A 128365-nucleotide genomic window follows, 5' to 3' on the forward strand; every position below is an offset into this window, starting at 1 on the left:
CACAATGTCATGCCACTATGTGGGCACACGCACGCAAATTAATTGAACTTTTTTTTACCCTTTCTATCCCCACTACTGATGTGCAATTGTAAGACACACAATTTGACAACATATAAATCCTCTTAGCTTGATTCTAAAGGGACTCCAAAACAAAGATGTGCAAAGTCACAATTAGGCTACTTCAGTTACTTAAGTAAAATTGTACGTAAACTCTTGTACGTTTTATAACTTGCAAAATACATTTATTGGCAAGTAAGTTCATTGCAAGTTAGACAGTGTGCACCAGTCTTTGCCTCAAAATTTTTATGGCAAGAGAAAAGTATTTATCAACAGATAAAAGTTGAAAACAGCCTGAATAGTTGATTTTCACTTAAGTCCCACCTCTAATTAGGCAAATAGCCAATCATATAAATATAGATTTTGGGATGGCACCTGGAGTGGCCAATCAGATTTCAAGGGGGGCCCATGCCACCCCTGGCCACCCATCTGGACACGCCCCTGTCTGCAGGTTGTTGTTCACCAATTAGAGCAAACAGTGGCAGTGACAAACAAAACTTTGGTTTCTTTCCTTAAACACACACCAAACCATCATAAACACTGATTCTAATATAAATACCATCTTTTCTGTGGTGCATGTTTGTTAAGGTACCACAGGAAGCTATCAGGTACATGAAGTTAAATCACAACAATGTGTAGAAGTTGTGATTTTGCTCCTCTATGAGCTTCATATTTGCAGACATGTATACATGTATTGAAGCATGTGCTGACTGTCTTTCACTTCATTGCCTGTTTTTCACCCTCCTTCACATTTTCTCCTCGGTGCTGCATGTTACCCAGCATGTGACATAAACTCAGTGAAGCACACAGAGAAAGAGCCTAACCACGCCAGAGAGTTTATGACCTTTCAACAAACTGAAGCTTCTATTGAAGACTCGAATGTCTGTGGAAACACTGAGGGAAGTTTGTTTTAGAGGACGCACTCATCCATGACGTATTCCTCTATATTAAATTTGGCAAAAAACACTCAGGGATCAACACAGACAAAATAACCTGTTTGGACGTGTCCCGTATACGCTCTACTATTTGTTGGCAGAAATGAATGAAATCATGTTAAGATGTTTACACTCATCATCCTTCACATTTGGACTTTATAATCTAATATGCTTCACAGGCAGCATAATTTGTGTCTGTTTTAACATTTATGGCCTTTAATGCACCGATTGTGGAAGATTTAGTACGACATCGAGTGACGCAGAGAGTCCACGTGCTAACCCTAAGTGGGTAAATCTCAAATTTCAAACTAGTAAAAACTAGCCATCATTGGATCTTGTTCAGATTTCCTCATTCTCAGTGTCCTCTCTATTCCTATAAATCGACAGTTCAACATGCTCACCTCTTGTAAGTAGCTGGTTGAAAAATGTTCCACATCACCTCCTGCCCAAATGAACCCACTTGATCCCCGTCCACAGTCCACAGTCCAGCAGCTCCGTCAACCGAAGCAGTGAGAATGAACAACCTGTCAGCAACATCGAGGACCTCCACACTTACTACTGCTCCTCTGTGAGCTCTCCAACACTGCAGCAGAGGAGGACACTCACAGACCTCCTGGAAAATAAGACAATGTTTAAGTAGCAACACTAATTTGAGACAAAGACATAAACACGTTTAAATAATATATTAATAATGAATCTGTGGTTATAATATAGTATGATAAACATGTGTATTACCTGGTTTTCAATCTCTAACCCATAGTTAGAGATGTCCCAGATCTGGAGCAGACCTGTGGTGTCTCCACAGACCAGGATTTTGTTTTTAGGCTGATCTGAGGTCAGGCAGAGCACACGCTCAGCTGGCTGCTCCAGAGCACAGAACACACCTAGAAAGACAAAAATAAAATTATGTTTTTTTTGTCACAGTTCTGAGTTTTTTTTTGTTTCATTTTGTTAGCTCTTGTTCCAATCAGCTTTAGTGTTAGACATTTGATTAATGATACCTGTAAACCTGTCTTGTTTATTAAATATATTTCATCAGTTGCATCTTTGTCCTCTCCCTTTGTTGAGTTCCCAAACTTGACACTTTTACTTCTCTGAATGCAAAGTAGAGATCAAGTAAAGTCTTGTATGATTCACATTTTTGTGTTTTAACACAGCAAGAATTTGTGCAAATTTCAAGAGTATAGTGTTTTTACTGAAATGACAAATGTTCCTTTGAGACACTTTTTTTTGCCTTCCGTGTTATGTCACAGATCATCTGTTTATAACACGCTCTCAAATTCCTCTCTGGAATTTTTTTTTAAAACATGCTGCATACAGACCTATGCATACACACACACTAACACACTGGCTCTCTTGTACACACATACGTGCTCGTACACATATGCAGCAGTCATAAGGCATGAATCCCTCACCACTAAACACAGATGGGATCTGGAAAGAGACATAGTTGTGGGCTGCCAGGAATGGTTGCGGCTAGAGGCCAAGTCAACAGTTCAGCCTGACTGTCACTGCCGAGGCTGAATGTAAATCCATCTTAAAGGGGTGGATCACTAAAGCTGACAGCTGCTTGTCAAACATTCGTGCAGTTTGGTGTTTTGACTCCTCTTGTACAGCAAGATTTACATTATTTATTGTGCCTGCATCCCTCTCACCGTAAGTGTGCGTCTGTCCGGTTACGCTCCAAAAGCAGAGACAGCCGGCCTGTGACGACACCAGCACACCTCTGTTTCTCATCGTTCTCCTGCTGGCCCGCTGCTGCAGGAACAGGAGGCAGTCCACAGGGGGCAGCACTCTACATGCAAACCATAAGAGGAAAATGTTGTGTTAGCTTACGAGGTTTCCATTTTTAGGGATGTTTTACTATTAGTTTATTTAACACTAATGATAACTTTGTATTCATTGTGTTGGTTTTCTATTTTGTATGATGTCACCCATTTTCCAATACAGTGTTATAAGTAGCTGTTCCAATAAGACAAATAATCCATTACATGTTACAGTAAAGTCCTACTGTACAGTCGTAGTTATACTTCAATACAATTCTACAATTCATTTAGCAGACACTTTTATCCAAAGTGACGTACATCAGAGAGTAAGAACAACACAAGCAAGGATCTAGAAAAAAGGGAACAATGTCAGTATAAGCAAACGATCAGCTTTGAGTCCGACTGGACACACAGGTGCTGACAGGAAGTGACCAGAGGCAAAGCACAACATTGAGGGCAGTTCTTGAGAGCTCTAATCAGTATAGAAACCATCTTATAAGTGTTAGGCCACGCAGGCTTAGGACAGTCAAACCATGGACTTGGGCCTGCACCTCTGTGCCTTTGAGTTATTTACTGAGATCACAAAGAGGCCTAAAAGGACTTTATCCCAGAATCCCCTGCGGTACTTCACACCTACGTGTGACGTAAAGGGGGGACCAGAACCTGAGGGAGACCCCACAGGAAGGCGGCCAGGTGACAAAACTCTGAGACTCCCCTGTTCTCTCTTTTTCCACGTGCTGACTTCAAGTGTTCGGAGACCCAAGCTCACCTCCTGTTTCCTGCAACAATCTTCCTTTGTTTTAAGTTTTGGCGCGCAGGTAATCCGCGGCCGGCAGTGTTCCAAATCCCGAGCTCGGATTGTCCATTGAACGCATCAGAAAGATAACGGTCTTATTCCGTCCTGCAACGAAAGGACATCAACGGACATCTTTCCCCTCGACGGAGAACCAACGAAGCCGCTCTTGCCGTAAGGGACCCTCGCCGCCATCAGATGCCTCTGCACCAGGACGGACATAAGATCTGTTTTATTGCCGGACTCCTTTTTCCCTTCACCAATCGCGGGCAAAGCGATTCACAAGTGAGGCTTAATTAGGTCTGGGCAGAATTAGCTTTAGAGAGTGTTTTTAACAATCGTTTGATTGAAGCAGAAACTGTAATTTTCTCTTTGTTGGACCGCTGCGTCCTGAGTTTTACCTGTTTAAAACTCTTGTTGTTCCCGTTTCGGACCGCTGCGTCCTATATGTGTTTAGCGTAACAGCATTATAACCGGGTATTATTCTTCTGATCAGAAAGGCCAGTGTAAACCGTATTAACTTGACTTCGGCCATTGGTTTGTTTCTGTGAATGAAGGGAATTACTCCGAGTTGTGGTGCGGGAGTCAGACTGTGATCCGGCCTCTTCAGGCACGCATTTCTCTCCTCCTCTACGCTCCTCTTTTATCCTCTTTTCTTCCCCTTTGACTAACAGACACCCACACATATTCTCGGGTAGACGTACATCTGGAGACTAACTCCACCGCGCCATTACACACATAGGCTACACACACACAGAGATCTGTACACTCGCGGCCATCCAGACGCCTCAGAGACACAGATCGTGTAGGGCCGAACTCGGCCTCTTTTAGACATTAAGGCCACATTAGGTCTTTGTTAGGTGTGTGCCATCGGAAGGGCGACCACGTGGGACGAAGCAATCTCCCCCTCTTCCCCTTCTCTATCTCTCTTTTATCCACAGACACACACACACACATTCACACCCCTTTCACAAGCCTTGCTTGATAATGTTTGTTGCTGGGTGTGAAGGCTTTGTGTACGGATTTCACGCCTTCAATTTATTAAATATAGTTATTAATTATTAATAATATTAGTAATTAAATAACTGATTTGAGACTGATTTGAGTGATATTTTGGTTATATTTCCCTGAGTACAGGGTGGTGCCCCAAAACAAGATTAAACATAGTTTAATGATATTTTATTTATATTATTAATAATTAAATATAATTATTAAAGAATATAACCAAAGTTGACTTGATACAACCCCAACATAAGTCATTGTTATCAAACAAAAACCATCGTCATTACCATCATCATCATCAATAATATGGAGACCATCATCATTAAGTTAGTAGGTATTCATGAAAAGCTGGGTCTTTAGCTTTTTCTTAAAGGTGCAGAGGGACTCTAAAAAAAAGAACTGCATTTTTAATTGCATTCATCAAAGTAACAAAAGTGAAAGCACTTCAAATGCAGAAAAATGATGTCCAATAAGACAAATAATCCATTACATGTTACAGTAAAGTCCTACTGTTTTATTTTGTAGTTTTTATTTTGTAGTTCTTGTACCCAGTGTATTTTGTCTTAATTCCTCCCTTTGTCTGTTTGTCGGTTTTTCTCCTTATTTGTGACAGTGATTATTTATAGAGGAGTTAGATGTGTGGTGCTGCCTTGCTGCGACCTGGACTCTGAGCCGACAATTTCTGCAAGTGTTGTATCGTAAATTCAATTTGATTATCCATTTGAAGTTAAATCTGAATAGTTTGAATGAGCTTGAACAGGAGAGAACATCCTGCTTTATGGTTGTATCAATTTATTGACCTGTTTCCTAAACTTTGCTGTTTTACAAGAACACACATCACCTGACTGAGGCTTTTTAAAACACTTCTTGATTATACTTCCTCAGTTTGTCAAATAGTCCAAATGAGAAATTTTATTTTGGAAAAAAAACCAGAAAAATAAAAGGTTAGGAAACAATGCTATTACCGCAATGCATTGTAATGTGTGTATGTATATCATCAGTTTTAATCTATAAAAGAATATTTTGTATTGTGAACAAAAAAAAGTTTTCTCTTTAGTAGTGTATTTTACTGAAAGTTGATAGATGAAGTTAGAAAGTGTTTAAAAATGCACATTACTACATTTTCTCACCTTCTCTGTGTCGGCCTCCGTAGATGAAGCACCGCTCCTTGTGTCTCCAGCCTCCAGATGATGACCTCTCCGTCATGGCTTGCCGTGGCAATGACCCCGAGAGCAGAGCACTGACAAACAGCCAGGATGTCTGACTTGTGAACGCTACAGGACTTCCAGGACAGATCTGCTTTTACATACAAATCCTACATGTATGGCATACAGGTGTAAATATACATGTGCTATTGAATATGAAACTAGTAAAAAAAAAAAAAAAAAGCATACACATTGAAAATCTGTAGTTCAGCATTTTTGTGTAAAAGGATCAGTTTAAAAAAATCAAGAAGTGTGACGTTTTTAGGCTCCTCTTTGATCCTGAAATTGTGAAACTCTTCGCACATGAATTCCGATCTTGTGACGGTTTACAAATTGCCTGAAAGGACATGTAACTGTTAGTGTTGTCTTGTAGAGAGCAACCCTATTTCCAGCTCTTTACGGATTTTGTTTATACCTCCGGGCTACAGTGTTGTGGTTAGATCTTTATAAAGACGTCAAGGAAACTTGTGCAGATTTCTTGCATGGCATAGGCTGCTTTCATCTCACCAGATTTGTGTGTTAATGTGATTTTAAATCAATGGCTTATAGTGTATATGTTACTCTTTTATCGCCTTTGAATGTGTTCTCAGAAGCCTGGCTCTGCTCACAAGAGGGGGAGGGGAGGGGGCTTAAAAATGAGAAACATGAGCGTGGAGACACAGGATTGAAAATGTGCTGGAGAAGCATGAACGCTGAATGTTACGACTGTAGCCTTCCAGGGATGAATGTGACCGCAGAGCAGACGGTGTTTTAAAGGCTGAGGGGGGAGATGTAACACAAGAATTTGAGGTGTGAAAATATGTACGACTAAGGCTCATACTAGTGTTTACTCTGGCAATGGCAATACTTCATCTTTATTTCTTTAGACCTGAGGGTCAGTGTGTATAAATGTGGAGGTGGACGTATAGTCAATCTTTTTTTTTATGCTCTGAAAAGTTCCAGACATTTTTCTACTTGTATTTAAAAAAAAAAACACACACGAGGTCACATCCTTTTTTTTTTTTTTTTGCTTGAGATATTTTCTGAGGCTAAAGTCTTCCTCTGTTGTCTGCATTCTTGTGAAAAACTCTGCATTTTAAGCCTCGATGAGATTAGTCACTATGGGGACAGCTGTTTGTTTGGGACTCATCATGCAACATTCAACATCTGGGGAATAACTTGTGGAGCATAGTGTGAAGAATAAGTCTGCTGATGTGTGCGTCTTGATATATTTAAGACATTGGGTCATTAGTGAATGTGTGTGTGACAATAACAAGCTTTTTGTGAGATATTTATTTGCAGTGGTTTTCTGTTTAAGAAGATGATGCTCCCTTCTTGCACCTGGAAGTAATGATCTCTGTCAATACTTCTAACTGCACAGTTATTCTAGGTTTTTCATAAGGGAATGGCTATTACTAAAAGTCCTACAAGACTGTTTTTTTTCTTCACAGGGTATCTTTTATGTACTTGGAAAACTGGGATTTATTATCTTTTGTTGTTTCAATTCCAAGCAGAGTGCATTCAAATATCCAATAGTTTAAAAAAGGGTGACATTTAAAAAGCAATTATGAAAAACTTATTATTTTTTTTTTTTTACCTGAGTGTTTAAAGTCTAAATTACAGAAAAGAATGATAAAGTCATTAGAAAAGTTAAGTACCATGTAGAGGTAGAGGCTTGATTACTGGTTGCACTGTAGAGGAATGTTTTAATGAAGATGCTTTTGGTTTCATGCAGTTGCAAAGAAGAACAGTGCTAGCCAGCATCAATATTAACAAGCAAGTTCAAAATATTAAAGCCCATGTAAGGGAAATTTAGCTTTTTATGAAACAGACTGAAATGAATGATTTATTTTTATGACCAACAAAAGCAAACATCTCCCACATTCTAGTTTTTTTTAAATGCCTGAAACCTCTAATGTTCACAGGTATCTGCCCACTGCCTTATCATACTTTTTCTAAATGTTCCCAGGAAACATTCTGGATGAGTTATTTAATTGACATTTAAGGAAAGCAAGATTAGAGTTTATAGTTAAAGCTCCCTTTGTGTCCATTTTGGCGCCCCATGTGGACGAAGTGGTGCTTCTTTTACTTTTTGCTGACCTTGTCCTGTACATGTGTAGGTTGATGTTTTCTGACAAAAAAATCTCTTGTCACTGTCTTTTTGCAGTCAATCACTAATTTTTAATAATTGCGGTGGAAAAAGTTCAAGTGTCCTGGTTCTTAGGCTATAAATCATCTCCCCTGACACCTACTCCAGGAGTGGTAACATGTTACATGCCTTTAAAATGATTATATTGATTCTTAGTCTTGTTGAGGGTGTTCTTTTGTGGGTCAAAAAGTGTCTCTATTCATTTCATTCTGTTTGATAACCAGTTAAAAACTTCTGACCGGGGCTTTAAACACTACATGAACATGAGCAGCACAAAAGCGACACAAATAAAAAAAGTTCCTCAGAGGAGCTTTAAGGAAATGAAGTCAAAAATGATCTTAAAGGAGAAAAATCATTCAACACATCTATTATGGAAAAGTCATAAAGAATTTTGGTATAATGGTAAATATATAGGGAAGCGTTAATGTTGCTCCAAAACCTGGTTGCATTATGACTTTGATGTTAAAGTGAGGCTTTTTCCACGTCAGATTCTTTTTTCCAACCTACAGGAGATTAAACTCTGTTTTGCAGTGATACACAGGTGGACTCAAAGACTGTAATACCACTGGTTGGTAAAATTACAGGTATAAACATTTGATTAATATTTTTATTTTTTTGCCATTTTTTATGAAACTGCTCTGGCTTACCATTTTCAATCACCTCTTACTTTACCTTGGTGGCTGAAATGCTGTACTGAGCGATCCGCTGGCTCCACCCCACAGCCAGCAGCTGGTTGCCATGGAGACAGGTCAATCCAGTGACTTCAGACTCAGTGACAGGCTCCAGCTTGTGCAAGTTAAGGCCGTTCAATAAGTTCCACACCTGCCCACAAGAGAGTCCACTTGTTAGCAAAGGTTTTCTTTAACTTAATGATAATGTTCACTTATATTTGATACACAGAATTCACAATATTTTTGTACAAAGATGTTGTGTTAAACCTTTATCGTGCCATTGCGGGCCCCTGTGATGAGCCTCCTGTGGGAGGAGTCAAGTGTCATACAGGTGAGTTCTTCTTCTCCATGAGCGTTAGAAATGTGCAGCCCCCTCCTCCCTGTCTCCACGTCCCACACACACACAGACGAGTTGACATGTCCACTCACCACCTGTCTCAGAGAGGAGTTGTACACAGCGCAGGAGAGGGCGGGACCACTTTCAGTTTCCCGTCCTTCATCCTTTAACCGCTTGTCTCCTCCTCTTCTTGTGTCAGACAGACGGAGCAGCGAGAAGTAATCTTTGCACGCAACGATTAAATGTGTCTGCTGCTGAGGAAGAGAAGGGCCTGGAAAGAGGAAGGGGAAGTTGCCGTGTTCTGGGATTCGACCTGGCTGCAGACAGGGTAGCTGCAGGCGGACAGTTTTCAGACACTGATGGCTGAAAATGTCCCAAACCCTCAACTCCTGAAAAGGAAACGAACATCGATTCATTCACTTCAATTATTTTTAATGCAAAATCTACTTTTCTATCATTTAAAAAGAAGTGACCAAAAGCAGGTTCAGCAAGGTGAACATAACAGCTATACAGTTTCCTTTACTAGTTTAGGAGGCTGGTTCGATGGTTTGGGACTGACCTTGCTATTAACTTTTTGTTCTTTTTATAATCCTTTACAGCCTATAAGAAACTCTGCTGGTAACAAACTGTCCCACTAGTTAGCAGCTCAGCCTTTTATATAACTCTGAACCAGAAGTTTTGAGCCCTCTACCCAAGTTATAAGAGACTTTTTTCAGCCATTGAAAAGGTGTATATTTAAAGTTTCCTTAAACTAACTGACACCCTTTTTGTATTTGAATCTTAACTTTTTATTGTTTTTATGGATCCCATCTTCCTTAGAATCTTTAACATATCCTCTGTAGCCCAGTAGGTTAAACCTCTGCTCAGTTAATCTGATGGTTGGAGGTTTGATTCCTGTGACTAACGGGGTATCTGATTTAGGGCGGCTTAGTCATCGGGACTTGGGTTGGGAACTGGAGGGTCACTGGTTCAAGTCCTTGTGCGGACCAAGTCTGGAAGTTGGTCTGGTAGCTGGAGCGATGCCAGTCACTTCCTGAGCACTGCTGAGGTGCCCTTAAGAAAGGCAGCCAATACCCATCAGCTCAAGACCACTTGCTGTGGGCAAGTGGCCCCCTCACTCTGACATCTCTCCATTAGTTCATAGGATCCTGTTTGTGCACGTGTGTGTTTCACCCTATGTGTGCATCAACAACAGAATGTAAAATTGAATTTCCCCTCGCAGGATTAATAAAGTTTATCTTATGTTGTCCCGATGTTCCTATTCTTGCTTTCTGGTGCCTTTTGCTTTGTTTCATGATTTCAGTATTTGCTTTTTCTCGTTTGACTCACAGCGTCTCTGGAGTAGCTGAAAATCTGCTCAACAGGTTCATAGATGGCAACGTCAAGTACAGTGGCTCTATGACCTCGCAGTGTCGCTACAGGACTCGAGGTCACAAATCGTGTCCACAGTCTGACTGCTCGGTCACATCCTCCTGTCACCATCAGCTGCAGTGATTCATTGTAGTCGAAACATTTAGCTCCCTGAAAGCAGACACAAAAGAAAAAGTTGGTGCATAGAATGTTGTGCTTTGTGTAGGCAGAGTCGTACAAGAACTGGTGCTTAATACAAACAAAGTCCCACATGGGGATTTCTTAAGGGTGGGTTCATTGTTAAAAACTTCCAGACAGTAAATATGTGTACTCCTTCATAAAAAGCCCTCGTGAATAACAGGAAGCCTCACCACCCACTTTAATAATGTTTTTTGCAACAGTCTTACTACCACTTCTCCACACACACATGGCAATGTCATCCTCTGCATGCTTGGTGATGTCATCATTACAGAAAGGTTGACTTGACTTACTTGTCATAATTGTTCCATTTGATAAAACTGGTGAGGATAAATCTAGTGCTGGAGAAGCTATACTTTGAAAACAAGCTACTAATTGCTTCACACTGAAAGAAGTTTCCACAGTTATCCACAAAAAGTGCTGCTTGAATGACACCGCAAAAATGAATGTTAACCTAATGCAAATCGTATTCAAACTACTAGTTTAGCCACATTTACTCCCTAGTAGTGTACACAACCTGACGCTGGAATAATATATAGGATTTGCCAGATAAAAACCTTCATTGCTGTAGAATTGAGATTTCTACAAATGCTGTTTTAAAAAGGAGTGAAAGCTGATTTTCAAACGTTGACCCACACACAGGTCAGTGTCACCCACCAAGACTACAGTGACCTGCATGTGTCAAGATGACCTTGAGCCACATCAAATTAGATAATGACAAATATCCCTACAGACCCGTGCTGTGGTCCTAGTGTTTAGAGGATAACATGCTTCTATATGGAGCTATTATTGTGGCAAACCTATTTGAATATGCGTACACAGATCCACAAATTCACACACAGATTGTGTGTATTTTCAGGATTTACAGCTGAAAAAGTTCACTGCCATTAATAATTAAGTAAATATTTCGAAATTGGTCTACATATTTGCAGATTAGTTTACGCATTTGTGGATCTTTTTTAGGCATTTGTGGATCTGTGTACGCATATTCAAATAGGTTTGCCACAATAATAGCGCCATACTTCTACTACAAAAAAACAAACACTTGATATCAATACGTACTTAAATGTGTTTAAGATTAGTCCTTTAGGAATATGGTATGATACTCAGTTATACTTTTGATACAACTCAACATATATCAGCCTAATCTTCAACATCAGATTTAATAAAAAAATAACCTGTGAAATCAGAATACCTGCTTAATTTTCCAAACATAAGGCCCCTGCTTCAGTGTCACATTCATGAAGACAACAGAGTTGTTGTCACTTTCTGATGACGTCATGATGACTTGAGTTCTGGGCTCAAACATCACTCTGTTGATTGGTTCCTGGTGGACGTTGGCGATGTGATGGTAGGAGACCATGTCGCTGTGATCACAGAGATCCTGTTGGAATAAATGGGTAACAATAATTGACAAATCCTACACGTTTTTTGCAACTGGGACCTGCATTACACATTTCTCTGGATAATCAAGAGACTATAAGCTGTGTGTATGAATTGGTCAAGGTCAAGCTTACAGGGAAGAAGATCCTCTGCGGGCCCCTCCCTCTCCTGGACGGTCTCTTGAAAAGACCTCCAGACGGGTTCAGGAACCGCATAAGGTGGACACCTCCTTTTTCATCCCCCAGTAGCAGCAGAGAGGGTTGCTCTGGATGCTGCATTGATTAAATTCATGATTTAATGTCAGTAACAGTAAATGATTTCACTTCAACTAGCATCTTCAATGAATAAGTGTCATACCTGAACATCATGCCAGTAACAGAGAGCAGTCGGGACACTACGAAACCCTTTGAGGAATAATGGACAAAGAATTTATCTTAAGTTCAGATTTTTGGAGTGCACAGTTTCAGATTTTTTGTTTAAGTTCATTTAAAAACAATGCAAGCAATCAATTTTACCAAATAATTGGACATCCTCAAAAACACTGGCAGCTGAGACATCGACAAAATGCAAGTCCCTGCAGTCAGTTGCTACGGCAACCTTCTGGACATTGCCCATATAGACAGCATCAGTGGTCCAGCCTCTGAATCTCCTCCTGTTGGTTACTTCCTCTGTCGGGTCTCCGACAAGCTGGATTAATTAAAGTTTGAAAATAGAGAGTGTGGGTGTGTTGTACACTTGTGTGGTTGTAAAAGTTAGTCTGTGATGTCACTCACCCCGATGCTTTTGAGGATGTGTAGGCTGCTGTTCCAGACTGTGACTTGACCTCCCTTACTGACGCTGATGTAGCGGAGTGGAGGAGGACGGGAAATAGCGAGCACCCGCACTGTTGGCTCCCGCTGGAGGGGAAAGAGTTTAAGAATAATTATTTAAAAAAAGGTCACTGGAGATATAAAGGGTTACTTTAAGAGAAGGAGCATTGCAGAAAGAAAGCACATAGGAAGACTAAGCAGAGACAGATTGAAATATCCACTTAGTCTAAAGCATGCTTCAAGCTACTTTTGGCATCATCACAATAGTATTTAGCCTGCTTGCATCTTTATTTAGTACAATTATTTAAGTCTACTGTACAATATCAGACTGTAAAAATGTAGTACAGAAAACATAAAGCTGGTTTTATACAAAACCAAACTTGAAATTGCTTTTCCATCCATTCATTTTACTGCTCTTAGTCTTTTTAAATTCCTCCTCCTTTTATCATTTAACTCTTCATCTCTCTGTTGCTTTATTCATTTAACCAATGTCCTGTTTATCCCTTCTTTTTATCTTCATTCTGTGTTTACAGCCTGTGATGTGATGTCGTCCCACTCTCCCTCTATTTCTTTTTTCTTCTCTCCTGGTTGATTTTAAACTAATCATTGTACTGAACTGCCTCTCCATACCTGCCTGTTGAATCTATATTATTCCTGTTATTTGCATTTTTACAATTTTGCCCTCTCTGTTGATCTCTGTTCTGTTGTTGTGTTGCTGTATTTGCTTTGTCTGTCACAGCACTTTGTATTTAAAGGTGCTACATAAATAAAGCTATTATTATTATTATTATCATCTACAGTTTATGAACAGGTGTCTCATGTGAACATTTTCATTTTCTCTTTCTTATATCTTTCTTTTGTCATTATCATTTAACATTGGTTTATTGTCAAGCCAACATCCACCATTCATCCTCATTGGCAAAACCTGAGACATGTGGATTCTGACCTTGTTTTGGGAGCAGTGTCTGACCTGCGGCTGTGTGTCCAGCAGAGCTGCTCGGGGGATGGAGGCGCGCTCTCTTTCAGTATACTCCAGCAGCAGGTAGGAACACAACTGCTGCCAGTTTACCTGCCCACTGCAGCAGATATCTACCTGGATACAAAGCAGTTGAAACACTATATCAGAAACCATTACACTGTTTGTTTTTATTACAACACTTTCACAAAGACCTTCCAGCGTTTCTCCTTACCTCATTAAAGAATCTTTCCACCCATGTGTCCACAGTATCAGGACCCATCACAGACCTTATGACCTCACAAAACTTTTCTGAATTTATTCCTTGCTCTTCGTTCCCGCCACTGTTCCCTCCACTCATTATTTCTGGTCGGGTTTCATGTCTTCCAGCGTTTGTACAGGTAAAAGCTTTTCTCAAGAGCTGCAGGTGCTTGGAAGACAGCTTCTCTGCGGGGCTGACGCCACAGGCTGGATCACTGCAAACAGGATTGTGGTAATGATCATCTGAAGTTAAATGTCACTTATATATTAGTACAGCTCTTCTTATACAGGCACCAATATCAGAAATTCCTCTGATAAAACTTAAATGTGATATTGGGTAGAGCACTGACTGGCCAAATGTTGTTTCTTTTTCAAAACAATAGCCTACTCAGATCTAAAGTATCTATTTTGTCTGAAACTCGCAAATACTGTTTTGGAAAAAGAAAAGAGAACTGACTGAATCAAAAAATAATCATGCAGTGATAGTCAATAATACTGCATATATAGGAGACATTTTTCCCAACATACATTTTTAAGGCCCATTTTTTTCAGGTTTCAAATGTTAAGAATTGAAGCAGGTAAAAACACAGAAGCAGTAGATTCTATTCAGAAACATGGGTTCTACTTTTTTGATGCTTTTTGATGCTTTTTTCTCATAGTCCACTGCACAGCTCCTATATTACACCTTTTGTACATTTTGTGTTTTTTATTTTTTATATTTTATATTTTACATTTTTAAATTCTATTTTATATATTGTAATATCTTCTTATACTGTATTATTTAAGTTGTTGCTATTTCTGCTTTATTTCCTTGTTAATTGTTTAGCACCAATACACCAAGTCAAATTCCTTGTGTGTGTAAATGTACTTGGCAATAAGCCCTGATTCTGATTCTGATTCTGAAAGTCTCGTGCATCATGGGGGACTGTGAGCTGACTGCCGAGCTGCATCTAACATCAGCTCAGCTTGCTTTTATGTAAGGGTTCCTTCAGTGTTCGGAGCCAGGACATGAAACAAACACATCCTCACAGGTTTATGTAGCAGCTTAAAACGACTTTATTGTTTGTTAGTTAGTTGGTCTGTTTGTTTGTTTGTTTGTTTGTTTGTTTGTTTGTTTGTACAAATATTGAAGGTTTATTTGGTACAGTTTTGGCCAACTGGTGTCACCAAAGAAAAAACAAAGGTTTCTTTACATATACATTTTTTTAGGAAGGAAATATTTCCACAAGAACAACAATCGGGAGAGCACTATTTGAATATTTGACTTTCACACTGCAGCAGTTATGAGCAGGCTCTATATGGGTGGATTAGGTGTGCATGCAGGCCCAGATGGACCAAGCATTAAACATTTAGGATAAAGGAAAGACCCTGAGCTGAGGTAGGATGGGGGCCAACTAAAAACAAAGATCTATCAAAGAATATTTGGCTTCACAGCATCACTTCTGCAACTTTTGACTGTTTATACTGCGTCTTGAGGTGCCTGAAATCGATGCAGAGTAGAACAGCGCGCCCAAGTGGCAGGACAGGTACAACACACTGCTCCTCCCAAAAAACATCTAATTTCCTAATTAAGTCTTTATGATGCAAAATGATGTGAAACATTTACAAGGGTGTATCTTAATTGATCATTTGGTCCTGAATTGTGAAGTTGTTTCATGTACAGAATGAGTGAGTAGGGGTTCATTGCAGTTTGGGGGCAGTGATTAAACAATCAACGTGTTCCTTTCCCCCAGCAGCTCCTGTGTGGTCCTGTTGCTCAGGGAGACTGTACTCACTGCTACAATAAGTCACATGTCTCTGCTTTGTGAGCTCTTTTCCTGGTCCATCGGAACAAAAAGCATGAGTGCTCCATAACATCATGGAACCATAAAATAATTAAGTAATAAAAGTGCATTATGTGTGCTGGATGGGGAGTGTAAAAGTATCTGAAAGACTTGTGTAGCAGGAAACAGGAGATGGGTTGAGAGGAGAGATATATCTTAACCAGGGAGATGCAAACTATGAACTTAATGAAATAAATTAGAGACATTGACAACAAAACACGCATTATGAATACAAACATAGTTGAAGTTGTATTTTTTGCATTTGACAAGGTACAGAGAAAACACCACATGAAAAGTAAGAAAAGACTCTTTCTAATGAAGTATAGATCATTCACAGCTGATTAGTATTGGATCTATTTATTCATCATGATCACATAAATAAGGTAAAGCTAAAAGAGAACTCACCAAAATCGGCCATGTGGTACCTCTGTCTCGTAAATAATCCATGGATTTTTTATTTTTCTTAAAGTATCCATTCTGAAGACCTCAACTTTACTGATTACTGATACTCATTTCCTATTGAAATTTAATCCAGATAGTTTGTATTTCATCTTTTTAAGTCCATATAGTGACAGACGGAAGCTGAGCCAAAAGATTTCCTAAAGAGCTCAAAGGAGAATCTGAGATCCTCCAAGCTCTCCTCAGAGTCTGAACATGCAGGCCCTTTGTTGATGTCCACTCCCTCTTTCTTTTTTAGGCAAACCTGATGTGCTCAAACAAAGCTCCTGAAGGAATGTCCAGGTCCTCGGATCAATAAGCAATCCTTCACAAGCGCTTGACCACTCGGAAAGTCTACACATCTCTGAAGAAAGGGTTGAGACAGAGAGAGAGAGAGACATAGAAAGAGAGAGAGCGAGAGACAGAGAGAGAGAGAGAGCGAGAGACAGAGAGAGAGAGAGCAAGAGAGAGAGAGAGAGACAGAGAGAGAGAGAGCGAGAGAGAGAGAGAGAGAGACAGAGAGAGAGAGCGAGAGAGAGAGAGAGACATAGAAAGAGAGAGAGCGAGAGCAAGAGACAGAGAGAGAGAGCGAGAGACAGAGAGAGAGAGAGCAAGAGAGAGAGAGAGAGACAGAGAGAGAGAGAGCGAGAGAGAGAGAGAGACATAGAGAGAAAGAGAGAGAGAGAGACATAGAGAGAGAGAGAGCGAGAGCGAGAGACAGAGAGAGAGAGCGAGAGAAAGAGAGAGAGAGAGACATAGAGAGAGAGAGAGCGAGAGCGAGAGACAGAGAGAGAGAGAGCGAGAGAAAGAGAGAGAGAGAGAGAGAGAGAGAGAGAGAGAGAGAGAGTTACCGGGAATAGCTGCAGGTCTGCTGGGGGTAACAGAAAGGCCCTAGAGGTTAATCATTTAAAGAAGCAGAGTAAGTCTGGACCCAGGAGGGTTAAGATTGGTAACTCTTGTAGAGGAACAAGCTCATCTTACATTTGAATGATTCTTGAATGTTAAACTTTAAGGATTACTGCTTATTCTAAAACCATCAAAAAGTAAAAAAAACATGAAGCTGTACGGTATGTTTTCATGTTGTTATAGCTTCATGCTTGTGTAACTAATGTAGATTAATTATTTCCTCAGCACTCTGCTCTCCACTTCACTGAGCATGCAGAGTTCCCACACTGTTTCATTTAAGTACCATGTCCCAGGTGGAGTCTGGTCTTCTGGGCAATTCTTTGTCCTTGGTCTAATACTCGACTTCTGCACTCAAGCCGCCTGTATTGTAACAAAAAATGTACCTAACATGATACAATATGCAATACAAATATAACTAAATGTGTGCAAGACCCATTGCAACAAGTAAAACAAAATAGTCAAAGATAACTACATCTCTGACTCATAACAAATCATTTCTTCATGAGGACACTTATGCAGCACTGTTCCTGTGAAATTATCTCGTTAAGGCAACATGGTCTTTCAATTTCTTTTGACTTGAAATAAAAAATAAAAAATACTTTATCAAAAGTTGAATCCACCTAAAATATTGCGTTAACCCTTGTGCTGTCCTCAAATGTATTTATATTTTTCTCTATATATATATTTGTTCAAAACTAACAAACACTCAATTATTTTCAGGATTGTTAACCTTTAAATACAAGGTTATTTTCTTATTTTGTTTATGAGTTAGGTCTGACAATCATATATCATACAATTTTTTATTGATTATATTTTGTGTAAATAGAAGTTAAGGACCTAACAACCAAATTTATTTAGTGGGGTAGAAGTATGAGGGTGCAACAAAATTGCAGTACTCAAGTTAATATAGCCTACAAGTAGCTAAATGCTTTTGCATACTGTATTTTCACCATGGGGACCAATGATACATAATTCACTCTCAAGGAAATCTTATATGATATTAATTAATACTATCATGTATTATGTGAGAAAGACTTCATTTTTTTTCAGACAACTTGTTAGAATAAGGTAGCATTGATAAACTGCCTTTCAAGCTGGGATTGGTGCATGTGGCTGTCAGATATCATGTCATTAACAGGTACGGCCACTAGATAGAGCCACAACTAAAATATTTGACCAACGCTCGGCATCGCAAATACTTAGCATAACATGAAGTGTAGTCATTTTCCCCCTTTTGACAGCAGTAGGCTAAATGTACGAGACACAACTGGAGGTAGTTGTAAGCATATCATTTTTTTTTTTTTTTTTAAATAATTGTACCGTCTTTTCAGTGTGAAATATTCTATTAAGGAATGAACACTTCTATTACAGTGTCAACCATGTACAGAAACATTCATACTCACACGGTGGCAGCAGCAGCTAAGGTAATTGACTGACTCAAAGGTAATTAGAGCCCCGTGATGACCCGCCCTCATTTCCCCTCTTCCTCACTAAACGGGACTTGGAAACACAGTCCGCCCTGCCCTGAGAGAGCTGCAGTGATGGGGCGGTGAGGATGCCAGTCAGTTGCTTTAAACTTTTAATATAACATTCCTCAACTTTTTTTTTTTTCATATAATATAACATTTTGTTTAACCTGTCTGGTGCCATGTTGCGAGTCGTTGTACAATCGGCTAAAAATCTGCCTAAACATAGAATTGGAAGTCCGGACCCAATAGCCTCTGTCACCTTTAAAGGTAAGTCTCAGTTCAAAAGTCGTTTTTATATAACTGTCTATATATAAGGGTCTTATAAAAGTGGAGGAAGTGTGTCTTGAGCTTAATAATAACTTTATAGCCTTCATAACTTTTAGCTAGTATGACGTCACTCTATGGACCCAACGCATTGTCTGAATATTTAATTGGTATCTCATGCAATTTTTCAAGCGTACAGTTTAGTTTTCCGTGTCTTCTTTTTGGTGCTTATATGTATTATTTGGAAGTTCTTACGATACAGTCCTTTCAAATGCAACATAGAGGAAAGGTAAACTCCTGTAACATGTCACAGCATTACCAAGTTGCAAAGACAGCTGAGAAGGGATCATGCCAGGACATGAAAGATTCACAGACAGAAAATAGAAATCTTTCAAAGAGCCTAAAACTAGAATTATGCTCTTGTATTAAAATGATATCAGATATAGTTCTGTGTCACATTGATATTTGCTTCTGTAGAGGACACAATCCTGGTACAGTAAACAGCTCTAGTCGCCTGCAGCTGTTTTCTTTGTCATCATCAACATCAGCCACAGGTGTGGCAGCTTCTCTCTTTTCCTGCTTCCCTGTTAAGGCTGAAACACTTCAGGACTACACAACAATAACCTATTGCAAATAGGAAATGGGTGAAATAATTTCAGGTGTATTCTTTGGTTTGGCAACTTTGTTCTTCCCAGTATTTTGAACTCACATACCCAAAAGTAGTCTACTGAGACTGTCGAGAAGTGGCTTGTGTTTCATTTGACCTTGACCTTTTGGTGCAACAAGATTTACAAATAAATGATTTCCCTTTCAGATGAGAAAAAGAAAACAAAATCAATTGACAATGAGGTGAATCCTGTATGGAATGAGGTAAACCTCCAGTACGCACGCACACACACACACACACACACGCACACGCACACGCACACACACACACACACACACCTTTGACTTTTAATTAAAGGTAGTTAAGATCAGCTGCAAAGTAAAGCAGCAATAATTGAGTTACATCCTACATATACATTCCCGTTTGAAATAAACTAATAGACATCACATGGTAAATACATGGACATGGATAATCATCATATGACTGTCACAGTATGTAAATGCACCATGTCCATGGATTATATGATAAATGCATGTAGGTCTAAATGTAGCCTCTTTCATACAAAAACAACTGCTGAAGCATCTCATCTCTTTTCCCCTCTTTCTGTTTTGCAGGTGCTTGATTTTGACCTGAAGGGCACAGCGCTGGACTCCAACTCCTTCATAGACGTGGTTGTGAAAGATTATGAGACGATTGGGAAAAATAAGTAAGTGCAGTAAGACGCTGAGACTGTCACTGAGCTCCCTGTTAGCTTTTTGTGCAACAGAGGGATCACAGTGATGAAAGAGGAGCTTGTGTGCCTCTCCTTACTGAATCACAGAGCAAATAATTCTTGTCTGAACAACGACTTTTATGGAAAAAAAAGTCTGTTTAAACAGCGGGTTAGGCAGAAGTAGACGGAGGCTGTGTGTGTGTGTGTGTGTGTGTGTGTGATTTTCTCAGCTGTGTAGATGTCAGGTATTAAATACAACTTGTGAACATGCAGACAAACGACAAGATCTTTTGAAGCACCTTGGCTGCAAAGTTATTTGTTCACAGCAGAGGCCACACCCACTGGATAGGATACATATCATTATTAACTGACACAGATATACACGGGGAAGATAAGTTTCATAGTAACCCAGTGTTTGAGTTATGTAGCTAGCTCCTGCTACCCCCTCACACCCTACTTGCCATGCTGGGACTTGCCGGACTGTGTGGGCTGCCTGGTCCTGATTGGGCAACAGTGGATGGATGAATTGCTGTTTGTCTTCTTTCTCTCTTGATGGGAAATGTGTGGCACGCTTTCACTTGGGGGTGGAGGGTGGGGGGGGGGGGGGGGGGGTGGGGGGGGGTGCTTTTTGTAGCCTTTACTAGCCAAATATTTTGTCATAGTGCAACAGTACCAAACAACCGCTGAAAAACAGTTTGAAAATAGATGCAGAATGTCTAGTTGCAGCAAAGCAGTTCAAGTCTTTTGCTTCCAAACCCAACTCACATATGGGACCAATCTAGTCCAACCCCAAAGAATGTTTCCTCGACATCACTAATTAGTGCTATCAAAGGCTTGTCTATGATAAGAAAAACAAGCATTTTAAAAGTGAGTGTGTGTCTATAATTTATGTGTGAAAGACATTACAAGGAATATATTCTCTCTGCTCATATGCTTTGCCTTGTAAAAGTTTTCCCCCCATGCATGGGACAGTCATAACTGTGTGGGAGGGAGCTTGTTTCCAGCCCACGAGTCCATGTTCAATTGAGTCAAGTTTTCCACTGGGCTGGCCCATCTGACACGCTCCCTAAAGATCTACACAGAGGGAGCAGAACGAGGAAGTCTCTCCCTCTCTTTCTGCAGAAATAGTTAAACATCTGCTGTTATGGGTAATCCCTGTCGTCGTGGCAACTAGTAGAGAGAAATACAATCAGTGTTTTCTGATTGAAGTTAGATTTTAAATCGAGATTAGAAGATTTTTTGGATCAAAGTTTGAAGTGTTTAAAACAATAACTTCATCCGGATCATTAGGTCTGCACATCTGATGTATGACCGGATCTTAATAACAGTCTATTTTATGTAAATCTTTTTTAAGGTTTAAAGAAGTAAAGCTGTTTTGCATACAATACATGTTCTGGTATAGTATTTTAGAGAAGTCAATAAAAGGACTGCAGCTTTCCTGCATGCTAGCTGCCCAGTGGGGGTGAACTGGAGCCCAGCAGTGCTGTGAGTCAGTGCTAACATCAACACACTAAAAAGCCAACAATGATCATTCTGTCATTCTGATAAATCGGAGGTGATGTTGGTGTCTTAATAAAGAACAGCTCATTTACTGTGAATGTATGTATTCACAAGTAAAGTACGGGTCAGGATAATGCGGCCATGCCGTTAATCGTAATTAAATCATAATCCCAATGTGAACTAAAGCTAGCTAACACTTACCCTCAGAAGAATAGGTGCCAATGTAGTGGTGATTCATTTTGAACATTTAAACATATCAGCACAGCAGGTAATTTGTAAAACATAAAGAACAGCAGATAGATGTCAAATCTGTGTTTAGGCACTCTTGAATTTTTTGTTTTTTTGCACTTCATGTCAGTTTCTCAATGTAGAACAATAAAGATAAAGATAAAGATAAACTTTATTGATCCCCTGTGGGGGAAATTTGTGCATTACAGCAGCTCCAGAAAACAGGGGACGGGAATACAATTATTTTTAATAATTGTATTCCCGTCCCCTGTTTTCTATTATTAAAAATAAAAATAGAAGTTAAAATCAAATCAAACATATTTACATTCAGTTAAATAAAAAAATACAATAATGTAAAGTTACACAGTAACTACAAAAAAAAACTACAAAAAAGGTTTTGTTCTTAAAAACACACACACAGTGTTTAGCATTATGAGGTGGTGAAGCTGTTAAAGAGTCTGATTAAACAGTCTGACTGCAGATGGGATGAATGACCTGCGGTAGCGCTCTGTCTTGCAGGGTGGGTGTCTCAGTCTGCTGCTGAAGGAGCTGCTCAGAGCCCCCACGGTGTCATGTAGGGGGTGAGAGGGGTTGTCCATGATGGATGTCAGCTTCACTAACATCCTCCTCTCACCCACCTCCTCTGTCCAGAGGACAGTCCAAGACAGAACTGGCCCTCCTGACCAGTCTGTTCAGCCTCTTCCTATCTCTCTCTGTGCTCCCTCCTCCCCAGCAGACCACTGCATAGAAAAGTGCAGACGCCACCACAGTGTCATAAAAAGTACTTAGCAGAGTCCTGCACACTCCAAAGGACCTCAGTCGCCCTTCTTGTACAGGACGTCGGTGTTGTGAGACCAGTCCAGTTTATTGTTGAGGTGAACACCCAGGTATTTGTGCGTCTCCACCCTCTCGATGTCCAAGCCCTGGATGTTCACCGGTGCAGTCTGGGGTGACTTCCTGCGGAAGTCAATCGCCATCTCCTTTGTCTTGCTGGCGTTGAGCTGAAGGTGGTCGAGCTCACTCCAGTCGACAAAGTCCATGATGACCTGCCTGTACTCTTGTTCGCTCCTCTTAGACACACACCCCACGATGGCTGTGTCATCGGAGAACTTCTGCAGGTGGCAGCTCCCAGAGTTGTAGCAGAAGTCAGAGGTGTACAGGGTGAAAAGGAAAGGGGAGAGAACTGTCCCCTGCGGGGCCCCTGTACTGCAGACCACCATGTCAGACTCACAGTCCTGAAGCCTCACGTACTGTGGTCTGTTGGTGAGGTAGTCCGTTGTCCATGCAGCCAGGTGACAGTCCACTCCCGCCCTCTCTAGCTTCCCCCTGAGCAGTGCAGGCTGGATTGTGTTGAAGGCACTGGAGAAGTCAAAGAACATGACCCTCACAGTGCTGCCGGTGTTCTCCAGGTGAGTCCAGGATCTCTGCAGCAGGTAGATGACGGTGTCATCCACCCCGATGTTCGGCTGGTAGGCGAACTGCAGAGGATCCAGATTTGAAGTCACCAGGGGGCGGAGGTTGTTGAGGACGATCCTCTCCATGGTCTTCATCAGGTGAGAGGTGAGGGCCACAGGTCTGAAGTGGTTAGGCTCCCTAGGGTGAGATGTCTTTGGGACTGGCACCACGCAGGAAGTCTTCCACAGAGTCTGTACCCTCTCCAGTCTCAGGCTCAGGTTGAAGATGTGCAGAAGGACCTCACAGAGCTGGTCTGCACAGTCCTTCAGGAGTCTGGAGCTGATGCCGTCGGGACCTGTGGCCTTCCTCGCCTTGATCTTCCTCAGCTGACTTCTCACCTGATCAGCTGTTATGGAGAGGCCGTCGGAAGAGGAGGAAGAAGAGGGGGGGGTTGTTGGGGAGTCGTCTGAGGAGGAGGAGGAGAGGGCTGTTGAGGGGGGTGGTGGCAGGGTACTCAAGGTACTCAGATGGAGTGTGTGAGAAGCAGGCTGGTCTGCACTCTGGTGGGTGGGGGTGGGGTTGGGAGCAGAATCAGATCTATTGAAGAACAGATTCAGTTCATTTGCCCACTCCCTGTCTCCTGCTTCAGGGCCCCTCCCATGCCTTCTGCTGTGACCTGAGATGTTATTCAGGCCCCTCCAGACTTCTCTTGCATTTTTATGTTGTAAATGCTCCTCCATCTTTGCCCGGTAGCTGGCTTTCCCCTCCTTGATTTTTTTCTTGAGCTCCTTCTGCACCCTCCTCAGCTCCTCTCTATCTCCAGATCTAAAAACCCTCCTCTTTTCATTGAGCAGGGTTTTCAGCTCAGGAGTCACCCAGGGTTTGTTGTTGGAGAAACACTGTATTTCTTTGGTGGGTACAGTGTTCTCAACACAGAAGTTTATGTAGTCTGTGATGCAGTGAGTTAAACAGTCGATGTCCTCCCCATGTGGGCTGCACAGCACCTCCCAGTCACTGGTGTCGAAGCAGTCCTGCAGCACCTCAGTGGCCTCCTCAGACCACTTCTTCACATACCTGGTTGTGGGGGGTTGTTTTTTCACCATAGGTATGTAAATGGGCTGCAGTCTCACCAGGTTGTGGTCTGAGCGGGAGGGGTGATGATCTGTATGCATCCTTGGTGTTTGCATACAGTAAGTCCAAAGTTTTATTGTCCCTGGTATGGCAGTCAACATACTTAGTGAAAGTAAGCAGAGTGACAGACAGGGAAGCGTGGTTAAAATCTCCTGAGATGAGAATAAGAGACTGGGGGTGTGATGTCTGTAGCTGAGACACTACACTGTGGATGAGTTCACAGGCTGCAGCAGCGTCTGCCGAGGGGGGGGGATGTAAACAGTCACCGCGATGACGTGTGAAAACTCCCTCGGCAGGTAATATGGCCGAATGCTTACAGCCAGCAGCTCCACATCCTTAGTGCAGCGCTGTTCTTTAACGGTGATGTGCCCAGAGTTACACCATCTCTCATTCACATACATCGCTATTCCCCCGCCTTTCTTCTTACCGCTCTCCCTCACGCTCCGGTCCACTCTGATGAGGTGGAAGCTGTCCAAAGTTACGAGTGTGTCCGGAGTGAGTTCATTCAGCCATGTCTCCGTGAACTGCATGATGCTACACTCTCGGTACTCCCTCTGAAGCCGGGTGAGCGCCGTCAGCTCCTCCATCTTATTAGGGAGAGATCTTACATTCCCCATAATTAAAGACGGCACGGATGGTTTGTACCGTCTTTTCTTTTCCCGACACTTCACTCCGGCTCTGCATCCCCTTCTCTTCTTCCGTAGTTCTGCGGGGATGTCCGGTCTTTCAGCTGGATGTAACCGAGGTTGGCACAGCGCAGTCAGCTGTTCACGGGTGTAAACAATGGAGCCGTGACTGAATGGGTCTCCCGAGGGAGTTTTAAAGAGTCCACAGAGAAAGAAAAACATCACTACTACTCCAAAAAGAAGAATATCCATGTTTGCTGTTTGGAGTTGGAGTTACTCGCGAAGTTACAGCAACAAAAAGTCAATATTAACAAAATAAACTAAAAAACAATAACGATCGCCTATCTCCTCATATTGATCAGGCTTACTGCATCATAAAACTCTTGATCTGATGTGAATTTCATCAGATCATCATTCCTCCAGTAATCAATCGGAAACATATTTCAGTTTGAAAAAGTTCAACCTTTAAGTGGAACTAGAAGAAGTCACGGGGGATCTTCATGACCTGTCTGTGTGAGTCATTGACATGTGTACACAGTTTTGTGTCTATATTTAAGTAGATAAATTGATATATTTGGGGACCATGAATGTCTGAATAAGATGTGATGTTGTTGCAGTAGATGTTGAAGCATTCCAGCCTGCAACAAAGTGATGAACCCTTCAAACCTCTGAGAACAAAATGCTGGCATGGCTAAAGGTTAACTTGGTAAAAATGATTCTGAAGAGGACATTCTGTTGAACTGGTTAAATATTATCAGATAGCTCTGACTTTGCATGTAGCTGTTACATGTTTTTCTTATCCTATTAATTTTTTAAATAAAGATTTAGATAATTTTACATTTAGAATACAGTGTTAACTTTTACAACAGGGTCATTGAGCGGTTAGTATTTTGATAACACTTACATGTACAGTAAATGAGGCGGCCACTAAATCTTATCATTACAATAAAATATTAACAGACTCTGCACGGAAACATTTGGAGTGGTAAACTACGGGTTGAATTCTTCTGGGAATGCAGCTGCATGAAAATTCACAACCAAAACTGTTTGAATTGATAAAACATACAGAGTCAGACATCAGGAGGTTTCTCCAAATATTTCACCCACTTTCACCCACTGTGTGTGTCCTAAACACTTTGCAGCCTGGCAGTGCTGAAAGAAAAATGAGTCAACAGCAATAATCAAGGATCTGTGATTGCTCGCTGATTTTCACACCCCGGTCAAACTTCTGGGACGAGCAGTATCATCACACACATCTATGTGAGAGGAGATGAATACTGAAAGTAAAAGGGAGTGAACTTATGGAAATGAATCCAAACCACAGACACGACGCTACACACCATCCAAACAGAGAGGCTCTTTGAATAAACCAAAAGTGTACTCCCTACTTGAATCCTTGTTGTTTGAGTAAAACCTGAGTAAATGCAAATCACAAACATACAGTTTTATAATAAAATATTCAAAGATCAATACAACTGCACTAAAAGACATAGGGCCTGGGGATTTACATAACAAACACTGGAGCCAGATTAACTAGCAGATTAACTCTAGGTGCCTTCAAAAAAACACTTATACCAATTTAAAATCTCAAGAATATATACAAAAAGTATTTCCATTTCAAATGAAACCATATCACTAAGTGAAATGAAAATTAAGTTAATGTGTAAAAATACTTAAATGGTAACTTTGCACATGACGACAACGTTGTACCTGTCAGCTGCTCATTACACACAAACATACACACACCTGTGTGTTAAGTCCAATTAGTGATAAAGTGAAATGGAAATGACTTGTATTCTGCTTCTAACCTTTCTTACAATAAATTACCGGTACTTTATTTAATAATTGTATGTTTTTTAGACTGTTGTATGAATTTGTGTTGAGCGTGGCTGTGCACTATATTATTTGCCTTAACCACCTCATGGGACAGTGGGGGGTTCCCAGTCTCTGGCGCCTTGATTTTGGGGGGTCACAAGCTGAAAAGTTTGGGAGCCCCTGAACTAGAGACTGGTAACCCTGTAGCCCTGTACATATGGTCTTGCTCTAAGCTTAGACTGTGGTGGCTTGGGATTGAGAATATTCTTTAAGTATTATTACAAGATATTTCCTTTTCACCTGAGAACACAATGCTGGGTGACTTGACTGATTTGAACCCCCCCTCTCAAAAGATAAAAGGGTTATGTGAGCAAAATGACATTACAGATGCCAAAAAATGCATCACATGTACTGTAAGTGAATAGACTAAATCCTCCTGATATTATTCAGTGGATCGATGAAGTTATTTCATGAGGTCCATTAGAGAAAAAACCCAATGCCTTTAGAGGCTGTTTCATAAGACTTAAGACCCTTAGATGGCACATGGAATAAGTTAAATACATGATGTCATTTATCTATTCTTTTACTTCATCTTTTATTCTTATGGCTTTGATCTGTGGGTTAGTGAGGAGGGTGGAGGACCGTTCACCATGTGGGAGAGGGGAGAGGTATGTATGTATATTCTATGTTGCAAAAAGAAGATGTATCTCTTGTCATGGCTCTTAGTCTGTTATGTTACATGCTACTCTTAAAGTAGAGTGGGTGTCTGTCTCCCGGACCCTGACTGGTAGACGATTCCAAGGGAGAGTGGCTTGATAATTAAAGGCTTTGCCCCCCCCCCTCCCCCTTTTACTTTTAGAGATGTTAGTCATACTGACAGCACAATGTTCAAGATCATTTATAGAGCACTGTGACCTTGAAGATATGATGCTAGATGACCACAAACAGACCTGCGGGTGAGAAGGAGGATTTTAAATGATCTTCAAGATTATATGGCATGAGTGCAGAGAAGCTAGTCAGACTGTTGTTCCACCAGCTATCAAAGTCTTAAATACAGGGACGCAGTCAGCAGTGGTGGGATGTTTCCCTGTGACTCATCCTGTTTTGGTCATTGCTCTGTGTGTTTGCAGGGAAAACAATGAGGAAATGTGTCAGTCATTCTGTTCTGTTCACAATATATGCAGAGCTGCTGCTGGTCTATATTAAATGTACATTTTGGAAGATGTTCAGACAAGTGTCGAGGCCTGTCGGGGTCTGATACAATCATAATGTGTGACTTATTCTGTTTTAAATTTGAATGGTATCAGAGTGTAGTCAAGCCTGAAAACAGGATTTGCAAAATGATAAATGGCTGAGAAAGAACAGCCATGTTGAAATCCAGTTACATAACCAGCCATCTTTTTCAATGATGTTTCCCCTCAAACACATCTTACCTTAATCCTCTATTTGTTTTTATCAAATTCTAATCTTATTAGCAAGCAAGTGCTGTACACCCTGTCAGCTTCAAGACCACATACCAGGTTTATAGACTCATGGAGAATCCTTGTGTCAGTCTCCTTCCTGATTCAGAGCTCTGAGTGCAGCCAAAAAAATATCATCATCTCAACAAAACTCTGTCCAACTTTTTGTGTTGTGAGGAAAATGTGTCTTACTCAGATGTCGGAGTAATCACATGTGGAAGATTTTTTTTCATTCATTCATTATTTTACTTCAGCTGAGTGAATTATAATCAGTATTTTGTGTAGTTTGCAGTTTACTTGTCAATGATTTTATAAAACTTTTAGATTGTTTTTCATCTTTTCCTCGATTTGTCCCATGATTGAATTTTTTTGCAGACCAAGCAAAAGTTGTTAAAGGGGAAAATCATCGTCTTGAATACTCTGGTACTATTGTTAATCTCTAAGTCTTTGTCAGTGAGTCTTCAGTGATGTCATGTTAATGTAGAGTCCGTAGTGAGTAACTGTTTCTGTCTCGGGAAATTCCTCCTCTCAGGATCACTGCCAAGAAAACAAGTCCACCCAAAGTACAATGTCATCTGAATGATGCATCGCAGTCCATTTGCTACACTGTGTTACTTCAGTGTTACTTTGAATTCATTGGATTGAAAATAATGTAATGCAGACAAACATCCAATGAGTAGTTTACGTCGTAAACTATTCAGTGTGATTTTACAATGTATTCAGTGTTTACGAGGTACATGTAACTAAAAGGATTCACTCACAATATTCTCAAATTTTGAGCTGTTCCAGAGAGGTGTTGATTCAACGTAAGGACTATTTTGGAGGCTGAAGAACCTATTGTATTGTTATATAACCTACACTTGTATTTATCAAAGGTGTGAAAAAAGAATCAAAACACCTCCCTGTAAAATAATGGTTGGATTTATTGCAGGATTGATGTCTTAGACTAAATTATAGTGATATAGAGCGCCACAGCAATGACTCCTAAAACCAGGAAGTAAGTTAGCATTTGAGCGCCATGGGGTCTAACGTCTAAAAGTCAATGGGAATTTTGAATGGGTTTGTGGTTAGACGTCTGAAATAAGGTCTGTGGTTAACACAAGCTTAAGAGATGTTGGTGTTTTGTTAGACCACATAAACTACGTTAGGTAATACCCACACTTGTGAATTTTGAAGTTTTTAGGCGTCTTTAAAAAGGCGGTTGCTAACAAGTGGCTAAATGAGACTACAGTGTTTGTCGGGGACATTAAACGTCATCACGCCGGACACAGAGGCCGGGAACTCTCTCACTAGTCGGAGATGTCTCCTGTAGGTTTAATCTTTAGGTTAAGGTGCATATTATGTTAGTAAAAAAATTATTAAACTACGCGGGTTAATTTATCAGAGATCGTCTGATTTTCTGATTTTCTGCAACGATCCAAAATCCAATGCAAAAATCCCATAGGAAAATTCTGGTTAGACCCCATGGCGATGCTACTTCCGGGTTGGCCTACAAAAATACGTCATATGGTTTGTTCTGCTGAACTGGCAGCCGTTTGTTTATGTTGGATTAACACGTCAGTGTCAACATTTAAGAAGAAAAATATATATTTTGTCTGTATTTCTGCCTTAACGTTAATCTGTGTTTTGAGTGTTTGAGCATAAACAAGATACACAATTAGCAGTGTATTTTTTCGTGTGCCCGCCTGGAGGCAGTGGCAATTCTAAAGTCTGTTGGGGCCCAAGGCAAAAATCAAAATCAGATGGGGCCCCCTTAAGGAGGCTTCCTACTGTCATTGCAAAATTTTGCACATTATGGGGTCGCTGCTTTGGTTTAATTTTTTTCTGCCCTCTGGGGCCCCCTACTGGTCTGGGGCCCCAAGCAGTTGCCTGCCTTGTCCGTTGACAAGCAGTGCCTGGAGGACCACAGCCTCCGTACATTGAGCGCGCACCACAATAGACCAGGAGCAATAACACACTGCTTTGGAACAATTTATAAAATACTTGTATAAAGAGAGAGAGTCCAGTGTTCATGTAGGCAGATCTCATGTACACTGACACTTTCCAACATTTTATTTTGTCATTGAACAGCAAAGAAGCAGTTAACAGAGGAATGTGATGTTTCATTTCAAGCAAACGTGTCAAATCAAATAAAGTTACACTTAATCGACGTCGCCGTTACTCACATCCTTTTCCTGTTTGCTTCATTAGATTTCTGCTTGGTCACTTAAATGTTCTGAAAAATGGCCCTGGTTCTGTTTCCCTTAGCTGGAAATGAAAGGATCTTCCAATGCAAACAAATGGAAGATTTGGTCATTTGAGTTCTCTCTGCAGGTAGTCTCAGATGATCCAACACTGAATCACTGGCAGGTAGCTTCTGTGCAGTGTTGACTGTATGCTGCCTCATGGGGTGCGTTTGTTTGTCTGAGCAGGCAGGGTTTGTTAGCTCTGGGTGGTGACCTTCTATATGCCCCTTTCATGAATGGGACTTCACTGAGCACACATGCAGATTGAGTTTCTCGGTCGTCTGTAACTACATTCCTGATGTGTTGGCTGACTAGATATTAAACTTGAGTTTTCACTTGGTGACCCTTTTCCTCTGACATCACTCTCGGGTTGGAAAGCTCAAATGCTGTAATGTGTTGTACTGCACTGTTTCAGGTTGAAAGTCTTTTAAATGTAGGGAATATAACAAACAATTATCATTTAAAACATCCAGGTGTATCAGTTAAAACAACATATGATAACCAGTTAAGCTACAGCTAATGCTAACATTCAGGCAACGCCTAGCTAACATTTCCCTTTGATAACAATACTGTTAGCTAGGAAAAAACAGAATGCTAACATCACCTTATGTCTGACTGTAGCTGATTGGCTAACAAATATGTTGTTTAACAGTAGAATATGGTCAGATGTCTCGCATGTTTACCATCTTGTTTATTGTTTATCTTGTTTAATTTGATTAATAATCAGGAAATGGTGATACTGGTTGTCAGATTTGTTAATAAAACTTCAAACCTATGATACAGCTCTACAGCATACATTTGAGTTATCCACCTGAGCATGATGTAGATAGTAAATAAGGCTACATCAGAATACCAGAGCAGGATTATGACAAACTGTTTTTTATGCGTCTATGTCGCTGCAGTTGTCTTTTTGTATGTCTATTTTACAGTGTTGTTGTATCATGTGTTATTTCCTAAAAGCATAACCAGGGACAAGGACTGCAAATTAGCCATGGCTAGAAGTCCTATATACATTGACAAATAAACTGATAAATAAATAAAAACATTTTCCACTTAGTCACAAGGTATACACATTTAAAGTTACACAAATAAAGTATCTGTCAAAATCTGTATTTGCTTTAATGTTTTCTTGCTTTATTCTTTCCAACAGATTCCTCGGGTCAACTAAGATTTCATTGAGAGACCTTGCCACTGGTCAAGTGAGGTCCTTACCATCCAAAAATGTCCCTTTGGTCAACGAGACAGGACAGAACATCGGGGTGAGTTTCTTTCTGTTTAAAGTAAGATATCTGTCTCCCTTTTAAAATAAATATTTGACCAGGAAATAATCTTTCAAGGCTACTATCGACCTCATGGTGAGCTATGATCCTCCAGCCAATGCTGCTCTAAACCCCAATAACCCTCAATCAGGAGACGCTGCAGTGGATGCTGGTATGTTTGTGCCACTCGTGATGAAGTTGAACTATTTTGCAATATCTATAAATAGAATTAAATCTCTGCATCTTGTTTTCCTGCTGGTCAGGTGGTGGAGGCGATGAGGGGGACGAGAGTCAACCAGATGGGGCCCAGAGCAGTGCTACAGGGGCCCCACTCTCCCCGGGACAGTCTGGCAACCTCCAGAAGAGGTTGGCAAGGGCCCACAGCCGCCACCGACTAGTGAATAAGCCTCAGGACTTCCAGGTCAGTCTGACGTTGACACTTCTATGGACAGAAACAACAACTATAGGCTCAGCATATGTTTGTTAACATGAGTCAAAATGATCAAGGCATTGTTATCAATCAATCAATCAATTTTTATTTGTATAGCGTCAACTCATAACAAGTGTTATCTGGAGACACTTTACAAAAAGCAGGTAAAAGACCTTACTCATTGTTATGTTACAAAAAGCAGGTAAAAGACCTTACTCATTGTTATGTTACAAAAAGCAGGTAAAAGACCTTACTCATTGTTATGTTACAAAAAGCAGGTAAAAGACCTTACTCATTGTTATGTTACAAAAAGCAGGTAAAAGACCTTACTCATTCTTATGTTACAAAAAGCAGGTAAAAGACCTTACTCATATCCTCCTATCCATCATGAGCACTTTAGCAAAGCAGCAAAAGTTACAGTGGTAAGAAAAAAATTGCCTTATTAAAAGGCAGAAATCTTCGGCCGGATCCCCGGCTCATGTCAGGAGACCATCAGTTTACAGTTTGTTAGTGTGGGATATACAAGTGTTTACCTACAGTGCATTGAATCATTTTTCACCCTCCATGTACTTTTTTAAGTCATTTTGAATACTTTATAATCTCCTCCCTTCCCGCTTTGTGAATCAGGGACTGCTTTTGTTGGTCCATTTTATAAAACACAATCAATCCATTTACATTTGCAGTTAAAAAAGACAACATGTGGACAGTTTGAGCAGGATGAATACTAATATGGGGACACTGTACTGTTCTGAATAATAACCTGAATAACACAAACAGTGGATGCTTTTGTTTGAAAATTACAAATAATCTGCATTCATTGCATTCATTGCATAACAACAGAGCTGTGTACTGGGTTACTTTTGATGGTCTATTTTCATCCTTTGTAATCCCTTTATATGATTAAATATGTCTGGATATTTGAAAAGCTAGAAATAAGATTTAAGAGATTTGATCAACCTGTTTTTCCCCACTTGTTTCTTAAAAAAAAAAAGAAATGTCGGTTTCCAATTGCTTTTATTTCTTCTGCGATAAGGCTTAATTAGGATGATTTCGTAGTACTTTTGAATGAACGTAGGTTCTCTGGGTCAGAATAAGTTGCTCTCATGCTGTCATGGTTGTCATACCTTTATCCACGCTGGATCCTGTGATACTCGGGTGTGTTTCAGATTCGTGTCCGGATCATTGAGGCCCGTCAGTTGCCTGGCAACAACATTAAACCAGTGGTGAAGGTCAGTGTGTGTGAAGACACCCACAGGACGAGGATAAAGAGAGGGAACAACCCTTTCTTTGATGAGGTACTCGCATTAACCTCTAAAAGTTTCTAATCTGTCTCTGACTTAAAACCATTGGGCACGTTTTAGGGCTGAATGTGTTCCTTGTCTGTCTTCAGGGGAATTTATATCTCTTTTTATATTTTCATAGATGTTCTACTTCAACGTCCACATGCTGCCATCAGATCTGTTTGATAAGAACATCAGTTTCCGGGTCAGTATACATACGTCTGTGTGGGGTCACCATCCTCTGTCACTTTGTATAAACATCAGTCATTGAGTCTTTAAGCCTTTTCCTTTCAGATTTATAATTCTTATTCACTGAGGGCTGACAGTCTCGTGGGAGAATTCAAGGTATTTAGTTTTACTAATTCTTAGCATGTAAAAGAGTTTGGTTGATGCCTTTTTTTCGTCTGACTGATCTGTTGTTCTTCTCACACAGCTGGACATTGGTTATGTCTATGACGAGCCAGGTAAACCACAGATTTGTATTTCATTTACATTTTCTCTCAGGATGCTGTTGTTTGAAGTGTGACAGGGGGCAGTGTTGTTTTAGTTCCTACATTGCTGGTTTGTATCATTGATTCTCAACATTACAAGTTTGTTTAAAATAAAACCTAAAAAAATCATAATCTAAAGCAACCATAAAAATAATTTTGGTATTAACATGTGATCACTTGACTACTTATACCTCACAGGGATGACCTGACAGAACCCGTTTCTGTACTTCCCCTCAGCTTTTTTTTTTTTTTTTTTTAAATTCATCCTTTATTTTAGCAGGAAGGACCCACTGAGACCTAGGTCTCTTTTCCAGGGGTGCCCTGCAGCAATACCAAAATAGAAACAGCACAAATATAAACATATTAACAGTTAACAATAATAGCATCTAGACACTGAAACACATATTCACACATGTCCATTTAAATGAATTCACATTGTGAAACAGTTGCAATTTCCTTCCTGAGGTAGTTTGAACATTTAAACATTGCACGCTACCTACACAATATCACACACCAGACAAAGTGAATCTGTTTGTGAACATAGTGAAGCACTTAAGCTAGCAGCTTTGGTTGTACTTATTTTTTCCAGCTTCAAACATTGATTTCTAAATAACTGTCGATGTGCTTTCAATTTCAGCCCATTGTGTTGTGAGGAAGTGGCTCCTATTAAATGACCCAGATGACTCCAACTCTGGGGCTAAAGGATACCTCAAAGTCAGCCTCTTCGTGGTGGGGACTGGAGACGAGCCTCCGGTACGAGGCCGACACACTACTGTACTCACTTTAAATATGATGTTAATGCCCCTCACTCTCTCACATGGAGCCCTTCCATTCTTTGACTTCCTCACAGGTGGAGAGAAGGGAGGCAAATGATGATCAGGATGACATAGAGAGTAATCTGCTGCTGCCGGCTGGTGTGACTCTGCGGTGGGCCACACTGTCACTGAAGGTGTTCAGAGCCGAGGATGTTCCCCAGAGTAAGACCGGCTAAGCTATTGTTTCAAATCCTTTTGCACAACACAGAAACCAAGACTTACTGTTCATGTATGCACTCTTTCACACACAGAGTTGCTTTTAGAGCAGACACAGAGCAAAACAAGATGCAACCTGATGAATGCACATCCAAAATCTGTTCTCTTGAAGTTCTCTTTTTAGTCCTTTGATCAATTGTTTGTACAGTAATATTGGTTAGTGCAGGCTCAGCTCTAAGTTTGGTCTACTGTAAGTTAAATCTGTACATTTGTATTCAAAGTTTTATATCAAAAGTAAGATTTACCTGTTTGTCTTCAGTCTTTTTTTTGTCAATCGCATTAAATGTATATTTTAATTGAATGAATCCCTCTATGTCATTGATTGTGTACAAAAAAAAGACTCAGAAACTTTAATGACAAAAACATACATTTGACTCATATCCATGTCCATGAGGAATTGATGGTCAGTATTTGTTGTTCTTATTTTTAGAATATTTAAGTTTGCCTGTTTGAAACTTCATTTCTGCACTTTAATGAGAGTCTGATATCAGGCTAGTTTCTGTAGTATTGTTTGACATTTAGTTTGTCGTCGTGGTGTAGTTTTCAGAGAAGTAATTACAGGTTTTTACCACACAAACAGACACACACACACACACACACACACACACACACACACACACACACACACACACACACACAAACACACACACAAAAACACACAAAAGGACAAAATATGCATTTCTGTATATGACTTTCAGACATACAACATTATATTATTTTTAAAAGTCCATCTCTGTTCAATAAGACATAATAAACTTAATAAAACTGAGGAAAAAAAATTAATTCGCAACAAACTGTTTAAATTACATCAAAACCTGCAAGTCGAAGCAGAGCTTGTTAAAACCTCATGGTGATAAATGTCTTGTTTTCTCATTTCAGTGGATGATGCATTCATCCAGACCATGAAAGAAATCTTTGGAGGAGATGAAAACAAGAAGAACCTGGTCGACCCCTTTTTAGAAGCACGCTTTGCTGGCAGAAAGGTTAATCATAAATTCCTTTTTTTAGCTATAATGTTACATGTAAGCATGTTGGGATTTACATTGTTGTTAAACTGAGAAACTCTGACCTTCGTTTTTTTTTTTTGTCCCTCCAGCTTTGCACTCAGGTTATTGAGAAAAACGCAAATCCAGAATGGAACCAAGTGCTGAATCTTCAAGTAAAGGTGAGTCGCCTCATTAGAGAAGTTATATTCTGAAAAAGGACTCATAGAAATGACAAATACTTTTTTTGTCTTTTTTGACCTGTGATTATTTCTTTTCTGAAGTTCCCCTCCATGTGTGAGAGAGTCAAACTGACAGTCTTTGATTGGTGAGTCGAACAATATTTCAATATTTATTATTAAAGTGATCCAGTGTGGAGGACTAGACAGTGTCATTTTGTTCTCCTGGTTCAGAAAGTTCATGACAGTGTAGTCAGCTGTGTGTAGGAGAGTGTGTGTGTGTGTGTGTGTGTGTGTGTGTGTGTTTGGGTCTGTGTGTGTGTGGGTGTGTGTGTGTGTGTTTGGGTCTGTGTGTGTGTGGGTGTGGGTCTGTGTTTCCATTCCAAATCACTAACCACATGAGAATAATGTAGCAGCATATGATTCATACAGTGGACGCCCCTCCCTTCCTCTCAGTTACACGCTCAGGGATCCTGTTGGCACCGTCTCACAGCCCATTTTTTTTAAAAATCATTGTTAGTCTGATAAGTCAGGTCCAGGAAGGCTGCAGGGAAATGAGTGCAAGACGAAAGGTTAGAAAAACTGTGTGTGCCCGAGGTGTTGAAAACACAACAGAGAGAAGAATTATTTTTCTTTTCCACCTTCTGGTTAAAATAACACTACAGATTTCAGTTATTTCTAAGTCAACCATTTAAGTCTGAACCTTGTGAACGCAGTGTAGAGTCTGAGGGTGTTGCGTGTGATTTCAGGGATCGTTTGACAGGAAATGATGCCATTGGCACAACATACCTGAACCTGGCAAAGATAGCCTCCTCTGGTGGAGAAATTGAAGGTATTAATCTTTTAATTTTTTAAAATTTATTAAAACACAACAAAGAGGCTAAGAGGTCTGGACCTGAGAGCATTTCACTGTACTTTTTTTTTTTTTATTGCAATACATTAACGTTTCCGATCTGTGTACTGACACATATTTGCACATTTTTTTCATATTTTTAACACCCAGTGGTGAAAAGGAAACAATACATAAAAATATATACACATTATGCAGATTCAAAATGCATATAACAGAGGCAGCATCCAGAGCGAGCTTTGTGCCTCCTTTTTAAAAGCATATAGATAGTCAGGTTAAAGTTACTGTTAAAGAAATAAATCGTTTTGTACTTTCATTGTATAACTGTAATAAAAACATCTTTTGTTACTCTATTGTGCGTGCGGGTATTCACCTCTAAACAGTACCTGAATTGTCTTTTTTCTCCTGGTATAGAGGAACATGCAGGGATTGGGGAAATACCATCATTTGAAGGTTCAATAGTGCTCTTTGTTGCTCATTGTTGCATGACATGTTTGCATTAAGCATGTTGTGCAAGCTAATGTGCTAGTTCTTTACGTGTTTATAGCATTAAAGCTTCCCTGTGCTCTGTTTTGACATTGGCAATTTAAGTGTTTCATCATGTCGTCATTGTAGCACCTCTCACTTTGCTTACCCAGCATTCACCGCTTCCACCTTGACGTGCCCATCACCACGCCTGATATGCAGCAATCACCAAGAAACTAACACTGCAGCTTTGCTCAGCTAAGCTTGAGTCCCATGATAAAGAGTCTAAGCATATTTCCATTCCTCCACAGCGAACACGGGTCAGTCTGAGGTGGGTTTCCTGCCTGTCTTTGGACCCTGCTATGTCAACCTGTACGGCAGCCCTCGAGAGTTCAGCGGCCTGCCAGACCCCTACGAAGACCTCAACTATGGCAAGGTAGTGTGAGAGACTTCCAGGATCTTACCAGCCAAATCCAATGACTGTCCTTCTCTTTATTTCTACCTCTGTCCTATGGCCCCTTTACTTTTGATCTAACAGTTCATGTGTTGTCTTTTCAGGGGGAGGGAGTGGCGTACAGGGGCAGGATCCTGGTGGAGCTGTCCACTAAACTAGAGGGCAAAGAAGACAAATCAGTAGACAGTATCCACAGTGATGACATCCTGGTGGTGCAGGTAGTGTAACTACAAAATATATGTAATTTAAATCTGTTAAGAGAAGTACAGACCTGGTTACAATTTGAAACCCTGGTCCATGTTGTTATGTAATCCTTAAACATGTGTAATGAAGTAAAACTAAATGTTAGTTGTTTTTCTAGCTTCCGTTTCTGTCTGGATTTTAATTTGTCATTCTTCTTTAATGCATATCTTTGTTTTATGATTTGTATTGTACGTCAAGGGTGAAGGGGAGTTTGAAGTCATTTTAATAATGTGAATTATCTTCATTCGATACATGTTGTATGGAGGAGAAGGAAAGGGAATGTGAATGTGACTGTGTGACTGTATGTAAGTTGCTCAAACTGAATATAAATGTGTCAAAACGTCTCTACCTCTGTCTTCTTCTCTACATTAGAAGTACCAGAGGAGGAGGAAGTACTGCCTGTGTGCCGTCTTCCACAGCGCCTCCATGATCCAGGAACCCGGAGAGCCGATCCAGTTTGAGGTCAGCATCGGTAACTATGGCAACAAATTGGACACCACCTGCAAACCCCTGGCCTCAACCACTCAGTATAGCTGCGCTGTGTTTGATGGTGAGTAGAATGATTTATTTAAGACTTTAATTTAAGGCCTGCTTCCTGTTTTTTTTTTTTAATTTTGTAAATTTTTTAGGTAATCACTACTATTACCTGCCCTGGGCGGACACAAAGCCTGTGGTTGTGGTTACCTCATTCTGGGAGGATATCAGCCACCGCCTGGAGTCTGTCAACATCATCTTGTACATCTATCACCGCCTGGTAATCCTACATTATCCTTTTAAACCCTTTATTATTTAATGTATTATTGCCTTATTCATTATTGCCTGTTTGCACTGAACTTCTGTCTGCTACGTGTGTGTGACTGTGCCAGAGTCCGTGACAGTAGCGATGACTCGCTTAACCGGTTTTACAATCAATCGCAATTAAAAACTACACAGTTAATTGAAACTGAATGCTCCGCTACTTCGTGTGTGCATGTTCTCCTTCGCAAAAAAAGGGCAGAGTGACACCAGCTAAACGTGCCGTCCCCATCAAGCTACACTGCATTAACTTTCCTATGGCAGAGGGACCGAGCAGCGAAGCTCTGTATCCACCGAGTAAACGAGGGAAGTTGGCAATGTGGGAGCATTTGAGGTACACCAGACAGAGCCCCTGAGTACAAAACCTGCCAGAAAAAAAGTTGGGGATAAAGTGCCAAACACGTCAAACTTGATGCAGCAACTGTGAGATCATCACTCAGCACTGCACGCCTGAGTAATGATACTCCGATGTTTCTCCCTCCTATAGGTTAATATACAAGGAGGGGAAAAATCAGTATTTTTTCATTGATCTTTTTTTTCTGAATTATTTGATTACGTTATTTCAGTGTTTTTTTAAACAGCGTTAAATAACACGTTTTATTTTCTAAACACTGTTCATGTGATTTCATTCATTAGTAATGTTGTGAAATTAATGCAAACTAATTGAGATAATATCTCAGACTATAATCAGGATGTCAAAAAACCAAAACCCTTTTCATCCGAGGTTTTGATACTAAAGCTTAATCCTCACCTCTACTTTGTTGTTGTTGTTGTTGCAGAAATCTAACCTTAAGGCCTTTAAAACTGGAGTCCTGGCAAAAATGTCCGACAATGAGCTGGTGGAGATTTGGCTGAAGGTGCTCACTCAGCTGATTGAAGACTTGGAAAGGTAAAAAAGAGGAAATAGTGTTGAGAAAGCAAGATTAGGTTTTATGTAACATTATTTAATCCAATGAAAATCAGATGAAATCATAAACATTTTGTTCATTTTCACCCCCTAAAAATAAATCACAAGGCTGGTTTCACAGATACTGATTACCCAGGGTTTTAGGGTCAACTGATTATTTAATGTAATCTCCGCACTCCTTCAGTTTCCCCATGCCTGAGCTGGAGGGCCGCTCCAACCTCACATCCCTGGACGTCCAAATGAAGAAGCTGCGAGACAGCGGATTGACAAACATCATGGATGGAGCTCGACGCATGAGGGAGGAGGCCAGAGAGATCAGAGACACTCTGGCTGATCTGGAGTCCTGGACTGAAAAACTGAAAATGCTGGCTGAGGAGGTACGGACCATCAGTTCTGTCCATTCAAACGAGATTGAAACATTATAAACTGTCGACTCATCATTTGTTGGCCTGTTTTTGTTTCTAGCCCCAAAACAGCATGCCTGATGTGATCATCTGGATGTTACGGGGAGAGAAGAGGGTCGCCTACAGTCGTATCCCCGCTCACCAAGTCCTCTTCTCCACATACAGCGAGCAGGCCTGTGGTCAGCACTGTGGCCAGATGCAGACCGTCTTTTTACAGGTAAGTGTCTGAAGTATAAAGAATAATGTTAAAGACCAGGTGAAAAAAAACTTTATAGTGGTGATTATCTTCATCAGACTTTTTTCAGCTTGTAGTGTGTATGCTGAATACATTATTTAAAACTCAGGGGAATTGTCCAAAGATACGACTGTTTTGGGAAAATATCTGGACAATCATGGAACAGATTCTTGGAGAACTGTTACCATTAACTTTCATCTCACTTTATTTGGGTGACCTGCCCGACGAAATAAAAGGAAGCAGCAAAACTGGTAGTAGATAACTGGTTCGAAATGATGAAAGAGATTCACGAGATGGAAAGACTGACTTTCTTATTGAGAGTAAGAAAGGACTTGTACAATACAAAATGGTCAAAATGGAGACAATATTTGACAGATCAATAGATAAGGTGCTAGGTGGTTTGCCCCACTCATTCTGACAACTTTATGTCGTTTACCTCGCTTTCACTGTTTTATTTTTTATTTTATTTTATCATGTCAATTATGAAAAGCTATTTAAAGACCCCTTGTGAACTGCACTACTTAGGTTATGACATAAAATGTAACATGTCTTAATGTCTGGCAATTATTCTGATGTTATGTTGTTGATGTTTTTCTGTTGGAAAAATAATAAAACATTTTAGTGGCAAAAAACTCAGGGGAAGCAGTTTAGTACTGTTTCTCTGAAATCTGAAATCCTGATGCTAATGTGTTTATTTCCCTCGTAGTACCCCATGGACAAGTCAAAGGGCCTGAAGGTGCCGGTTCAGATCAGAGTCAACATGTGGCTCGGTCTGTCTGCTCATGAGAAGAAGTTCAACTCGTACTCTGAGGGAACCTTTAGTGTGTTCGCTGAAATGGTATACCACTCTCATATTTTACATATTTTAACTTTAAGTTCATGTTCATGTTTAAAACAACAGAACATAACGTTTTCCCTTAGGAAGTGTTCAGAAATCAATATTGAATGAAATGAGTCTGATTTTTTTAATGACAGCTGTCATGTTTCTTGGCGTGCTCTGCTCCAGTCTTTCACGTTGCTGTTGGGTGATGCCATGTCACTCTTGGCTCACAAAGTTACAGCAGCTTGGTTTTGTTTCGATAGCTTTCCAGTTGATCACTAAATAATTTCCTCTCAGGGACATTAAGGTGGCCCTGTGTTGAAATTCAATAGACACAGGAAGAGAATTATGGTTTCCAAGCACGTAGAGAAGCTGATCAACGAACAATGTAGAGAGAGGTCTGTTCATCTTTGAAGAGACCACTTAAAACAATATTTCAACAAATATCTGAACTAAACCTTAGTTTTCTGTTGTTTTGAAATGAATAAGAAGTTTGTTTTTGTTGTGTTATTCAAGTCTTGACGATTAATGTTATCTCAACCAGTTGTCATTTTCCAGGATATTTAGTTTGGAAGTTAAAACTGAATACTTATTTTTTTATTCAAAAATAAATCTATAACAGTAGAACCAGTGAAAGACATCTTTTTGTAGGGCTCTTTTATTCTGGATATGAATTGGGGGAAAAGAAGGGTAAAGAAACCTAAGAGGGGTGTGAAGACACCGGGGACAGGACAGGACAAGGCTTACTTTAGTTTCTCATTTTATTTGGATTATTTTGTCTTAACTTCCTCCATTTTCTCCTCCTGTTCCTGTTTCTGGACATTTTTATATTTACAAACTGTTGCTAGATGCTGAAAATATATTTTTGGAGATCTTTGGGAGCCTTGAACTAAACATGTCCTCCTCCTCGTCCTCACAGTATGAGAACCAGGCCCAGGTGTTTGGGAAGTGGGGCACCACAGGACTCGTGGGTCGCCACAAATTCTCCGACGTCACAGGGAAACTGAAGCTGAAGCAAGAGTACTTCATGCCCCCCAGAGGATGGGAGTGGGAAGAAGAGTGGTTCATTGACCCAGAGAAAGCGTGAGTCTAATTCAAAATGAACTCCTCTAAAATACTAAAACATCTCCTTAAGAGGAAGTCTTGGGATTTGTCCTTCTTGGTTAAGTTACCTCTCTGAGTGGGTGCTGAACTGCTGCTGATAACTTTGCTTGTTTTTTGTTTTTTTTACTGAAAGCCCACACTTTGAGGAGGAAGTGGGCTAAGTCTGCCATCCGCTGTTTACATTCCTCTCATACCGTAGACCATTATTAAATCACAGAGTACCAGAAGGTTCCCATGAGCTGACATTTTTCTGCTCTTAACTCTCTGAACAACTCTCTGCATCATTCTTTACTTCTAATGTACATGTATAAATATTGAGGTTTCTATGGCAACAACATTATTTTATATGTGGGAGGAAGTATATATGTTACCGTCGTTGTAATCAAATTGTCACTATGGGTGTATAGCCAACAGTTGGGTTCCTCCCGGCATGTAAACACAGTCTCTGTCAAAGCAAACCTTTTCTCTGTCACGCTGCACGATCTCTTGCGAGAGTTTTGGCATTCCTGTAACGCGGTGTGGTTTTTGATACCACCACTTGAGGGAGCCACATTTTACACACAGTGTCTTAACTTGACCTTTGTAAAGTGTGTGTTCATCTTCTGCACACTAATGATGGTTCATGTGTTTGACTTATTGTTTCAGGTTGTTAACAGAAGCTGATGCTGGACACACTGAGTTCATGGACGAGGCGTTCCAAAATGAGACTCGCTTCCCCGGCAGAGAGTGGAAGGCCGCTTCTGAGCCCTTCACTGATGTGGTGAGACTTCAAGCCAAATTTAATACTCTTTACTCTTTTATATAGTGCTTTATATAAATTCAAATCTTAACATTTTTTTATTCTTTTGTCTTTTTTATCCTACTACAATTTTAAATAATATTCTCCTATGTATTCATTTTAATATCTTATTGCTTTTATGTGTCATATTTTATTTTTTCATTTTTATATATTTTTTTAAATTCTTATTGGTGTGCATTGGTCTCTATCAATGATTTTATAAACTACTTTTTTGTCAATAACTTTTCTGCACTCTTGCAAAGCACTTTGGACTGCAATTTAATTTGTCTGAAATGTGCTATATAAATAAAGTTTGATTGATTGATTGATTGAAATAATGCAATTTAAATATTAAAAATAAAACTTCCCTCTGTCTTATGCAAGAAAAGAATTATCTCGGAAAATGTATTGAACCCCCTCTTTTTCATAGTAACACCAAGAGTGTGTTTCTATTTGCTCTAGTGTCCTGTTTAGGATCAGCTATTTAAAGATTTCTGTCCTTGTCGTTTTTTGTTTTGTTTTATTGTTTTATGTTTTTGTCAAAGCGTCTTTGAGTTTTCAGAAAAGCGCTATATAAAACCATTGTATTATTATTATTATTAATCATATATGTAGATATTAACACTGTCAGACAGGAACGTGAACAACCAGATTCTGCAGTTCTCTTCAGATGCTCTAGAATTTATTTAAATAAACATAATGGCTGAAACATACAAAAAAAAAAACATGAGCAGCTAACTTGAAGTTTTGTGCTGCACAGAATGGAGAGAAGAGCCGTAACCCCGGAGAGTTTGACTGTCCTCCGGGTTGGGTCTGGGAGGACGAGTGGACTGTGGATGACAACAGAGCTGTGGATGATCAAGGTGCTCACACTAATCCCTTAAATCTAGACCTAACTAACTATTTGAGAAGCGTTCATGTCCTTGGGCTCACTCTTGCTTTATTACTAAATCATAAAGAAACTAACTAACTTTTATTTTCAATGATAATGAAACTAATATTTTTTTATATGCCTTTTCTGTGTGTGCACTCCACAGGCTGGGAGTATGGAGTCACCATACCTCCAGATGACAAGCCTCGTTCCTGGGTCTCGGCTGAGAAGGTGTACCACGTCCACCGCAGGAGACGGCTGGTTCGACCTCGCAGGAGAGTCGCCGTGCCTGCAGGAGGACCTCAGGCGGTCAGCATCAGTCGATCTTCTAAAGCAAATATGTTTTCATAAATGTTTGAAAGTGATTGAGACACTTGTCTCTTTTTTGTTCACAGAGGCAGATCCTAGGTGACCCTGACGGCTGGGAGTTCTCTTCTCTGATTGGCTGGAAGTTCCACAGGAAGGAGCGAACATCCGATACGTTTCGTCGTAGGCGCTGGAGGAGAAAGATGGCACCAGAGGACAGGCTTGGAGCATCAGCCATCTTCCAACTGGAGGGGGCGTTGGTGAGTAAAAAAAGAAAAATAGATGTTTATTTAACCCTCAGGCATCAGTTTAATTTACTTCCCTCTTAAGTCACTAAGGACAAAAATGTCCACTTCCAAAAAACTGAAAAAAAAAATTCTACTTTTTTCTGCATAAATCTCTTAAACAACTTCAGCCCTGCTCAAAACTACCAAACATTCAATCATTTTTACGAATTTAACCCTTTAAATGCCAGTTTGATTACTTGATGTCACTGTTGTTATTTAAGAAAAAAAACAAAACACAAAAATGAGTTATTTTCCATATAACAAATATTTGGTGGCTGGGGGATTTTTTAAATCAGTCTTGGATATGTCAAAGATTATCCAAAATATTGACTTTTAGTTTTTGTGTAGCGTCAGATTTAAAATGTAGTTCCCTGTTTGGACATTAGAGGGCGAAAATGTCCAATTTACAAAAACTGATATAAAAATAGAACAGATTAATATTTCTTTCGACTTTTTTTGCATAAATCTCTTAAACAACTCCAGCCCTGCTCAAAAATATCAAATATTGAATAATTATCAGGAATTTAACCCTTTAAATGCCAGTTTGATTACATGATTCTGGCATTTAAAGGGTTAAATTCCTGATACTTATTCAATATTTTATAGTTTTGAGCAGGGCTGGAGTTGTTTTAGAGATGTATGCAGAAAAAAAGTTGAAAAAAATATCAATCTGTCATATTTTTATGTCAGTTTTTTGGAAGTGGACCTTTTTGTCCTTAGTGACTTAAGAGGGAAGTAAACATGTTTCACAGTGTTCTATTGATCCATTAAAAAAAAAAAAATTGTCATTCCAAAATGTGTCAAGAGAGACTTTATTACAAAAATGTGTAGCATATGCACTAACACAGACAAAATAATGGCCTGATAAAGAGGAAACATTTGACCAAATGGACAAAAATGTCCATAGTGATACATGAGGGTTAAGGAAGGGCCCACATTAAAGCCTGAACCGGATCTGAGCTCACTGAGTCATGTAATATTTTCAAATATTTACTTGTGCAGTAAACACATCTACAGTGACACAGAGTGTGTTTTTATTTGACTGCTTGCATGAAGAAGTAGATCTCTGAGGTGTCCGCTTTGGTATACTCAGCAGGGTGTTGATACTGAAGACAAAGAGAAAGGCTCCAAAGCAGACGCCACCAAGCTGTTCGGTGCAAACACGCCCACTGTGTCCTGCTCCTTTGAAAGTGAGAGCTACTGAATCAAAAACTTCCAATTCTTTCAACACCACATATACCAACAATCAAACATAAATATATGCCGTGTCAAATCCTTTTTCTTCTTTTTGTGCAGAGTCCCATGTCTACCATCTCCGTGTCTATGTCTATCAGGCAAGAAACCTGTCATCTATGGACAAAGATAGCTTTTCAGGTGAGGTTGCACAAAATGAAATAATTGAACATGATGATCGATGCTTCCAGGAGACCCTCTAATCATCACTTTTCTTCCCTTCACAGATCCGTATGCTCACGTCTCCTTCCTCCATGTCAGTAAGACGACGGAGAAGCTCCAGTCCACGCTGAATCCAACCTGGGACCAGACTCTGATCTTCAGTGATGTGGAGATCTATGGAGACCCCCAGAATGTTGCTCTCCGCCCTCCTGATGTCGTACTCGAGTTCTACGACCACGACCAAGTGGTAGGTTGTGGTCTTTAAAGCCTGGCTCACACTGTGCGATTTATCCTCCGATTGTATAAAAGTCGGGGTGGCATGTCAGCTCACACTGTACGACTGACTCGTTTACGACGCCCGACCAGACCTTGAGATTGACGTGCTCACACTGTACGACCTGATTGTCGGGCACGGCCGGAGAGCTCACACTGTATGAGTGAAATCTGGACGGAGCGTTGACAATCGTTAATAAAGTTTGATTTGTAAAAAACAAAGGACGACGGTTGGTGAAAGAGAAGGAAGTGGAAGTTGTTGTAGGAAATAGAAAAGTTGATACAATTGTAGATATATGGATACAAGTTTCAGAAAAGTGCTGCACTGATTTGCATCCTGCCGCTGGTCGCCATGACTACAATTCTCACTTGTCTCTCCTGATTATATTGTAGTCACACACAACTTCTGCCGGACCCTTTCATGACATAAACGTCAAGATTTTAAATTCTAAATATCAAACATGTTTGAAATAAATCGGGGTGTCCCCGACGATCGCCGGTCAGATCGGGGACGTTAAGATTGGATCTTTGTACCGCTCACACTACAAGATAATCTGAACAGAGAATCAGGTCCGAGCAGCCTGGAGTCGGGAGAGACCCTGAGATTGTCGGGAAGGAAGAATCGGAGCTGAAATCGGCCGGATTATCCTGCAGTGTGAGCCAGGCTTTAGGGGTTGGATTCTTAGGAAGCATAATCTAGAAATGTGAACTTTATGTTTTTTTTTTACAATGACTCGTAATGTGTGCCCAGGGGAAGGACGAGTTGCTGGGCCGCAGTGTTTGTGCACCAATGGTGAAGCTGAATCCAGGCAGTGACCAGACACCCAAACTGCTGTGGCACCCGATCATCCAGAAAGGTGTACAAGCGGGAGAGGCTTTAGTGGCTGCTGAACTCATCCTCAAAGACAAGGTTTGCTTCACGGTCCAGAAGTTGGAGGGCGTTTTTTTCTTCTTCCGTTTAAGCAGCTTGAATTGACAGGCTTATAGAGACATGGTGACTAGAACATAAATGTTGTGGATTCACTCCTAATACTGCAGCAAGCACAGAAGGTTTGTGTGTGTCAGAAACATCTGACAAGGTTTAAAAAGTGAAGCCAGAAACTTTTTTAAACATTTGTTCTTTTCTTTTTTTTGTCATGTAACTTCTGATCCCCTCACATTTAATGGCATCCTGAAAAAAAACCAGTGACTGTGATCATATATATACAAAGTTACTGGTATTAGTTACTGTATACTCTTTCTCTGTCTTTATAGACCAACGAGTCAGATCTTCCCCTGGTTCCCTCAAAGAGAGCCGAGAACCTCTACATGGTTCCTCAGGGCATCCGGCCTGTTGTGCAGCTCACTGGTGTGGAGGTAACACACCATCTCTAAACTGATTACACACAAAGTCTAAATCCACACCCCTCTTAAATGTTTGTTCCTTTACCCAGATCCTAGTATGGGGCCTGAGGAACATGAAGCCGTACCAGCTAGCCACAGTGTCGTCACCCAGCCTGGTGGTGGAGTGCGGGGGCCAGAGGGTGGAGTCAGCCGTCATCAAGAACATGAAGAAGAGCCCCAACTTCCCCAACTCTGTACTCTTCATCAAAGTGGTAATGAGACAGTTTTTAAAACAACAAGGTTCTGGGATGGAGGGAAAAGAAGTTCAAAGATGCTGAACAGGGAATTAAATGTGTAACAAAACAAAAAGACACTAATGTAAAACGTAATTCAAACAAAGCTTTTAAAGAACACTGTGACTTACATTTATTTTCTCTTTTTTTTTCTTTTTTTTTTCTCAGCATCAGTATTATTTTTTTTGTTGTTATTTTCTCCAACCCGTGAAGCTTGTTCTGTTCATATTTCTAACAATAATACAGCAAAAGGAAGGAAGGATATAAGAGGTGGGTTGTAATAGTGTGTTTAAGGTGGACTTTCATGTAAATCAACAGGGTGTTGGGCTGAGCCACAATGCACACTGTGGGGGAGGGGAGGGGGGTGGAATACAGAGACATTTCTTAAACTGTAAATATTTTGTTATTTATGCATGTCTGTCCAGCTCCTTCCAAAAGATGAGATGTACACACCTCCCATCGTGCTGAAGGTGATCGACCACCGTCCGTTTGGCAGGAAACCTGTGGTGGGTCAGTGCACGATCACCACTCTGGAGGACTTCAGGTGTGACCCGTATGTCATCACTGCAGAGGGAGCCATGTCATCTAAAAGTGAGCACGCATTCAAAAAAAGGCTAAAAAATCTATGAATATTTTGATCCGTTGAACAAAGAAAGTAGTCTTGCTGTAATGTTATCTAACTGTTTTCAGTGGCTCTGATGATGGCGTCGCCTTCAAAACATCTCTCCATTAACATGGAAGAATCAAGACCACTGCTAGATGCTCAGGTAATCTACACCACTGAACCACACACCTGCTTCTCATCATGTCATGATGTCACTCACTGATGATGTCACTCACTGATGATGTCACTCACTGATGCATAATTTGACTATTTGAGTCAAATTTGACAGACTTCTGACAAATGACTCTGGCTTGCAGTTCATGTACAGCATGTCAGCTGCTGTCAACAAACTGGCTTCCCCTACCTCCCTCTTTGTATGTATGATTATGTATTATAGCTTTCTAATTGAAAACACTGGGCAGCAACGCCACTGGACGGCTGAGAGCACGTAATCCTTCACGCCGCAGCAAGCTTGCCTAAGGCCTCACAATGTTTCATAATGGCATTAATCTACAGGGAAATGTCACAACGACTGTGATTGTTCTTAATTTAGCTGGCACTGAATCAATGAGCACATTTAATAATTTCTTTCACAACAGGGGTGTAACATGAAATGGGCTCTTTAATGAAGTAAGCAGTTCACTTTTTCTTGATGTTTGGGAACAAAAGAAAAGGATTTCACTCGGGGGCGTGGCATTGAGGTCTTACACATTTTTGATTAGTTTAAATTGTGACTTGTGAGGACATACAGTATGTTGCCACTCTTGGGTTACATAAAAGTAAATTCGATTAGTGGTGTTAGAAAGGGTAAAAAAAAAAAGAAAAGGAGATTCTTGTGCGTGGACATCACACTCAAGGCCAACTTTGCATAAGTAAGGGGGCCCCCCACCCCCGTCAAAAAGCCTGGACACGCCCCTGAGTGGACTCATAGCAAAATGTTACATTTTGTGAAATTGGGTTTATAATGAACTCACAAAAAGATTGATGCTATGTTAAAAAAGGAGCTACTGCCAACAGAGGGTTAGCTTAGCTTAAAGGTTTGTTTAGCATCTGTGAAAAAGATATCAAGTGTGTCTCCTTCACCTGCAGAGCTCGCTAGTTTTAAGTTAAGCTGGAAAGTTTAGATGTAATATGGGTATATTTTTTATTAGTTAGTCTGTTTGTTCCTTTAATGAGATTGAATCTTCACACATAAATTGCCTTGAAGTTAACGACATGTGACTTGTTATTTTAACACCTTGTCTTTTTTTGAGGGGGGGGGGGTAGATTTCTATATGTTATGCTAAGCTAACCCAATTCTGGAAGTACATCTGTTTTTAGCATACATGAGGGGTATCAGTCCCCACATCTAAAGTCAAGATTGAAAAACTTTAATTGTTTTTTGTACAGAGACATTTTGACTCATGACAGCAATGAACGCCTTGTAAAAAAAATAAAACACTAGTGCCAGGTTGCAAATGAAGGGACAGGCGTGTTATTGGGGCCCCCTAGAGGCCAGGGATTGTCATACAGTTGCATATTTTGCAGATACCCATATGTTACACCCTTGTTTTCACATTCATTCCTTCTCCAACTTCATCGTCATTCTTGTCACTATTTTCAGTCTGTTTGTGTTTTTTTTGCAATTATGTCACTTCTGTGTGTTTGTTTGTTTGTTTGTTCTTGTGATTGTTTTTTGTTTTGTTTATTGGTCACTGCATCCTGTTCCTCTGAAGATTGCAGAGAAGGTGAGAGGATTAAATGGAATACGTTTATTTCTAAATCTATAGAGCTATAATTATATGAAGTAAAAACTCAATACAATCTGATTTTTTTAGGAAAAGGAGACAGTTGATTGGTGGAGTAAATTCTATGCATCAATGGGAGACCAGGAGAAAAGCGGCCCTTACCTCAAAAAAGGATACGACACCCTGAAAGTGAGTGGGCTTCATTTAAGACAAAATAATGATCGTTAGTAGTAGTGATCTGCAAATGATTCAGAAGCTTCTCTCCTGAGTTTTGGATGACTTGAATGTTTCTGTATTTTCAGGTGTATGAATGTGAGCTGGAGGATGTCCCAGAATTCAAAGGGCTGACTGATTTCTGCAGCACCTTCAAACTGCAGCGAGGCAAGAATGAAAACGGGGACGAAGACCCCACTATGGTTGGAGAGTTTAAGGTACAGTGTTGCCACCATAAAGTATTTTATTTCTTATATTAGTAGCTTTTGTGATTTAAGTTCTTAACATTCACCAAACATAAAAGGTGATATTTGATTTGTGTGTTTTTTGTACCTGCAGGGTTCATTCAAGGTATACCCTCTGCCAGACGACCCAGGTGTGGCTCCTCCCCCCAGGCAGTTCAGAGAGCTGCCAGATAGTGGACCTCAGGAGTGTCTGGTCAGGATTTATATTATCTGCGCCAGAGACCTGCAGCCGAAAGACAACAATGGCGGAGTGAGAATAAATCTGTATTACTTGAAATAAAAAGCAGCAGAGTTTGGACACATGAATCGAGTCAGCACCTAGAGCTAAATCTTTCTGTTCTCTCATTCCTGCTCAGTGCGATCCATACATAAAGATTTCCCTGGGAAGGAACAGTATAGATGACAGAGACAGTTACCTACCCAACACCACCTGTCCTGTGTTTGGAAGGTAAACGTTCAATAAACACAGATTACAATGTACAACTGCTGTCCTTAAAATCCAGATACACTTCTAACTTAAAACCTTGATTTTATTCAGGATGTTTGAGATGACGTGTTTCCTGCCCCAGGACAAAGACCTGAAAATCTCCGTCTATGACTATGATCTCCTGAGTCGCGACGAGAAGGTCGGCGAGACCGTGATCGACCTGGAAAACCGCTTCCTTTCCAGATACAACTCCTACTGCGGCCTGCCACAATCATACTGCATGTAGGGAAATCTAGAGGGGGAAAACTGAATTAAATTGAAGGAATAACAACGTGTTTTTAACCTATCTCTATCTTTACTCAGCTCTGGTATTAACCAGTGGCGGGACCAGCTGAAGCCGTCTGAGATCCTGGAGAACTTGGCCCGTCTAAAGGGCCTGTCCAAACCCAGGACTGAAGACAACGGCACATCACTCACCTTCAGCGGCACGGAGTACAGGCTGGCTCAGTTTGGTAATGTTGCTCAATCCAAATGATATAATGTGACTGAATGTGACTGAATCCAATAATTGATGTCTGAAGTACGGCTGAGGCAGCTGATTAAAGCATCTTTATAATAATAATAACAATAATAATAATAATAACTTTATTTATATAGCAACTTTTAAAAACACAGGTTTACAAAGTGCTTTGACAAACAAGAACAAAGCAAAGTAAACCAAACACAGAAGAATATAAACAACAGCAAGAACATCACAAATGCAAAATACTAAAAATAAATAAATACAATTCAACAGAAAAGAACCCAAAGTGCACGATACCCAACAGACATATATAACCCGACCATCACAAGAACCATCATAAGAACCATCACAAGAACCATCACAAGAACCATCATAAGAACCCAGGCAACACAAGAACCATCATAAGAACCATCATAAGAACCATCATAAGAACCATCACAAGAACCCAGACAACATAAGAACCATCATAAGAACCATCACAAGAACCCAGACAACATGAGAACCATCATAAGAACCATCACAAGAACCCAGACAACATGAGAACCATCATAAGAACCATCACAAGAACCATCATAAGAACCCAGGCAACACAAGAACCATCATAAGAACCCAGGCAACACAAGAACCATCATAAGAACCCAGGCAACACAAGAACCATCATAAGAACAATCATAAGAACCCAGGCAACACAAGAACCATCATAAGAACAATCATAAGAACCCAGGCAACACAAGAACCATCATAAGAACCATCATAAGAACCATCATAAGAACCCAGGCAACACAAGAACCATCATAAGAACCATCATAAGAACCCAGGCAACACAAGAACCCAACAACACGAGCTGAGACCAAGAGGACCAAAGATTTAAAAAGATGTAAGAAACTAAAAGAATTAAAAGCAAATAAAAAGAGAACAGCAATAAGAAGGTAAGAGCAGTCAAAGAAATAGAAACAAGTGAATCAATTATCAAAAAAACAATAATATTAAGAAAAATAAAAAGTATATATAAATATAAAACATAAAAAGACAAAGTAAGTCTAAAAAATTACCAAGTTAAAACATAAGAGGAGTTAAGATAAGAGCATAAATAAAAAGACAGTAAGAAGTAAAAGAAGATAAAAATAGTAAAACCAGTAGAAAAATATTTTGTAAAAAGGGAGAAAAAGATGTCCAGATTAATTTCCAGACTTTAATTGACTGAATCTTTTTGCCACATCTAACTGGGGGCACTTTCTCTTCCAGAGACCAACATGGAAATTCATCAGCACTTGGGCCCGGCTCGGGAACGCCTCTGTCTGCATGTGCTCAGAAAGCAAGGACTGGTCCCGGAACATGTGGAGACCAGGACCCTCTACAGCACCTTCCAGCCCACTCTCTCTCAGGTAACACATCACACAGCTCGCACATGCTCTACCCGTGCATGACCACACCCACCCTGACTCAGCTATTTATTCAAACCCTAAACTGTGTTCATGTAGGGAAGCCTTCAGATGTGGGTGGACGTTTTCCCCAAATCCATCGGCCTCCCTGGATCTCCGTTTGACATCACACCACGTAAACCCAAGAAGTAAGCGCCATGCCTACCTTTAGTACTTCATCACTGTAAACATCAGATATGGAGCTAACACTGACTGTGAATGTTCAGGTATCTCCTGCGTGCTGTCATCTGGAACACCACAGACGTGACTTTGGACGAGAAGAGCATCACAGGAGAAAACATGAGTGACATCTATGTCAAAGGGTGAGGCTGGAGAATTATTCAAGTTTCCATACCAGTCCACATGGCAACATCTAATGCTGCATTCAGGCTGTTTGTGTTTCCATAGATGTTATTCTTACACAGTAAAGATACAGGTTTCTGAGCAAGAATAATGACTGCTCACACCATGTTGTCTTTGCCAGCTGGATGCCCGGCATGGAGGAGGACAAGCAGAAGACAGACGTCCACTACAGGTCTCTGGACGGAGACGGAAACTTCAACTGGAGGTTCATCTATGACTTTGACTACCTGCCCGCTGAACAACTCTGCCTCATTTCTAAGAAGGTGACACTTTTCTGCATCAAACGTAACAAAATAAATGAGTTATTTATTACACTTTACAGACGGGTTGTACAAATAGCTAATCTAGAGCATGTTTTTCTCCAACAGGAGCGCTTTTGGAATCTTGACAAAACAGAGTTCAGAACCCCCCCCAAGCTGATTGTTCAGATATGGGACAACGACAAATTCTCCCTGGATGATTACCTTGGTAAGAGCATTGTTTTGAATCTGAAGAAGAAGCAACCCGAAGTGTTATTATTACTGTGGTTGTGGTTAAATGTGTAGTCAGCACAGCTACAGGGGAGATTGTACTGTACTAGAGATTGAAGAGGGTAAGACCATGGAGACGTGTGTGAGATCACACTGAGGCACTTAGCAGCCTGGCCAGGACATGAGGAAAGGTCTGGAAGAAGATGAGATTCGCATGCAGAAAAGAGCAGCTCTGTTTTTGGTAGTCCAAGTCGATCTGCTTCACTCCCAAGTGTCACAAGGTGAACAGAAATTCTCCAGCTTAAATTCCATCAGGATTAACTCACAATTGACATCTGTATGGTTGTAGTTGTTAGCCCGGACGTTATGTGAGGCGTGCCTTGAAACACTTCTTATGGTCAAAAATAAACCAGCCAAAATTTTGATTATTAATGAGGTTTTTAAAAAATAATTTAGCTTCTCATATAAACATATTGTCAGTTTCCTCAGCTTTTTCTATCAGTAAACACTGATAGAAAGTCATAGTGAGAAAGCAGTGTTATATGAATAACCTAAATACATGATTGTAAAACCTGTTTTCTATTTGTAGGCACACTGGAGCTGGATTTGCGTAACCTGGTCGCTCCTGCAAAGACCCCCGAGAAGTGTTCTCTGGACATGATGGATTATCTGGAAATTGGAGTTCCACAAAAGATGGAAAACGCCAAGTCTCTGTTTGCTCAGCAGTCGGTCAGAGGATGGTGGCCCTGTTCTATTGAGCAGGATGGAAAGAAGGTCCTGGGGGTAAGTATGAACCAGGTCACAAAATCCCATTTTTGGGGCTAAATTGGCTTTTTCAAACCTTTTCTATTAAACTGGTCAATAACAGGGTTCTAGGATAAAGTTTAGCTGGAGTTCAGTACAATTTGAATATGACACAGGAATAAAGGTCCTCAAGCATAATGGGCCAGTGCCTCCCAAACTCGTCTCCAGGACTGTCCTCCTAGATTTGTCCTTTTGATCAGAGAGATGTCCATATTTCAAAGGGCATGAAATGTAAAAAGCAGAGGAAAACTGCTAGTTAGTCTTTGATTCGGTCGCTAATTCTGCTTTTGGGCACCAAATCCTCCGTTTACACAGCCCTAAAGAAATTGTTTTTATGTACCCTGGAGAAGCTGGATTCATAGTTTTCTATACCTTTGGCTAATAAATAAAATTGTACCCATCTTGTTTAACTGTCTTGCTGTGTTGTGTTTACAGGGCAAAGTGGAGATGACACTGGAGATTGTGAGTGAAGCAGATGCAGATGAGAGACCTGCAGGAAAAGGCCGTGATGATCCCAACATGAATCCTAAACTGGACTTTCCCAAGTAAGACCCAACAGAGAGCAGTGAAAAACTTACCAGTTACTTCAGAGTCTGAAGTTTAACAAAAAACAATGACATTCTCTTTCATCATCAGACGCCCAGAAACGTCCTTCTTCTGGTTCACCAACCCATGTAAGACCATGAAGTTCATCGTGTGGCGAAGGTTCAGATGCGTCTTCATCGGACTCATCCTCCTCACCATAGTGATCCTCTTCCTCGCCATCCTGTTGTACTCATTACCGGTAAGATTGAACAAGGAACACTGGTGGTTAATCATTTGTAAATCTTGTGATTTAGCTGGTATTGCATAAAGAAGTTTAAAAATAAAAACACTAATCTTAACAGCACAGCTGAGGTTTAAAACTGAGAGGCTTCAGTCCAGACCTCTGGCTGTATTCCTTTAATACAGTCCATGTTCTGTACTAGAGATAAAGCAGTGAATTATTGTTTTCTTTGGTCTTTTCCAGAACTACATCTCAATGAAGATTGTGAAACCTCTCAAGTAACCCTACAAAGGAGGAGCAGAGGGGCTATAAAGGACTGAGTGGCTGTGGCTCAGTTGGTAGAGTTGTCGCCTCTCATCCAGAAGGTCAAGGGTTCAATCCCCAGCTGGGCAACATGTCCAATGTGTCCTTGGACAAGACACTTAACCATGATGATTAGTTACTTCTGATGGATGATACTACATAGTTATCTCTACCATCAGTGTGTGACATGCAGAGTAAAAGCGCTTTATAAGCTCAAGTACACTTATCATTTAAAACTTCTTCATGATCACAAGAACTACTGCCAAAAAAAAAGTCTCTATTTGTTTTTACTGCCTTAAGTGTTTTTAAAAAAGTTAACCTATTGGGGCGCTGGTGGCGCAGTGGTTAGTGCGCGCACTCCATGTACGGAGGCTATGGTCCTAGAAGCAGGCGGCCCGGGTCCAAATGCGACCTGTGGCCCCTCTCCCGCATGTCATTCCCCACTCTGTCTCTCCCTGATTTCCGGCTCCATCCTCTGTCTCTCCATTAAAGGCACAAAAAGCCCAAAAATAAATCTTAAATTTTATTTAATAAAAAGTTAACCTAGAAGGGGCCGGGTGCTTGCACATTTGCACTTCTTCAGCATGCAACAGTCCTTACATTTTAATGTTTGTGTCTTTATATATATCAGGGTTATCTTGTATTTGACTGTACGTTATTGTAAGCTTTTTCTGATCTCATGGCACACGCACTGTAAATAAGGTGATACACAACTACTTCTAATCCAAAGATGCACTTTGTATTTCATTGTATTTTTTGGTCACAAAATAAGTCATGCCTTTTGGTGTGTTACATTTTCACAGATCTTTTTAATTAAATATTATAAAACCATTCAGACATGATGTTGCCTCTGTTTTAAAAATGAAAAAAAAAAAACTATGATCGCTTTGAATAGAGTGTTCATTTTTTAATAAGTAAAGAAATGACATATACGATCGTTAAAAAGCGTTAAGGTGTGTGTGGCTGGAACAGAAAACACAAACACAAAAATGAGCTTCCAACAGGAAAGATTTAAGTGAATTAAAACTACAGGATATTTCACAGTCAGATATGTACGGACACGTACAGAGCTTCAAATTATTTACAATTATCATAAGTTATAACGTTGTTTTACTGATCCACTGCGGGTTTATTCCTCCTCTGAGGTGTGATGTTTGAAGTGCTGCCTCAGGAAATCCTCCACCTCTCCTCTCCGTGCCAGGCTGTTGGCTTTGCCTTGAAAACGCCCATTTTTTCCTGCTCCTTTCCCCTGGAGCATCTCCAACACCCTGCAAAATAAAACTCATAGAATCATCCAAAAGACCAACACACACAAACTATTTTTAAAACTGAATCAATATATGGTGATGTTTCTTACCGTGGTCCCATGTCTGACACCGGCCCGCTGGGTCCAGTCAGCAGGAATAATCCAGGTCCCTTCTCCTCTCCTACAGTCAGGAAGACTAACGTTTCCTGAGAGCAGCAAAAAAACAAAAAAAGCCTTAACATCATTATTTAACCGTAAAAACAAAGACTGAACAGTCAGAAAATAATCTTACCTCAGAGTTTAGTTCATTGGCAATGATACCCATGAACTCATTATCACCCTCTTTCCTGGAAAGACAAAAAAAGATTAACCATTTTCTCAGTATAAACGTCATATGGGGAGAGTTTTTTTTTCTTTGTGGATCATTTTTCAGAGTACAAGACTGGAGAGTGAGATCAGGGGACGTCATGTCATATATATGGACAATGTTGGGAGTCGAGCCCGGAGCCACTACCTCAAGGGTCAAGCCTCTGCACATGGGTTGAGCAGTTAAATCACTAAACTAAATTGGCTCCCCATTTTTAAGATGTTCAACATGTATAACTGACAATCCTGAAAACTACCCACAAGCCCTTCAACATGATTCAAAGTATCTTACTTGTGGGATGCTGGTGACGCAGTGGTTAGTGCGCCCCATGTAGGCTGTGGTCTTCCAAGCGGGAGGCCCAGGTCCGAATCCCACCTGTGGCTCCTTTACAGCATGTCATTCCTAACTGTCTCTCTCACTGATTTCCAACTCTATCCACTGTCCTATCTCTCCATTAAAGGCACAAAAAAGCCTGAAAATAAATCTTTAAATTTAAAAAAAAAAGCATCTTACTTGTGATAGCTGAAGAAGTTGCCTCGCTGAGGGTTGCTCTTAAAGTTCTGAGCGATGAGGACAGCCATGTCTCGCAGCAGGTTTAAGTTAGTCTGCACATGACATTTTCATGAAGGTTAGCAATGTGCTATGTTACAGCAAACGTATACTGTGCATAAACATGTACAGGCATAGAAGTAGACAAAAAAATCACTTACTTTCTGAAGTAGCTTCACAGATTTCTGCAACTTGTCGACTGCCTCGACGTGCTCATCAGGCCCGGTTCTGTAAAAAAAAAAAAAAGTTATTACAGTAGTCTGAGAACGTTAAAGGCTTAATATGTGATTTTTCACACTTAAATATAATATAAATCAAGTATATCCTCTGAAAATAACTCTGTGAGTCATGACTGTCTACAATGGGTGTAACACCCGAGTCCCACTGTCTGTGATGTTTTCAGAGTTTTCAGAGTCCTATCTTCACTTTGTTTACATCGCCCGGACGGCCGGCTGACTCCTCCCCTCACGTATAAAAGTTGTTTAATTGAGGGACTAGAGAAAAGAAGAATAACATACTGTACTCACTGCTTAACTGTGTTTCTAGATCACGCTCATTTCAGGTAAATTTACATGCAGTGTGAAGATACGAGCATAATAAAGATCACTAGCATTAGCATGCTAACACAACAATGCAGCGCGAGTTGTTTTGGTTTCATGCTGGTGCTCAAGGGCGACATCTGCTGGATCAAAAAATCACATATAAAGCCTTAAAGTCACGCTGATAATGATTCAGACTTTAAACTTACTTCAAGAGAGACACCAGTGATCGCTCTGTGCTGTAGCTTTTCTCAGTGTACTTCAACACCCTGTTTCCTGCCAGGAAGATCAGGTTGGTTTTGTTTTTCTTCCCTTTCTCAGTTCCAAGAAGCTTTATTACCTAAAGTTCATACAACAAGAATACACAATAAGTATATTATCAAAAAGAATCACTGTATGCATCTAATGATTTTAACTAATTAAATGAAGTTCAACCTGTAAGTGACTGAGGTTGGACACATGAGTTCCGCAGCACATGTTGGCGTCAACACCTTCGATATCAATGATCCGTATGGGCCCCGCATGGTCGTCTGGTAGCCCTCGACTCCTCACCTGGTTCACACACGGAACTCTTGTAACATAAAGTACAAGTAAAACCCCCTACATGCAGCACATACATCTTACACATTGACTTTTTGAGTGTGATCACAGAGTATAAGAGGACTGTATATGAACCTTTTCCACAGCCGGGTCGTCTATGGAGAGAAGCTGCACAGTGACGGGGACGTGGGCTCTGATCTTTTCGTTTACAGCTTCTTCCAGGGCCTGGAGCTGGGCGGGCGTCACACAGGGAGTGTCCAGCTCAATGGTGCTTCTTTGACGGCCCAGATCCCTAGAAAAACAAAAACACACGAAGAGAAATCAGGTGAACCCAGAGCCAAGCGATTTCTGATATACTGATCCATGCAGAGGTGAGGTGATGTACCAGGATGTGGTCTTGTATCCGAAAAACGCATCTGCCAAAGCTGTTATCAAATGTTGACCTACGAGTCGAGAGGAGAAAATAAATGTTGTTCAAGTTGACAAAACGATTTAAGATCTTGGTTAAGAATTTTCAGTTCACCCTCATAAAACTGAACATGAGTCCCACAACTTCATGATTACTTAGGGCCTTTCTCAAACCTCTTCCAACACACTTCCACTCCGTTTACGCACTCTTATGAAGGGTCAGCCAAAACCTCTGAGGATGTCTACACCAATGCTGGATTACTAAACTGATGTGGACAACGTATTATTAGCTGTATCCCCTCCACCTTAATGAAGGGGAGATCGTTGGTGGACAGCCTGCCAGAACACATAAACAAATAAAAATTGATTGATTGATTGATTGATGAAGGGTAGTTCATTCAGCTGTGGGTGTGACGTCAGGTGGAGTGTGGAGGGAGCAGTTTGAGAAAGGCTCTCTTAATATTGCTTACCTGAGTGTTGCTGCATGTGATCAAACCTCCTCTCCCAGTCGACCTTCACCTGCACCTCCTGACCCACCTCCAAAGGTGAGCTCACAAAGTGTACCGCTTCAGGCCCCTGCCTCGTCACCCTCAGAGCTGGGACGTCTCCGATCAGTCCATGGTCATCTGGCTGAAAGAAAGAAGTACAGGAAAATCATGCATGAATGAGAAGGGCTTGCTTAGAGCAGAATCAGGTATTGAACTATAACTTGCTTACTTGGCCGCCTCCTTCAGGAAACAATATGGTGTCTTGGAGCTTGACATGGAAGCCCTTGAGAGTTTCTTTCTTTCCGTTGACCTCTTGTTTGAGTTCAGCTGGACAGCAGGACACCACAGAGGTGACAAACTGAAGGAACAACACATGAAATGGAAACTTACATTAAGTTATACCCTCTTTACGTTGATAATAATGTACAACACAGTATGTGTACATCCCTCTCTTATGTGTATGTCTCTGTATATTCATGTATGTGTGTGCACGTTACACGTATGCATACTTGATCGGTTTTCCTTCTTTTGTCTTTTATAGCCCTTCTGTATAATGTGCTATAGTTACATCAAATACATACTGTGTTTATTTCTTTTTGTAACTCGTTGAATGGCCAAGCTTATTTTGTGTTGTGTTCTAGTTGTCTCCTTTTCTATGTTTTTTTAAATTTATTTAAAATTATTTATTTTACTGAAGAACCCGTCGAACATATATATATATCTGTATGTCTCAAAACTCAATAAAAAAAGTTGTGAAAAAAAAATAAAAATAATGCACAAAACACAAAACAAACAAAGCGTCATAGCAAGTGATTGTAACTTGACTTCAAGATAAAATAAATGTTAAAAATCACGGGCAACTGTCTTTGGTTGGGAACATAAATATGACTTGTTAGCGAGTAATAAACATTGGTTTACTTTGTCACAATTTAATATAACTCATAAAACGACAAATACTCAAAGCAGAACACAGTCTGTAACTAACTCATGCTCACTCTGGTCCAGTAACTTTAGTTAGCATTAGCAACAATGCTAACCACTGCAGATAATGAATGCTACATTTTCGTCTGGTGTTGCAATGCAATTTAAACATGTTCATACCTCTTTCATATAACAGTCTCGTTGACACTGAAAAGCCATACTGGAGTGTTTTTGAGTGGGAAACTCGACCTCACACTAGTTTATGTAATGTATATGAGGGGAGGCTGGTTAGTATGGCTAGCAACAGAGTCCAAACTTCATTTCACCGACTTCTTCTTCTTCTGTTGGTTTTTAATGGCGGTTGGTATCAAAGGTGTTGCATTACCGCCCTCTACTGGAATGCAAAAGACTTACAGTGAAAGATATTTACACTGTTCATCCAAAGTGCTCCTCATTCGTGACATCTCCTGTTTTATACACATTTGTCCAGGTTTGCCTCCTTCAGTGTCACATCAAACTCTTCTCCTGTTATGTCCACACAATGTCTGGACATTTTTTTAATCGACTTTGAGTAGATTCGACCTTAATATCCAGCGAAACAGAAAAGACACAAAAATGCTTAATGGTTTCCCCCCCACGAATACTATTCAGTTTTACAAATGGAACATGCCACAGACAGATTTGATTAGTTTCACAGGTTGTTTTCACGACTATAACCTTTGAACAAAGCTTTCTTCTCCACATTACTGCCATCTCCTGGCGATATTGAACAAATAATAATAATAATAATAATAATAATCCCCGCGAGGGGAAATTCAGTTTTACACTCTGTCTAGTTAACATGATACACAAACATAGGCCGAAATACACACACATGCACAAACAGGACCCTATGGACATGCATTAATGGAGAGGTCCTGAGCTGGTGGAGGGGGGGGTTAGGTGCCTTGCTCAAGGGCACCTCGGCAGTACTCAGGAAGTGGACTGGCACCTCTCCAGCTATGTCCATGCCGGGACTTGAATCGGCGACCCTCCGATTCCCAACCCGGGTCCCTACAGACTGAGCTACTGCTGCCCAAATCAACCATATAAAGCATGAAACCCTCATATACTGATGGTAGCCTTTAAAAAACATGTATAAATAAAAGCAACAACATACAAACTGTGCCGAGTATCATTACCTTTATTGAATTTGATGTGATATGTCTGTGCACACAGTGGACAAAAACACATCAATAAATAATCCCATAGAAAATATCACACAGTATTTTGAACAATAACACCTAAAATCATCTGCAAATAACACAAAGCTTGAGCAAACATAGAATTGTCATCAGGATCTTTTTTATAGAGGCTTCAAACACAAGCGAGGGGGCACTGTGGATCTCAGTCCGACTGTAGGGGAAGATATAAAAGAAAGTGGTATGTGTCAACATCTGAATGACCATAAACCATCTGAATTCAATATTCATGTAAAAATAATCAAGATTAGTGTTTTATAGTTTTCATGCATTAATGAAGAAAACACAGTGGTTATTTAACAGAAAAGGGATAAACGCCCTAATACCTATTTAGACTATCACACTAACATTTGACTTACATCACTTAGATCCCCCATATCTGGTGCCGCTCCTTTGTTTTTACCAGAAATTTCCTGGATCATCTGAAAAGGGAGATGCCAAATGATTACTCAGACAAACATACGCCTGAATCCAAAACTCTGCTTTAGCTATATTTTGACATGTTCAAGTCACATGTAATAAGCTCTAAGCTCTAACAAATAAATGTAATGAACTTGCTTGACACACAGCAGGTACTCACATCCGCATATCTATCAAACTCTTCCTTTCCTTCGTCTTCTTCATTCTCCCAGTCCCTCCAGTTATCAAAGTCTACAGTAATCCAACTTGGCTGCAGAGACGGAGACACGATACAGTGAGAAATGATGCTTACCAAGGTGAAGCAGCACCCTGATTCAAATGTATACAGGTGTTGTTAAGACACAGTGGATTAAGATGAATTTAAACTTGTAGTCATCAGTGGGAAACTCATGTCTATTTGAGACCATGCATTTTGCTAACGTGGTTATAGCTGTTGATAAATTAACTAATTGCTCTGAAAGAAATACTGTTCTAATAAATCCATTAAGATGTGACCTTTTAGTAAGAAAAACGTGAACATAAATATTTGTCAATAAATGACCACTTTAACATTTGAGGTACTGACACTTTCAGACATAAATGTGAGGCAATGTGGCCAATGTTTAAAATGAATAAAATACAAAAAAAAAAGTGATGCATCAGAGGAAATGCACACACACACTCAAATGAACTTACCCGAGCTTCATCCTTCTGAAGACGCGGCCATGCATAATCTGGCTTCACCTTCCTCAGCAACACATTGATGGTGCGATCGTAGACCCTCTCTCTGGAGTCCTTTTACAGTGTTGAAAAGGATGAAAACACATTTCACATTTGGTATCACAGTAACTGTTCTGTCAGCATATTTATAAAATAATCCACAGGTTTTTAAATGCCTGACAAATGGGATACTATAGGCTTACATGTATTTGAACTTTCTCATAGAAGTGTAGCTCATTGTAGAAAACATCATCTGTGTCATTTTTGCAGCTGTTGTGAGAGAGGAGAGGGTCGTCAATGAAACGGCAAAAAAGATCACAATTTACAAAGTTTGATGGTTCAAGAGATTACTTTTTTTTAAATACACAAGAAAGAAGGCAGGAGTAACCTTACACAGAAATAAACAAACTCACCATAAAATCATTTTGTCAGACTGGATATCCACCTGCACATCTTTAGGTCTCTGAACCTTGAAGTTGATAGTCACATATTTTTTTCTGTCAAACCAAAGTGCACGTGCTGGCTGGCTGTTAAACACAGAAAGAGTACAACTATAAATCCAGTGATATGATCATTTGTCTTGTGTTCTTGTTTAAGATACACCTCTTCATAAGTTGTTCTGTTAATAAGATGTTGGTCACTTACCTTTCCTCTGGTCTGACAATTTTTGGCTTGTTCATTTCTGATTCTATTACAAAACTAAAACTGATGTCTCGTTCCTTTGACAAGCACAAAGTAAAACCATGTGTCTTGCTCGATCGTGGTGCAGGCTCTGAAGCAGTGTCCAGGCCCTGGAGACTATATATAGAGCAAGTTGGTATCAGCTGTTGGGAGGCTTGCCTGCCACAACCCCCTCCCCTGCTGTTTATAGTCTGTCAGAAGTGGAACCCTCCAGAAAACAGATGCATTTACTGGGTCTTCCAAAACTTCAGCTTCCCCCCCCGACTGGTGGCTGAGAGGTGAATGTGGGGGCAGGGAGACACAAGGGAAGGGAAGTCAGTGAACACATCACAGGAATTCTAGTCCGATTATTCCTGTTAATTTTTAAATGTTCTATTGTTCCTTTTTGTTCTGAGTAGAGTGCATTAAGTGGGGAGAAAATTAGGCACTACCAAAAGTTTAAAGATAAGATAAAGATAAACTTTATTGATCCCCCATGGAGGATTTTTTTGTCACAACAGCTCAAGAAACAAGAATATAATTATCAAAAACAACAAGAAGTTAAAAATCAAACATATGTACATCAGTTAAATAAAGGTAGAAAAAATACAATAATAGAATAATACCAGGTATGTACACTTCCACTTGTGGAAAGAGTTATTGTTATTAAAAACACACACAGTGTGTAGCATTATTGATATGAGTCATGAGGTGGAGATGCTGTTAAAGAGTCTAGTCTTTGAGACATGTTTCATTATGTTTCCATCTAGTTGGTTGTTAAAATTAGAGATGTTATAAATTAAGAAAAACAGCTTTAAGTGGGATGACATCACAGGACAGCCTGTCGGCTACTTCACTCCCAAAGGCTTTATAATGTAAAAATGTAAAAATATGAAACAATTGGCATAAGAGAGCCTAGAAGAGAGAGAGTAACAACATTTCCAGAGCTCATGGTTATATCTCTCTATCTTCCTAAATGTAACTTCACACTAAACATAAGCATTGGTGTGGGGGGGATAGAAACACATACAGCATAGACTGTAAAAAGATTGTTATTATTTACAGTCCATGGTGGGAAGCATCTTGAAAGGCAGGGCGTTATTGGTTCTTTCTTTTGTAGATGATGTCAATGATGTGATAGGTAAATGTAAAAGTTGCAGGGAAAGCTATCAGGAGCTTTCATAAAACGGGGGACTAGAGTACTAGCCACTATACCCACTTCCACGGTTGTAGAGTTCAGCACGCAGTCGCCCCCTGCTGGTCTGGCGGCTCACGGTCCACAGATTTTCCACCGGAAATGTAATTCCCCGCTCTGTCGGTCTGTGCGGGGAATGTGTACCAGAACCAGGCAACGCTGTGTACATATAAACTTCTGCCTGGAAATAATCAATAAATAGTCGTTTTTTCATTTTTTTGCAAAAGTTTGGGGGATTTTTTAGATTGGCGGAAACACATCGATAGGAACTACCTGTAATCTGAGTGAACATGCCTCGTAGACGACAGGTAAGAACAAATGTAGGTCGCACAAGAGGGTAACGTTAGCTTAGTTAGCACTCCGAATGGGCTCTACCATATTACATTTAACAACCCGACAACTTAGCATGCCCAAACAAGACATAACCTGTGCATACTTTGGGGTCTACCTTTCATCATTTATCATTTATTAGTTTTTAAAACTCTTTATTTTGAACAATATGCTCATGTCAACATTTTCACTTAGTGAAAACGCCTAAAGCTAAATACAACTTAACGAGCAGCTAAACCAAGTCAAAAGGTTTGTCCCTGGTGTTATTTTAATTAAAATGAATTTTGTGGGTTTATATGTACGCCGAGTTTACCATAAGACCACAATAACCGACTTTAGCTCAATAATATGTGAACTAGAACAGGTTGTGAGGACACCAGCTGTCACTACATCTTAAACTGTGAGATTTATCAACTGGGTTTGGTGCCACGGTCTATTAGCCGTATGAGAAAGCGGGGTCAGCTTAGCTAACTTTAGAGGCTAAGCTAACAACAATAATAGGAAGCTGAAGTGTAACCTGCTACTGAGCCGTGCAGCCATGATAGTTAATATCCGGACTGTAAAGTTGATTTTTATGAATGACCATAGGCCTTCTGTATTTTAGTGCAACAATAAGCCACATGCATTAATCACACACTGTGAAACACTATGTTACCACCAGCCACGCTAACAGAAGCTATCAGAGGTATTTGGCCTTTCTCTCATGATTACAGGGGTTACACACAGGCAAACACTTAAACCTTTTCTCACAGACATTCTGTTAACCTAGAAATGTGGATGCTAAGTCCAATAAAACCCCCATCAAATAACTAGCACTCTTTGCACATCTGTTTTTTAAACATTGCTGTACATATATAAACAACACAACTTCAGAAGGTCAACACTTTCTTATTTTTATTTTTTATATTCAGGTCTAATTACAGATTTTTTTCCCTCAACTGTTTTTAGGTTCTTGTTTAAATGTCACATATTTTTATCCCTGCACGGGTTATGTACATTTCTTGTATAAGTCTATTTTTAATTGCACAGTTTAAGTTTGATTCATCTAGAGGTATTCTTTAATCTTTTTTTCAGTTTAATATATATGTATGTATGGGAGGGAGTGGGGGGGGGGGGGGGGGGGGGGGGGTCGGTTTTGTGGTTCATTTGTAACAAATGTTTCATGTCATGTACGTCTTTGTAACCTGCTACTGGATGCTTTGAATTTCCCTCGGGATCAATAAAGTATCTATCTATCTATCTATCTATCTATCTATCTATCTATCTATCTATCTATCATGCTAACCTGTCTGATTGTGCTTTGTGAGGCAGACCAATATTATGTCTGATTTACGTCACTGCCACTTGACATATGCTTCATTTTTTATTCTGACATTGTGTTATTTTTCTAGAAGCCCATCGTGTATTTTCTTTTCTTGGTCCCCTGATAGAGACATATGGGAGGTAGTGGCTCAGATGGAACTGAAGATTCAGACTCCTCCGCTGAAAGAGAGCAGACAAACAGTTCGGAAAGTGATGGAAACATGACCAAGAGACAGCGCCTCACCAGAGCCTCTACTCGCCTTAGCCAAAGCTCTCAGGGTGGGTCTACATATCCTGTGTTTCAAAAAATAAAGGTTTTTACTTCATCTCAGGTGTTACATCATAAGTGATGATTTCACTTCTGATGCCTTAGATACCCCGGACTTGAAGCGAGCTACGGATCATGATGAATCTCCACCATTGACACCGACAGGAAACGCCCCCTCCTCTGAATCTGAACTGGACATCTCCAGCCCCAACGCCTCCCACGATGAGAGTCAGGCCAAAGATCCGGCAAACCGAGATTCTGATAAGGACCTCTCCCATCGCCCAAAACGTCGCCGCTGTCACGAGACGTACAACTTCAACATGAAATGCCCTACACCGGGATGCAACTCACTTGGTAAAATACACTTAAAAATGTAATGCAAAAGCTAATTAAGAGTATAACTGATTATTAATATAAAATCTATCATTGACTCTTTTCTCTATTATAATGTCACAATCTCCTTTTCTACATTTCTCCAGGTCACCTCACAGGAAAACATGAACGTCATTTTGCTGTATCAGGTTGTCCACTTTATCACAATCTGTCTGCTGATGAATGCAAGGTGAGTGTCTTCAACAGAAATATTGATGTTTAAGTTGTTAGTCTGCTGAAATTTGATTTCCCTTTCAAGCATCATTTTCTCTGAGAGGAGCCGTATGAGTTGACTCTTCTCCTCTGTCGCCCCCGGTGGTGGAATGAACTTCCAAACTCCATTTGATCTGCAGAGTCCCTCTGTACCTTTAAGAAAAAGCTAAAGACCCAGCTCTTTATGAATACCTACTAACTTAATGATGCTGGTCTCCATATTATTGGTGATGATGATGGTAATGACGATGGTTTTTGTTTGATAAGGACGACTTATAAGATGGTTTCTATACTGATTAGAGCTCTCAAGAACTGCCCTCAATGTTGTGCTTTGCCTCTGGTCACTTCCTGTCAGCACCTGTGTGTCCAATCAGACTCAAAGCTGATCGTTTGCTCTTACTGACATTGTTCCCTTTTTTTCTAGATCCTTACTTGTGTTGTTCTTACTCTCTGATGTACGTCTCTTTGGATAAAAGTGTCTGCTAAGTGAATTGTAGAATTGTTTGAATTTTTTTTAGCTTTTAGGTGATTTTTGTAAGTTTTTCTCCTTTATCGTACATTATTGTATCGTATTATTATTATTGTATTTTTATGATATTAACACATATTTTTCCAAACATCTTTTTCATTAAATACAGTGAGCTGCATTATTCTGTTTTATTAATAAGTATTTTAAAAAATGACCAATACAGAACTGTGTTTTTCTATTTAATTTTGTGAGCTTGGGATTGTTCAAATCTTGTCCTTTTTCTTAACACGGACGATAATGTTCCCATTCCTCTCTATTTTAGGTGAAAGCTGTCAGCCGTGAGAAACAAGAGGAGGACGTGAAGCCTCAAGAAGAAAGCAATTCACGCCATGCAACCCGGCATCAGGTAGTCTATTAGTGGGATTATTGGCATTAATTAATTAATGCTGCTGAGTTACCAAACAGACTTTCTAATGTGCTGACAAAATGAATCAAATTAAAGTCACAGTTGTTATTGTGAAGCTGGGATAATAACATCAAAGTCGATTGTATTTCTATCTGATTTTTTTTAGACCCCAACATCGAAACAGAGCAGATACAAAGAGCAGGTGGCTGAGATGAGGAAAGGAAGAAACTCTAGCCTTCAGAAGGAGCAGAAGGAAAAACACATGGTACATCACTGGCACTCCAACATGAAGCTGCTCACTTGCAGCCGTGCACTCCATATCATTTAAGAGACTCTGTTGTTTTATATTCTGTCTGGTCCACAGGAGCATCGGCAGACACACGGCAACACCAGAGAGCCTCTGCTAGAGAACATCACCAGTGATTACGATCTGGAGCTCTTCAGAAAAGCACAAGCCCGGGCATCTGAAGATCTGGTAATGAGCGCTTTCATGTGTCATACTGAAATAATTGGTTATAAAAAAATGACATATAGCATATACTAAGACCAGGTGTAACAACCCTGTATGTCCTTCCTGCAGGAGAAGCTGCGTATCCAGGGTCAGATCACTGAAGGCAGCAACATGATCAAGACCATCCTGTTTGGCCGCTACGAGCTGGACACCTGGTACCACTCACCATATCCCGAGGAGTACGCTCGCCTGGGTCGCCTCTACGTCTGCGAGTTCTGCCTGAAGTACATGAAGAGCCAAACCATTCTCAGGAGACACATGGTGAGAGAGAGTCTGTGATACACCATGAATGCCACACTAAATACTGCTCAGCTTTTGATAATATTTCTTTTATAATGTCGCTTATATGTGTGGTGTTAAATGTCCTCTCAGGCTAAGTGTGTGTGGAAGCATCCTCCAGGAGACGAGGTGTACAGAAAGGGAGCGATATCTGTGTTTGAAGTTGACGGGAAAAAGAACAAGGTAGGTGGACTCACACTGGTTTCTTTACTTAAGTTTTTGTCAATATTGGTTGACTGGTTACATCCAGGCCAGTGAAGCAAACATCTCAATGACGTCTCATCTTATGAACAAAAACCATAATGAAGGGAGTGGCTGTTATTCAATCCGCAGATCTACTGCCAGAACCTGTGTTTACTCGCCAAGCTCTTCTTGGACCACAAAACGCTTTATTATGATGTGGAGCCGTTTCTGTTCTACGTCATGACTGAGGCCGACAACACGGGCTGCCATTTAGTGGGGTACTTCTCCAAGGTAAATGAAGGAAACACATGTGGCATGCATATGCAGTTTATTTAAGAAGTGCATTTGTTGTAGAAAATGTTTGTTCTTTGTAGTAGTAACTTGAATGGTTTTCCTTTTTTTTTTATTCACAAAGGAGAAGAATTCTTTCCTGAACTACAACGTTTCCTGTATCCTGACAATGCCGCAGTACATGAGGCAGGGCTTTGGAAAGATGCTCATTGACTTCAGTATGTATCCATATTCATATTACCAATAACTGTCTCCCCTTCTTTAATTAAAGAGACAAAAATAACTTCAATAAGTGTTGACCAATGCAAAGAAGATTTCTCTTACACTACCTGATCCAATGGACAGAAAGCGATGGAGGCTCTAAGCAGACATGCATCCATACATTGTATTTTCTGTTTTCCTGTGATACAAAGTCATTACCAGTTCTCTTGAGATCTCTACTTGTTGATCTGATTTCCCTAGAGATGCAATGGAAGCATGGCATTGCTTATCACAGTGACCAGTCTAGATCACCAGGAAATGTCCCTGTAATCACGGGGAAAATCAGCTTTGCTTTGTCGTGCTAATAAGATCAATAAGTTGAAATTTTAAGATAACAAATGGAAAACTAACGGAGTAAAAAAAAAAAGATTAGATGAGTGTCCATTTTGGGTTTGCGTAATAATACCCCCAGAGGAAATCACTGTGACTGAATGGTCTTTATGGTTTGTTTGCACAGTAACAAAGAGTGTTCTCCTCATACTTCCCTGCTTGTTCAAGGCTACCTGCTGTCTAAAGTGGAAGAGAAGGTCGGCTCACCGGAGAGGCCTCTGTCTGACCTGGGCCTCATCAGCTACCGAAGCTACTGGAAGGAAGTGCTACTCAGATACATGTACAACTTCCAAGGCAAAGAGATCTCCATCAAAGGTAAGAGAAGTCAAACAGCACATGTTGATGGGAAAAAAGTTTATTAACACATGAAAAGATTGATGAGTAAAAGACACACACATGCATACAAAGCTAACATATGTTGTTGTTGATATTTGATGCACAGAGATCAGTCAGGAGACTGCTGTTAATCCGGTGGACATTGTGAGCACCCTGCAGTCTCTACAGATGCTGAAGTATTGGAAGGGGAAGCACTTGGTGTTAAAACGACAGGTAGGATTTACTAATGATGAAATGTTTCATCTCTCTTAATTATTTATATCTCCTGTGAGACGTTTTTAACTGGACTGAAATTACAAATGATGCCTCCTTTAGACCTTTCAGAGCAAACAAGACCATCACTGACAAGTTTGATTATTTCTACATAATTATTTATATTGCCTATAACCACTGCCATTGGCGAGGTGTCAGGTCAGATTGTTTAAACCACGTTGAAGAAACAGCCTTTCTAAAAGAAAAATCCAGAGCAAAGGTTCACAGTGAGAGATATATTTGACTGTTATAAGACGCAGGATGATATAGTTTTTGTCAGAAAACCATACCTAAAATGCACATGAAAAAATAAGCAAAGAGGTAAGATACTCTGCATTGTCCACAGGGGGCACCAAACTCAACACAAACCTAATGTTCCTTATTGGAGCCTTAAATAAAGCATAAAGTTCATAAATCAAGATTATTCTGTTGGATTATTTATACCTAAATAAAGAGTTAAATATCACTTGAGATATTTTCCTTCAGATATATACCTACTTCCTGTTACCACTGTTGTTAATATAATTGACTATATACTCCAGTCTTAATGTTTTTTCCTGTTAAAACAAATGGCGTCTTTCTCTTCCTGCTAGGATCTGATAGACGAGTGGAAGGCAAAGGAGATCAAGCGAGGCAATAGCAACAAAACCATCGACCCGAGCTCACTGAAGTGGACCCCTCCCAAAGGGACATAAGCACTAAGAACCCTCAGGCTACTGAATGAACTCACCTCCAGCCTCACCAGCCACAAGTAGCCTAAACCCACAAAACTGTCAATAAAGACCAGTGCTCTGTCTTTCTATCATGTTCATCACGTCTTTCATTTTTTTTGTCTGAACCTTTTTTTATTTTATATTTTACTTTTGTTTATATTTTAAAAACATCATATGTTACAAATCAGACAAATTACTTAGTCCACAGTAGAGTCTTCTTTGTCCTATTTCTTTCAAAACGGCCTACTTTAAGCTTTGAATGTTGAAAGGTCCAACATGGTGGATAACATGAATGTTCTGCTCTTTCATTGAAAAAAAAAAGAAAACATACATTCTTGCAGCATTTGACGGCTGTTTTTTTTGTTGATAAATACAGTAACTGTCGGCATGAAACGAAAATGTAAGCAGAGTGTATTCTGGGAAATGGTGTATGGTGACGTCTTTGGTTGGTGTAAAATTGTATAGATAACAGTGTGTACTTCTTTTTCTCCAGCTCCTTCAGTACAGTATTTGGAACCATTCCTCTGAAGAACCTGCCAAATAATAGTGCAGTAATCAGATCCTTTTTCATTTTCAGGAGGGGGGGGGATGACATATTAAGACGATACCACTGTAAGAAATGCACATTGAAATAAAAACAACCTCAGGTTTTTATACTGACTCAATCATACCTTGCTTGTGTGGTTTCTCCAAAACATCGGGCGCAGCGGTTGTGGCAGATGGACTTCCTCTGGTTAAAGAATCTGATCAACAGGAAACATTTGACTGTTCATTATTTGTACTATAAATCATGGATGTTAAATGTGTATTAGCAATTTGATATTTTTAATATCAATAAAGCTGCCTTTAATTTTGAACGAGATGCTTTTTTGTGCTTACTGTCTCCTGAAATGCTTCTTCCCATCAGGCCCACAAACATTTCTCCTTTATTTCCTACAAAGTGTGAGGAACATTTTAAATCAACAGCGCAGAGTTGTGATTAAAACGAAAGAATTACCTTTTAGAGACACAGATATATAAGGCGTTTTCAGACTGCAGAGACTTTTTCATAGTTCTAGGAACTGTTGGAACCCTCCCCCCTTTTTTTAAATCAATTCCACACCACAGGAACTATGAACTATTTTATTTCCTAGAACCCCGTTAAGAGGAACCTTTTTAGCTCCTGCTTCAGAGTAGGTACCATGGTGTAGCGAATGTGGACAGAAAAAAAAGTCTGCATGGTGTGTAGTTCTCAGGGAACTCCTTAGTGAATAGTTCCTCTTCAAGAGAACTGTTTGGTCTGAAAACACCTCTAATATCTGGGCTGAGTAGTGCTGTCACATTTTGCTTCAGTTTCAAACAACATCAAGCTACTTACTTCTTTTCTCTTGAAGAGGTTTCTTTTCACCTGTGAGGGCCAAAGAGAAACCAACGTTACTAAAAACACGTACAGTATACTGCATAAAGAGCTCTTTAAACATTACTTTTCATTACGTGTGTGTTTTTTAACCTCCTGAGCGTTTCCCCATCAGTCCGTAGAAGCGGAGGGCTTTAGCTCTTTTCATCAGCGTGATCAACGGGAGGGTCAGACCTGCCTCCACTGACTCGTCCTGGCAGAAAAACATGATTTGTAGAAATGTCAGGGGAAAAAAAGGATTATAAAAATGTATTTTCTTCATCAATATGCCCTTCTTTGTTATAAAACCACACTGTACATAGTCCCTTTATTATGTATTCTTCTTGAAGCAGGAGTTAAAGAAAGTGTGTGCAGTACAATAAAACATTTGTTCACAGTTTTATCCCTCTTGTTTCTAATAAATAGATCAATAACACCGATGCCTACCTGCCAGTCTTCAGATAACCCTCTCTCCTCGTCCACTGAAGATGCCTGATTCATTTGAACCAAAGCACAAAAGGTCACAAAAACCAGCTGGATCTTCCATTTATCCATCCCTTTACAACCTGGATGTGCTTCTCCTCTGTCTCTTCAATCAAAAAAACAACTAATACATTTAGAAGAAGTGCCCTGGGTTAATGTGAAAGTGTCCTTCTGTCTGCTTCATCTGTTTTGAAGTTGCATTTATACCTCTAAACCTCACGCTGACAGACCCCTCCCCTTTAAACATGGCTATACTCATGCTTCCAATGTCTTTGCAAACTCTCATAACTGCTTATATAAGGGGTATTCAATTCTAATAAAGAATTTCCTGTAATAACACATGCAAATCTTACAAATCAAATATGTTTTCAAGTGAAAAAAATTAATCTCTGGAACCACTTTACAAACCAAAGATTTACTAGCAGAAGAAAGCCTTCATGTTCAATATCATGTCAGCTGAAATGTTTACATTTTGTATGGTCACCTTTCATCTCCATTTTTATTAGACATCTGGATCACTATTGGTCTAAAAATATTCCCCATTTGCTCATTTGTGACGTTGTGATGTGCACATGCTTCTTTGATATCAGCGAGGGGACGTAGGCAGGAGTCTTTGAGCGACGCTCTGCAAATAAAACCATCTGCTTTGAAGGTAGAGCTTTATGAGTCGGCCAGTTGACTCTGCTGGATTACTGCTTGTTCTGGGTTTATAAAACAGGGCGATAAAGACGCAGATATCAATGATAAAATAAGCTACATGAGATCAGAAGTCAAGCAGATGATAGGAAAGACTAGTTTCTGAACTTCTACAAAAAGTTTTTTGACTTTTCTTTATGAAATATTAATCAGAATCAGAATCAGAATCAGGGTTTATTGCCAAGTACATTTACACACACAAGGAATTTGACTTGGTGTATTGGTGCTAAACAATTAACAAGGAAATAAAGCAGAACTAGCAACAACTTAAATAATACAGTATAAGAAGATATTACAATATATAAAATATAATTTAAAAATGTAAAATATAAAAAATAAAAAACAACTAATGTACAAAAGGTGTAATGTAGGAGCTGTGCAGTGGACTATGAGAAAAACCAATCTTAGTGTATTGCACATCCAGTCCAAAAAATAAGCAGAAAAATCAATATTTTTTAATTTTAAGGAGCTTTCTGATGAACATTTTTCAGTAGGATTATGTGTTTTTCATCTCCTGAGATAACAACCTTGTTATTCAACATTTTTTACGATCTTTACTAACTTAGCTCTGTTTTAATAAATGCTGAGCCCTTATTCCAACAATGCAGCTATAGAAATTTCTGGAGAGGCAATTACTTGACAATCTGTGTGCTGTAAGGACGCCCACTCGAGACAAAGCTGACAAACACACTGGATGCTTTGATCCACACACAGGTGCTTCTAAAAGCAAGAGACAGCCCGGGACAATTAGGGCCTGAAAGGCAATTAGACCTGAACAACCATCCTGTGCGGGCAGGCTGACCCACATCTAATGTAGAGAGCTGAATCAAAAGGAATCAGAAGGAAAACATTTGCATGTGAAAGGATTCAGTCACAAAGAGCTGCTGTAATGACAGGACGCCACATTTCCATCATGTGACGCAGGGAAAAAAGGTTCTGAATGCTGGTTCAGGATTTTCAGTCTGATGGTGAGTCAGATGTTCCCGGGTGATCACATTCACTCTTCTAGTGTTTGAACAAGATTTGAACTCTCTAATAAATCAAGTGGTGCAAAACAAAGGTGATGATGGGCAAAGGGGGACTGTCATCTTCAGAGAGTTCTGATTGGACAGGAAACATGTTACATTGATTTGTGAGGGTGACTCCTTACAGGTGTCACATGGGATATGTGATTGTCAGAAAAACCTGCCAACTTGTTTTGCCTGGATCTTTGGTGCAAGGATAGTAAGGAGATCTACTTTGCTTTGTTTAGGAAACCAGTGACTTGTGACTAATTTGTTGTTTTCAGGATTGGGTTGATTTTGAAATAAACAGTCAGTCTAATCACCGGCAGGCTTACAATTCTTCATTTTGCCAATAACAGGTTGTCGTGCTGTCTGGGAAAGCTGGGTTTGGAAGCACAAAGAAGAGTCTGCGCAATAATTGTTTTGTTTTGGCAAATTTTACAAAAAAATAGGTAATACGATTAAAGCGTACCTTTAAAACCAGAGCTTCATGATCTGGATCATTCAGGCCCTTGTTGTTTAAGGTAACATATAGGCAATTGACTTTGGGTACACTGATTTTTGGGGGGCAATTTCATGTCTTTATTTCATTACTAACAGAAAAAAATGATTCAGGAGAGTTAGACGGGGACTTACACACAGAAAACATTCCAAATCCAAATCAAACCGGGATATTGCAGTTTATGGTCCACGGTCTACAAGTGCTCCAAAAATGCAGGAAACATGGGACCTATGTATGAATTAAAATGAACAATTACTTTTCCATAATAAAATGTATCCTAAAATGACATTTTTACAAATAGTGGGGGTCGCAATCCCCTCCCTCTCCCGCCGCCTAAGTAGGCTACGTGACTCCCATATCTAGATAGCCTCTTCATTTATCAAATACATATTCACTTCCTATTCACATATTCATAGCCTACTTATTCATAGCATATTCATAGCCTACTTGTGTCACCAGGAAGTGAATTTGGATTGCGACCCCCACTATTTCTAAAAAAAACGATGTCATTATAGGATACATTTTATTATGGAAAAGTAATTGTTCATTTTTATTCATACATAACGATAAACATATCTGGCAAATCAATAACCTATTAAAAGCCCACAAGACAAAACATAATTTTATTTTGAATTTACGTGATTACGTTCAGCTGACGTATGTAGTGATGACGTTGAACTTTGTTGACATGCGCTTTGCGTGGTTGGATCATTTAGTAGCGTTTGTCTGAGACGGGACCGATGTGTTGGACAACATTCACATAAACATAAGAGTGTTGTGTATCTTTGGCTCACACCGATAAGTGTAAGTGTAATATAGCTGTAGATGAACCACTTTAATTAGTTAAGGATAAGAAACTAGGAGGAGTGAATGATGTGTTCGGCCACGGTCAATTCCAGACATGAGGTTGCTAAATGCTAAGGAGAAACTGTAACGAAAACATGGAGGATACTTAGGACTGTGAAGATCAAGCCGACTATCATTGGAGTGTTAAAACTGCAAACCACGCCTTGGACTGAAGACTGAAGGCTAGCTACTTCTGGTATGTGCTGCGTTCCTCGGACCAACATTAGCTACACGCTGCAGGGCACTGCTAGCTGCTAGCTAGCAGTGCCCTGCTGCCTAGCTAGCAGGTAGCGGCTCAATAGTGAGGTTTGATAAATCTTATTTGCCAAGAAGTGTTCAACTCAAGCAGTGCTAAATGCGCTTTTGCTCACAACTGAAAGGATTTTGTAAATCCACAGATGCATTCTGTGGTGACTTATTCAGGAAATAGTTGGTTGTGTTTGTTGAATGGTTCGTAAGGTTATGGATTTGTTTTGTTCAATAGTTATACAGAATTTATTGCGCTTGTGTTGAACCTTAAGTCACTTCCATTTCAGTCATCTCCCCGAGATAGCTGAATGTCGATTATTTCGTAGTCATATTTGCCTGTTAGACAAACCTGTCGCTATAGTTTACTAATTCACAATTTCCTGGAGAGGTACTTCCACGAGTCCTGATTTGCCCAAAGAAAAGATCAACCATTTTTTTAGTTGGAAGTCTGAATGAAACAAGTTTTTTGGGACCAGATTTAAACTCCATGAAGATTTTGGGCATTTTTAAAAAGAGAAGATTTTGCCGAAAACTGGAACATGTTGAATCCAGATGGACATAAAACCGACCCATAATAGAGATTTAAAATCTGGATTTCTTTTAGCATCTGCTGTTTAGATTTTACACCATTTTTAAAAAACAAATAGTCTCTTGTGACTTAATTGAATATACGTTTTTATGGGTGTTACACTACATCGACCCTTTCTTTCGATGAATTCAGTAGTTCCTATAAGGACGACCAATGATCTACTTCATGTTGGAGCCAAAATCTTCATGGAGTTTAAATCTGGTCACATTTCTTAAACACATTCTTAATTACTGCCACTCATCATCTTTTAGCATAGAAATTATACACAGTAATAAGCTTGTCATTCTGGACAAATTCCTTGTTGTCTGAATGAAATAAGAAAAACTTCATTTTGCTATTGCTATTCATTTTCCCTTTTTTTAATATATAGTGTCACTGCTTTTCATACAAGTCTGTTACATCAGTTATCTTTAGAATATACAAAATAGTTTGTTATTTCTGAAAAAGAAAACACTGATTCCACAAGGAGGCGCTGCTTGACAGAATCAGTCTATAACACCTTGTAGTTAAATCTGAGGGCTATAAGCTCCTGTTGACAGATACTGTGTTATCAGATGAGTGAAAGCCCCACACATGCTCTTCTGTGGCGAGTTTAGACTAGAGGATGGATATCATCAGCTCTAGACCTGCTATCTCCACACAATCTGGTACATCTGAACACTGACAAATTAGTTCCTTCATGAAACGAAGTGGGCTTACATGGAGCTGGTCTCTCAAGTGAAGGAAAGACACAAAGGGTAGCCATTGTGCTATGTAAATACATGTGGTAATGAAGGTGTTTAACATAAAGATCTCCTCTAGACATGTTAAGAGACAGATACAATGCAGTATTTTTATATTTATTTGTGTCTGGTATGTTTCTTCTACACCAATAGGCCATTACATATTTGAACTGTTTTGAAAGGGCTTTTTTGTTAGTGACTTAATTTAAAATTCAAAGTATGCAAACATATTTCACATGTTGAACCTCTGAAAATCATTAGTATACATTTCCCACCCTTAGAATGTGAAAACACATATCTAGCATTGATTTCTTCAAGTAACTTAAAGGTGAGGGTAAAAATGATTTAAAAAACAATTTATTTTTAATCGAGTAGTTATTCCAATATTGGATTCTTTGCTATCTGGATTTATGACTTCATCATGGATTGATTTCTTGGTATGTTTTGTGACAAGATACATTTTATCCAGCAGGTGGCAGTGTTGTCTAACAGACAAATACAGACACCCAGAAACCTGCAGGGTCCACGCTTCAAGCCTTAAAGTTGTCTCTAGCTCACTGCAGATATTCTCAGCTGACTTTCAACTCCTCTTAATGAATTTGTGCAGCTTGTTCTGGTTTATCCCCCCAAAATGAAAGAATGTGCATGTTCAGCCTCTGTTAGGGGCAATGTGACGCATATTAGGTTTTCTCTTTGGGTTTTTTTATGGACTACATTTGTGTTTTGTTTGTAAGTTTTATAACTAAAGTGCCAGTAACAATATATTTTTTTAAACCACTACACATGAATCTGAATATTTGTTGATGTTCTGACTGAATTTCATTATTGAATGATGACAACCTTGTTGCTACAAATCTTTAGTTTTACACAGATCAAGAAAAACTTGTAATCACATCTGTTTGCACCACAATGTACACAACCATAAAAAAAAACTTTGGAACATTTTCATCTTTATTTGGCATCACAGGACTTTCACTCATTTATTTTCTAATTTCTTTAAAGATTGAGGCAGGAAACCACTGACATTTTGGTAAAAAAATAAACGTTTTATCAGCACATGTCCATCACACTGCCTGAAAACAGATAATTATTTATTGATTCCCACGTCATGTTAGGGAGGATACGACTAATTGTTTCATGTTACACTAAACCTATTACACTCTACAATAGAAGAGACAATGTATAATAAAGATTAAATCGGTACAATGGTAGGCGGTTCAATGTTGTGAACATGCACCTATAAATAATTGTAGGAGTTATTGTAGGAGTCGTAGTCCGCCTGAATGCCTTTGGAACTGTCTTGTTCCTTGAGTTGTTTTTCTCGTTTGCTGCCCTGTGGCACTTTACTGTGGTTTCTCCACAGAGGCGTACATTTGGCTCTTTAAGGCTCTCTGAGTACGAAATACTGCTCTCTGCCTTTGCATGCTCAGACTGGGGGGCTTTGGGCTGGTACTGTGGGGATTCTGTCTGTTTCTTTTTAAGTGTCAAAAAACTGTGGTCCTGAGACAAAAAGGAGCATAACATGTGTATTTCTTCATAATGTTCTATTGATGAAGGTAGATTTCATCACTTTTAGATCAAAAGGAATTTCCCCCCTGCATGCAAACTTTGACACTGACAGGTTGTGTGGATGTCTTATCACGCTTGTTTGAAAGTGATGTCAGGTGGCAGGGGTTCACTTGACTTTCCTCAAACGCAAAGGGCAGCAGGCTTATCTGCTGTGAGCGATCAGATGATTCATTTATTATGGAAGTGTTTCAAACATCCCAGTAAAGGTTCTGTGTTTCAGTGTTATCTCACATTGTGTTATCAACACTTCCTAAGTGTTGTTTTTGTTCTGGCATACATGTCAGTATGGATTCTTTCATTGGTGAATATTTAGAAAATGTGTCGTGACCTTCACCGGTTTGATATTTGCATATTGTTACCAACTCAAAGTTACATTACAGGTTATGCTGGCTGCTTGCTCTGTTATTATTTTGTCACCACTTTGCAGTTACGCAATTACTTGTGGTGTGCTTTTGGTCACAAGAAATAAAATTCAAACCGTTGCCTTGGTTGACTTTCTGATTATCAAAGTTAAACTACGACCCTAATAAATGGCTTCTGTTTGTCTTTGTGGCAAGCTAAGTTAGCCAACTATTCACAGTAGCTTTATTGTTGACAATACTAACAGTCAAAAGAGTAGTGTCAATCTTGTAATCCTGGCAAACATCCTTGTTTGTGATACGACTGTCCTTGAATGCTATGCTTTAAATTTCCTTATTTATAGGGACATGTTCATACATCACATTAGACAGATGTTGATGAGAGCTAGCTGAAATGCTGATTTTCATTAGGAGTCACATTGCCAGATGTTTTTAGTCATATACTGTAATAACTGTTAAAAAGTATAATACAAAGTGGTCAAAAAGTAATGTACAGTACAGTAATAAACATTTACAGTACAGTTAAACAGCAACATCCAAACGATAATAGAGTAATACAGTTATTTTAAAGCAAAATAAGGATAGCATTAGCGATGACATTGCTGGTTCTAAAAATAAAAAAGATATCCTAATACATTAGATTGAATAATATAACAAGGGATCTCGAACTGGTTATCAGTCAAATTGTTCATCAATACGTTGAAGGCTTCATATCCTTTCCCGGCCTCATTACAATGCAAATCTGTTGGTTCTTAGGTCAGAACCCGCTGGTCCTCAGAGGCCCCACTCTTGGCCTCGGTTAGCGATGTTCCTGTTTGCTGCATGGGCTCTTGTGGCTTCTCCGACACTCTCAGCCTATGGCGAGTCCTTGTTTGGTCAGACCAGACGTGCTTACTTTGTCACGCAGCCAATCACCAATTCATTCCCCAAAAGCCTCAAGAGGTTTAAAAGCCAAGTGCATAATTGCTCCTTAAATCAATCTGCAAATTTTGGTGGTATCTGAGCCTGCAAACACTTCACATGGAGTCGTTTATTCACAAAGGGACAGTTGTGAATGGTGTGTTTAGAGTCACAGAAAATACTATAGGAAGATATGTTTAATAATGGGCCTGTGGTTGACATACTATTTTACATTAAGCTAACTACAATTTATCCCATTTGTCCCTGCCTTTATGGGTATCATTGTGTTTTTGTGGTTTTGAATGGTGGGAGAGGCCACACAGCAAGAAATGAGTCCGGCCTCTGAATCTGAGAGTTTGAGAAATTCTCCCTCAGTCCATCTTCATAAAGTGCAGTCGGCTTGTGTGTGAGAGACAGACAGAGGAGGCAGACGGTGCGGTTGCAGCAGTGTCACTTTAAAAAACAGACAGGACTCATCTCCACCTTAATAACAGCTCCTCTCCACACACACACACACACACACACACACACACACACACACACACACACACACACACACACACACACACACACACACACACACACACACACACACTTTGATGGCCATGGCTTTACGAGTCCTGCTTCTCTCTGAGTCTCTCTTCAGAGTTTTCTGTCTCCTTCTTCCTCCTCCTCCCTCTGTCTCTCTCTCTCTGTCTCCCTCCTCCTCCCCTTCTCCCTGCTGTATTTGCAGGCAGCTTTAGTGCCAGACACCCTGAGGCAGCGGTAGCGCCAGCGAGTCTTCCCACCTCTGTTTTTGTGGTGGGAGATGACATGTCGAAGCTTTGAAGGGCAGGGGAAGGGAGGGAAAGGGGGGGGAGGGAACGGGAAGGGGAGGGAGTTGAGGGAGGGAGCACATCACTCGGCGTGGAGGAGAAGCGAGAGACCCAGAGCAGAGAGAGGATGTCATGTGGCCTGCAGTCCGCTCAGATATTCTCTCTCTCTCTCTTTCTGTCTATGTGGGCAGGCAGGAATGGCGACAGGAAACAACCCCCCTCCTCTCTACTCCTCCCCCTCTTCCTCCCTTCATCCTCTCCTTCCCTCTTTCAGCTCTTCACTCACTCTGTCACTCACTCACTCCTCGTGTCTCCCCCTGCTCCTCCACCCACCCCCCCCTTTTTCCTCATCCCAATCTCACCTTCCACTCCTCTTGCAGAATTTCCCAAACTTCAATTATTATTCTGTTTTTTTTTTACTCCCCTCTTCTTTCTCTCTCTCTCTCTCTCTCTCTCTCTCTCTCTCTCTCTTTCTGCCTCCTTCCCTCACCCACAGGCGTGCCGGTGCATCATAACTCATCGGTGTTGAAGTCTGCTGAGGTGTGTTGAGGTGTAAACTGTGAGTGAGTAGCAGACAAAACATGTTTGATTTCAGCTCCTCGGGAATAACTCATCCTCTCACCTGAGAAAGGAAAGCAGCAGTACTTTTCCAAAAGACACAGGCTGAATGTAATGAGAACCTTTTATTTATAGAGCACCTTTTATACAGGGCGAGCAGCTCCAAGTGCTCTCTGAAACATTAAAGAACAGAAGAAATGAAAAATAGGTTTCAGTGGCAAAAACAGAAAAAATATTGGAACAATAGAATATGAGAGATAGAGATGAGGGAACAAAGAAATGTATGCATGTATGAATGTATTTGATCCTGGGCTGCCCGCTTGGAGGACTAAAGCCTCCATACATGGGCGCACTAACCATTGCGCCACCAGTGCCACATCACATTTTACAGTTGCAATAAATACACCGCTAGAGTCTGAAATTATTGCAATAAATAAGAAAAAATTGTTTCCCTCAGATAAGCTGGTGCTGATTAAGTGGAGGGAAATTTTGTAGCTTCAGGAGGGACATGTTGCAAACACAGGTATTGTGTGATAAACACCAGGTAGGAATTTTCACTTTTTCACGTCATATCGTTATCACAATATTGAACAATTTTAACGTACACTACACTGCATCATTTTCTCTTAAATGGAAATTAGACTTGAACTTTTAAAGCTTACTTTTCTAGTCTTCTAGATCTCTCAAAGCTGCTTTTACACTAGAGGTCACATTCACCCATTCACACCACACACACACTGTACTCAAATGTTGTTTTGTCATTATGCTTCTGTTTTTGTTCTTGAGAAGACAATTTTTCCACATTTTGGACAAATACTTCTATTCTGATGTCAGAGGCTGCTATGTAAAGTGTCCATCACTATTAAGTAATCCCCACCTACACATTCACATGCCAGTGGCGTAGCAGGGTTCAGTGTCTTGCCCCGAGGACACTTCGACATATGACTGCAGGAGCTGTGGGCCGAATCCCTGACCTTCTGGTTCAGGGACAACCCGACTCCACCACTAAGTCCCAGCCATCGTACAGTCCTGGAATAGGCAGATCCCAAATGATTAAGACCCTTATAAACAAGTAGGATAGCTTTAACATCACATTTAAAAGGCACTGGGAGCCATTGCATGATATTTAAAACCATAGTGATACGTACATTTGCACTTCTATCATACTGTATATAAAACACTGAAACAAGTTTACATACAGCCTGATTAAGTACCTGGAAATATCTTTAAGGTGTTCAGTTTTTTTTCCCACTGGATGATTGCTGCGTTTGTGTACTAATTTGTGTATCAGAGCCATGGGATTAGCACCAAGGCAGACAGGACGGGGCCCACACAGAAACCATTAAACATCCTCTCAGACATGCTCTGTTGGATGTATGGTGTGTAGTCTGGGCTTTGTTTGGCGACAAGAGAAAACACTCTCACAGTCGAGCAAATAAAATGATTAAAGGAAAGGAGAAGCTTCAGCTGGGGTATAAAAAAAAGTTTCCACTGACTTTGATACAAGCCTCTGATGGTACTTCAACCGTACCTGCTTGTTCTAATGTGGCTGCTTTCTCACCTGTGAACTTTCAAAGCACCTATATTGAAGTTACACTGTAAAAACATGGATAGGGACTTTTTTTGAAGTGGGTTTTTTTCAAAGTGGAGACAGAATATAGAACATTTAATTCATAAAAAGAAAGGACAAGCTGCTCATTATGTTCTCCTACATTAGCGTGTGGGTTGGTTTGATTCTCAATCTTCTGTCAGAACAACAAACACAACACAGGATCAGTCGTAGTCTGAAGATAAAAACAAAAGAGTAAGTTTCCCTTTCCAGCTCAGGTGAGCTCACCGTACACTCCGTGTGTTTTCTGTGCATTCATGTTTGTGTCACGCTATGACCTACTATTTGTGTCTGAGTGTGTTTGTACGGACTGTATCACTGCAGGCCCGATTGATATTTCAAGTCATTACCAGCGTCAGAAAGGGAAGAGATTACAGGGTGCAATGCCAATAACACACACTATTAGCAAGACAAGGTGTTATTATGCCTGTGGTGTCAGGTGAGATGTCAGCGCAGCTACGTCTGTGTCATGCTTACAATTGCTGGATCAGCAGGCTTACATGGTAACAAGTGAGTAATACAAACACATTAACAAAGAGAGAACTGTGTAAATCTTTTCTCAATGGAAGATTGTGTGAGCTGCTTATTTTTCTACATAGATGTACATGAAAGAGTTTAAAATCAGTATTCAACACAAAAGGATGTGGATAAAGAAGACTGAGCTGAAAGACATGTTTTTAAAGAGAACATTTCTGTATAAAAATTAATCACATTTGGACATTAGGGTTGTCAAGATACCAGAATTTCAAACTTCAAAGTGATTCAATAAATAATGGAAAAATATCAATTGTTTTTTTTTTTTTAAATCAGTGCAACAAAAAAAAGATCTCAGAGGCAACCAATTTTGTTTAATTTCTGATCTAGTTTCAAAACTGTGATCAAACACTGGCAACGTTTCCACTGACAGCTGTAGATGTTGATGACGATATATTAACTTAAAGGAAGAATATGTGGTATTTTAAACATAAATCCAGTATATCCTCTGTTAATAACTCTGAGTCATGACTGTCTACAATGAGTGAGACACGCAAGTCGTGCTGGCTGTGATGTTGTCTGAGCCGTATTTGTGTTTACATGGACGGGACGGCCTACCGGCTCATCCCATTGCGTATAAAATTGCGTTGATCCAGTAGATGTCGCCCTTGAGCACCAGCATGAAACCAAAACAACTCGCGCTGCATTGTTGTGTTAGCATGCTAATGCTAGTGATCTTTATTATGCTCGTATCTTCACACTGCATGTAAATTTACCTGAAATGAGCGTGATCTAGAAACACAGTTAAGCAGTGAGTACAGTATGTTATTCTTCTTTTCTCTAGTCCCTCAATTAAACAACTTTTATACACGAGGGGAGGAGTCAGCCGGCCGTCCCGGCGATGTAAACCGAGGGAAGCTACGGCTAGGAAAACTCTGAAAACATCACAGATAGTGGGATAGTGCTCTGCCTCTGTGCACTTCCTGTCAGAACCTGTGTCCGATCAGACAGGGCTAGTCTCCAGCTGTGAGGAGAATAGGTGAACTGTCCTCCCGTAATTATCTAGATATTATCCGGAGTGCATTTGTGAAAATGGTTTATGTTTATATATTCTCTTCTCTTTGAATTACGACCAATCGCGGATTTGTATATTTTTTGTATCTCTACTTAAACAGTTGACATATGACTGAGCTTACTTAGTATTGATTTAGTATTCTCTACTAAAATACTTAGCCGGACTTAGTTGTTAAACTTTTGGTTTTAAAAACATATTCCTTTAAAAAAAGCATTACATTTGTTGAATCATGATAATGCTTTGCTTTGAAGCTTTTTTACATTTTGAAGTCAAACGTGAAAAATAAAGAAAATGTGATACAACATGGCATTTCCAAACATCTGGTTGTCATCACACAACGTCTTGTCATCACAATGCAACATGTAATCCTGGTGTTGTTTGGAGGGAGTCACAAACTCCTGTTACTCTGCACTTTTTTCTTTCACTTTCAGATTTGAAATTTTCTCAGAACTCTTCCCTTTACAGTAAGTGTGTTAGAAGCATTAGGAATAAGCTCACAGCCGCAAATGTGAATGAGCACATAAATTTCGCCTGCCACTCTTTTTTTCCCCCTTTCGGTCTTTCTTGTTGCGTCTAAATTTTCCATCCTGCCTGGCCTCCCTACTGCTGAGAGTGCTGTTCCTCGAAGCCGCAGTGTATTTTGAAGCAAGGTCGGGAGAAAGCCATAGGCTCCAAAAACCAGGCACAAGACTCCCAGTGTTCCACTGTTCGGCTCGCTCTTGGCACCGGCTCCTGACCAGTGAGGTTTAGCTTTGGCCACAGCCACTGTGTGTGTATGTGTGTGTTTGTGTGTGAACATATATAGCCCCCAACCACCCCCCCCCCCCCCCATACTAACTTCTAAACCTATATAGGAATAGCTTCGGTTGACTCATTTATGAGCTCTCCCACATAGAAACAGGACCTTGGTGTGAGTCAGAGAAGTTTCTTTTGGAGAATTTTCAGTTTTTGTTTTAACCCCTAATTCTAACCCCTCTTGTATACACACAGTTTCCCCGATAGAACACAGATCTGAAAGGGAGGAGGGCCCAGATGTGTTGTAGATGTGTTTTGACAAATGTGAACACACAAGAAATTCAGGGGAGATCCTCTAAATTGGTTCCATACCTTGGCCGACAGTGGTGAGGTCATCCCCCATTGAAAAAAAACTTGAAGCTAGTAATTCTGACAGTGCTCAAATTTCATACTTTTCTTGCCACTGCGATTACAGACCATCATGCAAACTGTCAAGTATTTACAGAAGGATAATCTGTCGTCAACCTTAACCTGTTCTGATAGATCGGCCTAAAGCATTTCATGTAAGAGAGCAGGGATGAGGCAGGACCAGAAACCTCACACTCAATTAACACATATGGATCTGACATTAATCCTGAAGCGTCCTTTAAGTATGTCAATGGAAAGCCATCCATCTGTCTTCGTCCTCAGACAGAATATCCGAGCCGGGGTCTGGAAGTCTAGAACGCAACACGCAAAACCACAGCGGAATATAAATAAATGGCTGTATTTCTCTCCCTGCTTTTGTCTGGTCAGGACACTCCATGGAAAGTCTGCCAAGTTGAGCATCTACATTTGGGTTTGGCTGTTCTCCTCTCCCGACAGCTCGGCCTGGGCCAAACCACAGGAAAAGGAAGCGAAAAGTCCTCTCTGAAGGGCTTGTAAAATATTGTCCGGGGTAAAAATGGCCGATGAGAAAAGCAACACTCAGTCCCTCCGCTACAAACAGAAAGCCTTTGAAGGAGAATCACGGGCTAGTTGCTGTTGTTTTTGTTACCTTTGCTGCCCAAACCCTCATGTTTTACTGTTTCTCACAGTTAACTTCAGTTTCTAGTAAGTGCTTTGTGTTTTCTGGCAGAGAGATCGGGCATGGTATGGTGCAATAACCTCTGAGAATGGCACTCTAACTGTTTATTGGCTGTGTGAAGGCATGGGGTTTGGCTTCAAACTACCTGGAAACACCATTTAATATAAATGTTGGCAGTGCTATCTCTGCATATGAAGCACATCTCTTTAATTCTGCACATCCAGTTCCATTCAGTAAATGTGAAAAAAAGTGTACATGTTTGTAATTTTTTTGGGGGGCTGCTATTTTAACTTCCACAGTTTATTTTGATTTGCCAAGCACTATAACTTACCTGGCTGAAATCTACAACACAGTTTGGTAAATTATCAAACCTCTGGATATAATGTTCAACTTTAGAAATTATGTTTTATTTTGAAACAAAAAAATCTTTAAAGGTTTAGTAGAAGTCTGGGAATATATTAGCTGAAGGTTTAGTATAAGTCTGGGAATATATTAGCTGAGCGTTATATATGGGTGTGTGTATATATATAAACTCTCACTTTCTATTCTGATGCTAAGTAAGTGGCCACAGCCAGCAGATGGTTAGCTTTGAAACAGGAAAATAGCTAGCCCTGGCTCCTGTCTAGCAGCATTTCAATAACTCATATAACTAACACATCATATATTCTTTTTTTAATCCCCACAAAAACACAACATGTGTTTGTGTAAAGTTATGTGCCAAGCTAGGCCATTTCTTTGTGGTGCAACTTCAATCTGCTTAATTCTAGGAAGTTAATTTGAAGCTATTTTTATATTTTTTTAGACTAAAAACTGAGAGATTAAATGTTTTATGGCATTTGGATGGTGGATTTTGTTTCCTTTGGGCATAGTCAGACTAGCTGAATGTCTGTGACCAGTCTTTGTTAAAGACCCATTGGTTTCTGAGGAAGCCCAACGAGGGCGGTCGCCATATTGGAAGTGCAATCTTCACCGTGCTTTCCAATCAATCTAGAAGCCGGCAAAAAGTAGAGCTGAGGAGGGCCTTAATCCTCCTGGCAAACAGTTAAAACACACCCACTTGACAGTCGACTAAGCCACGCCCTTTACAATACAAATGTGTGCAAAATTCTTAGCCCGACATGATCAAGTTTTCAGAAAAAAGATACGAGCTATATAAACCAAAGAAAGGCATTTGAACTAAGCTGTAAACATGTTTATTTATGTTGTAAAAAGGAACATTTTAAAATGGGATTTTGCAGGGCTTTTGCAGCCAGCCTCAAGTGGACACTCAAGGAACTGCATTTTTGGGGCTTTTTTTCTACACTGGAGTTTGCCACTTGTTACTAACTCTCATAAACAAAGCACATAAGAGTATTTACCAGAGTGTCTACCATGTAAACCGTAACTTAAATACCACTGTAATGACTGAGGACCAACTTAAGTACACCCCTCTAAGTAGCATTATAAACCATCAACAAAGTCTGAATCCTTTTTGATATAAAACACAAAATACATGCACCCTTATGAAAAGTGCTCAGTGATGAAACCCCTCCCAATTATGCCCTGCACATCTGCCCAAATACAAACAAACATATTAAAACTCTTGGAAGCGTATTCAGTTTTTTGTATCAGTAATTCAAACCCTGAAATCAGTTATTCAGCTGCAAATGGCTGAGTTACAACTTGACCAGTGTAGAGAATACCTTCAGGATTAAAGCCTAGCTGTGAAATTGACCTGATATGTGGTAGCAGCAGTGGTGGTGGTCAGGACCTCTTCCATTTCAATGTTTTTCCATCCCTCATCCGAGGAGTTTTAACTCTCCCAATAAACACACATACGATACAAACCAGTGTCACAAATACTTAGAGTCAAACAGAAAGCTAACTAATCTCCTCCTACACACGCAGACACAACCTAAACAGACAAACATACACCACACACATCCTCCCACCCACTGTCTCTCTCCTCGACTGTCTGCCACAGAATGTACATTTTGTGTGCATGTAGTCTGATCTGTATTTATCTCCTTGTAAACATACAGTGTAACACAAGTGTGTTTCAATGCACATACCTACACACACACACACACACACACACACATATAGACTTAGAGGTGCATGAATGCCCTGATGAATGCATCAGTGGATACATGCATGCACGAGATGTGTGTGAGGACCCGGTGTGCCAACGTGCTGTGTGGAGGGCCATCTGGTCACCCCTGCCATGCCGTGGTCCCTGTGAAGTGCTGTCAGCGTGGCCGTTGCGGTCTCCCGTGGCGACTGAAGGCTTGCTGCACAGCACTTCCAGCCCAGGCAGCTGACCTCAGAAAAGGAAATTTGGGTCGCTCAAATGGAGGGGTTGCTCCTGAGCTATTTACAGAGCCCTCTACCGGTCCAGCGCGCCACCCACGATATTCCATATGAGAACCAGTGTGTGTGTGGTGCCTGTGGTGTGTGAGTGAGTGTTGGGGATTTGGGGGAGGGGGGGGGGTTGCAGGGTACGTTTGTGTGTTCGTTTAGTGCATGTGTTTGTAAATGCAAGGGGCTTTAATGAGGAAATTCAGGCTTTATATTTATGTCTGCAGGCTTGTGTCCTAACTTACAAATGCATGTTTACTTAACACTTTATCAAAATCTACATTATCCTATCTATAGAAACACTTTGATTTGATTATAACCTGCGATAAATCAAATAATTACAGAAGTAAACAGAAGAACACCTTACATGCATTGACTCACATGTCAAACACTGGCAGATGAAACACTTCTCATTCAAATACAGCCGTACAACATAACTGCAGAGGCACATACCATGAATTGTAAGTCGTAAATCACTGTCAGATTTATGGATATTCAACCTAAAACCTGCACCCCGGAGCCAAGATCAGGCTGATTCCTTTTTCTAGCCTTGTCTGTATAAACATCTGGGGCGTCATGGTTTGCTGATCATGGAAATACGATGAGGAGATGGAGAAGAGCATGAGCCCTAGATTAATGAGAAACCTGTCTGTAGGAAACTTTGGTTTAAGTGAGCTCATGGGCATTTCTCTTTTGATGCCCATCAATTGGGTTTAATGTTTTTTTTTTCTTGTTGAGATGTGGGGAATAACGCTGAAACAGCACTGTGGAATCATTTCTGGATCTGTTGCACTTTCAGTGTTTTACAGACGAACCACATGACGTTGAAGGTATATAATCCTTGCCTGAAGTTGTTGACATTTTGGGGAAATCATTTGATCGGCTGAACACGCTGAAGGCTGTATCACGAGTTGTGGTAGAGTTTGTTTCATGCACCCTGCCTACAATCTTTTGAAGTACCTAAAGAAAGGTAAGCAACTAAACAACCTCTTAAACGCCTACGAGCCCAGTACGCTCCACCGCCACCCAAGGGGAGACCTCCAGCATCTCTCAAAGTTGCCCAATGTTGTGAATATTAGGTTAAGGTTATTTTAGGCTGACCCGCTCCAGAAGCAAATTACAGTGCAAGAAGGGGGGGGGGGGGGGGGGGGGGGGTGAAAAACCAAGTGGGCCGTCCACCATGTAATTTTCCTGTTTCTCTTTCAAAGGATGAGGTATTCCTCGAGGAAGCCCTGTTAAATTTACAAGCCATGACCCCGCACATCGGCGGGAAGGAGGGCTCCTCTGACAGGGAAGACGAGCCATGGATTGAGCTTTTTACAACTTTTACATCTGGCACTTGATGGAGCTGCGTTTGCTGCGTTTTGAAATCTTGTTCAGAGCAAAGAAAATCAAAAAGTTAATTGGCTTAGTTTTCAAAAGAAGCGGATAAATAATTTACCTTGGCTACTCTTGCCACTGTTTAGCTCATGCATACCAAACTTGGTTGGCACAAGATTCCTGCATAAGACCCACTGGCTGTTCCTTAGAAAACCTCGCCCTCGAATAAAGGTCTTTCCTGCCTGAACAAGAGAGCAGCCTTCTGAAGAATGAAGATGATCACTGCTTACTTCTCAAATGGCCTCCAGACGTCTCAACCATAATTATGCCAGTCTGAAAGAATCACAGGTACCCTGGCATTACATCTAATGCGCACTAAGATACACACTAACACAAACACACACACACACACACACACACACACACACACACACACACACACACACACTTTTTAGTTTATCAAAGGGTCCACCACAGGTTTTCTAGTGCCTGAAGTTCATAAACTCTTCAGAAAAAAACAATTAGGATCGCGACTTTGATCTTTGCCAAGAGTGTTTTACTGCCTATAATTATGTGTTAACAATTCATGCTAATATGCACCTAATATATTCATGCCACTTGAAAGCAAATGATTAAGAGTGTTGATACATAATTATATTAATACATACATTTACATCATCAATATCTCCCGCTTAAGAATCTTCCACACCATCCTACAGTGCTGTATATTTCTTCCCCTTGGTTTCCAACAGGGCCCCTGCAGTGTAGCGTGGGGAAGGAAGAAGGGGAGGAGGGGATGATGTGCACTGCAGTACGGCTTGCTGGTTAATTATGGGTCGCGAGCTGCAGCTCGGCTGGCCTGGGCGGGTGTTGGAGCCAGTGGGTCTGGCACAGGGAGGTCTGGCCACAGACCCCGGCGGTGACGGCATGAAGTCTGGGACGAGTCAGAACACCAGCCCGGGGTTTGGAGCATTCCTCGCATTCCCTCCTCCCATGGCTGCCTGCCCGCGTGTGGATATGCATGAAGCAGGGAGCAAGGGGAGGAAATGTGTTGGAAGATGCAACGTGTGTGCATGTTCATAATGATATTTTACATGGCATGTGTTGCACATCCGGGCTGTATAGATGGTGTGTTCAAGTTCAAGAACAAGCCATGATATCTGATGGAGAAGTAAGGAGGACTTCTAAGTTTTTGTTGATACTTGTGTTTCTCAGTTGACAGATTTTTTTGTCACACTTATATCAGCAACTCTAGAACCATATTGACATGCAGAATGAGGTCATATTGTGTAAACTTACTTATAGCCGAACAGGGCTCAGTCTCAAGGTTTCACAGTTAAATAAAGGAGCAACGCTGGCCCGAAGGCAGAAGCCATTAAAAAGTGTAAAAAATATTTTTTACATTTTGCCATATTAAAAACAATTATAAACCTTATGGGACAAAGACTTCTGAAACCTGAACTTTACTGTCAAAGTAAAGTTTCATAACAAAAAAGCTCCCTTATGTCTTGAATCTCATCTTTATAGAGTTTCACAGAGACCGTGTTTAATATGAGCTGACAGATTGGCAGTAAAACAACAAAGCCAGCTAAAGAAGAACAATGAATTGATTCGTTTAATGACTTTGCTGCAACCAGTAGAATGTTTGTAGTTGTTGCTTAAGATTATTTTATGTTTTACAATTCTAGTAGAGTTTTATAATTTTTCTAGAAATGTCCTCAGAATGACTCAGAAAGAGCTGACTCAGAAAGAGTCAGCTGTTTCAGGGACTACACACAGCAAAAAGACCAGTGTTGAATTAACTCCCACAGAGTTGATTTCAACCCTTTTTCAGGGTTTATATAGCTCCAAACTTTCTAGAGTCTAATTAACACTTTTAAAATAGTTAAACATTTAACACTGAGAGAGAGAGTTCCCTTTTCAACTCGCTAAACAGAGTTAAAATAACACTTAGGGATTAGACAAGTAACTCTGCTATGACACTTTTTTTTACTACCTGGCTAGTGTTAGTTTCACTCCATTAAGTGTCAGCTATTTACACTACAAAGTGTTAAAATTATTTGTGATTATTTGTAAGAATTTTAATAAAAAAAGTAATTTTCAAACAGTGACATTTTATTTTCTCTGTAAATCAAAACATTGTGAATGAAGGTACAACATACAACTTCCACATTTTTCAAGAATGTGTAGAAATTCACCAACGCTGCATCATAAGACATGTTAAACACAAAATGTGCTTTGAAAAGTTCATCAAATGCCCAGAGGGAGCGGTTTGCCCGGCATGGGATGAGATGCTTATCCATGGTGAAGTAGAAGTTGTCAATCTTGCTCTTCTGACGACCAACAGGGAGGAGGTATGGATGCTCCTCCAGACTGCAGCATGTAAAACAACCCCAACACTAAACACCATTTCAATCAGAATGAGTTAAAATCACACATCCGGAGTTGAAATCAACTCTGAAATGTTTAGCCCTGAAATTTCAACTCTCCAATTTTTTGTGAAGAAAGTCCCAAAGAATATCCAATTTTCGCAAAATGTATCTGCTTGGAAAAAATCATCCATTCATGACGAAATATACGACATGTGGACTCATTTCTTATTTCTGTATCAGCGGGCCATCTGTGAGCAAATTACTTTGACTTGTTAAACTAATAAATCAACAGTCATTTTATGAATTCTATTTTCTTCTTCATTACCGGAACTATACTTACTATTATGGAAACAAAACATTTTTTAATTTTAGAAAATAAAATAAAAATTGTAGAACAAGGTATCACAGTATACCCAGTTTGCCTTGTGTTTCAGATTAACAGTTGTAGTCAAGGAAAGCTGGGACATGTTGTAAACTAATGGTAATGTGTTTGAATGGCCCAGCAGTTTTTTTACATGTCACAGTTATTATATTAACATATCGCCCAGATATGTGGGCGAGGTCTTAAATCATTATCAGTGCACTTTAGGTGATCTGCTTTAGTCTCTTACCTGCTCATAGGCTTCTCTGAATGGCTTTCTAAAGCGGTTTTAAAGCATATTTTGTGTGTGTGTTCAGACGAGACCTGCTGCAGACGCAGACAGGTGAGTGGGCCACAAAACACGACGAGGAAGTCTCCGCTCCCTGAAAACGTGGATCAAAGCCTTCTGCGCGTAGACAGGCTGCCGTGTGTACACAGCTCTGGGAATTCTTTGCATTTAAGCTTTTGTAACCCTCTCCCTGTCAGCTCTCCTGCCTGTTGTAATCAGATGCTGTGTACACTACAGTGTCAACATATTCACGTTACCTCTTTCATTCAACTGAGGAAGTTTCACAAGTCTTAATTCAACGAGACACTGCTTTATTTTTAGCTCTCTTGATGTCATGCTGTGTCCAAGAAAAAACCCCTAACAAGGAAGGAACCTCCTTGAATTTGTCTTCATGTATCATAATCAAATCTACAAAGCTTCACCAAAAGGTAAAGAGTCAGTTTGGTTGAAAAATAGCTCCACAGTGGGGTAGAGGCCCACCAAAAAAAGCCCTATTTTCTTTCTCCCCACACAACCTTTATTTTGACAAGGCTGGGAGAAAAGGGTATTTATATATGGAGCTGTGTGCTGTGGTTTCTCCACAATTACAGAGTGGCAGTGCTTAGACTGGGAGGCGTGCTGGAGGTTTATGGAGGGGGACATGAGGGGACCAGCCCTCCTGAGCCTTCTTACAATCTGACGTATGGATGGATGTGTTCAAAATACCAAAAAAACTCATACAGGCAGAAGAATTATGCATGAAACAGTCAGGAACATGAGTTGAACAAACTGCAGTCTTCAGATTGAATTAAAACATTTTCAATTATGACACACAAGTTTTCCAGGCATGAGCCAAACCTCCAAGGCCCCCTGAAACCTTTACGTTGCAATGAGGCTCAATTTCAGTGTTTAGAAGGTGGTCGGTGATGTTTTGAGTGGTTCTGGCGCGGGGGGTGGAGCCCCTCTTTGTAGATCTGCTGTATTATGGTGTGCGATATAAACAAGGATTTTTCTACCAAAAAAAATGTCTTGCACAACCGCTGCAGGCCACGTAGAGGAGAACAGTGGGAGTTTGTGTTTGTTTGGTGGATGCTGTGTTGAATCTGGCATCGGCCTCTGCAGGGGTGAGGAGGAGAGGAGGGAGGAGAGGGGAAGGGTGGGATGGAGAGGGGGGGTTGAGTTTTGTGGTTGTGCCGGGGGGAGCGTGGAAGTCAGTCAGGGCGGTGGCTGAACCACCTTCCTCTCCACAAGCCGACATCCACCATCCCACTCCCCAAACACACACACACACACACACACACACACACACACACACACACACACACACACACACACACACACACACACACACACACACACACACACACACACACACACACAAATGTACATGTGAATGCACCGGTCCACAGAAGCATGTATAAGCACATATATCACAGACTTACAGCCTTCTTTAATGCTAACCTCACAATCATTTAAATCGCACCGTTAATGTTTGCACTGACTGTTATTTATTGTCTGTTTTTTGATTATTTTTATCTTCTTTTAAAACATTGCTGTACATATATAAACAACAAAACTTCAGAAGGTCAACACTTTTTATAGGTTCTTGTTTAAATGTCACATATTTTTATCCCTGCACAGGTTATGTACATTTCTTCTATAAGTCTATTTTTAATTGCACAGTTTAAGTTTGATTCATCTAGAGGTATTCTTTAAATCTTTTTTTCAGGTTAATATATATGTATGGGAGGGAGGGCGTCGGTTTTGTGGTTAATTTGTAACAAATGTTTCATCTCATGTACGTCTTTGTAACCTGCTACTGGATGCTTTGAATTTCCCTCGGGATCAATAAAGTATCTATCTATCTATCTATCTATCTATCTATCTATCTATCTATCTATCTATCTATCTATCTATCTTCTCTACTCTTTTTTCTTCCCTCCTGCTTCTGTGCAGTTGAATGAAGGGGATGGCGTGCCATACAGGCAACAGGAAATACAAGACAGCCTAGTTTACAAGCAAAGCATGAGCACGCTGGCTACACACACACACACACACCAGAAAGAACGGAGCAACAAGAGAGAAGAATTAATTAAACACCTTTTTAAAAAATCTGCACCAACCAAAATAGGTGCTTCTTTTGATGAGGCTTTATTTCATTTTTCTTCTTCCATGCTTCAAACCTGTTCCTGCCTGTCTTTATGTCAGGCCAGGCTTTGAAATGTAATACATCTCCAGGGGTGTAAAAGCGCTTCTAACAACAGGTTGTGAGCTTGTTGTGTCTCTGTGCTACACTGACAGATACCTGCAAGTGGAACCAAACAAGCAGAGCTACTGCTGATAGATAGGCCTACAGTATTGTCAGTGTATTGACATACATTTTCGTAGCTTGGCACAGCAGGCACTCCTTGCGTCAGCTCCTTGCGATGTGTTGATAGCAGCTTCATCCAGTTAGTGTTTTGAATAATGCTGACCTGATCACCTGCAGCTCCTTGTTCTTGTTTCCAGACTTGTATTTGTTTCCTCCTACGCGTGTATTTAGTCACCATGGCGGCATAACAAATACTCAGATCGAATGTTGCATTTTCAGTCACAAAAAAAAGCTGCATTTTCCTCCCACATTAAAGGATATCAGGGTTTCTGAGCGGAGACAAAGGTGCATTAAGGTGCGTAGAAAGCAAAGCGTCTGTTTGCGTTTGCGGTTGGTAGTCTTAAGGTGTATTGTGATGTACACAGTGTGGTTTGAAGCCTGACTGAGAATAAATAGGAGACTTTGTGATGTCACAGCTCGGGTGAAATGTTAAGATGCCAGAGACTGAGCCTGTGAATGGTTTACTGTCATTTGAGCCGACTGTAACCATACCCACTCGTCTGGCCTAATGTTTTATGGAAATATGATTGTTGGATCAGTTTTCATCCGTACAAGAGCTTTGTTTTACTGCCATTGTCTGTTCCACCATTACAGATAAGTGTATTACACGTTTGTAATAATAATCATGATAGCACTTAATAAAATATCCAAATGCAAAAGTGACTGCTCTGCACAGAAACCGTGGCTTAATTAGGCTTTTATTATCAATGTTTGAACTTGTCAAAGGGTTTTTGAATGCAGCAGGGCAGACATACTCAACTACTGTGATTTAAAGGGCGAAAAATCAGCTGAGGGGCTGAACATTTCCATTTCCGAAGTATGCCCTGTAATGCTAGTGCCATTTTTAGATGGGACAGTAGGTGAGAGTAAGGCGCAACACATAACAGCCCGGCTATCTGGTGCCCTTATTGAAGTTCTCTGATTCTCAGAGCAAGTGTCAAACATGACTCGCACACATAAAACAAAAGGTTTAGCAAGGAGAGACTGTACATTATATTATTGATCGTAATTGAAAAAAAATTGCTTGAACAGATGGCAAATATTGTCCATGTGTGGGAAACACAATATTTAATATGTCATTATTCCTTCTTGTTACAATGTTACAATTCACTTAGCAGACACTTTTATCCAAAGCGATGTACATCAGAGAGTAAGTACTAATCCTTTCATACGCCGCCACTGAAGCAACGTGAGCAATGCAGGGTCAAGTGTCTTGCCCAAGGACACATTGGACATGTTGCTCAGCTGGGGATTGAACCCTTGACCATCTGGTTGAGAGGTGAAAACTCTAACAACTGAGCTACAGCCGCCTTCTCTTCATTATTGTTTGTTTGGCATAGTTCCCAGCTGAACACTTTGGCTGTTGATATTTTTATCTGTCAGACAACTGCACATGATACCGACTAAGAGCTGGTAAATACCAGCTAACATTAACCTGCATTTGGACTCACCTTGATACCCTCTTGCATCATATCTTCGACGATAGATTCAAGAGAGCCTCAGTCGACTGCCAGTCTCACAGTCGTACACAAGGATCAGTCCATTCCAGCTATATAGGGGGTATAAATATAATAGTGCCATGTAGAAATGTACCTAAAGGAAGACACATCAGTATTTAAAAAAAAAATGTTTTGTATAATTTTCATGCAGAGATCAGCTGGTCGCTGTGTGACAGTCTGCTAATGTTAAAGGCTTAATATGTGATTTTTCACACTTAAATGTAATATAAATCAATCATGACTGTCTACAATGAGTGTAACACCCGAGTCCCACTGTCTGTGTGAGTTTTCTGAGTCCTATCTTCAGTTTGTTTACATCGCCTGGACGGCCGGCTGACTCCTCCCCTCACGTGTAAAAGTTGTTTAATTGAGGGACTAGAGAAAAGAAGAATAACATAGGCATTGTAAAACAATGTTTGGAATTTTTTTGTTTACTTGATCGTTTACTGAAAAGATGTCCCCACATGACTGATTTGAAATACAGCAGTGTTTCCTCATACTGCAGCCTGTCCTCACCGCTTGCCATGTAAAGGTAGTGTGTGTATTTTTGTCAACTTCCCTTACTTTGGCGCATGGTGATTGGATATTGACTCGTAGGGAGGGGTTTCCTTATCACAGTGCATGGACTCACAGGCTCACACAAACAGAGCCAATTCTAAGAGACATCATTAATCCAGCTCGTTAATACTTTGAATGCAGTCCTGAAAACCACTCGTACTTCAAATCAATCTCCTTAGTGTGTGCATGGAAGATTCAACCCAAGTGGCATGCAATTGGCAATCAGAACAGGGGCAGCCGCCTCCTTTCAACTCAGGCTGTCATTGGCTATTATAGGATGTAAACAGTGTAATGAGAGCCAGTCTCAGTGAAACAGTGTAGGTACATTTTGAAGCTATTCTGGGGTTTGAATGTGTTTGATTTGTCATATTCTACATTTTCTACAAGTTGATTTAAAAAAAAAAAGAAAAAGTGACAGCACCAACATGGATATACTGCTCAGGCTGATTCCATGCACACCCTAAGGAGATTGATGAAAAGTTATTTTCACAATTGCATTAAACATATGAATAAGATGGTTTTTAGCCAAAGACAGGCCAAAGATATTCGTGATTTAATTTGAGAAATCGACAAGTTCATGTAAAATTAGACATTGAGCAACCCCATATAGCTGGAATGGAATGATCCTTATTTCATAAGCAGGTGTTTGACTGTGAGATTGGACTAACGAATGAGGCTCTTTTGAACAAATTCACGACGAAGACAGGTGTGTAGGAGAGCAATGTGCCCATTAAAAAATAAAAAAACGAACTAAAAAAAGGTAAGTTTTTCTTCTGATCTCTAACAGTAAATATAGAAGTATTTTTGCAGCTCATATCAGAACCTTCATCAGCAGCCACTTCATGTTACCAGCTTGCAGGTTTGTCACCGGAGATGTTTTCCAGACTGTTTTATTTTCTCTTGCTCTTCCTCTTCTCTCGGCACTCAGAGGAAGATCAAATAAGAGCTGCTCCCGTCACCTGTCAGAGGAATGTGCCAGCACTCCCGTCTATCAGCAGCTTGACTAGAACAGGCAGAACTGTAGCTGCTGTAGGCCTCAAACAGCCTCAGGGGCACCACCACCACCAATACCTGGCTCAGAGTGATTGCATTTTTGTGCGCATGTGCAAGTTTGTAGATCTACAGATTTGCACTCATGCATGTTTACGAGGCATCAACGCAGCTAGTGGTTCTATCACCTGACCCAACATGTCCTGCCCTGCTCAGCGGCCTATGTGATGTCTGCGGTTTAGACAGGGCGTTCCAGCGCGTTCACCACCAACCTGGGAGAAAGAGGGGGATTTGGCATGTGTCAACAGGCATACCTGTAACCTGGGAGATGATGTGCCCTACAGGCACCTAGTGATTTTCTCATGATTGTGATGGCCAGACGCAGACGACAGGGCTTGCAAAAGTAGACTCCTCAGCAGGACTGAGGTGGCTTAGCGTGGCGTCAGACACACACACCACTGCATTCCATTTGGATGCTCTTTATGCAAAGGGTGGGTGTTACACTATGTGTGTGTGCGCCTGTTTGTGTGAGTTTATCACAATTACTGTTTGTGTTTGCGGCCTTTGAGGGCCAGTGTCAGGGAAGCGCTGAGGGAACAGAACACAGGTCCAACCCTGAGAACCTGAGGAACCTGAGTAGACGTTAGGAGACTAACAGAGTCTAAGGGGCTTAGTCCTGGCCCGACACAAACACTTACCTACTGTGTCTGCTGTCTCCGTCACTGTGTACTGGAAAACAAGAGCTTTAGTGGAGACACTGGATCCGAGGGGGTACCCCTTGGCTCATAACTAGGCCCAAAGCTTTTTGTTACATAGCTCATGTTTGTTTTCGGTTTAGCTTATGTTGAAACGACACTGTATCACTCACAATATTCCTCTTGTATTTTTTCTCTCCCATGTCATCTTCCAGTCTTTTCTCTGAAGCAGTTCCCAACCCCGAGCAGCAACAAGGTGGCCTAAAATGTGAGGTAACATTGTGTGTAAAGGGGCATTAATCTCCCTCTTGTCAGTGAAGAGACAAAAGAGTGGCCTGCTGATAAAAGACAAGGCTCGCGTGTTGGAGCACAGGGGGTCCTTTAGGTGAGGGCTGCCGTTGCTTGACAAACAAAGAAAATGATTGCCATCAGCTGTCATGAGGAACAAGGATGAAACGCTTCAACTTGACAGATGACAAGAGAAGCTCCTACAGTTGCATTTCCAGCGTCGCCACACCTAAAGACTCTGTTTTCTTTTTGATCTTGGCTGTCACTGTTGCCTTTGTGTGCTAAGTGACAACAGAAAGCGCATTTGCTTTGTATATCATGGAGTGCCTGTGCAGGTGAAGACTTGTGTACATATTTGTGTGTGTCGATATACACACTTTCTGTACAAACTTTGTACGTGCACTGTATCGGGACATATTCACATACCCATTTGCATCACTAAAGCAGCCTTAATGCTGTAATTGAACCACTTTCTCTCTTCATCAATTTACATTAGCACTGCATTTGTAGTACTTGCAAATTGGCTCAGGCTTATTACCCTAACTGAGGCAGATATGATAATTAAGATAAGCTGCTCACAGACCCTGAGGTGAGTCGTCCTGTTTCGAGTCGTGTAATAATAATAGTAATAGCAGCGTTCCTCCAGGATCAGGGATAGTGGAGCAGGGGAACCTCTAATTGCCGCAATTATCAAGGGAAACCTGCATTCCAGTAGGTGATAGAGTGAGCAGGGATCCGCTCAATGTTATGACATTACCTTTGCCATTAGCTGCTCATTATATTACGACACCACAAATAACTGGAGCTCAATTTCAGCCCTCCACTGCATGAGTAAAAAGAGAGGAAATACAAAACGTCTAAGCTGGATGACGATGAAGAGATACAGATTGTACTAGGAGAGGAACAAGCAACACGTTTAGCAGCACAACATTTGAAAGTTCAACTTAATTCAACATACTTCTTCATGAATAACTACATTAATGAACATAAAGAAAACAAACAAACACAAGACCTCACTTGTGTATTGAGCAAATATTTTAACTATTTGTACTTGGATAATGTGCATATGTCTGTTAATGTAATGAGTATCTAATTGTATTGTTGACACATGTATTACAGTAAATTGTGCTTATGCAATATTATTTATAAATTTTCTAGATAACAAGTACAGTGGTCAACAGAAGCAACATAATGCCTCAAAGAGCACTTTTTTTTTTTTTTAAATGTGCTCTAATCGGCAAATTACCCTTATAAGCAAATACAATTGATAGAAAAAAACAACAGTGCTCACATGAATAGACTGGTTTATTGTTTGATCATGCTGCCTTTACTCTACAGTTTATGTCTATTTATTTATTCTCTCCTTATTGTTTTCTCTGTTTTATCACTTTTCTCCCTATCTTAATTGTTTTCCTTTCAAAGCCTCCTGTGGACAGGTGTTGAGAACTAGCATGCTTGCTAAAACACTTAAACAATGCATCTGCTTCGTCCAATGTATCTGTGATGTCCATGCCAAATAAAGACTATTATTGTAGTGCTTGAATTGAAACATGAATAAACCAACACCCCAAAAATCTAGTGCAACAGAAAATGTCTGCAGAATCTCTTTGCCTGTTGCAAGGTTGTCGCCCTTGTTGCCAAATACAATTGAATACATTGGGGGGTTTATTGTTAGCACTTTATTTACGATGATTACAAATATTTGCCATTTTTATTTGAGAAGATAGACTACAGCCTTGGACAAACGAGGATTTTAACATATTGGGTTTCCAATTGGGCACCACTGTTTCGGGGTGTGGTGGTGTATTTGCTACCTTTTCAACGACATCATCACCAGCGCTGGAAGGGAACAGGGTGTCTCACGCTGGATCCAGAGAGGCACGTTGACACAATGTAATCAAATATTCACCTCAGATCAACCCAACTTATTAAGTTCACAGAGTGCTCAAGGCGATGTTCCAATTAGAGTTTGCTCTCAGTTGTTGCTGCCAGCGTGTTAACCAAGATGGGAGTGAACTGGTTTTCCCCTTTAAGATGCAGAACAGTTTGAGTTTATGATCAGTTTGCCAAGGTGCCTAATTTGCATAGATTGTTCCTTCCAGCATACACGTGTGCACAAAAAACAAAACTCACACAGCACACACACGCCTCCGAGGACAAGGTGGTGCCAGATCACGGCATGTGTCAAGTGTAATGTCATGGCTAAGCCTCGGCCATCTCGTGTCAAGAGGTTTGGATTAGTCACACTCTGTGGTGTATCATGTGCATTATTAATCGGCATGCTCCTTTGTAACTTCCACCGTCCAACAACACCCAGGCTGTCCCTGCCACTGTTGAATTAACCCCCCCCCCCCCCCCCCCCCCCCCCCCCCCCCCCCGGTGTAGCTGGCAAGACAAAGATTAACACGTTAATTAAGGAAATGGAGACAAAGTGCGACCGGCCACATTGACACACTCTTTAATACTGCGGGCCTGCTCCCTCTCTGCCAATCAAATCATCACATCAAATGAGCGATACGTAAAGCCACAGCTGATCAGTCAGACGGAGCTGGAGTACATGTAAAGTGATATCAGTCACTGTCACTGTGAGCGAGCAGCGGGGAGACACGCTCTCTTGTGTTCAAGAAGGTACAAAGTAGTGTTAGGCCAGAGGTCTTAGGGGAACTAATGGACAGGGGTGAAGGGGTTTCATGAATTATTGAATGTGATCAGGTTTCCCTTGCTCTTGTGTAGCCTGTGTACAAATGCTTGGGCACATAGGAGCAGGACCCTGGTTCCTCTTGCACAGTGGAAAGAAAACCCAACACCTGTAATCCCTACAAGGTGTAGAAGAGCTGAGGATCAGACCCCTAAGACCGAGTGTGTTTCGGGATGTGTGTTCCCATATGTGCAAAGGCCTGTAGTTAGAGGGGAGGACAGACACAAAATGAATGGCAAAATAATAAATCTTATTGCTGATTGTTTTGATTGTTTTTGCAGGTCTTATAGAATCATTCAGCCTGTTTCATATCCAGCTTAAAACTCCTCAAAGGAGCTTAAAACTTGTTTTTTTTCACAATTCCAGATTTTTTTTGGACACCTGGGAGAAGAAATTCGCTGTAAACCTAAAACTGACTTATAAGACCTTTAATGTTTCTAAGGTGAGCAGAACATGCTAGTTTTTCTGTCTGTCAATTGCATTTCTGGTACAAATACAGCATTTTGTGATCGTTTGCGAATATCAATTTGTACTTATTAATACATAAAATAAATCTGAAATGGTCAGAAATCATCATGTGTAAACAATCCTATAGTTTGTCTGGTGGCTTTCAGACTCTATCTGAAGGTGTAGAAGCAGCAGCTTTTACTGCCATCCACTTTGAATTATTCAACCCCCTTCACCTATAGATTGTCACATCTCCTGGAGGTGTGACAGCCCCCATCAGCTCCTGTTTCCTCCCCATCACTAATGACTTCTGCATTTTGACGGGTTGCTCGTCTCCTCGGAAGAACCGTAAATGAAGCGCTCTCTATTAGGATAATAGAGGGTTTGATGAACTGGCACACTTTGGGAGACAGAAACACTTTGCTAATACCTCACAAATGACTCTCAGCTTTAACCTAGTTCATACGTCAGATCAAAGGTGAAGGATGCCATAGATACTTGTTCTATTGTCCTTTAGGTGTTTGAATACACACATTAAGTTGTTATACATGCAATTTTACTGATTACCTCAATGCTTTGTATGTTGATGTTTGACAACAGTAAAGGAAACATAAGTGTTTAGATAACCACTTCTGATCTTTGACACACTTGGCTGTGTACATGACCTTTATCGACACATTGAAGAGTCACTACCCTATGGTGGCGCCTGTGATGCTCTACATTGTAAAGGATCCCAATTGGCACTGATATAAGCCATCCATCTATGTTAAGAAATGAGTATATATGAAATGAGATATACACCTATGTCTTTTGTCTTCCTTGGTTTTGGTAATTGTATCAAAACATGCTTTCTAGTAATTAGTGAGGAAGCTCAGAGCAGCTCTGATAAAAAAAAAACACTCTCTGAAGTAGGGTTTGGCGGTAATATCGTTTATCAATTACTTTTGCGATGTGCGCTTGTGCGGTAGCTATTGTCCAGTTTCTCATCACATTGCTGAGTAGAGACCCTGACTAGAACAAAGAGTGAACTGACTGCGGTGCAGAATCAGCTGCTTGTTAACATGGACGGGGGCGCTACAGTGCTGTCCTTGCTTAGGGTCAGTTGGATGATGAAGGTGTCCCGGTGCTGGTTCGTGCTGTGGCTACATATGCGGGGCTGTAAATGGGGCACATCTGCCATAGAGTGTTGACTTTTAGTGGCTACACCTGCAGTACAAATACGGAGTATTTACAGAGTATTTGTGTTTGGAGTCAGACGATAATAGGAGAAGAGAGAAGAGCTGTCCTTTTAAAAAGCTATTCTCACAGGGATAGAAACAGATTTACCATATCATTGAAAACTATTAGAAACCGTTAATGATATATATAACACAACTGAGAGTCAGAATTGACATTTTTCTTCAACATGTCGCCCTCTAAAAGTCTCTACTTTTTAATGTGGGTGGCAGAGAAGTGAACAAAGTGTAGTAGAAGTAAGAGAGAGGTTTTTGCTTTTTAGCAGAGAGAGGACTTAACAATCTCAAATAATAATAAAAAAGTTAAGATTTTATTTACGTTTTATTATATTTGTCAATGAAATGTGGAAAAATGGAAAAGGAGATCATGTTGTCTACCCCATCACAACTGTTAGGAGTGAAGCCTGATGACTGACTGAGTGGTGTTACTTCGCTGGGTGAGATCACTGGGGGGCAGTGTTGAGCTGGGGAGCCCTGAGAGGGTGAATCAACTTTGGCTTTAGGCAAACACACACACACACACATTGAGGGCAGTATGTTTTCTGCAGGCTGGGTTAATATGAAGGGTAAAACAACAATAACAGAAAAGGAAACCAAAGGTATCGAGTGTTTGTGATGTGTTGTTTTATTAATCTACTAACCAAAATCCCCATCAGTTTAAGGTGCTACTTTACATGAAAAACCCACACACCCTAACTTCTTTATTTCTTTTATTTTTTACACTGAGTGACCCCATTGTTCCCTCAGGGCCCTGCATGTGACTGAGGGCATTGTGTGTTGGTCTTGAAGCCGAGGGTCTTACCTGTCAGCAGCTATAGCCAAAAGGACGAGACCCTGTGTCTACTTTGTTATAGCTGTGACAGGGGGACATGGGTAAACCTTAAGGGGTCCTTGTTTCAGTGATCAGATGATGACGAAGTGATCTGCTTTGGATTCACAAGTGTCGATATCAGCTGTCAGCGCTTGTTTGATGGGCAGCTGTCCCTGCAAAAAGCCAGTGAATCGGTTAATGTTATGAGTCAGGGGCCGAGAAAATTATATTTTCACAACTTAAGGGAGATTCAATAGTGACCGACCATAAATATTAACACAATATATAAAACGCTGATTTTATACCATGATATGTCTCAAGTCTTCCTCCATCTGACCCTTTGCACACTCTCTGTAAACCTCTCTTGTCTCCGTCGTTCTGGAGTGGAGACATGCTCAGCTCTCCTTAATGGCTCTTTGTTCAACCTGCAGGCTCACAGGTCAGAGGTCAACTGCACCTGAGGCCGATTCCCACAAACAAAAGCTCTGTGTTTACTGGCACCAGGCCACCACTTCCCTGTCTCTTGCCGGGGGGGAACACATGGGAACATGATGGAGTGGCTGCATCAGAATCATAATAAAAGGCACTTTGTTTTATTTCTTTCATTGTGCCCGAACACATATGCATTTATGTTTTGGTTATGATCACAGTATGTAAAAAAAAGCCTTTATACCTGTGTTTATAAACTAGTAAATTAGTTTATTTCAGTAGTTCAGTTAAGAGATAAAGAAATCAAAGTTGAAGGAAAAGCTGGAGCTCAAGATGTTCCCAAGCAAATAATGTTGTTGTGCATGAACACAAGTGTTTTTGTCTCTATGATTAAAGAAAAAAGTTTTAGCAAATTATGAAATTGACTAAAATGAATGCTGATGTCTGTGTATGACCTACAGAACTAAAGAAGACTACCAGGGACGGGAATTATTCTGTAAACAAATATTTAATATCTAATATCGCTGCCATGGGTTAAGTGTAGATAAAGCCCCTTTTGTATGTTTTCACACGGCAAAGATTCTAAATATCTGATGGATCTGACTGATGAAAGAAAGCCAAATGAGTGCTGCTCCTAACAGTGTACAGAAAAAGATCAGCAATGAGTTAAGAGGTACCGCTTAGTCCACAGTGGTCGCCAAAAATCAACACAAACAGAAAGTTACTAACAGGAGCTTTAAAGAAGAACATTTGATTTTAGAACCATTTTCAATGAACTGTGTACAATCTGTGAAAATATCCAAACTATTCTCATAAACAATCTGTATCATTAATAAATAATAGGCAAATAAAGGCAAGTGTCGTTTATTTCCATTGCCTTCAACACAAACCATACAAAATGATCTCCATTGAGCAAAGAAGTAAACCAGGTAGTAAAGCCTCGAAGATTTCCTACACTTCTGCTCTAGAGAAGGCGATCCCCAGCACGTCTGGCACCGAGTCAAGGACAGCAGATGGGAATTTTTAAACTGCCACACATCCGCCCATGGACGGGAGCATAAGGGGGCTGCACTGACCAGATTGAACCATGAGATGGAAGAAAAGAAACTGGGGAGCTGTATGGGGTGGGTTGGTGGGGGTTGGGATCACTGTTAGGAGGGGGGGTTATCCTACCTGTCAGGACATGAGTTGAACAGGTGAACCCCTGTCCCCAAGGCCCTGCACACACACACACACACACACACACACACACACACACACACACACACACACACACATGGGCCAGCCCCCTCCACCTGTCACTCTGTCACTGGGACTGGAAACCAGCAGGATGTCTCCATTCACCCGTCACCCCCTCTTTTACCCGCTCCATCCCTGTTACACCCATTCAACCAGTCCCAACCCATTGGCTTAAGGCTACCTTGACTGTACTACTTTCTTTGCCAAAACATCTGACAGCTTAGACTTGTTCTGCGACGTGATAAAATTGCTACCATTTGTTACTGGAGGGTGCTGAAAGCTAACATCTGAAGCTAATTGTTGGTAATCACATACGTTGTTTTCCATTTAAATATGGATTGACGTCCATTGTGATTGTGTAAAAAGTCTTTCATCAATTATAAATATACAATTTTTAGAAAAGCTACATTTGAACAACAATACAATAGAAAACCAAAGCAGCATTTGAGCTTGCCATCCTAAATGTGACGTCACATTAAAATGGCCTCTTTGTGATGAATGTGGCAAATTCTTCCTCAAATAAACACAATTGTCATGAAATACTGGTTAGTAATGAATTCTGCATTGTACAAAAGTACATGATTTCATTCCCATCTGAAGCATGACATTCTGCTTTTGCAGCAACAAAAGTGTTTTGTTTGGTGCAAGTAGAACAACTGCATAGTTAGCGTGAGTAGAAACATCTTTTCAACAGACGGAGAAAAGAAAAACAAACAACATTTATATCACTTTGGTGCCCACATTCTTTGATTAACAAGTGAATCTCTCGGGAACGACTGCTCACACTCACCACAACTACCCAGCACCAAAGATGGGGCTGCAATGTGGCATCAATTAATTACTGAACACGTTGAACATTATAGTTGTTGCGAAGTCTTTGACGACATGGGATCACAACAAAGCTCTGTGTAAAGCTGGTGGTTTGTTTGTAAGGACTGCAGTCCGTTGGTGGGCTCACCACTTTGGTCTAGACTGGATATCTCAGCATTTATTGGATGTACCCATACCCATCCTTATATTTCATACAGACAGTTATGATCTGCAGAGGAAGAACCCTGATGTCTTTGGTGTTCCATCACTTTTTATTCCATTGTTTAGCTAGTATTGTTGAAATGAGTGCTTTTAGTTACCAAAAACATTTCTAAAGAATTTTACAACGTTTGTGACCAATTGGATTGTAATGCCCAAATCATGTCATGTCATTTTGTTTCCTAACAAAATGCCTTTAAAAACCAGTGACGTATACATCAAACTCAACTGTATGATACGTGTTAGCAATTGTTAGCATGCTAAGAAGCCAAACCAAGATGTTGACCTGTTAGCTGATGTTAGCATTTAGTTCAAAACACGGTATACGGTAGCCTCACAAAGCTCCAAGCATTGTGTTACACATTGAGTCTTTACCTCTGCTTCAGTCCATCATCAGTTCATCAACATTGCAGTTTTGTATTAGTTGTGGTGACCAATCAACAAAGATACACTTACAGGTTAACTGCCTGCAATTTACCTCTCATTGATAAAGTTGAGACGAGACTTCTCCTGATTTTTTAACGACTTCTAGATGTCTGTTGGCAAATTTTTAAATTAAACGTTATACTGTTATATTACTGTAATATTTGCAGCTTCATGTTGTTCAAATCTATTGATGTAAACAGACTACATTGTATCTAAGAACAACTAAAACTTCTCTAATCGGGGGTTCTGCATTCTGATATCAATTGATCAATTTGAACCCAAACCATGAAGCTTTCTGATTAAATTATCAATGTGGTCATTTTGATTAGTTTTGGTCAACTGAAGATGACCGTACCTCTTGGTGTGGTAAGCTCAAGGCACAAAATACTACCATGTTAGGTTTCGGATCTGGTTAAGAATCTGTTATGAGCTGTTTGGTGAAAGAGAAACAGCTTTGCAGTTACAGCCACATGAGCTTGCTGAGGCGTGTACTGCGTTCAAGCTAAACTGTGTGATTAAAGATCGTCCCCTCTTTTATTCCTCTTTAAAATAAACAACTCTTTTAGAAGCATTTCTTGGCCTACAAGCTGATCACCTTTTTGTCTGTGTGCTGATCAATCATGTGTTGAATATGGACATAGTCCAGACTGTTTTTGTTAAAAACCACAGCTGAGACCTAACCTGAGTGCTAACTAACAATTCTATTAAATTATGCAGTTATTATCATCTGTCTTTTAGACATGGAAATCCTTCAATATCTGAAATATCTACAATTCCTTTCCAGATTTTTTTTTTAGTTCAAGGAAATTAAAGATGCAGCTCCCTTAGAGCAAAGATTCTTTGGTCCCTTTGAGCCTGAGACTGCAGCTGCTTCAGTGAGCAAACAGTTGCTGACTGTGGACGTACAGGGGAGCCTCTAGATGTGAGTTTATTCACTGGTGTCACTATGCAGCAGCTAAGACAGAGCAAGCATGCTCAATTTAGTCTTTATAAACACTGGTTAAAATAATAGATAATTTTTTGGTAGGGAAATGTCAAGCAGTGAGTCAGCCGTTACTGCATGGTCTGACCTCGATTGCTCCATGCAGCAGACCGACGCTGAGACCTGTTGATGAGTAGAGTGACACACTGAAGTTTTCATTTTAACAATTAAAAAATGCAAATCTGGGATGCGGGAATATGATATCAGTTTATTTTTATACATAGAGCAAAGAAGGATACTGTTTTTTACATTTACTGGAAAAGGTGGATCAAAAGCTTTTTGAGATCTGCGGTGTTCATGCATGTCAATATCATGATATGGTGTTCACAGCACATTTACCTAACGGCCTTGCTGTTTTACATGGCCTTTTAAAGCTCTTCTGTGGGATTAAAAGAGGTTAGATGCACATAACACGCTGCTATTTCCCTCAGGCGAGTGAGGAACCTTTCCACTCTCTGTTCACACTCCACACAAGTCACGCAAGCCCCGTCAGAGATCGCTGCACACACACGCACTCACACAGTCACAGGGAAAACACACAGCTGAAAAACTTTGCAACCTTAAAAATGAGTCAGAGGAGCAGCTCAGGACGGTAAATCCACATGTTGCGTAAGAGTGTGTTTGTGGTGTGTGGATTCTTTGCAGCGCTGATTTTTATTTTTTTTGTGTATTTACAAGCGGCTGTGTTGTTTTAAGCGCAGAACCAGTGAGAAGTTTCTGGCATGAAAAGGGAAGTTTGTGTTTGCACTGCAGAAATGAACAGTCTGGTTATCAGTTGACACGACTAAAGGAAATACACAAAACCAAAAGATTGCAAAGTAACCCTTCACTATGGTGATTTTACATTGTTACTCGATGGAGTGTGTGTGTGTGTGTGTGTGTGTGTGTGTGTGAGCATGCTGCATAGTTTAAATGAGTGTGTGAGAGGCTAAACGTGTGAGAGTGGAGGGCCTATTCAACAGGATGCATGCTGCAGAACAGGCTGCAGGGCATCGCTGAATGACTGATAGGAGAGGCCTTTTAACCAAAGCTTCACACACACACACACACACACACACACACACACACACACACACACACACACACACACACACACACACACACACACACACACACACACACTACCACATACTCAATAGAAGTAAAATCTCCACAAATCCTTCCCCGCATGCCTCATCATCTTGTGATGACAAAAAAAATGTCAGAGGAGTCCGCAACATGTAAAGACAATAAATCTTGCTGATCACTCAGAGACAAAAGCTTTCATGCATGTCTCTCATTGATGCATCCGCCCACTGACACACACACAGCAACTTACCAACATGGCAACTGTCACAGCAGGCGACTAGGGGCTTTACAGCCTGCCATCAAGATTTTTGTGCAAGCGTGTGTGTTTTCCACATGCAACAGTGCAAGTCAGATATGAAGTAAGGCATAGGCCGTCTTATTTAAGCTTGAATGTCCTTGGTTGCAGATCTTCATTTCAGTTGCCAGGTGTGGGGTTTAGACCCTCTGAATTCCAGAGTGATATAAACGCTCTCAGATGCTCGGGGGGTTAAAAACGAGCAGGGGTTACAGCCAGGGAGCAACAACCTATTTAATAGAGCAAAACCCAGACCACTAGTCTCAATGCCTCTTTGAGCACAGACATTGTGGGTCGGCGACTTTTTGTAACTGCTGGGGATTTTTTAATTATGATGGCCACAGACTGTCACCGCTACTCGTGCCACACAGTTTGGTGGATGCATATTAAGGCCTCATTACGTTTGAGTATTGCAGCTTTACTGTAACTGTCTCTACTTTCTGTTCCTGGAAGTCCCACTCATCTGTCCAACTCTATTTCATGTTAAAACACAAATTGACCGTCTAATGACACAATGCTCGGGGTTCGAAAATACAAAGGCAGTTTTAATGTTATAAAGCTGTGCTTCAGGATAAAGATTTGATCAATGCGAGAAATCTGAATAATCACAACAATTTCACTGCTTCTGGATTTGGCAATGGATAATACAACTCAATAAAGGAAGACATTTCTATATCCTTCCAGTCAATGTACTATAGTTTATTTGATTAGTATTGATGTAACAATATCTCCCGATACAATGAAAAGTTGATACAAATGTGGACGATTCAAATGAATGAATCGATCTTTCTGCTTTTGTCTTCCCTTGTTTGATGTTGGTAGCTTAAGAAGAGAGGCGTACACATGGCAAAGCAAATGAAGATCTTGAGTTTCCAAATTGTTTTCAAAGCAAGGCGCTTAAAAAGCTAATCTAGCTATTATTGTTAGCTAGGAATTTATGTCCTATAATTTATACCAATACTACACATAAGTTAGCTTTTAGCCATTTTAAGCTAACAGTAGAAAAGAACAGAACATACAGTTCATGGTTTTATCAAAAACAACACAGAGAGAGATAGCATTACTCTTTAGACCCTTTTTTGATTAGAAAATCAAAAATGGCTGCCCCTACTGTTCCCCTGTCTCTGTGTCACCGGCACTGAGCTGCTTAGTTCATATACAGTGTGCAGGAAGTGATTAACAGTTAAAGATCAAAGGCGGTGGACAGGATAAACATTCTTCCCCGGGACCCTACTCCTCCAGGGTATACAGCACCACTTCCTCTTTTTACAGACTGACTGCTGCCCCCACCACCACAGCACAGCACACACATTGTCACCACATGAGGCACTGGCCCACAATTCAGTGTGTGTGTGTGTGTGTGTGTGTGTGTGTGTGTGTGTGTGTGTGTGTGCGCGCGCGTGTGTGTGTGTGTGTGTGTGCGCGTGTGTGTGTGTGTGTGAAGGACTGAGAAAGATATAGAGATAGAGACCGAGAATGGGGAGGGGCTGATGACTTTATTTGTTTTAGCGTTGCATGTATGACTTATAAGAACTGAAGCAACATCCAAGCTGTATTTTTAAGTTGAAAAAATGACGACCCACCAAGCAGTCGAGAAGCGGACTCTATGCTAATTTTCCCACATGATGCTCTTACTGGTGCACAGCTGTCGAGAAAAAAAAGGACTGCCGTTATTAGGAGTTGATTATGTGACCCGACCAGCTGCAGGTGGAGCAGAGGAGAGTAAAGACGGAAACCCTCTGTGATGTCAGCATCCCTGGATATGCATTGCAAATTTGAGCTGCTTATCTGCAGAGCTACATGTGTGTCCAGTAAGGGAGAATCACGCAGGATAAAGAGTAAGTGTCTGTAGCGATATATATGTATATCTATATATATCTATATCTATATATATATAGATATATATATATATAAAAGGAGAGAGAGTAAACATATCCCTTAAGAATACTACCCCCCTGACAACAGTGCATTAAAAAAGCAAGTTTTTTTTGAGCTGAATACCATTATACCTTTATGTATGTGATATGATGGCTATCTTCGTTGCATTGTCTGGTTGAGTACGCTGAAGGAATCCTAACCCAAGATCAAGCTTAGCATATACACCCAAGGTAAGCTAATGTTAGCGATAGCTTGGCTTATTGCTACAACCTTTGAATGCTGGACACTCTCAGGGGAAAACCTGATTTGTAACATAAAACTGTTTTTGTTGTTTTACTAATTTAATAACACAACTTGATATTAAAAAAATAAAAATAATAATAAAGGCTTTCAAAAGTGTAACAATAATAACACTAGAGGTGGGAAATAAAATCGATTTATGTAGAAATCGAGATTCTTCTCTTCTAAGATTTAAAATCGATTCATAATTTCCAAAAATCGATTATTATTTTTTATTAAAATGTTATTTTTTTTGGCTTATCAGTCACTCCCTGGTAAATGCTAAGGCTAGCTCTTTAACTCAGTAGAATGCCAAATAGAGCAACAAGAAATTCAGCCAGTCTCACAGATGACTGGAGTAGATCCTGAAGTATCGACTAATTCATAAAAAGACTTTGAATCATGAAGCTAGAATCGTTTTGGATCGAAAATCGATTCTGAATCGAATCGTGAGACACCCAAAGATTCCCAGACCTAAACAACACTAATTGTACATTTTTTTCTAGCTTGAATAACTTTATGCTAGCAGTGCACTGCTGTTTTTTAGTAACATGGCAAACATATATATATTATTGCTGTGTAGGCAGTTTGGTTGAGTGGGCTTTTTAGTGCATTGATTGGTGTATCGTAAAATCTGATGCATAAGACGCACTTTAAATACCGATTTTTTTCATCTTATAAGCTGGCTGCGTCTTATACACGGGTGAGACCAGTACACCAGTATAAAATGAAGACACACACACATTGTCATCACTGTGGGTGAAGCAGCCACCATCACTGCCAAACAGACGGAACTAAAAGAGCGACACAGCTGTACACAAACTGCATGTTGTAGACTTTGCTGAACACAATAGAAACAGAAAGACAGTGGAAACTTTTTCTTCTCTCAGAGAGACCTTCAAAAATAGAGTGCGTCTTAAATACCGGTGTGATTTGTATTCCAGGTCTTGTGGTATTTGGCAATAAATGCCAACATATTAAGGCGTTATGCATCCGAACAATTCCAATAAATACTAGACTTCATATGCAAATTTTGCACGTCCATCCTTTTTAAGTCCTTGCATAACAGTGACCTTCAAACTGAATACCTGCATGAATCATCTCAAATTTGAATATTGTCGCTCCGTGTTAGACGTTGTGCAATACATGCAACAGGAAATAACTGCTCCTCATCCAGTTTTAACCCTTTGATGTTAAATCAGTGTTTACACCAATATCAAGGGATTCCTTGTTGCCCCCCCCCCCCCCCCCCCCCACATTTCAGCGCAACACACATGCGCTGAAACATAACCTCCTTTTGGGCTCAATGGATGGCAGATCACAAGCCCTAAAGATCTAAAAGAGACAATTATCCTCAATTGAAGGCTGACAGGAAGAACAAACGCTTCTAAGTGGTGCAGGGGTCTTTCTTCTCTTGGGGGTGGGGGGTTAATCCACTGAAAGGGGGACGTAGGAATGACCAGGTCACCCCCTTAGCCAGGTGAAAGACCCCACAGCACGTTCTGTACTTCACAGAATAATATTAATATTCAGAATTTCCTCAGATATACCATTACACGAGGTCCGGCCTGCCCTACAGTGTGGCCTAGAAGCAGAGTTTAAAAATACAGTGTTTGACCTTGATGTTTTCTTTTAAGCTCTGTTTCAGGGACAATGTCTTTGTGTTGGGTTGGATGATGGCTCCAGCAGCCTTTGCTGTGGTAGGAACCCAGCTCCCAGTCCAAATGTGGGTTTAAAAATAGCAAGGTCTCTGGATGTGTGGCTTTTTCTCGCTGTTTCTCTTGGCAGGCTGAGTTCAGAACATATCCACATAATCCACTTCAAATGCAAAGCTACATAATAAGACTCCATGTCTTCACAGTCTGCCAGTTACTCTCATAGTCAATCATATTTGAGAGCATGTTGATGATGGAGTGACATTCACAAAGAAATAAATTGTTAGACTGCTGTAACAAGCAAGATTTTAATTCAAGCCTCTGCCAGGGTGTAGTTTTCATTCACATCTTGGTTACAAATTAGCCTTAATTTGAAAGATAACTAAAGAAATGCACACATGGCTTCAAGTGAAAGAGCCACATTTAGCCGCTCTGAAACATTTAATCTGATAGATTCATTTGTCTTTTTGTCGGAGGCCAGGCAAGTCCAAGGGCAACTTCCAGCGTCCAATTGGTTGAGAGGATCATTGACATCACAAGGGGGTAAAAGGTCAATCTAGGACAACCTTGCAGGTTCTTTGGTGCCAAGTTCTGTTTGAGAGTTGCCAGGTGTGAAAAGCTTTTCTTGTTGATTTTGGGGGCCGATTTGAACATCTGTGCCGGACAACTCGCCAACGCAGAGGAACAGATTCATTCCAAAGCTGGAGACGCTTAATACCCCTCAAACAAAACAGTAATTTAGAGAAAACATTCATGGGTGTGGAGGGGGAATGGGAATTACACATCTTTATGTGATGCATCAAGAGTTTGGCAACATAGCTTCCGAGACATTTCGACAAGTTTTATTATGAATAGCAACCAAAATGTTTAAAAATTGAATGCAAAATGTCTTGAAGCAATTTGTTGTGCCAAAAGAAGTCCATCTCACTGACTTAACAAAATACATAGTTTAGTTTATATAAATTATTTTAGTTCTTACTTACAACTTGTGTTACCACACAATTTAACGCTGATCTCCAGTAATTTTACAATAAAAGCTTTGTTTTTAGCTGTTGGCAAGTGTCACTGAATATGTGAAAAAAAAGTGTATGAAGCTTTCTGAGGATCCAAAGGAGTCTGCATGAAATATGACAATTTTACTCAAGTGATGTCACTTGAGTCAGTATCAGTTGGTCATTAAGATACAAAGATATAGGGTTGTATTTAAATTTGAAGAAATTAGTTCACCTGACATCTGTAGCCAAAATCACTTAAGGAGAAAACAGGTATGAGGCTACATTACCACAACTAGCAACTCAAATCTTTCTAACTGGATTGTTGATTATATAGTTTCCAGGTTTGTAAGAGACAAGAATGCAAGAATAAAAACATATTGTGTCTGTGGTTGTGCTTCATCCAGTTGTACACGTGTAAAAAGAATAAGAATAATTCGTGATGCACCTAGCTGTCCTGACTGACAGGAGGGCGTGGTGTTGTTGTTTTTCAGGAGGCTTTAAACCCGCCTCAGCTCTTAGCCTGTCGTTAGATTGACTTAAAGTATGGTTGAGCCAGCATTTAAAGCATGGCGACCGCCATCGATGGGCTTTCAAAGCCCCCTTCAGTAACCAATGGGCTACTCAGGCCTCGTCACATAATATTTAAAATTTATGCTTTTTTTTTTGCACAAAACCCCTGAAAACTTCTTGAAATTTTTCAGGTTGAGTTACATGTGTGAATGCAAACTGAGAATATGTTGAAATACACATAGTTGATATTAAGGCAAAGTCGGTTAAATGGACAGTAAAATTGAATTTAACTGACTTGTCTAAAAGTAAGAAAACACTCAGGGAAAAAAATGTTGTTTGGAATTGTATGCTGGAAAAAATAAATGTAATTTTGTTTGCTGAGAGTGACTGTCCTCCTAACATGTTATCATCCACATCCCTGTTCTAAATGTGTTTGCACATTTCTACGGTCGTTATGCCAGTTTAACCTGACACAGCCTACATACATTTTTATTTCAATTTTCTTGATCAAAATACTGTGTTGCTCCTGTGAGATTCTATCAGCTCACTTGTTTACATCTAGGTAGTAGAGCCAGGAGAGCAGGCACATTAGCCTTAAGCTACAGCAAGTCAATGGCTACAGCCCCGGCTAGTGGCCGTTGCAGTTTGAGCATAACGTGACCGGCATTGACGGCCAACATGTAAAAGTATCAATTTGTTTAACCGACTAGTCATTTTGGTGCCCACTAGTGTGGGTGATGACGTTTAACCGTTTAGTCGACTAACGGCGAACATCCACATTTAGTTTCTTCGTCTTACGTTTCTGCATTGCTCTTTTAGGTCATATCCTGTTTCCTGAGAACTGGACCACCACCCCACACATACTGCCTAACATTTTCAGGAGTGTACATGTGATGTTTTTACTTTTTAATTAAAATGGATCAGAGACAAGCAACTTACATGTATTTGTATTTGTTAGTTCAGTTAGCTACATAGAGTCAAACTTTCAGCTTCTAGTGTAAAGAAGAATTATCTTTTGTTTGTGTGGTTTGAAGCCATTCTAAATTAGCGTGGAAGCATGAATATCCACTTGTATGACACTTATGTGCTGTTTAAAGTTACAAACAGCTGGTGCATCTGTTGCATCTGAGTCTGAAACACACGACACACATTTAGCCTCCTCTGGTGATATAAATAGACAGTGTTTACTCACACATCTCGTTTACCTTACGATGGCATACTTCTGCGCCTGACCCCTAACATAAACACAACGGGGCTCCTTTCCCCAGCGGCACAGAGGGGTGCAGGTGGTCCCCACGAACGTCTCTATATGGGCTATGACCCGGGTTCAAAGGTCGGACCCCTGAAATGACGCCCTTCCTTGCCGCTCATAATTGCTGTGTTTATTTTTAGTCCACACTGGGCTGTGTTGAGCTATTAAAAGAAACATGAACATGAGGCCGTGTGCTAATTACTGTTGGGCCAGCAGACCCTCACTTTCCCTGATTGCTACCATATGCTCGCCCACTCAGAGAGGAGAGTCTCATCTGTCACCTTCACTGTCTCACGCTGGTTTGTGTAGCACTCCAGTTTGGGGCTAATTTGCTACAGCAAATGTGTTAAAACAAATGCTTGATGATAAAATATTGGCTATCACTCACAGATACCTACCGACAATTGTAAAATGTTTCTCCAGAATACCAACTAGATCCAATCAGCTGTTTTTCTTTCTTTAGCTTCATCTGACTGCATCAAAATGAAAGCATGGTCTATACTCAGGCCTCCATTCAAAAGATAAAATGTACACATGCTGAGTGAGAAAGGATTGCTTCTTTTTTTTTCTTTCAAATATCTTTATTGATTTTCTGATAAACAAGTATATAACAAAAATTACTTTTCTACTTTTCTCTAGTTTCACAAAGGCGATCCGTGTGATAAATGGAAGAAATAAAGGGAGAGATCAGATCTCCGGCAGACCGTACACAGACCAGCAACAAAGACAATACAGAGAAAACTGAACTGAAGTAGAACAACAGATATAACTAAAAACAAAAACAAAACACCGGGGGCCATGTTACACCTCAGAAATAGAAAATGACAGATAACATAGATAAATAAATCAGAGACAGCATCCACATTTTACAAAAGGATTGCTTCTTAACATAAATCATTTTTATTATTTATTATTTTATTATTGAAGACAAATTCCGGCCTTTGCCACGTGTGTGTTGTGAATGCTTCAGTCGTGATAATGAATAACTTGTGATTCATTGCACAGCCCTGTCTTGGACAGGATAATTAAGTGTAACACACACTGCCCTCTCTAACTCTATAATGTGTCAGTTTTCTCAAAAATTCCCCAAAGAAGACTCTCATTTCCCAGCATGCGCAGCAACACAACGCAACAGAAGAAGAAGAAGATAATAACAGAGCCGTGGCTGGCATGTATCAGAAAATCAGGTTGGAGCATTTAAGGAAGCACTAAGTAATTGGGTCGATTTGGACCTATTTGTGGTCACAGAGAGGTTGAAATAAAGCAGCAGAGGCGGCCATCTTGCTGGTGTTGTGAAGTTTACAAAAGGTTTGATTGCAGTAGGAAGCTGGTTGTGTGGATTAGCAGATGGTTCCTGGACAAAGAGAGAAAAAGCTTCTGTTTGGTCTTTGAGACTGTTAGAGGCACTGTTGATATTTGATCTGTCGATTAGAGATCTCTTGTTGAACTTTTACCGGATAAATGAGCAGAGAATGATGTAATATTGTGATAATCAAACCTCTGTTTCATACTAAGAAACTTATTTTTGTCTTTGAAATGTACAGTCAATTTGGGCCTGATCATTTACTAAACCTGAGTTCTTTTAGATGAATATCCATATTTGTGGTGAGATGCTTTAGGTCTTTGAAATTAGAAGAATTTCTTCTTCCTGATCTGTAGCTACTTGTTTCTCGCTGCTCCCTCGTCCCTCAATGCCAGCTTATGTTGCCTGTAACGCGTGTGTCAGCGTTGAAGCTGTCATGAAGGTGTCTGGATATTGTCAGACAGCGCAGGCCCACCCGCCTCGCTCTGCACTGACGGATTGAGTTTCCCTCCGCACCTAGAGCCACACAAACCTGCCACTTCCTGAAGAAATGAATCATTGAGTGGGAGAAAAAATATATATATATTCACAGGAGAGCAATGCTTTATTCTACTAAGACCTGTTAGGCAGCTATGATGTGATGTTGTGTTTCCCAAGCAAATAAATGACTTTGGAAACGTCAAAGTGAAGCCAATGAGAGACCTGTTCATTGTCAGTAAACAAAGCTAAACCCTAACGTGAGAATCACTTGGATCTGGTTTAGTTTAGCAAATATTGATTATGACGGGCAATTCATTTGCATGATAGCTTTACACGGTGGAATTGCTAAGTAGATTTTAATATTCTAACTTGTGTGATGTTTAAAACATGCCAAAAGTATAATGTGGATCTGTTGTTGAACCTGAAATCTATTTCCTTTGTCGTTGACATGGGGTGAGAATATGGATTAACACGGTTTTTGATCCATTGACATGAACTAATGTCAGCAACTACATCTTTTTTTTTTTTTTTACCAATATTTGTATCTGCATTTTCATTTAGTAACACATTAACACAAACAAGAAAAAAAATTATATATAAATTATTATATATATATTTATTACCATCACCTCTCTTTTTATGATGGTCACATTATTACATTTATATAATTTTATCTTCTTTGTTTTTTTTCTCACTACTCCCCACTAAGTTCCACACTTTAATGCATTACGCTGACACGAACACATTTCACACCTTTCTAAAAGAGAGAGAAAAAAAAAAAGACAAACATATAGACATAACATTGATAGTATAAAAACAAAACAAAACAAACAAACAACAACAACATACAAAAAAAGAAGACAGGACAGCATGACAGAACATAGACCAAAACAATAAATAGATAATAGTAATAATAATTTGGGCATAAACAGCAAGATCCTATATAGTTCACACAGTCACATCAGATGAAAAGTTCTTATTTAATTGATAATCAACTACATCTTAACAGTGAATAAGAATACAATGTTTATAGGCCGTTTCCATTTTTTATTACCAAAATAATAACTATCTTTTATCTTTGTACGACAGCGTATGACCACGTTAAAATTTCTAGACCAAATTTGTAAATTTACGAGAATAAAGTTGTTAATTTATGATATTATATTTTGTAAATCGATTCAAATTAGGCTATGGTTAGTTATTATTCTGAAAGGTTGTATCAGACAATAGTGACCAATAGTGCTGTACAATATCACAATGTCCACAGGAAAGAGAGAAATATATATATGTATACATGTGTATATATATATATATATATATATATATATATATATATATATATATATATAAAAGCAACAAAATAAAGAAAGCAACAAAGGAACCTGAAAGAAACAGTCTATTCAGGACCAGAGGACTCACATGCTAAAATATAAAAGTATGTCTTGAGAGGGGATGTGGCCCTAATACTCCTTCGTACCTTTGGAAAATATTGAAAAAAGTTGTATTTAAAACAGAAGCATGTCATTTGCTCCTTTGTTTCATTTGCAGTAAAACATCATTCATGTGCATATTTATATGATCTAACTAATTTGTGTCCATTCAGACCAAGCTGATACAAATTGGATGAAAAAGGTCGTGTGTAAAAGATCTAAAGAATAAAACAGCCTAGATTTGATAACCTGAAGACTGATGATCATGTTGTGGCAGCATCTGGAAACAATCTGTGCTAATAGAAGCTCTCCTTCTGATCAGGACTGCATGATGTTATCTAAACACAGATCTCTGACTTTCTGCTTTGTGAAGCCATAATAGTGGAAAGACATATTATTTTTTTCGGTTTGGTTTGGTGTGCTGAGCTAACGCCCAGCTGTTGCAGCGATGTTAATATCTCGAGTGCGTCAGGAGCTTTTCTTGCCACTACTGCTGTTGTTTGTCTTTTCACTCCTGTGTAACATGGTGTGATTTTATATGGTTGAGGTAATCCTTAAATGTGCCGTGCAGATGTAAAGTAGATACCATTTCACCACCAGGCACTTAGATTTGGCAGGCCTCACTTGACTGAATCTCAATTCAAACGACATAACAATGATTTCTTTTGTCATAGAAATGCACATTTAAAGGTGCATTTTTAATTAAAAGTATAAAGTCAGACAAGAGAGTCTACAGTTATTTTACCAGCTTTGAGTTTGTAACGTGGTAGAATGGTGCAGAATGGTGAAATATGGCAAATGCTGATTAATGCTGAATGCAGCATGCAACAGCATCATAGGTAGCTAGGTAGGTAGTAAATTTTTATCATCTTAGTAAATTATAGCATGTTAGCCTGCTAAGAATTACTTATTATTATAGACAAATTGAAACTGGGAATGATTGGAATGTCATTAGTTTTGGAGGAAACAAAACCCTGGCTGAAAAGAACATTTGACCTGGTTTTGGCGCCTCATTAAAGATCAGTAAAGTTATTTCAATTCATCATGAGGGGAAAATTAAAAACCTGTTTAAAAAGAAATCTTTGGCCTAGCCAGTTAGTGCGCACGACACATGTGCAGAGGCTGTTGTCTTCGAGGCGGGCAGCATGGGTTCAAGTCCAACCTCCTGCATGTCATTCCCCACTCTCTCTCTCTATCTCTCTCCTCGGTTTGCGACTCTATCCGCTGTCCTGTCAGAGTAAAGGCGTTCGTAGGATCACAATGGAGGATTCATTGACTGTTACCATGTCCTGCTTATGAAAAAGACTCAAATGCTGTTATAATGTTAAAGTGCCGTGTTTCAATAGTGAAGTCTTATAAAATGATTGGCATTTTACAATCTGACCAGATTCACATTTGAATCAACACTTTTCAAAACCTTTAAACTAAATGTAGCAAGTAACCACCTTCTATTTAACTGTTAGCTAGGAAGCTATTGAAAGCTAACATTGTCTTTGTTAGGAATACAAATTAAAAAAGCAAAGGCTTTAATTCCAAGCTGGCATCCCATTAGCTAGGAAGTGTTTGAGTGCATTAACTGTTGTCTGACAGTAGCTTACAGGTTAAATAATAAGTTGTTAACCCTCAGGCATCAGTTTAATTTACTACCCTCTTAAGTACCTAAGGACAAAAATGTCCACTTACAAAAAACTGCTATAAAAATAGATCAGAAAAAACCCCTCAAAAATGAGTTCATTTTTGGGGGATTTTTTTTAAATCAGTCTTGGATATGTCAAAGATTATCCAAAATATTGACTTTGATGCATTGTTAGTTTTTGTGTAGCATCAGATTTAAAATGTAGTTCCCTGTTTGGACATTGGAGGGCGAAAATGTCCAATTTACAAAAAACTGCTATAAAAATAGAACAGATTAATATTTGTTTCTACTTTTTTCTGCATACATCTCTTAAAAACTCCAGCCCTGCTCAAAAATATCAAATATTGAATAATTATCAGTAATTTAACCCTTTGAATGCCAGTTTGATTACATGATTCTGGCATTTAAAGAGTTAAATTCCTGATAATTATTCAATATTTGATAGTTTTGAGCAGGGCTGAAGTTGTTTAAGAGATTTATGCAAAAAAAAAAAAGTAGAAAAAAATATTAATCTGTTCTGTTTTTATAGCAGTTTTTTGGAAGTGGACATTTTTGTCCTTAGTGACTTAAGAGGGTAGTAAACATGTTTCTCAATGTTCTATTGATCTAATAAAAAGTGTGCAATCAGCAGTTGCAGGGCCACTGTTACCTCCCACACAGCTGTTGTAGAGCAGCAGGCCACCTGATGAGCTCCCCAGCATGATGAACACACCTGATGGCGCTCCCTGTGGTTCTGTTCTCTTGGGGAGCCCTACAGACGTCTGGAACGTCGTTTTTTGGGCAACGCTCCAACAACAACATGGGAGTCAACGGAAACTGAGTTTGAAAGCAAAGCTCATAAAATCACCAATCACACTTTTATGTTTGCTAACAGTCTGCGGAGAAGCCCCTCTAATGAGGCTGCGCTCAGTTATTCATATTAGTCGGCTCGGTAATAGAAAACCGCTGTGTTGCAGTTGCATCGGTTTCACATTGTTGAATAATAGCCAAACCAGTGAAGCATAAAAGGCCTACAAGGTTATTGCAATACAGCATGAAATCCAAGACCTCGGAGTTCCCAATCCAGTGTCTGGTCCTTCTCTCAAAAACTGGAATACCTCCCAACTGGGATCAACTCCCAGCTCCAGCAGACACTCCCAGTTCCTCCACCACCTCCTAATCTTCCTGAGAAACCAGGATGGGACTCTTGGGTGAAAAGGTCACTGTCCCCCAGCATTCTTGGCTTGGCAGGGGGGCAAGGGTTGGGCTGAAATGGAGGGGCAGGGTGAGGTAAGCAGGGGCATTGTATGTCCAGGGGAGGTTACCTAGTCGGGTTTGGCCCTCCAGCTTTTTGTTGTCATTGTTGACCAGACTTAACACAGCATTCCTCCTGGCTCTGCAGTGAGTGCGTACTGGAGAAAGGTAGCAGTGAGGGGCAAAAACGACAAAACAGACGCCTTTTTAAATCTTATAGGAGACAATAGAAGGTGAAGCCCCCCTGAGCCATTTTGGGCCCTTGTGCCCTTCAGGGCTTTGAGAAGAAAACTGCATGACAATGACGGTGAAGAGGCAAAGAAAACATGAGCTACCTGAGGAAAGACACCTGAGGAAAGATTTCTTAATTACAGCTTTTACCTTTAATATTACCTATATATTGTTTTCTACTATACATATGGGATTTCAGGGCTTTTCTTTTTTTTATCTGTAGTGCCTAAGGCATTACAGATGTGCCTGGAGAGGTCATTTTCAACAATAATTAAAAATGTATTTATTTATTGTTTCATCCATTTGTATTGATTTTGTAGTTTTGTTTTTTGTGTTTATTAAATTAAAATATGTGCATTATTGAATTTGGTCTAGATTTTTTCTGATATAATGTTTGATCGACCCCGTATTCGTTGGGCCACAGCATTTAAAATGTTGTGAATGATTGCTTCAGGGACACAATGCTCAGCTGATTGATAATATGATGGACAGGTTAGTGCCACGCTTCCACACTTCTCATAATTTGTTTTGTGTTCATTTTAAAACACTCTCTTCCCATAATTTCAAATTGTTTATCTGCTCATCTTGGCACATCATAACTCTTTAAAATCTTCCCTTCAAATGACCTGCGTCAAGACAAAAAATTCATTACTTAGCCTGAAGTGACGTTGCCAAAAGCTAATGGGGGTCAAACTCTGGTCAAATGAAGCCTCACCTTCCTCCTCGTCTTTCTATTTTTTCAGCTCTCTTGACGCAGTCTCCCAAGGCAGATATTCTCAGACAGCTCTCACGTCGTAATAGGCCTTCCTCCTTCTCGTCCTCCTCCCAGGCTGCTTTTAAAACAGATTACAGCTAAATGGGTTGTTTTACCCTGAAGCCTTCTGTCACTAAAATATGGATGTTTTTGAAGAGTTAGGTCCCTACACGGCTAACGAATGGGTTACATGTTTGGGTATGAGCAGGATCAGTCAGACTGCTGGAATTATCTGAACTACTTTGTCATATCTGCCACAGCTTGGATCGAGTCCTCAAGATGACTATTAAAAGTTCATCAAGTGCTCATGTTCCTTAAAGGCTTCATATGTGATTTTTTACACTTAAATGTAATATAAATCAAGTATATCCTCTGAAAATAACTCTGAGTCATGACTGTCTACAATGAGTGTAACACCCGAGTCCCACTGTCTGTGATGTTTTCAGAGTTTTCAGAGTCCTATCTTCAGTTTGTTTACATCGCCTGGACAGCCAGCTGACTCCTCCCCTCACCTATAAAAGTTGTTTAATTGAGGGACTAGAGAAAAGAAGAATAACATACTGTACTCACTGCTTAACTGTGTTTCTAGATCACGCTCATTTCAGGTAAATTTACATGCAGTGTGAAGATACAAGCATAATAAAGATCACTAGCATTAGCATGCTAACACAACAATGCAGCGCGAGTTGTTTTGGTTTCATGCTGGTGCTCAAGGGCGACATCTGCTGGATCAGAAAATTGCATATAAAGCCTTAAAGTTGAATTTTCTGAAACGCTTTCATTGTGAGGGTGGCCTTAAGTGAACTTCTTAGCTGTAGATAGTTTTGGCAATCTTCTGGTGAACAAGGCTAGCTTTAAAAGCCAAACAGAGCAGTACCTCAGCTGCACGCCCAACACAGGCGTATTTGTCTCCACATGCAGATTTAAAGAGGTAGCTCTGTTATCTGAAGTTCCACATTGGGAGAAAGAGCCTTTCTGCCTCATTCAATCAGGAGAACTGCCAAAACCTCCATTCATCAGATAACAGGAACATTTCACTCGGTGAATTTTTCTTTCCCAGTTGCCAGGCAGAGGTTTTTTCATGGCGGGGCCCCGGAGGAATAGATTATGACTAATGAGGTCCAAGTTAACGTGACCAGAGGAGGCAGCTTGGCGAGAAACAGGCCCTAGTTTGAACTTTTATCGTGAGATCTCTCCTCGAGGCCAGACTGAGGGGACAAACCCACAGGAAGTACATCACGGCCGACGCCGGTCAGTCACGTCCGCTAAACAAGTGAGCCACAGTGACTTATAAGGAAATCTTTCGAGACACAGACTGGATTATTTTAAAAAAAGGTATTTCAAGTTCTTCTAAAATGTTAGTTTGCTTTGTGTTTGCGCGGTAAATCAGTGTTTTTCTCTCAGTGTGTTTTCGCCTGGAAGAGGAGATACATGTGATGATGGCAGATGGTGGTGAGGTTTCATTTAACCTAATTGATGAGGTTACATGCAGAGCACCTGTTCTTTGTCCCCTGAGTCCTTAGATTTATTTTAATTGTCATGTTTTTACAAGAATACACATAATTCATGAGGGATTATTGTTAATGATGTTTCTGATAGAAAACGTGTCACTTTTAATTTGAATTAACTCAAAAGATTAAAGATATAAAATGAGTGAGTAATCAATATTGAGTACTGTCCATTCATTTTTTTTTCACGTTAGGTATAGAAGTTATTTTGGTTCTTCCAGTTTCAGGTCTGGTCCCATGTGGCGACTTTTGTTTTCCCCCTTATGTTTGCTTGATTGAAACCCCTGTTGTCAAAGCTGACAAACAGAAATAAATAATCAGTAATTGTTTTGTGGTCTTGGGGCCCCGGATTCAATTATTGTGAGTCCCCAGCAATAATTTCCTTTGGTTGATTTTAAACACAAGTTCCCCCTAGGCCAGTCATCAGTGTTAATTGAGACCTGGGGAGCTCCACTGCAGGACCATGTTTTTAAATTTGTTGTGGTGCAGCTCGGTCCCTATGAATGCACTGTTAGTGAGGAAGATTCATTTAGGGAATACTCTTAAATGTGACGGTCCACAGAAGCAGCCAACGCAGTGCCAAGGTGAGAGCAGCAGGTGTGTGTAGACTCTGGGACCCACCCTTTTTTTTTGCAGAGGCCCCCATTCACACTCTACCTAAGCTGTCATCCATTGTGTCCCAGTGGCTGGAGGGGAGCAGAGGAACAGGACAATTATGACATTATGGCTGGGTGGCTGAGCAGCAGTCCCAGCTGGTGAGAAACAGAAGGGAAGGAATGGGCGACCGGAGAGCCAGAGTTCCCACAGGAAAGCAATCCACCACATAACCAGACCATGTTCCTTCTTCTTCAGGGAGGTGTTTGCACAATCACTGCTTGTAGTATTGTGGTTATGGTTTAATCTAGAAGGGATTAGATTCTCTGAGCAAAGCATTATTGTATCGATAAATCTCACATCAATTCCCTGATTTGGTTTTATTTTTTTTTTAAATCGGCTACATTTGAGGCACATTGGTGATACACACATTGGGATCTAACTTCCCCAAATTATAGAATAGAATAGAATTGAATTACTTTATTGGGAAATTGTGGTGTTACAGCAGCATGTTATCAGAGCACATAAAACAATATAAGAATAGATACATAGTAAATAAGCATTTGAAATATATAAAAAAAAAAAATAATAATAAGAGATTTATACATTAAGGATTTAACTTAACATTCTTAAAAAAGATGAAAATTAAATACAGCATTTATTCAGGCTTGTCAACTGAATGTAAAAATACTTGCTGGAGGTAAGAGGTCGTAGCAGTCGAGTATCTTTTATCAGACTACCTGTAAAACACTTTTGATGGCTGACTTCTACCACCTGCAAACTTTATATCTATTATTACTCTCTGTAAACAGACTTCTGCTAGCAAGTACAGCTAACAATCTGCTCCTGGGCTTCATCTCTCAACTTCAACTAAATACTTACCTCTGAATTTGCCAGTCAGACTTTTAACAACAAAGGCGCTTTATCATCATCAGTTGATAGCTGATGGATTCTGAGATTTTGCTCATAAAGTTCATTGACTCTCTGGACAAGTGAGAGTTTATGAGATGATCCTACATGTTTTACATGAAGTTACATATTTGAAGAGATCCCACCTGCTCCTCCACAGTCTCAGTAACATTCCTGTTTAGTTCCACTTCATCCAGGTGTTTGAGTCTCTCGCGTCATTGCCTCATCCTGTAAACCCGACCACTCTGACATCAAAGCAGAGGTGTGTTGTTCCCTCTCCACGCCGAGGAGGTTGTCATGGGAGAATGACCCTGCGAGAGGCTGCTGCGGCCCCAGGACGATGTGGAGCCAGCTGAGAGGAGCGGTCAGTGCATTCCTCTGTGTCTCTGCTCTGTGAAGGCTGGGTGGCCTGATGCTTATACAGAAAGCCATCACATCTCTGAGAGAGAAGTTGTTGCAGTGTCAGCTGGCAGATAGAGACATGTCATAAATCCAAATATGACCTATTTCAGACACACCAAATGTTAGTTGAGAAGTGAAACCCATAGTACTCTATGTGCATATGGCAGTTAATGTTCAAAGCCTCTTCTCAAGCATTGAGCAGGAGCTCCACAAAGTATTGGTTCAGGTTATTGCAAACGCCAAAACATAGTTTTGAACATTTTGGCTCTCTGGCGTAATAAACACAAGAACATGTGTGGATTGGTGAGGTTCAAAGATACTGGAAAGACAGATTTTTTAAAATTTTGACAAAACTCACTGTTGCCTCCAGTTTCTCACCTTTGTGCTAAGCTAAGTTAGCAAGAAGATGGCT

At 40.2% G+C, this 128365-nt stretch overlaps 4 protein-coding genes across 14 annotated transcripts; 2 read left to right on the forward strand and 2 right to left on the reverse strand.

Annotated features, from left to right (window-relative positions):
- Window positions 1-1389: 1389 nt before the first annotated feature.
- LOC132955115 (WD repeat-containing protein 49) lies at window positions 1390-16325 on the reverse strand. Its single transcript, XM_061027803.1, has 15 exons — window positions 16079-16325; window positions 13825-14065; window positions 13581-13727; window positions 12599-12721; window positions 12341-12512; window positions 12183-12229; window positions 11960-12097; window positions 11638-11826; window positions 10224-10415; window positions 8825-9283; window positions 8559-8708; window positions 5684-5868; window positions 2648-2787; window positions 1728-1876; window positions 1390-1605 (listed from the first exon to the last, which is right to left on the reverse strand). The coding sequence occupies exons 1-15, from the start codon at window positions 16147-16149 to the stop codon at window positions 1390-1392; spliced, it is 2619 nt and encodes an 872-aa protein (XP_060883786.1). The 5' UTR covers window positions 16150-16325.
- Window positions 16326-18523: 2198 nt separating this feature from the next.
- myof (myoferlin) lies at window positions 18524-56606 on the forward strand. Of its 8 annotated transcripts, none has more exons than XM_061027470.1 (54): window positions 18525-18753; window positions 19565-19620; window positions 19972-20063; window positions 31600-31708; window positions 31787-31880; window positions 31972-32129; window positions 33305-33433; window positions 33561-33623; window positions 33713-33763; window positions 33852-33882; window positions 34547-34662; window positions 34760-34886; window positions 35820-35923; window positions 36037-36105; window positions 36208-36251; window positions 36852-36934; window positions 37367-37405; window positions 37729-37853; window positions 37976-38089; window positions 38487-38664; window positions 38744-38868; window positions 39689-39798; window positions 40001-40193; window positions 40282-40437; window positions 41162-41293; window positions 42195-42358; window positions 43025-43139; window positions 43918-44020; window positions 44195-44337; window positions 44424-44594; window positions 45715-45811; window positions 45918-45995; window positions 46082-46263; window positions 47041-47199; window positions 47544-47645; window positions 47723-47884; window positions 48331-48496; window positions 48596-48672; window positions 50225-50236; window positions 50327-50425; window positions 50539-50667; window positions 50789-50944; window positions 51051-51142; window positions 51233-51403; window positions 51485-51633; window positions 52890-53029; window positions 53126-53214; window positions 53293-53388; window positions 53550-53691; window positions 53797-53896; window positions 54488-54681; window positions 55138-55247; window positions 55339-55486; window positions 55712-56606. In XM_061027470.1, exons 1-54 carry the CDS (start codon window positions 18666-18668, stop codon window positions 55748-55750), a joined length of 6171 nt encoding a protein of 2056 aa, XP_060883453.1. In that variant the 5' UTR covers window positions 18525-18665; the 3' UTR covers window positions 55751-56606. The 8 variants fall into 8 exon arrangements, with proteins under 8 accessions (XP_060883461.1, XP_060883453.1, XP_060883454.1 ...); XM_061027471.1 differs by having other exon boundaries at window positions 45718-45811; XM_061027472.1 differs by lacking the exon at window positions 50225-50236.
- A 57-nt stretch (window positions 56607-56663) lies between these two features.
- On the reverse strand, window positions 56664-63996 carry ptges3l (prostaglandin E synthase 3 like). Of its 3 annotated transcripts, XM_061027481.1 has the most exons (17): window positions 63835-63995; window positions 63603-63716; window positions 63393-63459; window positions 63166-63264; window positions 62651-62740; window positions 62430-62492; window positions 60138-60266; window positions 59891-60050; window positions 59398-59455; window positions 59148-59304; window positions 58908-59024; window positions 58682-58812; window positions 58095-58161; window positions 57898-57989; window positions 57310-57364; window positions 57129-57223; window positions 56664-57039 (listed from the first exon to the last, which is right to left on the reverse strand). In XM_061027481.1, exons 1-17 carry the CDS (start codon window positions 63867-63869, stop codon window positions 56901-56903), a joined length of 1668 nt encoding a protein of 555 aa, XP_060883464.1. In that variant the 5' UTR covers window positions 63870-63995; the 3' UTR covers window positions 56664-56900. The 3 variants fall into 3 exon arrangements, with proteins under 3 accessions (XP_060883464.1, XP_060883462.1, XP_060883463.1); XM_061027479.1 differs by lacking the exons at window positions 56664-57039; window positions 57129-57223; window positions 57310-57364; ... (6 more) ...; window positions 59891-60050; window positions 60138-60266 and adding an exon at window positions 61997-62206 and having other exon boundaries at window positions 62413-62492; window positions 63835-63996; XM_061027480.1 differs by lacking the exons at window positions 56664-57039; window positions 57129-57223; window positions 57310-57364; ... (6 more) ...; window positions 59891-60050; window positions 60138-60266 and adding an exon at window positions 61997-62224.
- Window positions 63997-65142: 1146 nt separating this feature from the next.
- kat7b (K(lysine) acetyltransferase 7b) lies at window positions 65143-72417 on the forward strand. Of its 2 annotated transcripts, none has more exons than XM_061027804.1 (14): window positions 65143-65364; window positions 66805-66955; window positions 67050-67298; window positions 67424-67506; window positions 68321-68404; window positions 68571-68669; window positions 68769-68879; window positions 68985-69176; window positions 69288-69377; window positions 69528-69668; window positions 69793-69886; window positions 70428-70574; window positions 70702-70808; window positions 71441-72417. In XM_061027804.1, the coding sequence occupies exons 1-14, from the start codon at window positions 65335-65337 to the stop codon at window positions 71540-71542; spliced, it is 1680 nt and encodes a 559-aa protein (XP_060883787.1). In that variant the 5' UTR covers window positions 65143-65334; the 3' UTR covers window positions 71543-72417. The 2 variants fall into 2 exon arrangements, with proteins under 2 accessions (XP_060883787.1, XP_060883788.1); XM_061027805.1 differs by having other exon boundaries at window positions 65143-65352.
- The last annotated feature ends 55948 nt before the right edge of the window (window positions 72418-128365 follow it).

Source organism: Labrus mixtus, chromosome 21 (genome assembly GCF_963584025.1).
Source record: "Labrus mixtus chromosome 21, fLabMix1.1, whole genome shotgun sequence".
Taxonomy (NCBI): Eukaryota; Metazoa; Chordata; class Actinopteri; order Labriformes; family Labridae; genus Labrus; species Labrus mixtus.

Excerpts from the sequence above, each read along its gene's own strand:
- myof (XM_061027470.1), top strand. The coding sequence starts at position 18,666 with ATGTTGCGAGTCGTTGTACAATCGGCTAAAAATCTGCCTAAACATAGA. Across the intron at positions 40,438-41,161 it reads TGCAGACCGTCTTTTTACAG|TACCCCATGGACAAGTCAAA; the intron begins GTAAGTGTCTGA and ends TTTCCCTCGTAG. Across the intron at positions 51,634-52,889 it reads GTACAGGCTGGCTCAGTTTG|AGACCAACATGGAAATTCAT; the intron begins GTAATGTTGCTC and ends TTTCTCTTCCAG.
- LOC132955115 (XM_061027803.1), bottom strand. The coding sequence starts at position 16,149 with ATGGATACTTTAAGAAAAATAAAAAATCCATGGATTATTTACGAGACA. Across the intron at positions 13,728-13,824 it reads TGGAAAGATTCTTTAATGAG|GTAGATATCTGCTGCAGTGG; the intron begins GTAAGGAGAAAC and ends CTTTGTATCCAG. Across the intron at positions 5,869-8,558 it reads ACAGCATTTCAGCCACCAAG|GATTTGTATGTAAAAGCAGA; the intron begins GTAAAGTAAGAG and ends CCATACATGTAG.
- ptges3l (XM_061027481.1), bottom strand. The coding sequence starts at position 63,869 with ATGAACAAGCCAAAAATTGTCAGACCAGAGGAAAG. Across the intron at positions 63,265-63,392 it reads ATGAGAAAGTTCAAATACAT|GACTCCAGAGAGAGGGTCTA; the intron begins GTAAGCCTATAG and ends ACACTGTAAAAG. Across the intron at positions 57,365-57,897 it reads AACTTCTTCAGCTATCACAA|GAAAGAGGGTGATAATGAGT; the intron begins GTAAGATGCTTT and ends TTGTCTTTCCAG.
- kat7b (XM_061027804.1), top strand. The coding sequence starts at position 65,335 with ATGCCTCGTAGACGACAGGTAAGAACAAAT. Across the intron at positions 67,299-67,423 it reads ACCGGGATGCAACTCACTTG|GTCACCTCACAGGAAAACAT; the intron begins GTAAAATACACT and ends ACATTTCTCCAG. Across the intron at positions 70,809-71,440 it reads ACTTGGTGTTAAAACGACAG|GATCTGATAGACGAGTGGAA; the intron begins GTAGGATTTACT and ends TCTTCCTGCTAG.